Below are 144,179 nucleotides of genomic sequence, written 5' to 3'. Positions count from 1 at the left end.
CACTACACACCTATTAAAACACTGAAAATCCAAATCACTGACAACACCAAATGCTGCTGAGGATGTGCAGCAACAGGAACTCTCTTGCATTGTTGATGAGAATGTGAAATGGTACAGTCACTTTGGAAGTGCTCACAGGATAAATAAGTTTTTCTTTCACATGTACAATTTTTCCTATTAATTACATGACAAATTAAATTTGCTTTGTAAAAATGAATATGCGTTAGCATAAAATACCTACTTTGTATTGTCTTCAGTGTGTTTTGAAATTTCAATTTCAAATATGATTCATCAGTTATAATATTTGAGACACAACAATAATAATGTTTCAGTGAATTCCATTTCCCATATAAAAGCTGGTGTAGCTCTTTTGTCTCACTGAAATCAAGGCAAGCTTTTTCCCTCCACTTGTGTAGGGTCGAATTTACCCTAAGTAATGGCAGTGTGAAAATTGGTTGGGATGGATTTTTTTTTTTTTTTAAATCAGATTAGATTAGAGAAGAAGGTGCATCATACCTTTTTAATTGCAACTCTTTGTCTGAAAACGTATAATAACCTGCATGAAGTTGCCATGTAGCTGGGATTGTGGGAGTTATTAAAGGGCATGGCCAGGAAAATGTCTGGCACATAATAATTCATAATTGAGATTTTATACAACAAAAAAACTGAGCTTACAGAGATAATAGTCACATCTCAGACTCTGCCTGTACTGTGTGGACTACCATGACATTTAAAAACTTGACATCTATTTATTTTTATATTTATTTTTGGCTATGTTGGGTCTTCGTTTCTGTTTGAGGGCTTCCTCTAGTTGCGGCAAGCGGGGGCCACTCTTCATCGTGGTGCGCAGGCCTCTTCACTATCGCGGCCTCTCTTGTTGCGGAGCACAAGCTCCAGACGCACAGGCTCAGTAGTTGTGGCTCACGGGCCCAGCTGCTCTGCAGCATGTGGGATCTTCCCAGACCAGGGCTCGAACCCGTGTCCCCTGCATTGGCAGGCAGACTCTCAACCACTGCGCCACCAGGGAAGCCCCAAAAATTGACATCTACATAACAGCCTCATGTATTCACTCTCAATTGTCCACTAAAATCCATAATCATCAAAAGATGAAAACTGATAAGACTTCTAAAAATTAGTGCTAAGGGCAATATTACTGCCAGAAACTCAGAGGAATTTGCAGTAAGTATAAGGCCAGGAAGCAAGTTGGGACTTACTTACTACTCCTTTTGTTCAAATAATTTTATGAAACAAGCACAAAAGTTATATCACAGATTAAATAAGATGGTCAACATGTCTAAAATATATGTATTTTTAAAAAGCTAATATGCTACATAAATATAGTGAATATAGATGCAACTACATGAATATCAAACTGAAGACACTGAAGAATCAGTAAAATGAAGTTGAAAGAGTGGGATATATAAGGATCTCTTCCAATAAAACAGCATAGGAAAAAGACATTTGGGGGAAAATATTATCAGAGAGAAAGCATTGGTAGATGACCTACACAATAGAAACAATTCCTATTTCCCCAGTTTTTATGATTTACATTGATTTGTATGATAATTAATAACTTCTCACTTTCAAAGGTGGAGATCACTGGAAATGATTAGACTGTAAGTGTAGGCAGGATTCGCATCTGAGAGTAAGGTTAAGAGACGTCCATAGCAAGGAGCTGAAAGAGGTAGATGCCAACATATGACATTAGGTAAGCATTTGTGTACAATAAAGGACCAAACCAGAAAAGAGAAACCTGAGAGGAAATCTATAGCATTGATAGGGGAGAAGCGTTAAGGAGCTGATGTGGAAGTGAGGTGACTCTTCGAGGCTGGAAAGAGAGTTGAAAATTCAAAACAGAGAATGGCGGGAGTCCAGATGTGAGATCGGATGAAGAGGATGTGGGAGATTGAGGATTGGAGTGTTAGCAATGTGGGGATGTATTAGACATCCATCAGGAGAAAACTCTCAGAAAAGGTGGTCTTGGTGTAGTTGCCAAAACTCTGATCTTGTTAAAATGGCACCCGTTATACATTTACCCTTAAATGGGCCATATGCAACTTCATGACAGAATAGTAGAACAATAGCTATAAATACATATAAACATATCTGTCAAGTTGGTAGGAAGAAGCTTTCTATAAAACATGGTTCTTGTAACTTGACTCCAGCAACTTCCCAGCTATGGTCAGAGAGCAGTTCTGCCCACCAAGAGACCTAAGGGGTGGGGGGGTGCAGGGTGGAGACAAGACTATTAATGCCACTAGATCCAGGTCTGCAGACCTTGATCCTGGACTTGGACTCTGAAGCACTCCTGGGACTCATTTCTAGCCCCTCTCAGTCACAGTATGGAGCCAGTCCTGCCCACCCAGGGATGTACTTAGTGACCTGGCCAGAGTCTTCTGGGGATTTGGCACAAGCCACACCTGTTCTCGCACTTGATAACAGGTCCACTGTCTGCAGACCCAACTGTGGACCTTGAAGTAGACCTTTGTTGCAGTATCACCCTACTGAAGAAAGTCCTAGAAGCAGTCCTGTCATCCCAGAGACCACACAGATTCTACACCCACTCAGGTCCCTGGTAACAGGCCCACAAATCACAAATCCCACCACAGACTCAGCCACAGTCTTGTGAACTGGCTCTAATTCAGCATGACTGTGATTCTGGAAGTAGCCCCATTAGCCCAGGGAACCAACAGGGGAAGTTCCTTACCTGCCAAAAACAGTCTGCAAAGACTGGAAGAGCTATTTGTTCCTTAAAATGCACAAATACCAACACAAGGCTACATGGATCCTGAAGAATAAGGTAAATATGACACAACCAAAGGAAACTAATAAAGCTCCAGTAACCAACCCCAAAGGAAAAGAGATCTACAAATAGCCTTACAAAAAATTCAAAATAATTATCTTCAATAAACTAAATGAAATTCAAGAGAACACACATAGACAATGAAATGAAATCAAGAAGACAATATGTGAATAAAATAAGAAGTTTAATAAAGAAATATAAACCACAAAAAAAGAACAAAACAGAAATCCTGGAGATGAAGAATACAATCACAGAAGTAAAAAAAAATCAATAGAGAGTTTCAATATTGGACTTGATTATGCAAAACAAAAAATCAGTGAAATAAAAGATAAGTCATTTGAAATTAGTCAGGTGGAGAAACAAAAAGAAAAAAGAATGGAAAAGAGGGAATTATTGGGCACCATCACATGTATGAATATTCACATCATGGGCGTTCCAGAAGGAGAAAGAAAGCAGAAAGAAGAGAGAAAGGGGAAGAAAGTTTATTTAAATAAATAATAGTTGAAAACTTCCAAATCTTAGGAGATACATTGAAATCCCAGTACAAGAAGTTCAAAAAACACCAATTAAAATCAATCTAAAGAAGATTACCCCAAGATACATTATAATCAAAATATTAAAGATCAAAGACAAAGAAAGCTATGTGAAAGCAGCAATAGAAAAACAACTCATCACATACAAGGAAACCCGCCTCCCCCACCCCCACCCCCACCCCCCAAAAAAAGGCTATAGGATTTCTCAGCAGAAACCTCGCAGGAGAGGATGGACTGGGATGAAATACTCAAAGTGGTCAAAGAAAACAAAAGTCAACAATGTATATTATACCGTGCAAAACTGGAGCTTAGAAATGAAGGAAAGATAAAGACATTCCCAGAGAAACAAAAGTTAAGGGAGGTCATCCACCATTAGACCTGACTTAAAAGGATGAAGGGAGCTAAATGACACTAAGTAACAACATGAAACCATAAAAGTATAAAACTCACTGGTAAAAGTAAATATATAGTCAAATACAGGATACTCTAATACTGTAATGGTGGTGCATAAATCATTTTTAGCTCTAATATAAAATTTTAAAAAATAGTATTAAAAATAACTAGCTACAGTAATTTGTTAATGGGTGAACACCATAAAAAGTTGTAAAGTTTTATATCAATAACTAAAAATGTGGAAGAGAAGAAATGTAGAGTTTTTGTATGCAGTGGAAGTAAGTTCTTATCAGCTTAAAATAGACTGTTATATCTATAAGATGTATTATGTAAGCCTCATAGCAACCACAAAGAAAAAAAAAATCTACAATTGATACACAGAAGATACAGATAAAAGAATTAACGGATATCACAACAAAGTATAAATGACAAAGGAAGGCAGCAGAGAGGTAGAAAGGAAAAAAATAACACCAAACATTCAGAAAACAATCAACAAAATGGTAATAGTAAAACCTTGCATAACAATAATTACTTTAAATGTAAGTCAATTAAATTCTCCAGTTGAAAGACACAGAGTGGCTGAACAGATCGAAAACATGATTCAACAATATGTTGCCAAAAAGAGAGGCTCACTTTAGCATTGAGGACCCACATAGACTGAAAGTGAAAGAATGGGAGAAATATTCCATGCAAATGTAATCAAAAAAGAACAGGAATGGCTGTATTAAAACAGATTAAAAAAATTTTCATTCAAAATCACTCCAGGAGACAAAGAAAGTCAATATATAATGGTGAAGGGGTCAATTCATCAAGAGTATATAACAATTGTAAATATATATGTCCCTGAGATTGAAGCACCTAAAAATTTAAGTTAAATATTCAAAGAAGTGAAGAAAGAAATAGACAGCAATTCAATAATAGTAGAGGGCTTCAATACCCCACCTTCAATATTGATAGATGGTCCAGACAGAAAATCAATAAGGAAACAGCACACATGAATAACACTCTAGATCAAATGTACCTTATAGACATGTAGAGAGCATTCCATCCAATAACAGTGGAATATGACTTCTTTTTAAACACCTACAGAACATTCTCCAGGATAGATCACGTGTTGAGCTACAAAGCATCTCAACAAAGTTAAGAGGATTGAAATCATATGGAATATGTTTTTCTGGCCACAATGGCATGAAACTGGAAAACAAGAGGGGGAAAATTGGAAAATTCACAAATATGTGAAAATTAAACAACACATTACTAAACAACCAAGGGGTCAAAGAAGAAATTAAAAGGGAAATCAAAGAATATCTACAAACAGAAAAAGAAACAATATTCTTAAACTTACGTGGTTCAGCCAAAGTGTTTCTAAGAAAGAAGCATTTAGCATTAGATGCCTACATTAAGAAAAAAGAAAGATCTCAAATATAAAATCATACTTTACTGCTCAAAGAACTAGAAAAAGAAGAACTAAGCTAAAACTTAGCAGAAGGAAGGATATAAAAAAATTGTAGCAGAAGATAGAGTACAAAGAAAACACATTTAAAAAAAAATCTGAGGGTTATTTTTAAAGATAAACAAAATGGACAAATATATATCTAGACTGAGAAAAAAGAAAGATAACTCTAATAAAAAAAATATAAATGAAAATGGAGACATCATAGTTTATACCACAGAAATACAAAGGATAATAAGAGATTATAATGAACAATTATAAATCAATAAATTGGATAACTTAGAAGGAAAAATGGATACACTCTTAAAAACATACACTCTACAAAGACTGTATCATGAAGAACTTGAAAATCTGAACAGAACAGTAATGAGTAAGGAGATTGAAGAAGTAAACAAAACCTCCCAAAAAAACGAAAGTCCAGGATCAGATGGCTTAAAGGGTGAATTCTACCAAACATATTAAGAATTAATGCCAGTCCTTTTCAAACTAAAAAATTGAAGACAATGCCCAAACTCATTTTATTACCAGTGTTACCCTCATACCAAAGCCACATAAAGACACTACAGGAAAAGAAAACTACAGTCCAGTATCTCTGATGAACATAGATGCAAGAATTCTCAACAAAGTAATAACAAATCAAATTTAATAGCACATTAAAAGAACCACACAACAAGATCAAGTGGGATTTATTCCTGGTATGCAAGGGATTGTTCAAAATATCATATCAATAAAAGTGATACAACACATTAATCAAATAAAGAATAAAATCATATGATTATCTCAATAGATTAAGAAAAACAAAAATTTGACAAAATTTAATATCCTTTCATTAGCGAAACTCTCAAGACATTAATTATGAAAGGAATGTACCTCAACATAATACGGCCATATATGAAATCTTGAGAAAGAAGAACAAAGTTGGAGGCATCACACTTTCTAATTACCAATTTCATACTATACTTTAAAACTATGGTAATCAAAACAGTATGATATTGGCATTAAAAAAAGAAACATTGGCCAATGGAATAGAATAGAGAAACTAGAAATAAACCCTCATGCATCTAGTCAACTAATCTATGACAGGGATGCCAAGAATATGCAATAGTGAAAGGATAGTGTCTTCAATAAATGGTGATGGAAAAACTGGATATCCTCATGCAAAAGAATGAAATTGGACTCATCTTATACCATATACAAAAATCAACTTAAAATGGATTAAAAACTTAAACATAAGACCTGAAACTGTTAAGCTTTTAGAAGAAAATATAGGGGAAAATGCTGCTGACATTGGTCTTAGTGATGATTTTTTGGATATGACACCAAAGTACATGCAACAAAAGCAAAAATCAATTAGAAATACATCCAACTAAAAAAGCATCTGTTCAACAAAGGACAGCATCACCATCAAAAAACTGCAAAGGCAACCTATAGAATGGGAGAAAATATTTGCAAACCACATATCTAATATGGGATTAATATCCCAAATATACAAGGAAATCATATAACTCAGTAGTAAAAGTCCCAAATAATCTAACTTAAAAATGGACAAAAACTCTGGATAGACGTTTTTCCAAAGAAGACATACAAATGGCCAGAGGGTGCATTAAAAGGTGCTCAATATCATGAATTATCAGGGAAATGCAAATCAAAACCATAATGATATATCACTTTATACCTGTTAGAATGGTTATTATCAAAAAGACAAGAGGTAACAAGTGTTGGTGAGGATGTGGAGAAAAGCCAATCTTTGTGCACTGTTGGTGAGAATGTAAATTGGTTCAGTCATTATGGAAAACAGTATGGAGGTTCCACAGAAATTAAAGATGGAACTACCACACTATCTAGCAATACCACTACTGGAGTTTTATATGTATGTGTGTATATATATATATACACACACACACACACACATACATATATATACACATACATACACACATATACATGTATATAAACATATACATATATATTTTACTTTTTAAAAAAGTTGTTATTTATCAAGTACCTAAAACACCATATATATGTGTGTGTGTGTATGTATATCTATATATATATAGATATATCTATCTCTCTCTCTCTCTCTATATATATATATCTCCAAAGGAAATGAAATCAGTATCTCAAGCAGATGTCTACACTCTTATGTTCATTGTACCATTGTTCACAATAGCCAAGTCATGGAAGTTCACAATAGCCAAGTCATCTCTGTTGAGAGATGAATGGATAAAGAAAATGTGGACCATATATATACTTATATATAGTATATAATATATATAGTATATAATATAGTACATATGTTTATATTTTATATATATATAATATAATATTATTTAGCCATAAAAAAGAAGGAAATCCTGACATTTGTGACAGTATGGATGAAATTGGGGGACATTAAGTGAAATAAGCCAGGCAAAGAAAGACAAATACTGTATCATCTCACCTGTATGTAGAATCTAAAAAAAGTTGGAATTATAGAACCAAAGAGTAGAATAATAGTTACCAGCAACTGGGAGATATGGAAAATGAGGGCTGCTGGTCAAAGATCACAAGCTTTCAGTCTGAAGGTGAATAAGTCCTGGTTGTGTAATGGTCTAATGTACAGCACGATGACAATAGCTAATACTACTATATTATATACTGGAAATTTTCAGAGAGTATATCTGTTCCCATCACAGGAGCTGTGCGAGGTGATGGATGTAGCCATTACCTTGACTTTGGTCATTAGTTCACAATGTTTGCATATATCAAGTCAGCATATTGTACACCTGAAATACATACAATCCTTATTTGGCCATTACACCTCAGTGAAGATTTAGGGAAAGAAAGAAAAACTAAAGAAGGTTTCTATACTGTAAAATCTTACTTTTGAGAATGTCCTAAAAGAAAGTTTTAAAATCCCCACAAATTGATATGTGTCCTTCAGTGTGGATGTGGCCAGTATAATATGAAAGAAAATAAACCTGAATACATCGCAATGGCAGAGAGGAGGTAATACATTTCTGGGATGAAAAAACAATAAGGGCATCTGAAAGTGTCATCCATATTCCAGTAAAAGGAGATTTGATAGTTAACACTACTGTTAATAACATTTTTATTTCTTAAGTTATGGGCCAACATGCTTATACTGAAAGTTTCAGTTCTATTAAAAGCACTTATTGTGCATATTACTCTTGTCAATTAATCCTCTTTTTCTTTAAAATGGAAGTGGGATTAACATATACACACTATTATATATAAAATGGATAAGCAACAAAGATCTACTGTATAGCACAGGGAACTCTACTCAATATTTTATAATAACCTATAAGGGGGAATAATCTAAAAAGAAAAATAACTAAAGAGAGAGACACTCAACTGACACTTGCACTTGCTGACCAGGTGTTCAGATGGGATGGATACAGAAGGACTCTGGTTTGCAAACTGGAGCCCAAGTGCAGACACTGTATGGGAGGGTCAGACATTTTTTGGTCTCGTCTTTTACACAGGTATCTTTTTCAGCCATATTCATCCCCAGTGGTAATCATTTCCTCTAACCCATCTATGCCTATTTTTGTTTTTAACAAAGCTCATGTTTTCCTGATCTAAACATGAATTTCTTGATTCACATTTCTTTACCTATATAAAATAACCTCTTCCTTCTCACGTGTGAAATTCTACACACTCCCCAGGTTGCTGTTAAAATCACACTTGTTCATTATGCTCTCCTAAGTGTTTCCACTTCTCACTTTAATGAGGACTTTTCTTTCATTTCAGTTTTATTTTTTGTTACCTTACCTTACTTTGTGGATTAGACCCAGGAAACCCAGGTTAGAATTATACACACAGTAGACTGTCTATTTTTTAAAAAACAAAACAGCTTGATTTGTGCCTTTAAAAATGCATTTGATCAAGCTAAACCTGATGGTGGAGAAACAAATTTAGTAACATTCTCCATAATTTTGTAAGGGGAATTTCATGGCATAGAGAGCCCTGGCATACTCTGCTTAGATATGGAAAATTATAATTAATTGGCACTGAGAAGGCAACATTAAAATATGAAATAGTTTTAATTTACAAATTTAAAATATTAAAAATAATTGTATCAAATTAATCTATTAAATATTCTAACATTTCATGACTGCGTAATGTAATTACTGCTGTTCATATATAACACAAGTTAGAAAATTCTCTAAATGAATTTTCAGAATATTTAAGAAACAAAGATAATTCACTCCATGCATAAAATTATCTCTATTTTTATTGAACAACAATTTCTGGTCTATACCCTTTTTTCCTTCCTCTTATATTAAGCCTTTGTAAGAGGGATAAGAGAAAATGGAGAAAAGTAGGGTGTGAGAGTTTAGAAATATTGCTATTGATATTTATTCATTTGACTTTAGATCATTTGGTTTGCCCATCTTTTCTCTTTTTTTTCTTTTATTCATGACTTTTCTCTCAACACTAATGAGGTCTCTGCTTCACTGTTGGATTATTTGTGATGATAGCCATCTGGTAAGATGCCATTTATTTAAAATGAAATCGTGAGTGTCATCTTTTCCATAGGCAGTTGATCACAAGAGATAAGCCGTTCATAGGTTAAATGAAAAAAATCATAGAATTGTTCTATTTACAGCATCCACATTTTCTCTTCCTTGCAGCTGCCATCTAGGATTTAGCACTTAATAATTCCTCATGGAGAACAAGTTCATTTCTCAAAACTGCAGAGGCCCAGCCTTCTGATTAATAACAAGCTTCCTTGTTTTAATGACGTGGCCATTTAACATACTTAGGTACTAGATGGATTTACATCTCTAGAAAGTTAAAGAAATTATATTTTACTCTCTTTTGCTCTTGGAAATGACATGACCCGGCGGGGAAAGACTACTGAAGTCAGCTTAACTCTTATTTAAATTTCAAATAATATCTTTATAAAGGATTATATAGTTTTAATTATAAGTTAAATCTTTTTTATTTTGTTCTTAATTTATTTTAAAATAAAAATGTTAATCACATATTAAATTTCATATAATAGATATACACCTCTAAAAAGTCAAATTACACTACTGTCTTCTAACAAAAAACATTCTTGTGCTGTCCCCTTCCTTTCCAACTCTAATTCCTGCTTCCTAGAATCAATATTTTTCAGATATTTTAACTATATTTTTGCTATGTATGCATGCCCAATATTTCCATATAACTCCTGTAGAGGTATTATTTTCTTTTTAGTTTTAGGTAGGTCCTGCAGTCTTCCTACTTTGGAAGCTAAAGTTCTAGTTCTTTTATACATATACCCCCTCCAAGATAAACACACACACACTTCTTTCCTCTATTCCCATAGAATTATATGATACTTCTGTTGTTAAGTCAGTAGTTATATGATGACCATCTGAATATTTTTTCTAGCTATGCCAAATAATATAACGTAATTACAGTTCCTTTTGCCTATTTTTAACTTGGCACTAAGAACTGCCTTATTTTTTCTTTTACTTAAATGATTATCTTTTGATATTATCTGAAAAAATGAATGCATTTAAATATTTTCAAATAAGCAACTGATTGATTGGATTTTTTTTTCCCTTGGAAGCAGGCATCTTTTATACCAGAATTCACTGGACACTCTATTATCTTGCTGTCTTGGGAATCTTCCCATTCCCATCATCCCACTCCTGTATGACTCATCTCCTTTCCTGGATTCTATTTCTTTCTCTTCTTGTCTTAGAACTTAAGGCAGTGGAGGTATGGAGGACAAAGATGGACATCCTCTACTACTGTTTGAAAAACTGTTAGTGGGATGTATAGAAAGTTTAGATGATAATATATTTCTTGATTGGAAATTATTTCCCCTTGTTATTTTAAGAGTTTTGCCCCACTGTCTTTTGGCTTTCACTATTGCCATTGCCAAACCTAATATCAATCAGGTGAGCCATCATCTCCATAGAATTTTTTGTTCTCCTCTCTGGAAGATATTAGGATTAAAAAAAAAAAAAATCTGGTGTTCTAGAATTTCATATTATTCCATAATATGAGAGATGTTTGTTTGTTTTGTTTTTCATTAAAATTGTTAAAAGTTATGTTAATCATAGCAACCTTTCTCAGGCTGTCCTGTCAGGCACTTTTATTTGAGAAATCCTCACCACTTACTCCTTCAACCTCATGGGGTTTCAGCACCTCCCAGTGTGCGGACAGATCCCTGAAATCAAGTTCTCCAGTGTGCAGCTTGAATTTCATGATGAATTTTCTCATCTTCCTTGCTTCTCTTTACATCTCATGCCCTTACCTGATAAAATCTCATCCCTTTGTGCTGTATCTGTTTGTGAGCAGCTGAATTTTGCTAGATTCACAAATCTCTAATGGCTACTCCACACAGCCCAGCAAACCTGTTTTGTTTTTTGAAAATGATTTCTTGTCTCCTCTCCTGAAATCCCTTGATAATGTCCTTTTCTTATTATTTGCACCCAACTTAGTGCATCCTGTCAATCTTTACACTTTCATCTTTCAGTTCTGATGAATTTTTCTCTATTATTCCTTTGACAACTTCCCTCATGTTCTTTTTTTTCCCCTCTTCTTCCAGCATTCTTGATATTTAGATATTTAATCTCCTGAATCGAGTTCATATCTTTCTTCTTCAATTTGCTCTCTTTTATTTTCTAATCCTAGGGAATTTCCTTAACTTTAATCTTTTTTCTACTGAATTTTGAATTCCTGCCATCATACTTTTAATTCCAAAACTCTGCTTTTATGTTTTATGGGTTTTACTTTATATTTTATTTTAATAGCATCTTGTTTCATGGATGAAATATATTATCTCGATGGTTTGAGCACTGTATTTTTCTTTTTACTTTTGTAGGCTTCTTTGCCTTTTGTGTTTCCTCCGGGAGCTTTTTGTTTTCATTGTTTGTTTTGGTCCCTGTCTTTATAGTAGAAGTGCTTTCCTACTATCTGGTGATCACTGCCTGCTCTCTGACATTGTGGGAAAAAATTGCTAAGACACACACTGGCTGTGTGTATGTGTGTGATTGGCTTGGTCAAACATTGGTCCTCATGTTAGAGCGTTGGCAAAGCTAAAGTTGTTTTTTGGAGAAGACTCAAAATTATATGTAGTTTTAAGTATTTTCTTTTGTAACAAGTTATTAATGCAGAATGGAATCTTACATGATGTATCCTAAGACTGTAGTTCTAGCTTCTATCATCCCAGAGGACAAATGGGAAGAGGACTGGAGCCATCACCATTTAATACTCAGAAATTCACCTCTGTTAACTATCTTATTTGTGCTTGGTGTGCCCAAGCCCAGCCCTCTCTATTTCACATTCCCAAGAAAGCCATGTACCCTTTTTCCATCAGTGTAGAGGAATGAATGATATCTGACTGCTTATGACTTGGGAATTAACCTAATATCCTCTCCTACAGATAGTCTTCCTTTTTCAAGGGAGAGTCAACAAACCTCACCTTCTCAGGTATCTGGTGTCTCCAGTTCTGAAGTTTTGCTGATGTCCTGCAAACGTGCTTCCCACAACCTTTGCCCACCACAGGCAGTTAGGGTTCCCTTTCTTCTAGTTTCCTGAGACAATTGCTATCATCTATCTACTTCCCAATGCCCACACTGTATTGATATCTTGGTGGTTGTAATCTTCTTCACAAGAACGTATTATCCTTGAATACTAAACACTTATTTCTTTCTGTGAAGTTTTGAGAGAAAGCAGATACAAACGTATAAGTTCAATACTGTTCAACCACAGGCATAAATATCCACATACCTCACCATTTTATTTATAAAGTAAAAATGGCCCTGGGCCCACAACCAGCATCAGATTAGCCCAGGAATTTTCAGTGGCCCCAATTGTGAAAATTAGAACAAGAAACTCTGATACAGAGAACCAAGTAGGCTTTCACACTGTAATAGGGAAGAGCAAATCTGACTCCCTATTGCACCTGTTCCTTTTCCTGTGCTTAGTTATGCTGACTCTGCACCTTTCGTAAAAGAATGTTGCCTATAGCCTGAAATATGCAGGGTAGCCTATTCTCAAGGCTCTGTCCTTTAAGAGTGTAACACTTTTCCATTCATATAGAAATAAAAACTAGCAGAACAGAGAATAACATTTGTCTTGTTGCAGTTTTACAGGAACATCATGACCTGACCTAGCAGACAGCTGCAAGAACAAAGGATTCCAAAAGAAAGAAATTTGCAACAAATAATCACGCCCCTCCCTCACATTGTCTTTAAAAATGCTTTGCTGAAACCCTTCCAGGAGTTCGGGTTTTTTTTGGGCACAAGCCAGCCATCTCCATGCATGGCCCTGCAATAAAACTTTCTCTGTTCCAAACTCTGACTTTTCAGTTTGTTTGGCCTCACGGTGCATTGGGCACAGGAACTTGTGTTCTGTAGCAACACTGTACAGTGGTATTTCTGAATGTGTGTTTCCCAAGCCCAGCGAACCAGAAAATTTGGGGATGGGGTGCAGCAATCTGTGTCCACCAAGCCTCCACCTGGCTTGGGTGACACCCTGCAGCTGCACTGCCTTCTTATACTCACTAGGTCATGCTTTCCTGTATGTGTGCATGGACTTTGCTGACACACACATAATTTTCTGACTCATGCTTATTTGTTTGTTTGTTATCAGATTGGTGTTTCTGACAGGGCTTTATGTCTCTGCATCTTAATATTGTTTAAGTCCTCACACAAAGTCTTGCAAAGAATGTGATATATTTCACTCCTTTAAAAAAGTATTGTATTTACTTTCACTAATTGATGGAAGTTGCTAAGCTACACACATCTCCTAACCTCTTCTGAGTTCTCTTCTGTGGGAATCCCTGATAATCTTTTCGCCAGTCTCCTATTGGCTTTCAATTTGACAAATTTTACCTGAATTTCTCCAATTTCAGCTTATAACGTCTCTTGTCAAGCAATTTAAATAATCATACTTACTTAAAATCTTGCTCTCCACATTGTAGAGTATAGAAAATATCTAAACACCCTTTTAATTTTTTTTTTAATTCTCATAACAAAAAAACATCGTATACCAAATATTTTTCTCATTTATTTACTCACTAGTTTAAAAAGTTAGTACTGTGTTTCAAACGTTGAAATGAATGCTGAGTTTTGAATAGAGATAAGATAGATAGATAGATAGATAGATATGGACCTTTCTTTAAAAATATAATATGATTGTTGCAGGTATTTAGTAAGGTTACCCTATTGTCTTGAATATATATTTTTTTTCAGGGGAGAAAACATTATTTAGACCTATATTATTATCACAAACCTGAGTATCTCACCAATCAAATATTCTGTCCAAACTAGCCAATGCTCAAGTGTAGATTGAGTCAGGAGGTCAGAGAGATAATATTTCTTATTTCTAGATATCATTTCAAACTTAGCTAGAGAGAAAATAAGGTAAAATTAAAAATAAAATTACATTTATTAATGCTTTTAAAAGTCACTCCATAATCATTAATTTTTCCTCAGGAGTCAGAGGATTATGATATGGTTATCTCAATAGAATATTGCTATCCCAGTGAAATAATAGAAATTAAAAAGATGTCCTTTAATAGGATGAAAAATTACACCCAAAGCAGTTACAGAATAAAGAAAGCCACCATGCAAACATTTGATGGAAGTGATGCCATAGTATAAGATAAGAACACTAGTGAGATGTTCTTATGCTGGTGATAATACAATTTACTGAGCAAACTTTTTGAAACCACTGTGGCAAAAAATGTATGTAGATAAATTTATTGATTTAATACTTAGGGGACACATTCCAAAGTTGAATTAGTAGAAACAACTAGATCTGTACATTTAAAAAACATCAGCTTCTCTCCTGTTCGGCCGTCATTTTTCTTTCTTGCACGTGGGTGCTAGTGAAAGATAATAATGCTATAAAACCTATTTTATAGCACAAAGAGATGACTGTATGTCATCAACCATGTTTTACAGCATGTGTCAGCCAAAGCTATTGCTGGATTGACTTACTTTATGTTTCATGTGGAACATATTTTAAAATTAAATAAAAACTGCTGTTAGCATGAATCAATCTCAGAGAGCCAAGCAAATATGTCTCCTAGATCTGAAAAGCAAAATCCATTATTCGTGAGGCTGTAGCATGGTTATCTCTGGTGAAAACTGTCTAGCCTTGGTTTTCTCTTCACAAGTAACCCTAGATTAGAGATGGTTTAGAAAAGGATACTTTGTCAAGTATCCTCAAGAGTTGGGAAATATTATTAAATCTGAAATGGATTATAAGGTCCATTGTCTTTATACTACTTACCTGATAGCTAAAGTGACAAGCATAGTTCTATCCCCCTATTGCTTTTGTATTTGGAATATTGTAATCATCTGAGTAACTGAGTAGCATAAATATACTTGAAAATCGAACTTAAAGACATGCCCATGCTCCTAGGAAAATAAGAAGCATCTGGATATGAATGCTCCATTGTGTATATTGTGAACATTCTCAAGTGACTTAGGTGATTTACCTGAAAAAAATTTTAAAGAAAAGAAAAAAGAATTATATATATATATATATAAACATACATATATATGGTTCAAAAAGCTGTGAGTCAAATCAGTAAATTTGACTTCTGGCCCTGATGGTGCCATTCATTAATTAGCCATGTAACATACAAGAGTTGTTTTGTTTTGTCTTGTCTGTTGGTTTAAAAAGGAGTATTAGCATGATACTGGAGCTAGACCATGAAGTCTGTCAGGACTAGCTCCTCCCCGTCCCTGTTATGATTTTACTTCATGGTTTTCACCAACTTTAACCGTCTATATACTTTATCTTTTCATTTTTACCTCATGAATAAGTCAGGGTCCTGGCAGAACACAGAGGGCACACTCAAAACAGGTGACTAGGGATGAGTCAGGTAACATGATAGTTTACAACGGTGTGGACAGGATGTAAGAAAATAAGAAGATAATTGTATTCTGGACTATCAGCATCTCTGGATCATTACCACCCCTAGGTCTGGAGGAAAAAACTGAGGGAGTAGTTATTGGAACACAGCAAGAGAAGGGTAAAGAGAGGGAGTGAGGGGGAGAAAGAGAGAGAGAAAAGATGTTAGAATGACTGCACTTAACTCCCTTTCCTTGGACAAACCTAAAGAGAAGGAAGATTCCATATATATGTGTTAGCATACAGTAAAAAAAGAAAAGAAAAATGGTCATGAAGGTCATGAAGAACCTAGGGGCAAGATGGGAATAAAGACGCAGACCTACTAGAGAATGGACTTGAGGATACGGGGAGGGGGAAGGGTAAGCTGGCACAAAGTGAAAGAGTGGCATCAACATATATACACTACCAAATGTAAAATAGATTAGCTAGTGGGAAGCAGCCGCATAGCACAGGGAGATCAGCTTGGTGCTTTGTGACCACCTAGAGGGGTGGGATAGGGAGGGTGGGAGGGAGGGAGATGCAAGAGGGAAGAGATATGGGGATATATGTATATGTATAACTGATTCACTTTGTTAAAGCAGAAACTAACACACCATTGTAAAACAATTATACTCCAATAAAGATGTTAAAAAAAAAAAAAAGAGAGAGAAAGAAGAAATCAAGGGAGCGACCTTATAGGTCTGCTTCCCAAAGCATAGGAAGGAAAGACAACTAACTTAACTGTATCTTGTGTGTGGACTTGACTTGCCATATCTCAATTTTTCATAATAGTTCAACTTTTCATCTTTGCTTCAACTACTAATTGGCAAAATCTTTCCATAATTCAGATACTTGGAAATGGTAACATAATTATCTTTTTATGATAGGGCATAGCTTCTAAAGATTGTCTGGTATTGGATAACAAGCCACCTTTTTTGTTCATTGAGCATCTGTACAAAACTTGGCTGCCTGGCTAGAAGTTTATGGTCTTCACTTCCTGTAAAAATAACTGTGGATAAGGACAGCAACTTGAAATCTGTTGTTCAGAAACTAACATATCCTTTCCTCTATTTATGTAAGAAACAAAAGTTTGTCAACTGTGAAAGGAGATATAAAGAGAAACTGACATGAAAGTGACAGAATTCCGGGAGAGAATGAAAAGTAACCTGGGAGAAAAAGTGTGACCTATTTCTTGCACTTTAGGAATACAGCTTTCAAAAAGTTTCAGAAAACAGAACCATCTTACCATTTTCAGTTGTGATATGTGTCAAAAAATTAGGAGAATTTCAAAAGTGATATTCTGAATTTCCAGCTTAAAAGATCCCTGTAACTTAGGAAATAAGTGATAGAGGAAAGCAACATTTTTAGCATGCTTAAAAAAAAAAGCTCTAGTGAAAAAAGAGAAATACAGAAAAATCAAGAATGAGCAGAAATTATTTGTATTCATACAAATGCAATGTACAAGAATAAAGTGAAAAACTAGAGTTGAGGATTGCAACAAGTGCTAAAGACATTGTAACATAGTTTTCTGTCTACATTCAGTGCAAGGCACAGAGATGAAGACGGAGGACAAACACGGTTAGCAGGAACATAAATCTGTCCCTTAACCGGCCTGTAAATCCGAGGGGTATGAGGTCTTCCAAAAGGAAGCCCAACCTTTGAGTCACATAAACTATATTCCAAGAGAGAAGAATGAATTTCTATTGGTAATAACAGAATTATCGAAGAGCTATAGAAAATTTGCAAAGGAAAAAAAGAATATATTGATTTTTAAAATTTGAAATAAAAGACAGTATACAATGGTGTGTCTTTGCAAACATTTGCTTATAGAACCTACTAGGAAGGAATTGGTTTGATTTCCATTTTTGACTTGGTGAGTAATGTTGTTATGAACTTCATTAACATGCCTCTCGCTATGCAAGCATTTCTGTTGGGTATATACCTAAGAGTCAGATTTCTGACACTTCAGGTATATTTATATTTAACTTAAAATATAAACTAGTTTTCCAATTAATGCTTCCACCAGCAGTGCATGAAGTTGCTCTGTATTATCACCAGCATTCAGTGTTGTTGCGCTTTAATTTCAGATATTCTGAAGGGTTAGTAGTGGCATTTCAATGCATTTTTTATTTTAGTTTGCATCCCCTGTTTATTAATGAGATTGAGTGTCTTTTGGTACATTAATCAGCCTTTTGAATACTTTCTCTGGTGAATCATCTGTTCAAATCTCTTGCCAATTTTTTTTCTCTTGGACCTCCTGACATTTTCTTCTAGAATATTAGGAGCTAATTTTACATTCTGGTTATGAAGCTTCTGTTGGTTATATATGATGCAAACACTTTTACCACTTTGAGTTTTAACTTTTAACTCTTTCACTTTTTTAGTAAATTTTTAAATGGATAATTAATTTTAATAGAACAATTTATCCATCTTTTATTTTTCATGGTTAGTACTTTTGGGGACTCAAGAAAACTTTCCCTACTCCAAGGTTATAAACAATGTTGCATTTTCCAAAAACTTTATTATTTTGCTTTTTATTTTAAAATCTTGAATGTACCTACAATTTAATTTTTAAATATGAAATGAAGGAAGGGTTAAAATTAATTTTATTCCTGTGGCTATCCAGTTGATCCCAAATCATTTATTGAGAAGACTGTCTATTTCTCTCTGCTCTGCAGTGCTATATTTTCACTTATCAAGTATCTACATAGGTGTGAATCTATTTCTGGGTTCTGTATCTCTTAAATTTTTCAGTTTATCCACATTTACTCAATAGTAAATACTGAGCTTTCTAAGTCTTGATACTCAATATGAAGAAGCCAATCATTGAGTATGTATACATAAACTATAGGAAAAAATGTTACATAACTGTGTCAGTTAATTCAAAATGTTATTATTTTTCTGTATTTTGTGATATTTGTGTTGTCAACTTTTAAAACGATAATTTATTTTGAGCTATTATTCAAAATATACATTTATTTTTCTACATAATAAATTTTCTATCCTGCATGTGTATTTTGTCCTCAAAATGTATTAGGTTGATTATTGAAGTATAGTTGTAATTTTCTCTCAGAATTTAAAAACTGTTGCCTTTGTCTGACACCTCTTTTATCTGAATTTCTGAGAAAGTAAACTACGTAACCATGTTCCATCCCCTCCACATCCAGCTTCTTTTAGGATTTTATCTTTTTCATCACCATAATAGATTTTTAATTTCAGAAAGATTTTTCTGAATGTGGGCCGTTTCTATTAATCAAGCTAGACAAACCATAGGCTTTTTCAAACTTAAACTCAGGAAAACATTCTTCTGTCATTTACTTGGTTATCTCTCACTTTCTCCTCTCTTCTCTGCTTGTACAATCATTAATGGCCCTGAGATACCACTGATCTTGTCTCCATGGATTTAAACTTTCTTCTTTTATTTTTGATAAACTTATTTTTCAAATCTCAGTTATTGGAGATTTCCTTGACTTTTATTGTTACTGAACCAAACTTGGGTTGGTTCGCCTGTGCACAGAAAAGCCAATCTATTGACACTGGGTTGTGGTGAAGGAAAGCACAGTGTTTACTGCAGGCACCAAGCAGAACAGGCAGTTCAGGCTCAAAAGACCCAAACTCCCCGACAGCTTTCAGGGGAGGGCTTTTAAAGGCAGTGTGAGCGAGGGGGCTGTAGGCTGAGGGATCAACTTGTGCAAAATTCTTGGATTGGTTGGCATCAAGGTGACGTTTCAAGCATCATCAACCTTCTGGTTTCAACCAGCCTAGAGTCTATGTTCTTGCAGTCAGCAGTTTTCATCTGCTGAGGGTGTGCTTCCTGTAAAAACAACTTAGGACTGTGTGTCAGGCCTTTACATCTTTCAGAGAACTGGAAGTTCGGTGATTCTGCTATGTGGCAGACTTATAGTCTAAATTGTTACCCGTTTCCTGGCCCAACGGCTATTTTTCATTTCTACATCTTCACATTTTCTAATCGTTAACTCTTGAGCCAGCCTGTAGAGACTCAGGAGAGGCCTGGGAAAGTAAAGCAAAAGCCCTTTACTTCAAAGGAAAGGGGCACAGGGGCTTGTATACAGTTTCATTATTATCAAAATACCTATCACTGGCTTGGCTTTCAGTCTCATGTAATCAGTAAGTTTAACCTTTGCTTCTTCCTTTATTTTATATACTTACTTAACCATCATGAACAATGTAGGGAAGCAGGATCCCTGGCTTCTACCCGCTGGAGACCAATAGGAAAAATGTACCTTGATGTTGCCAAACGTTTCCTGGGGGATTGGTGGGGGGAGGTAAAACCACATGGTTGGGAGCCATGTTCATAGATAGCTTAGAAACTGAGGATTTTTTGGATACTAATCAAAATAAGTTTAAACTCCCTTAGAAACTTTAATTATCTTTGCTTCCTCTAGAGTCTATTGGCCCATTTCTTGAGGGTCTTGGCTTCTTCATACACCTCATGCTCCTTGACTGTTGATTCATGTTTATCAATGAAGTACTGAGTGGCTTACCTGAGGGAGCCATGCAGGTCACTTTCACAATGGGATGCCTTGTTTCCCAACAACACTGCTTCCCTTAGAGCAAAGGGGGACAACTCTTGATTCATCCCTCCTGAGTGGCGTGGCCCTTCTTTGATGGCTTTTACCCTTTTGTGTCTCATGGAAGGACAGAACCACCTGGAGTTGGGTCTGGTTCTTATCACTCGCCTGGTTCTCAGCAACATCACTCTTCTCTCCCCTGGACTGGCCACTCCCCTTCGATGTACACAGATTCAGCTGGAGGGAATCCAGACACTGGGAAGAGCCAGTGGAGGAGGAGGAGGAGGAGACAGTGTGATTGGCTCAACCGATTGATGGGTGAAGAGACTGGCCCTTCTCATTGCCCTCTCCTGTCTGTGCAACTGTTCCTTGTGAGATTTGAGCTCCCACTTTGGGATTTTAGGTCTCTGTTTTTTTCTCTGCCTCTTTTTCTTCTTCAGTCCAATTCTTTGTCTTATATTTGTGAAGATTTCCTCAAGGGTTCTGATGGTCTGCAAGCACCTTTGCTCATATGCTATTCTATTCACAGTTCTTAAGCTTATGTATGCCTTTATAACCAAGAGGTAAGGTCAATAGATTGTTTACAGCATGTTTATTTTAAAAAGAGATAAACACAACGAAAAGTTGTGACCAAACACGGAGAGCTCGGTGTGGTATGGGGCCCAGCATTACTGCTCCACACACATACCGTTTCCCCTTCTCTGTGATGACACAGATGGGAAAGCTGAGACCCCAGAAAGGTCAAGGGAGTTTGCAGGGCTAACATGACCAATAACTGGCAGAAGGGGATTTGAAGGCTTATGAATACCATTCCAAAGCTATGCCCAACGGCACAGTGCCATGTAGAGTGGGCTACTGCTGTACTAGAAAAATCTGTATTGCTTAGTATTCAAGATAACCAGGGAGGCACTGCAATCTTGTTAGCCAGAATAACTACTTATTTCACCCAGATCCAATTATTTCCAAAAAAAATGCAAGAAGTAAGATACATCTCTCATCACTCAGCTTTTGTTTGCATCCTTTCCCACTAAACAGCTTTAGACTGACAAGTCACAGCTCGGGAGCTCCATCCCATCCCTTGCATACTTTATTTAGAAGGTGATTTGCATACATGATTTACATAAATCTGCATAATTGCATTCCTTTGAGGGTCCAGAAATGGATTTCTTTAATCAGGAAGCAACTCTCAGGATCTCTTTGTTCATGGTACCACGTATACTTTTACCCTCTGTGAAATCACTTTTTAAAAGAAAAACACAAAATTATTTTGGTAATTTTAAGTAATGAGCTGAAATATAACCGTCTTCATGCTGGGGCCAAGGGTGTTCAAGGGAGACCAGGCTCATGTACTACTTAGAAAAATCTGCCTGTCTGCCTTCCCCCTTTCTCTTTCCATTGTAAATATCCATTATCCACTAGTGGATTTAGGTCTACTTGGTCCAGACTACAGAGTTCCATCTTAACTCTGGGGAAATTATGTCTTCTATGTGAAATAACTTGAGTGACTCAGCATTGAGTCAATCCAGGCATTCTGACTCAGCAAGAGGGGCCCTGCCCTGAGCTCTGTGCCTTAGATGTTCCTGCTTATCATAAAGATTCCCAAAATAAGTTCACTAAAGCTCACCCGCGTGTCCTTCACTGAGCCCAGCCCCAGGCGCTGACTCAGGAGAACTACCCATCTGGGTGTTCTGTCTTCCAGCAGTGTCACAGCTGCAGGGAAAGGCTTCTCCAAGGCTCCAGCCGTGCTTCTTTGAAATACAAGGAGACATTGTTTGTGTGTGTATATAGATATATATACCACATCTTCTTTATTCATCTGTTGATGGACATTTAGGTTGCTTCCATGTCTTGGCTATTGTAAATAGTGCTTCAATGAACATTGGGGTGTACGTATCTTTTCCAGTTATAGTTTTTCTCTAGATATACTCAGCCATAAAAAAGAATGAAATAATGCCATTTGCAGCAACATGGATGGACCTAGAGATTATCCTACTAAGTGAAGTAAGCCAGACAGCGTAAGACACATATCATATGATATCGTTTCTATGTGGAATCTTAAAAATGATACACATGAACTTATATACAAAACACAAATAAACCCACAGACATAGAAAACAAGCTTATGGTTACCAAAGGAGGAAGGGGTACATATACATACTACTATATATAAAATAATCAACAAGGACCTACTGTGTAGCCCAAAGAACTATACTCAATATTCTGTAATAACCTAAAAGAATCTGAAAGAGTATAAATATATATATATATATATATATATGAATCCCTGTGCTATACACCTGAAACTAACAGGACACTGTAAATCAACTATACTTCAATGAAAAAAATAAATAAATACAAGGTGACACATCCGAAGGCCCTGAGGCTGCTGATGTGGAAGGAGGACACCCACTCCAAAGGAGGGGAGCTTATGAGCCAGGGAAGAACCCAGAGAAAAGGCTCATTAGTGACCTTGCCCAGGTTCTGCCCACAAAGCCGCCGACCACTGACCACTGACCACTGATCACATATCCCTGCAAAACTCAGCTTCCTTTCCCAGACCATGTAGGGTCTGTTTTCCGCTGCATCTCGTGTTCCAGTTTGGAGTTCTGGAGGTGGGTGGCAACACAGTGTGGGGTCACACTATTGCTCAGGGCTGCGGAGGGATGTCTCTGAGGTGAAATCATTACATCATCACATTTTCCCCCATTTATGTGTGAGGTTAGAGGTCACGTGCATGAACCGCGAAACTGATTCTCCTCATTGACACCTAGACGGACGCAAAAGTTTTATTCTTATAAAAACATTTCTGATATTCAATTTTTTAAAATAGCCATTTCTTTGTGTTTTGTTTTGTTCGTTTGTGTGTTTTGGCTGTTCTGTGCAGCGTGTGGGGATCTTAGTTCACCAACCAGGTATTGAACCCGGGCCCTCGGCAGTGAAAACACAGAGTCCTAACCACTGGACCACCAGGGAGTTCCCTAATGTTTGATTGTTTTTAAAACCTAAATAAATTGCAGCTTTATTTAAATATGTCGAATTACAATTCATACCTTGATAATTTGTATGTGTCTTTTAATTTTTAAGGCAAAATGTGAGGTATAATTGACATACAATAGCTGCACATATTCAAGGTGTACAATTTGAAAGGTTTTCATATATATATGTTCATGAACCCTTCACCATCATCAAGAACATTATATCGATCCCCTTGAAAAAGTTTCCTTGTGTAAAATATATTCCCCTCACCCAGTGCCTTAGGAACCATGAGGTTTTTCCAATCTGGTTGCTGGAAAACCGCACCCTTCTTGAATTTTTTGTGAGCACCTTTCATCCTCTTGGATGAGTCTTGCCTGGACCTCAGGTAGTTTCCTCGCATTGCAGCTGAATAGGAGAGAGCAATCCTCTGTGAACTGTTGGCTGTCTCTCTGTGAAACTCCCCTCTCCCCATCTGGGTAGCATGAGAATTCAGCCCGGTTCTCAGACCCCTTCTCGCCCACCCAGACCCACACCCTCTCACTGTGCAACCAAGTCTCTCCTGGGGGTGTGCTGGGTGGTGCCAGGCTAGTGAGGTCAGTGCTTCTCTCCCAGAGATCACAGTCTGGTCCTGTCTGATGGCCAATGTCTTTAAAACCTGTTTTAAATGTATTTTTTCTTTTTGCTTCAGGTACTCCATCTTAGCCAGAAACAATCTGCATTTTAATTTTAGTAGATAATTTTGAATATTTTTGAAGATCTATAACTTGGGAAATGTGAAAAGATTTTTAAACGGTTTATTTTTCCATTTGATTTTACTCTTATGGAGTTATAGTCTGTCTTTTCACTTTAAGTACAATTACACGTAGATTTAAAATTCTTTAAATCATTACTGACAGTATCACAGAAATTATGTGAACATTTTGATTCTAATTAAAACTGTGGTGAATTTGTTGATATGAAGACAAGAAAAATAAATCTTGTGGAGGAAAGATAAAATAATATGATTTATGAGTGATTTTAATTTAATTATCACTCATTCAATCACTGTCAGTTCAAGATCCAGGACTTGGCTACAATCCAGTCATTCTTTTATATTTTACCCATTTTCAATCATAAAGGACTGTAGAGTTAATAGCCATTATTTAGTTTTGTCACTAAGAACGTATTTCTGATGAGCAGGATGATAGAGCAAATTTTTTTATCAGTGTGCTAGCAGGATTTATATCGACGTGAAATAGTTAGACATACATGATATGGACTTCCATCTGCGTCCCACTGTGCCCAGGCACAAAAGTGAGGGGCAATATTGCCCCTGACCTTGTTCACCTGCTCCCCAGCTCAGCTCACTTTACTGCTTCTGGCATGGATCTTGAACCATGCATGGCTCTCCCTCTGAATCTGGGGTTACCTTGTTTATACAGTTCTCAAAGGACTTCATTCTTACCTGAGGCCAAGTCTCATGGTTTCTGTTCTTACTGAAGGTGATAAAAAGAAACGTTCACATGTTGAGGTATGGGGAAGCCATTCTGGCTTATCCATGAACTCGTGGATAAGCATGAATTTTATGCTAACTACAACAGCCTGTTGGTGGCCTAGCAAACACACGTTGTACATCTGCTTTAATTATTAAAGAAAAAGGCACATAGATCAGAAGTAAAGCGTGTCTATGTTAAAAATAAAGATTAAATGCCTCCCTTCCTGGGACGCCATGGCTTGTCCTCCTGTGACGATAAGACTCCCTTTCCAGGTGCCAAGGCCATGCTGACACTCTGTGTATGTGCTGGTCTGGTGTTTGTTTGTTTTAAACCTTGAAGAAATGTATCCCTGGCTTGATGAATGTTCTTTGTTCTGACAAGATATAAAACTGTGCTGAAAACCATGCTTCTCCTAAGCATTTTCTCAGAATAATCTGGGAAGCTGTCTTCAAGGATATAGTCCTCAGTTTGGCTCAAAAAAAAACCTATTTTCTATTCCTATTATAGATCGTATATTATTTTTGTTGACAAGGGATAGAAGGACTCCCTGATTCTGGTTTCCAGCTACTTGGATCTCTGTATACCACTGAAGTCGTTGCTTGTCTCTGGTCCCCTTTATTTCGCAGCCTGGCACCCCCAAGACCAGCAGCTTGAAGGTGCTACTGTGTAACAACCATTAACCATCCTCTCTGTGTGCAGCCCTCAATTTCCCTTTCTCTCTGCAATAGGGGCCACCCTCCAGCATTCTGTTGTCTTGGATATAAATCCCACTGTGGACTAAGCATTATTATTTTATTGAAAATCCCATTAATATAAGGTCAGTATCTAAATACAATAGATTAAAACATCAATGTTCAATTGTGCATTCTGTAAATAAATAGACACTGAGAAAGTTAAAAATATCAAAATTATGTAGAACAACATTTACATAGTACAGTGCATTTCCTATTTATCAAAACTAAAACTTGGAATTCTCTTTATTTCCATTTTTTTTTTTGTCTCAGTTGAGTAACCTCTGCATGGATTATCAATAAGTCCTTTCAGCTCTGCTTATAAAGTATTTCTAGACTCTCTCCTCTTCTCTTCCTATCCACCGCTGTTACTAAGCCAACATCACTTTCACTTCCGTTTCTCATATGGGATTATCACTCTGGTCTTGGAGCAGTTCTTGATTTTACTCTTGTTCCCCTGTGTGTATTTCACACAGCATCAGTATATAGTTACCAGATAAAATTGAAGACAACCAGTTAAATTTGAAACAGATGAACAAAGAATGTATTTTAAGTATAAATATGTCCCAAATATTGCATGAGATATATTGTGTTCTGTATTTTTATTTGCTAAATCTGGCAACACTAAACCAGAGTGATATATCTTTGTCTTAATGTAAAACAGATTATGCCATGCATTTGTTTAAACTCGTTTAGTCTTTTCATTAAACTTAGAATAAATGTATCATTATCCTCAAGGTTCCATGTGATATAATCTTCAAATCCATTTCCTGCCATTTTTCTCTCAATCACTGCTCTCCAAGTGCACTAGCCTTCCTCTTCTTTGAACTTGCCAAGTTTGTTCTTTATAGAGTACATTTGGATTTGCAGTTCCCTCTGGCTAGTAAGTCCCTCTTTCCTGGAGAATATCATAGGGCTGCCTTCTTTTCATAATGCAAGCCTCAGTTCAAAGATCTCTTCACAGGAAAAGATACTCCATGTCTCGGGCATGAGCTTTTTCTTATGACTCTACACTGTTTCTTTATAGCATCTGTCATAATCCAAATTTACAGTATTATTTTTGTGGCATAATTTACTCCTTTATTTATTTACTTTTATTACCCAACTCCACTGCCATCTTGAGCATCCCTCTTACAGAAATATGGAGTGAGTATGGTATTTGAAGAACTGGGTTTAGTTTAAAGAAAGAGTAAGATTACTACATTAGATAAACACAAAACTGGTAAATGTCTTACAAAGCAAGACACTCATAACATTTGTTTGGTGTTACCATTTCTACAAAACAAAAATAAACAAGCTAATATGTCACTTCACAGTGTCTGGAATGTATCCAAACAAAATAACAAAGTCAAACACAGAAATAAAATAATGCTTGGTTGGCCTTATTAAACACTGCACCAGTTTGTCAGTGAAAGACCACATTGTACTGTCTTTTCCCTTATCTCCAAATTTTGGATACTTCTCTTCACCTCAATGACTTTTTTACTTGGATGGCAAGTCATTTTCTGTCATTATCATCTTGTAAGAGAATGGAAGGGTGGGAAAAGACAGAGAGCGGTCATGAGAGACCTTCTATCTGATTTGGAGAGATTATTATTAGACAAAATGATCAGTATCCCCTAGGATTTGGTGGGAAATTACAATTATGTAGTAATTAATGCAAAGGTCTTTGCCAGAGTGGAAGGAGGAATGTTTGTTAGAATTGATTTATATCAGCATTATATATATATAATATATATACACTTATATATTTCAATTGTTAAACACTTGCTAAACAAGTAGAAAGTGTAGAAGTTTGAACTGAAAAATAATAACCAGTTCTAAGCCAATTTGTTAGAAAACATTAAGCATTTCAAGTTTTTTTTCAAGGCAGGTAAAATGATGAGGCCAACCTTTGAGCCAACAGCAAATTTTCCTTCAAAGCCAAACTTCTAAAAACTTGGTAAAGGCAATTTTAAGGTATAAAAGGTGGTTAAACAGTCTGTTTACTTTAGCTATTGATTTTTTTTATTGAAGTATACTTGATTTACAAAGTTGTGTTAGTTTCAGGTGTACAGCAAAGTGATTCAGTTATAGATATATATATATATATATATTCTTGTTCAGATTCTTTTCCATTATAGGTTTTTACAAAATATTGAATATAGTTCCCTGTGCTATACAGTAGGTCCTTGTTGTTTACCTATTTTATATACAGTAGTGTATATCCGCTAATCCCAAACTCCTTAATTTATCCCTCCCTCCTTCCCCTTTGGTAACCATAAGTTTGTCTTCTATGTCTGTGAATTTGTTTCTTTTTGCAAATAAGTTCATTTGAATTTTAACGGAAAGCTCTTTATGCCTGTCCAGCTGCTCTTACCACACCCACGAGGGGGTCTGCTGCTGAGGGCAGCCGTACAGGGGTGCAACAATGAGGAGAAAAAATAAGCTCTCACTTTATTGTCAAATAACAGAAAAGTAGAAGTTCTGGGTTTCTGGAGCATGTGGAAGGTGACAAGAAAGGAGAAAATTCGACGTAATGCTTCCTGTATGATGAGAGTCGGTTAAGCTGAAGATGTTAGTGGCAGTGCATGCTAACGGGTGTCTCTAAAGCAACAGTCTGAAGTTACAATTTAGAATCATTCATGTTTAGGAGAAACGGTATTAGTCACAAAAGTTCCGACTTTGTTCATGGCCAAATAATTGAGCATTTTCCCTAAAATTACTAGAGTTGAACAAGCTATTAGGAAATTTAAAGAACTGAGAATAGGAATAATTCACAAGGGTTTTCTTTCCTTGTTATTAGCACAGGCAAATTTTGCAAAACTGCACACTAAAAAAAAAAAAAAAAAAGAGAGTCTATAGAACTTTGTAAATGGAGCTCTAATAAAAACCCTAAACTTTACCAGCAGGCCCATGCATTTCAGCCTTTACTTCCAAGACTCCAGCCTGGGCCAATAGGGCTCAGTGGGCATTTGCTTCAAAGAGAAAACAGTTTTATCAAAATTAAAAATCTAAAGTAATGTTTAGCCTTCTTCCTCAGCCCACTGTTATGGAAAAGCATAGTGGTTCTTACAACCATAAACCAGTCACATTATTACATAATTTTAGTTATATGATCATTAATTACCTATATACCTTTTTTATAAGATTATTTCCATCAAAGAAATACAAATTTAAGCAGCTCAGACTGAAATACATTTTCCTCTTAGAGTTTATTTCCAGTCCCAGATGGGTTCAGTGATGATTGGGGTGTTTTTTAATGGTGATCAGAAGGCAGAAAGATGAAGAATGCACAACAGTGAAAATAGATTAAAAGGATGAGGAATATCCAGCCTGGAGAAGTGCAGGTTAGAGGAACCACAAAAGCACCCATAGTGCCTGGAGTTCAGTCAGCAGGGAGAGGAGAAAACTCCAACCTTCTAACTGCCCGGGGTTCAGAAACTAGACCCCCACCACAGGAATGGAAATGGCTAGAATCTAGAAGTTTCTTCATGTGATACCTAAGCGTGGACAGTGTGCTTCCAGGTCTACCGATGGACATACACTCTGATTTCTGGAGGATGCCACGGGCAGAGGAAAATAGTGGACTTACCACGCGAGTGAGAGAGGCTGAGCGAGATCGCCAAGGTCCACGTCCTCAGGTCCCGGGAGTTTTCTAGTTTGTACCTCTCTTCCTTGGTTCTACGAGCTCTACCAAGATTTTTACCAACTCCAAACATTTTAAAGATAATTATAGGATAAGGGTTATTCATGTTTAATCATTTTTTAAAAGCTATTCGTATGAAGTATGTTAGAGCAAAACATATGCACCAAGGTCTGCAGTTAATCTAAATTTAAGTAGCACGTATTGGGAAGACTGCAGGTTCCAAAGGCTGACAAAAATGAGTATGAACGGCAGCTTATTGAGTTACCTGATTCTCAAGTTTGCATTTATAATGTGAGGTTAATGATGAAAATTTGAATATGAGACTGTGGAATTTTAGTATATGTAAAGCAAACAGAGTGACTGTTAATCAATAGACTCAACAAATGGAATCTATTATTATGAAACATCATGTTATTTGATATTTTACAATAATAATGGTCATTTGTATGAGACCCTTTGTGTACTGAGCTCCAGAATGCCACCCATGAAACACCAACTACCTGTCGAGTGGATGTTACCTTAATTTTAGACTATATAACTCAGAAAGAAAATAACCTGGTTGGATAATTTAAAAAATTAAGTAAAAACTCCAGAATGCACCTCTATTAAAAATGAGCAAATTGTCCTCACTAACTCAGTTTCTTTGTCTCAAACGTCATTATTTTTCCTTCTAACTTCAGAAAATAACAAATACATTATAATGTGACTGCTCTTCTAGCGGTCTGCACAAATTGCTACACAAATTCAGATAAGGAAGCCTCTGAATCTTTCTGGTTAGAAATGTTTATTGATGAGGTGGCATTCTAATTGCACCTTGCAGGATGGGGAATGGCTTCCCCAGAAAAACAAAAGAAAGAAAATACAAGAGGAAGAGGGATTATCTCATGGAAAGCACAATGGTATGAAAGCACATGGAATGCTGTACACTTAGTAATGGAAACTCAGGGCACATGATCTGGGATGCTTAGAAGTGACTCTAGGAAAAGTGGGGGGAAAAGATCTTAAACACTGGTAGGAGTTTGAAACTGAAGCTCTAGTCAGTGGATGGCATTAGAGGTTGATAAAGCAGAGGAAAGAGACAAACAGATTGTTTTTTAGAAAATCACGTTGGTGGCAGCAGTCACAGTAAAATGGGATCCATGAGAATTGAAAAAGAGAAACAAATCTAAGAAGTCATAGTTTTGGAAATTTTAAAAGTTTAGAAGTAAAATTCTCTCTCTTCACAGATGATATAATCTTATATGTAGAGAGACCCCACCCCTAAAGATTCCACAAAAAATTGATGTTTAAACAAATTCAGCAAAGTAGCAGGAAACAAAGGCAACACAAAAATCAGTTGCATTTCTGTAAACTAACAATGAACAATACAAAAGGGAAATTAAGAAAACAATTTTATTACAATAGCATCAAAAGAATAAAATACTTAAGAATTATCTTAACCAAGAAGGTGAAAGACATACAATGACAAGTACAATACATTGCTAAAAAATTAAAGAAGATATAATGAAGATGTTTATAGATTAGAAGCCTTAATATGGTTAAGATGTCAATACTACAGATTAAAAAATAATCTCAATGATGTTTTTTGCAGCAGTGGAAAAACCCACCCTACAATTCATGTGGAATCTCAAGGGACCCCAGATAGCCAAAACAATCTTGAAAAGGTAAAACAAACCTGGAGGATTCACACTTCCTGATTTTATAACTTGCTGCAAAATTACAGTAATCAAAACTGTGTGGGACTGGTATAAAGACAGACGTATATATCAGCTGAATAGAATACAGAGCCCAGAATTAAAGCCTCACACGTATGGTCAAATGATTTTCAATAGTGTTGAAAAGTAGAATGAAACCCACAGAATGAGAGAAAATATTTGAAATTTACATATCTGATACAGTAGTGATATACAGAGTATATAAAAAGAATTCCTAACACTCAGCAGGAAGACCCAAACACCTGGATTCAAAAAGGGGCAAAGGACTTGGAAAGACATTTTTCCAAAGAAGATACACAACTGTCTAACAGTTACATGAAAATATGCTTGTCATCACTAATCACTAGGGGAATGAAAATCAAAACTGCAATGAGATACTATCTCATACCTATTAGAATTACTACTATAAAAACAAAACAAAACAAGCCAGAAAATAAGTGTTGGCACAAATGTGGAGAAGTTTGTACCCTTGATTACTGCTGGTCAGAATTTAAAATGGTACAATTGATGCAGAAAATAGTATGACAGTTCTTCAAAAAATTAAAAATAGACTTGCCATATGAACCATCAATTCCACTTCAGGGTATATACCCAATAGAACTGAAAACAAGGGCTCAAAGAGATATTTGTACCTCCATGTTTATAGCACATTTTTCACAGTAGCCAAAATATGGAAACAACCCAAGTGTCCATCCATAGATGAATGGATAAGCAAAATGTGGTGTATACATACAATGGAATAATATTGTGTAAAAAAGGAAGGAAATTCTGACATATTTTACAACATAGGGGGACCCTGAAGACATTATTCTAAATGAATCAGCCAATTGCAAAAATACAAATACTGTTTGATTCCACTTAAAAAATGTTCCCAGAGTAGTCAAAAATCATAGAGACAGTCAAAAGAATGGTGTTGCCAGGGACTGGGGGAGGGGGAAATAGGAAGTTTTGTTCAATGGATACAGAGTTTCAGTTTTGCATGATGAAGAGTTCTGAAGATTAATTGGACTTTTTTATTGTACTTTTCAAATCCAGAATTTCAAGTTGATTTCTTTTTTATAATTTCTATCTCTTTATTGACATTCTTTACTATATGATACAACATTGTCTTCATACCTTTCTTTAATTCTTTAGTCATGTTTGCTCTCCTTTAGTTCTGTGAACTTACTTATAATTGTTCTTTTGAGGTATTTTTTTCCTGTTGAATCTGATATATGTTCTCATAGGCAGTTGTGTTTTGTTCTTTTTTTCCCAGTGTATGTGTCATACTTATACTTTCATATTTCTTTGCATAGATAGATAGATAAAGATAGATATAGATAATTTTTTTTTTTTTAAAAACTGGGCATTTTAGATAATATGTCAAATCTGGTTACTGGTTCCTTCCCCATCCCAGGATCTTGTTATTGTTTGTTTTTTATTGTTGTTGTTTTTCGTTTCTTTTGGGCTTTTTTGGCCATGCTGTGTGGCTTGTGGGGATCTTAGTTCCCCAACCAGGAATCAAACCCAGGCCCCGGTGGTGAAAGAACCAAGTCCTAACCACTGAACCACCAGAGAATTCCCAGGGTCTTGTTGTTGTTATTAGCTGGTTTACATTTTACTAGCTGGTTGGATTATTTTAGTGAAGTCTTCTTCCCCATCCCCCTCCATCCCTTACCCCCATCCTGTCCCAGCCCCAGTGTTAAACCTCTGCTGTTGCCTCTCCAGGAAGTGCAGTTTGGTGTATGCTTATCACTCCCCAGCATGGCAGTGATACTGGTGGGCCTCTCTTTCCTGTCTTCCCTGACCACACTCATTTGATGTATTTCTGGCTGATCCTGCTGTTGTATTCACCAATGTCCCGGAACATTCATGGTTTACAACCTAATCTAATAAAACTGTGGCATCTGGGAAGGCATTGTTTCTCAAGTCCAATTCAGTACTTGTTCTGACACCAGGAGGGCTCTTCCCAGCTGTCTTATTCCCCAGTTCTCTTCCTCAGACTATGCAGTCTATATAGTCTAGGCTGTATCTTCATTTAAACAAGGAATCTCCCCTAATTGCCTTTCACCATGACCTCCCCCACTGTTCTTGAGATTACTCTTAGGTTTGAACTTCTTCATTCTCTCTGGTAAATGAAGTCTTTTCCTTTGGGAAGAGAAATAGAGCTGTTTTACACCCTGCTTCTCCACCCCCCCACCAAGGAAAATCTTTGAGCTAGGGTTCTGCAACTAGCGATGCCATCACATCAAGCTTCTGCCTGAGTGACACCCTCACAAAAAAGATGACACCAGTGGAAGGTCTGCAAGCATTCAAGCAGCCGGATGCCCTCTCAGGTTCCCTCTCCCGGGGGGTGGGGGGCACCACCACTGCACGACATGGGCAAAGGCAATGAGTGCTCCAGTATTCTCAGCTGCTGTGCCCAAGGCAAAGCCTCTCTTGCATGAGTGGAGGAAGAAGTCCCCACCTCTTGACCACACTCACCCAGGACTTGACCTCAGGAACGGGTTGCAGGGGGAGGGATGAGAAACTCTGAAGTCCAGCTTCCTCCATGTAGAAAGGAGCTGAGGGGAGCGGGCACCCTACGCTCTTGCTGCTGCACTCTGGAGCAGAGTCTGCCTTGTAGAGCTGGGATGGGGAAAGAGAGAGTACGCTTGAGTCAAATGCCATACTCTCACTTCTTTTGCTGGAATTTCATAGATTTTCTTGAGTTGATGTTTCTTCATCGGCTGTTTGTCCTTAGGATCATTTCAAGAGGCTTTAGATGGTTGATTTTCATCCTTTCCACCAGTTAAACTGGGAGCAGGTCAGCAGACATCCGCAAGCTGCCTCCACAGATGTTGCTCTTTTGTTGCTATGGTTCTGACTTTTGCAGAATGCCATGGAAATGTAATCATACAGTATGTAGTCTTTTCAGAAATGCTTCTTTCACTCAGAAATATGCACTTAAGATTTACTCAAGTCTTGATAGCTCATGTCTTTATACCAGTGGACAATATTCCATTGTATGGATAAACTAAAATCTTTTTACCCATTCGTCTATTAAAGATGAATTCTGGTACTTATGAATGAAGCTATAATACACATTTAGCTACAAGTTTCTATGTGGACATAAGTTTTTAAATCAGTTTGGTAAATACCGAGGAGTATAATTTCTGGATCATATGGTAAGGCTAGTTTTGGCTATTTAAAAAACTACCATATTGTCTTCCAAAATTGTTGAACAATTTTGCATTTCCACCAAAAATAAATGAGAGTTCCTGTTACTCCATAACCTTGCCATCAATTGGACTGGCATGGAGAAAGAAAACCAGTAAGATGTATATGTATGTATGTATATTAATAAGATATATGTGGGCTTCCCTGGTGGCGCAGTGGTTGAGAATCTGCCTGCCAATGCAGGGGACACGGGTTCGAGCCCTGGTCTGGGAAGATCCCACATGCCGCGGAGCGACTGGGCCCGTGAACCACAGTTACTGAGCCTGCGCGTCTGGAGCCTGTGCTCCACAACAAGAGAGGCCGCGATAGTGAGAGGCCCGCGCACTGCGATGAAGAATGGCCCCCACTTGCTGCAACTGGAGAAAGCCCTCACACAGAAACGAAGACCCAACACAGCCATAAATAAATAAATAAAATATTTAAAAAAAAAAAAAAAAAAAAAAAATAAGATATATGTATTTATATATATAATATCTTATATATAAAAGTAAGCTATATATCTTTTATACATATCTTATATTGATATATATCGTATAGATAAAATAAGATATGCCTTATTTTTATATATAAGTTACAATTTATCAATGACACAATAACAACTGTAATCTTATTACAATAAGATATATATCTTACATATGTGATATATATATACATATACACATATACATATGTATATATATATATTATATATAGAGAGAGAGAAAGAGAGAGAGAGAAGTTATTTTAAGGAATTAGCTCATAGGGTTGTGAGGGCTCTAAGTCTGAACTCCATAGGGCAAGCAGACAGGCCGGGAATTCAGGTAAGAGTTGATGTTGTGGTCTCATTTCTGAAATGTGCAGGGTTGGCTAGAAACTTAGGCAGGGTTTCTATGTAGCTCTCTTGAGGCCAAATTTCTTCTTCTTTAGGAAACTGCAGTCTTTGATTCTAAGGCCTCAAACTGATTGGATGAGGTGAATCCAGTTCATGGAGGGTAACCTGCCCTATTCAACGTCTACTGATTTAAATGTTCCTCATATGTAAAAAATATCCTCTCAGCATCCTTTAGCCTAGGGTTTGACCCAACAACTGGGCAAGTAGCCTAGCCAAGTTGACATGAAATTAACCATTACATTGGGGTTTGGTTTTAGCTATTCTAACAAGTGTATAGTGGCACCTCTTTGTTATTTTAACTTGCATTTCTCTAATGACTTCTTTCAGATTCTCTCATAGGCAGTTGTGTGTTGCCCTTTTCTTTCCAGCGTATGTGTCATAATTATACTCTCATGTTTCTGTGCAGACTACATATTTTTTTAAGAAACTGGGCATTTTAGATAATATATTGTATCAAATGTGGTTACTGGCTATCACCTTAAAGAGAATATTTTGTGCTGGCTTCTATGATGTGTGCTTTCCATGCAATCACTGTTTTCATTCTCAGAACAATCCTTTGAAACAGGTACACTAATTAAGGTCATATTCCAGAAGACAAAGTGAGGATGAACATGAAGGAACTTGCTTTGGGCTTCATACCTGATGATCACCCCATGCTCCACAAAGAATCCCACACAAGCCACGGCACCACACGGAAGGGGGAGGATGGGGCAGGGAGAGAAGGTGAAGAACTTGGTTGTGAACACGCTAAATTTCAGAAAAAAATGTTCCCATAAATGGTTATTAAGAATCTCCCTAAAATAGTGTTTTACTGGACTGCTCAGGTGAAGCTAGGTTTTGCTGTAAGAACCACCCCTCAAATCTCCATGACTAATCCTGCTAGGGTGAATATTCGCTGCTGGTCTGAGCAGTAATCTAGGGCACTGCTGTTGGGGACGGTGCTGAGCAATAGAGCGTCTTTGATGCTGAGGATCCAGAAGGTGGGTCCATGGGCTTCCTTGTCACTGTGGGAGGGAAGAGATGCCTGAGTGTCCTGTTCAGCTCTCTTGTTCTCCTGGACATGACACATCACCTTCATCCATAGCCCACTGTCTAGAATTTGTCACTGGGTTCTGCCCAACCACAGTAGGTAGGAGTGGGAGGGGCATGAGGACACGTAAAATGCTGGCTCAGCCACCATTCCTGCTACAATGGCAAGGAATACTACTTTCATTTATTTCTTTAAAGAGTAACACATAAAAAGAGTTTATGCCCATTTTATACAATAGCTACTTTTTCATCCCTTACTAAGAGTACTTTTCACTTTGTGTTTCATATTATATCTACACGTATGGCCTTTTATGATAAAAGGATCTATGGTGGAAAATTCTAGTGATATCACTCATTGAGATAGGTAAAAAAAAATGTAATAAAATTACAACGCATACAAAAGCGCTAAACTGACATCTTTCATTTCAAATAATATAGAAAACAAGATACTAATGTATTCAGAAGGAACTTGATCCTGGAAAACAACTAAACACTGCATATAATACACTTTTAATTGTACTTATGGGCTTGCACAAAGTAAGGGGAATCTCCAAGAGGCAAAAAATAATCTGAATGAAAACAAGAGCTGATAAAAGCAAATGTCAACATGAATTCTATAAACAAGAGTCTAAGTATTGGGCCAACAACAAACTGACAGCGGAGAACTTGAAATGTTTTTATTTATTTATTTTTTCCCAGCATCCATGCTTTCTTTTACTAAAAGGCAAGTGACTTGTAGAAATGTCAGTAACTTCAGCTCACCCAAGGAGCCCCGTACAGTTTTACATAAGAAATATACATCACAAGTGGTGTTTGGACCAAGTCTTTGCTCTCCGCTCTACTCATACCTCATGCCCACTGCTGGCTCAGGAAATCTCTCATGGTTTTTAACAGTGTGGAGCTTTTACAAAGGAAGTTGTGTTGGAAGCCAGGAGGGATGGTCACCATCTTCACCCTCTCTTTGTTCCTATACGCATTGTGTGAAATTTCATAGAGCTTTTTTCCAAATTCCAAAGGCACCGTTCTGTCATCCTCACCATGTATGATAAGAAGGGGAGAAGACAGGGATTTAACATTTTCATCATTGAGGGAGACTAGTTCATCTTTCCTCAGGGCATCCATAAGCATGCTTAAAAATCCTGGAAGTTTCCGGTAAATCTTTAACAAGGGGTAATTGATACTTGCAACCCATATGTTGGTAAATAGAGCTTCCAGGATAACAGTATCAACTGGGAATCCTTCCTCTTCTAGAACTTTTGCAGCATTTGTTGTAACTCCTGTTCCCAGAGAGTGGCCCCAGAGACACACGGGGGTGGTACCACTTCTTGCCTTGGTCCACTCGTAGACACAAATAGCATCTGAAGTCAGCCCATCCTCCGTGGGCTTACCGTCGAGTCCCCAAACCCTCTAGAGTCAACAGACGAGACATGAAAACCACCATCACTCAGCGCCTTTACTAGCTCAAGTCTATGAGGAGTAGTCCTGTGCTCTGCACTGCCATGAAGATAAACAATAATTGGGTTGCCATCATGGAGAGCTGCTTCATACCAGCTACGGCCCTTCCCCTTAGCACCCTCCCCTCGGCAGCTAGGAACTGTGTACCAGATACCCAGAATCATCCTAGGTTCAACTTTAATGTAGAAGTTCACTGCGTGAGGAATCTTTAACTCTGGTTTCTTTAAATCCACAAGAAATGGTGCTTTCAAAAGGTTGAAAAAAATCAGCATGTTCACCAGAGGAGGGAAAATATGTTCTTTTCATGATTTACTTGTAAAACTGGTACACAGAGTGGAAGTTTTTCTTCTGAGTGTTGAACAGGAGTATGGGAAAGATCTCAGGTTCCGCGTGACCATGTGCCACCACGCAGTCACGCGGCCCTGCTCGTCTGTCTCCACCCGCATCACATCCCGATCCACTGCGGCCGCAGCCACGGGAGCTGCTGCCGGTAGCCCGGAGCTGCGCCCGGCCGCCCGCCTCGCCGGCGGGGGCAGCCTGAAATATTTTTAGAATAAACTAGAGATTCTGATAGTTGGCCAGAGTGGTCCCGCTTGGGTAATACTCTGATTGCAGACAGAAGAAAATGCTCCTAGAAGAAAACAGCCACAATTTTTGTCCCTGGATTTCCACAGATTAATTTCAACCAATGGGAGATCAGAATAAAAGATCCTAAACACACAGGGAAAGAAACCACTATAAGAAAGAGTCACCAACAAATAACAGAGTTGGTTATCAGATACAGAATATAAAATAACTCTAACTGAAAATATTTGAAAAGACGTAGCATAAAATACAAATTTGTAAAACTCCAAACTCAAATACTGCATTAAACATCCAACTCAGAGCTCATGAGAAACCTAGTGGATTGGCAGGTATATGTAGGAAATAATCCAGAATGTAATAAAAAGTAATGAGATGATGGAAGAAAAGAGATGAAACCCAAAGAGAAAGTCACACTGATATTTGAACAGGAGTTCAAGAGAGAGGAGAGCTGTGGCAATAATTGATTAGATGAATGGCTGAGAATTTCCTAGAAATGATTAAAAAGTACAAACTCACAAGTACAGAAAGTACTATGTATGCCATAAGACAAAGAAAGAAAAGGAAAGGAAAGGAAGAAAAAACAAGAAACCAGAAATTCTTTCTTAGACATATTTTAGTGAAACTATAGACAAAATAGCAAAGAAAAGGCAAAGTTAATTGAAGCAGACCATGAGAAATGATAGCTCACTTACAAAGATATGCCAGTGTGATGAGCAACAGATTTACAACTGCAAAAATAGAAGCCAAAAAATGGTAGAGTAACATCTCCAAGAGACAGTTAAGGAATATCTGTGAAACTAGAATTGTATATCCAGCAAAATAAATTCTCAAGAGATAAAGTGACCTGAGGATATTCTCAGAGGAATACAAATAAACATTTTCTTTTAATTTATTTGTTGAACTTTAAGTTGAACTTTGTTGAACTTAACAAAGAAGAAAAGTGATCCCTAAAAAAAAAGGCAACACACATTAGAAAATCTAAACAAACATTGTATATAAAGGAACATTAATGATAACAATTAGGGTAGAATTAAGAGGACTGAATTGAAATGTTGTCAGTAGTAACATGTAAGATGTGAGGAGTTAAAATATTATAAGTACCCATTAAAATTTCAAAATTAACCACTAAGACAATAGAAAGGAGAAATTGAGTAAATTAGTTCCAAGCCAGCTGATGGAAAATATGTAATAAAGAAACAAAAATTAAATTGGTTTTTAAAAAGGCAAAAAAGAGGTAATAAAATCATATCAAGGCAAAAAGAAATTTTTATATACATGTCTCTATATTATTACATATATAGACATATATATGTGTGTGAATGTGTCTTTAAAAATATTATATAAGTGGTCTAACTTGAGGTTTAAAGCAATTTTTCAGATAGGGTGCAGGAAAAATTTATTTATATAATACTTTTAAGTGACATAATTGAAGCATAAGCACATGGAACACCCAACGCTACGTACAAGAATATCAGAGCAACACTGGTTAAATCGTCCAACTAGAAGCTATGTGTACTCCCATTTCCTGAGAATGGATACATAAACTCAGTAAAATGAGCAAATGCAAGAGTGTTGAGGAATCTCACAAACACGATGTTCAAGTTCAGTAAACCAGGCACAAAAGAGTACCCTTTTTGTGACCCCCTTTACATAAAATTCAATTGCTGGCCAAACTAGAGTGTGAAGTCGTGATGGTAGTTAACCCTGGAGTATGATGGGTGGTAATTGAAACGGGGCATGGAGTGAATGCCTGGGATGCTGGAAGTGTTCTGTCTGTCTGCTTTTAATCTGTGTGCTGGTTGCTTGGGTGTATTCAGTTTGTAAGAACTTCTCAAGCTTAAGATTTGACTGTATATGTGTTATACTTCAATACTATGTTTTAAAAAGTCATGAGAGGGCTTCCCTGGTGGCGCCGTGGTTGAGAATCTGCCTGCCAATGCAGGGGACATGGGTTTGAGCCCTGGTCTGGGAAGATCCCACATGCCACGGAGCAACTGGGCCCGTGAGCCACAATTACTGAGCCTGCGCGTCTGGAGCCTGTGCTCCGCAACAAGAGAGGCCGCGATGGTGAGAGGCCCGCGCACCGCGATGAAGAGTGGTCCCCACTTGCCGCAGCTAGAGAAAGCCCTCGCACAGAAACGAAGACTCAACACAGTCATAAATAAATAAATAAATAAATAAAAGAACGTGAATTTCAAAAAAAAAAAAAAAAGTCATGAGAGTTTGAAAAACTGTGTGTGTGTGTATGATCACATCAAAAAGCAAAGCCCAGAAAATCTCAGATGTATATTAATATTAGATCTGTATTATATTGATATTGGACAAAAAGACGTAGAACAAAGGCATCATTATGGGATAAATGCATTGAGAGTCTAAAAAAATGAAATAATGTAAATATAAAGCAAGTTGTAAGTGAAGCTGACAAACCCACTATCAAATCAGGAGTGCTCAACTGGTTTTTAAAGTATTGAAAGTTCAAAGTGATTAAAGTTTAGTTAGAAAGATACTTTGCATAAAAAAATTAATGTCGGGGCTTCCCTGGTGGCGCAGTGGTTGAGAATCTGCCTGCCAATGCAGGGGACACGGGTTCGAGCCCTGGTCTGGGAAGATCCCACATGCTGCGGAACAGCTGGGCCCGTGAGCCACAATTACTGAGCCTGCGCGTCTGGAGCCTGTGCTCCGCAACAAGAGAGGCCGTGATAGTGAGAGGCCCGCGCACTGCGATGAAGAGTGGCCCCCACTTGCCACAACTAGAGAAAGCCCTTGCACAGAAATGAAGACCCAACACAGCCATTAATTAATTAATTAATTAAAAATAAAAAAAATTAATGTCTTGATTTATTGGAATAATAGAGATAGAACCCTGCACCCATGTGACATTTACAAAATTTAACTTCTTATTAGGTATAGGCAATATGTCAAGTGACAAAAAATGGAAATATTTTATATTAATTAGTCCGTATTATAATTAAATTAGAATTTTATAAAAGAGAGGATAAATGTAAAACCTCCATACAGTAAAAGGAAAACAATGTTTTTAAATACTGCATAGATATAAGAAGAAATTACAGTAGAAATGTAAAAACATACTTGTAACTGAAAAATAATGAAAGTAGAATACACTGGTACTTGTGGAACTCAGCTAAAATAATGCTTAAAGGAAAACAAAGGCATTAAATACTACATAAGGAAGTAGGAATGAGGGAATGTTTGTGAGCTAAGCATAAATTTAAGTTTTAAAAAATAACAGAATAGATATCAAAATAACTGATGATAGGGAAAAAAAATGGAGGAAGTTAACTAACGAAACAGGAAACTAATCACAAAAGCGAAATCAAGAAAACGAAAGACAAACCTCTACCAAAATGGATGGAGATGAAGGATGATGAGGAGAAGGAGATTTAGGAGCAAAAATCACTGCTATGAAGAATGAAAAGTGGGAAATGGCATAGGAGCATCAGATACTGATATTTAAATGAGATAATAAAAGCCAACAAATTTGTCAATTTTGTCAGAATAGAAAGATTTCTAGAAAAATATAACATCCTGGAAGTCTTATAATCATTAAAAAGCGGAATCAGTAACTACAAGTCATCCCATGAAGAAAACATTAGTATCAAATGTTTTACACCTGAATTCCACTACCTTTCAAGGAACGGATTATTGTAATGTTGGTCAACCTCTCCCAATAAATCAAAAAACAGCAATTCACTCCATGAGAGCACTAAAAACTCAGTGTCAAAGCAGACAAGGTGAGTTAGAGAACAGAAAATTGCAGAATGAATACTATTTATGTTACTATATTTTTCAAAGTACATAGAAGAACCCAAATACTATTAATGTTGATATTTATAGATAATTTTTATTGATCACATATTGTGTGCTAGCGCCATTCTAAGTGCTTTATATGATATGTCATTCAGTGTCACAGCAGTGAATGGGATAGGTGTGGCTCTCAGTTTAGAGACCAGAGGTATGAGGGTCAGGGCAAGTACATGTCCTCCTTCAGGCTACAGGGGACACAAGTGGAACATGAGTTAGAATGTGGTCTAACACACAGTCCACACTCAGCAAGACACTCCCAGGTGATTGCTCAACTTTTGTCCTTCTAAAGCAACTTATAGTAATAGATTTTAGAATAGAGCCAGACATTCCCACCATTTATACTGATGGAAAGGAAACATAGCCATGTTTTACCCAAAATAATGGATACATTTTTTAATTCCTTTTTTTTAAACATGCTAGTTTATACTCGCTTGCTGGTTTCTTTATTTTTCAACAGTTTTGCGGTCTTCATCGAGATGGAATGTTATATTAACATATTTTTCCACATAAGACCTGAACAGAGATTGATATAAAAATTTAGCTTAGGCTTCCCTGGTGGTGCAATGGTTGAGAATCTGCCTGCCAATGCAGGGGACATGGGTTCGAGCCCTGGTCTGCGAAGATTCCACATGCCGCGGAGCAACTAGGCCCGTGAGCCACAACTACTGAGCCTGCGCGTCTGGAGCCTGTGCTCCGCAACAAGAGAGGCCGTGACAGTGAGAGGCCAACGCACCGCAATGAAGAGTGGCCCCCACTCGCCGCAACTAGAGAAAGCCCTCGCACAGAAACGAAGACCCAACACAGCCAAAAATAAATAAAAAAATAAAAAATTTAAAAAAAAATTATTATAAAAAATATTTAGCTTGTTCTAGAAAGCAGATGCAATGATTACATTAAGAGAATGATTTGCTCATGAATGTGACATTCTTATAGTAGTCTATACACAACCACCCAAATAGTATTTGGGTTCTTCTATGTACTTTGAAAAATATAGGAACATAAATAGCAAGCAAATGTTTGTGCAAATGACTTGAACAGTAAAATCTGATATATCAAACAGTACTCTTTAGATCTTGTAATGTATCTGTCAAATCACTTCATCTATTGTTAGAATATCTTTGATTCCATAAAACTCCAGGAATGGTAATTGAGAGAGAGAGAGAGAGAGATCACAGGTAAGGACAATTGGTATTATAACCATGCAGACATATTGGTCCTGTAAAAAGTAGATTTGTATTGATTTCCTATTAGACCTGTAAAAGTATATGGTTCAATTTTTAAAGATATTTGAATTATGTATTGCTCTCATGTCGTTTTCAGGTGATCACACTGAAACAAAATAGAAGGCATTAAGCCTACCATCTCTTTTCCGTAAAATGGAATTACTTTTCTGAAATCTTTGCAATGGTAAAGTCCTTTTTTTTCTATTTTTGGACTTTTCATTTTATAGTGAATTTTTCTCTGTGCATGTTGTGGAATTACTACATTAAAATCCAGTGAACATAGCAAGCAGTGATGAGGAGTCAAATCAGTGTGGAGTCTGATTTTATACATTTTAAAGGAAGTACATTTTTCTACCTTCAAGCAGCATATGGAGCTAAAGAAGAGGTATGTCCTCATTTGTATCAGTGAAGATGAAGAGCAATTAAACAGTTGTGTCAAATAATATAAGCAGATTTCCATCAGTTATGTTCACATAGAAACTTATGGAGTTTTTCATAGGTGAAGTTAAATTTTCACTTCCTACTATTTTTGAACAAAATTATCTCCAAGTTTTTATTGTAGTATTTAGTTTTGTACTTGAATGTCAGTGATGAGTAGCTGGTATGTTTTTTACTCCTACCCAAGCTAGGAAAGTAACAAGTCTTGTAAAAGAGAAATGGGAAGAGTTACGGTAGTAGACGATGCTCCTATGATATTCTACTGAAAGTAGCCTGTAGAAAGAACTCTGTCCATTTCCAGATGTACAGGCTCAAGCCAGGCTCTTGAAGGTCTGAAGGTCATCCATAGGACTTGTACTGAATTCTACACTCCGAAAGTATCTCTCATAAATAACCACAAAATGGATTTATGTTACCTTAAACTCTCTCATCACTGACCACCAAGATATATAAAAGCACACATTAATGATTTATGTGCCCCAAATCTCCTTGGCAGGAAAAAAAAATAAGAGAACAAAAATCAGACAGAAAACTCAGACTATTTTCCTTTAGCATGTATGCTCAATAGATCAGCAAGTGGAAGAGCTACACTTGAAAAGTACTTGTATTAATGTAAGTCAAAACACCTCAGACCTGAGAACTTAAATTTCTGTTTTCTGAACCCCAAACCGAATGTTTTATTTCCGCATTCTAAATCCCATATACTAAATATTTGAGAAAAAGGTGACAGCCACTTGATTACAATAGCTTTTTTGCTACACACAATTGGAGAACAATAGAAAATTCTGTTATTCATTCAATAAACAAAACTTTATTTAGTACCATCTCAATGCCAGACACTATAGACTGTGAAGTTTAATAGTGAGTGAAGGACATTGATAGTTAAAAAGGTGATTGCAATATAGTTGGTCCACCATCTTATCTTAGTTTCAGGCGTACAACATAGTGATTCAAGATTTTTATAGATTATACTCCATTTAAAATTATTATAAAATAATGGCTATATCTCCCTGTGCTGTACAATAGACACTTGTATCTTATTTATTTTATACATAGTAGTTTGTGTCTCTTAATCCCCTACCCTATCTTGCTCCTGCCCCCCGCTGCCCACTGGTAACCACCAGTTTGTTCTCTATATATGTGAGTCCGTTTCTGTTCTGTTATATATATTTGTTTTATTTTTTTAGATTCCACATATAAGTCTGTCTGACTTATTTCATTAAAAAAAGAAGGTGATTTGAATAAAGTGTGATGATCACTTTCCCAGAGTATGTGAACAGAGCACAAAGAAAGGTTGGGCTTAGGCATTGTAGAAAAATCTTCCAGAAAGTTCTGAGGAAATGGGGGTGAGCAGACGGTAGAACTACCGTGCCCCTCCCCACGCCAGTGATGGATAATTTTATGTGTCAGCTTGACTGGGCTAAGAGTTGCCCAGACAGCTGGTGAAGCATTTTTTCTGGGTGTGTTTGTGAGAGTGATTCCAGAGGTATTAGCATTTGAATCATTAGGTTGAAGAAAGACATCACTCACCGATGCAGGTAGCCAACATCCCATTCATTAAGGGCCTGAAGAGAAGAAAAAGCAGAGGAAAGCCAGATTTGTTCTCTGCATGAGCTGGGCATCCGTCTTCTCCTGTGCTCGGGACAGGAGTGCTCCTGGGTCTTGGGCCTTTGGACTGGCAATGGTTCTCAGGCCTTCATGTTTGGGCCGGAACCACACCACAGCCCTTCTGGGCTTCCTGCTTGCAGATGGCAGATTGTGGGACTTAGCCTCCGTAGTCATTCACAGCCTTACAATAAGTCCCTTTCTATGTATCTATATATGTCCTATTGGTTTGTTTTCTCCAGAGAACCTTGATCAATACATCCCCAAAGGAGAGCTACCAACTGAGGGCTGTGGGAAAGAGAACATACCGGGAACAGGTAGCTCAAAGGAAACAAATGTGGTCACAGGAAGTGTGAGAGAGGGAGCAGACCCCATCACGTGGAGTCTCTTAGCCAAGCTTGGAACTGAGTCTGAGGAAAATCATTTGCCAGTTAAGTGTTTAAACAAGGACATTTACGATCTAGAAGTGTCCCTGTGGCTAAGATTTGGAAAATTAATTAGAAGAGACAAGGAGAGTGGCTACGAGTCACGGATATGGGAAGGGCTGGATGGTGAATGCCTAAGGAAGAAGATATGCTTCCAGTTGTGAATGTGTGATTTGGATAAGAGAGAATAAATTGCTGGTGGTCTGTGCTGCATGTGAGGCCCATAGGGGAGTGGGTGGGAGGAGGGTTTGATAACAAGGACGGATGCTTCCTGAGGGTATGAATGGCTGCATTAGTCAGAGTACTCCAGAGAAACAAACCAATAGGATATGCATATACGTAGAGAGGTTACTTGTAAGAAATTGGCTCAGGTAATTGTGGGGGCTGAAATGTTCAAATCTGCAGTGTAGGCTGGCAGGCTGGAGACCCAGGAGGCACTCTGATGCAGATGACTTCTGAATGCAGTCTTCAGAGGAATTCCTTGTGCTTGAGGCAGCCAGTGTTTTTGTTCTATTCTGGCCTTCAACTGGCTGGATGATCCCCACACACATTATAGAGAGCAATCAGCTCAAAGTTAACAAATTTAAATACATAAATCTCATCCCAAAACACCCTTTCAGTTGACACATAAAATTAACCCTCATGAGGCCACACTTTGTCAACTTGGCACTCATATGCATCTCCTTAAACCATACTTAATCTCCAAATAAAGACAATAACAAAGTCATAATTTCAGCTAACATGATACAACTGTCCTGCATACACCCGAAAATGTACTAACACTTTCCCAGAGGAGGACGAAAAGTCCTTGCATGATGTCTATTCTTCTCCTTGATATTTCAAAACTACAGTACTATGATGGAAACCTTACAATACTTAAATACTATGATATAAAATCAATATATTTTATGTTCCTCGGTAAAGGGATAAAGAAGGAAGAAAGCCAAGATGCTTAACACACACACACACACTCATAACAAAATAAGGAGGAAATACTCATGACAGTTATGGTACTCATTTCTGAAGCAGATCATGTGCTGGAGCTGGTATTTATAACTACTTTCCTCTACTACTCATTCACTTTGCTTCAATAAGCACCTCAGCTGGTCATGGTTCTCTGCCTGGTGGGGTGACCCAGGCTTTCATTCCTGAGGGGTCTGAGCCATTAGTAGTCCTGCCTGGATTGGGTTTTTGTAGTTTTCCATTGACCTTAACCACAGGGCATGGTAATACTAAGAAACACCCTAGGGATCTCCTGTATTCCAGACATACACTTCATTACCTCCATCGTGGAGTAGACCTCCAATTTCCCCTTGGAAGGCAGGATCAGTCATCCCAGCCAGCAGAGTAACTACTGCCTTTTTTACCTGTTGATTCACAGGCATGAGGAATCCAAGGTGGCTGGGGAGAAGTCTTCACTTGTGGTTCAACTGAGCCTTTATCATGCCTCCTTCCCTTTTGTAACAAAGACATCTAGGCCATCAGAGTATAAGGTCATGGGAAGAGGAAGCAATGATTGTTCTAGTAGGTGACCAGGGGTATAGTGAGTGGTGCCACTCCCATTTCCACCCCTTGACCCCTGGACCCATCAATCCTGGCTGTTGGAGAAGTAACACTGTATTTTGGATGCTGATTCAGAGCATACACAGTCTCCTGTAGAAACTTTCCCCATTTCTGCAAAGTATTTCCACCAGCTGAGATTGTAAATGAGCCTTCGAAAGGCCAATTTACTTTCTCTCAAGACAGCTCCTTCAGGATAGGGGGAAACATGGTAAGACCAGTGAATTCCAGGAGCAGAGGCTCATTGCTGCTCCTCATTTCCTATGAAGTTAGTTCCTTGATCAGAAACAGTGCAGGGTGGAATATAATGATGGTGGATAAGCATTCTGTAAGTTCACAGACAGTAGTGTTAGCAGAAGCATTGTGTGCAAGGAAGGCAAATTCATATCCAGAGGGTCTATTCCACGAAGAACAAAATGTTGCCTGTTTTTGGATGGAAGTTGTCCAGTGTAACCAACTTGCTACCAGGTAGCTGGCTGATCACCCCGGGAAATGGCACCATAGGGGGGACTCAGTGTTGGTCTCTGTGCTGGCAGATTGGGCACCCAGCAGTGGCCATGGCCAGTGCAGCCTTGGTGAGTGGCAGCCCACATTGCTGAGTTTGTGCTTAATCTCCATGTCTGCCACCAGGGCCACTTTGTTCACGAGCCCACTGGGTGATGACAGGGGTGGTTGGGAAAAGAGAAGGCTCATATCCACAGAATGGTCATACTGTTCACTTGATTATTAAAATCCTCCTCTGTTGAGGTCACCCTTTGGTGAACATTGGCAGGAAACAAACATCTTTCCATTTTTGTCCACTCAGATCTATCCACATACCTCTTCCCTAGTCTTCCTTGTCACCAATTTTCCAATCATGTTCTTTCCACGGATGTTTCCTTGACTATCCAGGCAAGCCATTGGTCACAGCCCATGAATCAGTACATAACTGTGCATCTGTTCATCTTTCCTTCCAAACAAAATGAACAATCAGTTTCAGGGCTTGATGTCCTGTCCACTGGGAGGATTTCCCTTCACCACTGTCCTTCAAGATTGTCCCAGGAAGTGGTCATAACGCTACAGCTGTCCACTTTTCAGTAGTCCTGGCATGGTATACAGAACCATCTGTAAACCAGGCCTGAGTCTTCTTTTCCTCTGTCAATGGTCACAGGGAGCTCCCCATGAAACCCTAGGTATAGGTTGGGAGAGAGAAAGCAGTATAACAGAAGTGGGGTCCATGGGCATTTGGGCCACTTCTTCAGGTAACTTGCTTGTGCCTTCAGGCTCTGTTCAAGCCTGATTTCATACACACCACTTCCATTTGGTGATGGAAGGCTGCTATCACCCCCAACTTCATGGCTTGTTGGGTCAGATAACACCCAGCTCGTGGTGGGCAGCTCAGGTCATGTGGTGACCTGGTGGCCCATGGTTAAGCATTCAGCCTCTACTGAGGCCGAGTAACAGACCCCAAACTGTGTCTTAAAAAGAGGGTAGTTATCTGTGGAGAATGGCAGGGCTTAGCTCCAAACTCAGAACAACCTGTGTTGTGATTCAGCTACTGGGGACAAAGGCTCCAAACGGCATCCCTACCTGCCACTGACACTCCAGGCACCTTTGGCTCTGCTGATCCTGTGGCCCAAGAAGCAGAGAAGCTTGCATGGCAGCCTGGGCCTGCTGCAGAGCCTACTCTTGTTTTGAACCTCACTCAAAACTAGTAGCTTTTACCTAGTGAGATGAAAGAGCTGGGGCAACACACCTGAATGAGAAATATGTGGCCTCCAAAATCCAAATAGACCCACTAGGTATTATATCACCTTTTGGCTTTGGAAGGGCCTTTTGAAACAACTTCCCCTTCACTTTAAAAGGGATATTGTGACATGCTCCACCTCAGTTTTGGTACCAAAATCTGATCTGTATTAGTGCAGGTTCTCCAGAGAAACAGAATCAGTGGGATATCTATCTATATCTCTATCTCTATATCTGTCTCTAGATAGATAAGTAGTGAGAATAAGAAATTGGCTTGCACAATTATGGGGTCTGGAGAATCCAAAAAATGTAGTATGTTCCATCAGGCTGGAAACCCAGGAAAGCTCATAGTACAATTCTAGTCTGAAGGCCAACAGGCTGGTGACCTAGGAGAGCAGGTGGTGTAGGTGAAGTGTGAAGGTACACTACTAGAGATCTCCCTCTGCTTAAGAAACCCAGACTTTTTGTGCTCTTCAGGCCGTCAACTGACTGGATGAAGCCCACCCACATTAAAAAGGCAATCTGCATTACTCAACATTCATTGATTTAAATCTCAATCTCATTCAAAAATACCCTATAAGTTGACACATAAGTATAACCATCTTAATAGTCAACCTTCAGGATGAATTTTAGGGATTTGGAAAAATCCATTTATTAAAATAGAATTATATATTTTATGTGCAAATCTCAAACTTGTAACACTGGAAATATTCCTTCTGGTGAATTCCTATAACAATATTAAACATTATTTGAGTGAAAATTTTTTCATTATTTAAATTTTATGTCTAGTTCTTCAGTTGTTTCTAACAAATGTCAGGCTTTTATAAGCCATAACAATGCATTAATTATATGTTTCTTTTCTTTCATTTTCCTCTTCCTTCCTTCCTTTCTTTCTTTTCCTTCCTTTCTTTCTTTCTTTTTTTCTTTCTTTCTTTTTTTTTTTTTTTCTTTTTTTTTTTCTTTTTTTTTTTTTCTTTCTCTTTCTTTCTTTTCCTGAAAGTATTCTTAAAAAGAATTTAGATCCTTACTAATTAAAGTGACACTCTTGGCCCTGAAGCACTAGCATTTTCTGAGAACTTGTTAGAAATGCAAAATCTCAAGACACTCCCCAGACTGAATGTATAGAGTCTGCATTTTAATAAGATTCCCCAAGAGATTTATGTACACCTTAAAATTTGAAAAAAAAAAAAAAATCACTGGATTAGTTTAGCAGTTCTAAAGAATGCCTGTCTCTGGGTTCTGGGCAAGACCCAAATGAAGCAGAGTGGAAGGGGAATGATTGATAGACATTGTTTTGTTTTGTTTTAATAAATTTAAAGTTTCCCAGGTGATGCCACTAGGATAGAGAACCAGTGATGCAGTAAATTCTTCATCATAGAGACGAAGAAACAGAATTGGTGACTTTTCAAAGAATTCACTGGTATTTATGTCGGAACCAGAACTAGGCATAATTCAACCTGTTGTAGGTAAATTCTGATTGATTGAGAGAGAAAAGGAGAGATGGAGAAAGAGAGGGAGAGAGAGAGAGATTTAAGTGAAATAAGACCAGTATGAGAAGTTCTATGAAAACAGAGAACTAAAAATAGAAAATTATTTTACAAGTACCCAGAATGGCATCATGGTATCCAAACAAAATTCAGTTCCTACTGTACTAGAGATAAAGATGAGTGATTAGGTCAAGAATCCCCTCACAAAAAGGGTTTTATATATTTTGAATTCTTATAACTACATGCAAGATTAAAGTATAGAATTGCCTTGTCCATTCATAAGATTATATGTAAAATGGAACTTCAGCATTGCATAAGTATCTTACAGGTAAAACATATATCTAATATCAACTAAATAGATAGTTTTGCTCCTTTAGTTTTGAAGCCTAGGGTTCTGAAGAAGGAATCATCCCTTCTACACTTGTACTTTGACTTAAATTTCATTCTAAACCCATTTATTATCTCAGTTGATATAATTCGTGTCAACATAAATGTTTCTGGTTTCATTTTATGTAGCTCAACATCACAATATAATTTCTTGATCTTCATTTCATTTTAGAAGAGACTGAGGGGGGGATTTATATGTACATATTTTTAGAAAGAGTGCTTCAGAGGCTGAACACCCCTCTTTCTCCATGTGAGGCTCCTGTATGAATAGAAGAGTGGTCACACAGCAACACGTACAGAGCTTAATTTTTCTGTTTCTCATAAGTGATGTATTGTCCCCAGGCGCATTTCCAAGCATTATTCTTTCATCAGCGGAATGACTTATTTTTATAACAAGCCCTTTTCTCTTGCAAAAGTTGAATAATAACACGTTATTCCTTTTAGCCTTCTTCCCCACTGCCTGCAGAATGTAAATTATTACTAATGCAACTTTCCCACCAGATAAGTATTGCCTTGGGTGTATGAAAGATCATCATTTGAAAATTAAAATCCACACAAATATGCTAGAGCTAAATAACCTAGAGTCTAGATTTAAGTCAAGAAAGGATTGTGTTTAAATAATGTTTTTAAAAATGTCAACTATTTCTTTAGTAGGTATTTTGCCAGGATTATAACAAACCACTCCAAGGAGCTTATATGAGACTAGAGCTTAAGCAAGTGAATACTGGAAGATTCAGTTATCCACATTAAACTAATCCTGTTGCACTGCACAAACCCTTGTAACATAATTTTAAATCTAGATTACATTATTGGATATATAAACTAACACTTTCAAATGTATATCATTCATAAACTAGATAAACAAGTCATAACTTTTTCATTCTGCAATTTGAACACATCTCACATTAATTTACAGTTTTTGAGAAAGTAAGAAAGGAAGTAAAGAAAGAGGGTAAAAGACAGACCTTGAAATCAGACAGAACTGCATGTAAACCTTGCTTTTGCCTCTTATTTGCTGAGTGATCCTACACGTTAGTTTATTTCTTTGAGCCTCTATTTCCACAATTGCCAAATATTGTAATAACAGCTGTGACCTAATGGTATAGCAGGTCTAGAGAACCTGGATTGCCATAGGTGCATAATAAGTGATAACTTGTTGATTCTTAATAAAGTGCTCGGAAATGCTGAAAGCTATAGGAAACAATCATATGTGAGAGAAGGAACAAAATAGGGAAGAATATGATGATTCTGTATGCCTGATAAGAAGGCAGAGTAAAGAGAAGGGGGTATAGAGTTCATAGAAAATATTGAGGGGTTCAAACGATTTTTGGTCTATTTTACCATTTGTGGTAAAAAATGGTAAAATGACTGAATATTTCTCAACCTTGCTTCTCTTCAGATTTACCTAGAGATTTTAAAAAAGTGAAGGTGCCTATACCTCCACATTAACCTGCTAAATCCTGTTTTGATGTTGACAAGAACTAGCAACATTCAAGTAAATAGATACATATTGACACTGTCTAGAAACATTTCAGAACACTGGACTTAGAAAGATATTAAAAGTTCTGGAGAGAAAGAAAGATCAAATAAAAGGCTCAGGGAACAGAATGCATCAGACTTCTAACAGCAACCTTGGAAACCAGACGTCAGTGGAGCAGTGCCTTCAAATATAGACAGAAAATGATTTACAACTTAGATTCCTAGTCAAACTCAGCCACGTGTGAACACAGAATAAGGGCGTTGTCCGATATGTAAGATCTCTAAACATTTCCTTCCCTTCCTTCCTTCCTTTTCTAGAAAGCTACTGGAGATGTTTTCCCTCAAAGGAAGGAACGTACCAGGAAAGAGGAAGACTTGCTGCACCAAAAAAATGGGTACTCAACACAGGAGGTAAGCAAAGGGAATGTTGGGAAAACAATGAGAAAGGAGCATGAGAGGTAACTTTGCACCAGGCATAGGGGACCTTCAGTCCAGCCTAGAGCAGTTAGTTCAGGAGAAAGGGTGAGGCCTGTCATCACCACAGCCTCTGTCCTTGGATGATCGTTCTGACTTGATGAAACTACTGGAGGATACGCTCCACCCATACTAAAACAAGAAAGGAGAAAACTTCACACACAGGAGAGAAGGTATGCGACGTAGGATGACAGTAGTCAAGGGAACTCAAACATAGACAGCTGGGAGCAAACCTAGAGAACGCGGGAGAAGAAAGGTCTCCAGGAGGAAGACCTCCAAGGAAAGTTGGTAATTCATGGTTTCTTGAATTTTATTATTTTGGGAAAACTGTACTGAGAGGATAATAGAAGATGTTGGAAGATGTAATATGTACAAAGAAGCCTAAGCAAATAAAACAAATAAACAAGGAAATACTTAACTTCAGGACAAATTGAAAACAAGGTAAATGTGATCCTTTTATGCCACAATGGCAAGTTTTAATAATATAAATACTGAATACTGCTTTAACCCCCAAATTTAATGGAATTATAATAGGAGAAGGAGGGAGGCAGATAAAGGTGTTGGCAATGGAAGAGAGCTAATCCTTCATTTACCCTAACAGGGCATCAATAGATAACATCTAAAATTAATAAATCCAATGACACAGTAATTTATTTATAACATATATAATTATGAGGACTAAACAACCAGAGTTGAGCTGAGAGGTGGCTTTTGGAGAGGAAGACATAGGGGCAGGAAGTGATGTAGTAGAGAACCCTTTAGCTATAGCCCATTATGTTTACTAATTTAACTTTGTAAGTTATTGCTTACAGGTACTGCTTTGATGAAATAAAATTCAGTGAAAATATCCATAATGCAGCTTTTAAGCCTCTTAGATGTTATCGGGCTGGCTTCTCTGAGTAATGACAATCTGTTTCAGTGATGCCCAATTGTGTTTGTACTTTGACCCTTGTGCAGCAATGTGACCCTCACAAATAGGGCGGGTGTTTACCACGCATGAAACCCTGTTGCTTGGCAGCCCTTACCCACCACATAAATTCAGATGGAAACACAGAGGATGAAGCATTGTTGAATTCATCTGTAGATAAAGATATTCTTTCTTTTTTCTGCAAACAGGTTGCCTAGCAACCATTATCCTGCCCGCTGGGGAGAGGCTAGACCCCATATTTCCCTTTTTGAACCTAGTATGAAATCCAGCATAACAAAAATTAGAATCTATATCCCTGTTTAGTTTGGAATTATTTTACTCCTATCAAATCCGACTTTCTTACAAATCAAAGCTACAGGAAAAAAAAAGAAAAATACATGTAAGGAGAAACAAATGCATTAAATTACCTGCAGTGTGTAAACATTATTTTTCTTTCTAACTGGTTTAATCATTTCAAAATAATATGTGCAAATCCAATGCTGAACAATAAGCCAATGATGGAAAGCATGCACGGTTTTGGAAGTTGAAGTTGAGTGAATTCCATTAGGTTTCATTGCATTATCCTTTCCACTTGAGTCAACGTACTGTACTCCGTTTGGACTTAGTCATGCTGCAGTTTGCCTGTCAGAAAATTTGCATTTCTGTGATCAAAATGAAAGACGTGTTTGAGATTTATTGGAAAAGTGGGTGTAGAAAAGGCTTTATGTGCTTCTGAGATCATTTCTCTTTTATGATGATTTGTAAAGAGCTTTGGAAACAAGGTACAAAGCTTCTAGGTGTGTCAGGAGCAAACCGCCAGTCCTGGTGGGTGCAAAATTCACTCTCAATTACCCACACTCCATTAACTCTTTACCCAGAATGAGTCATGACTGCTTCTCTTTAGTCTGAAAATTAAGGTTAACAAAAGCAAGAATCTTTTCTTTTTTTCTCTTTCTGAACTTTGGGCATCTGACAACTAATAAAAATTCATTAAAGTATTAAACCTCGTCAACTCTTTTTCTTAATTTATGAAAGTCCATAGTCATTTATGTATCAAATGGAGACCCCCTGGCAGCTGTAATAAAGCAGATTGGAATAAGTTCAAGGAAAAAATATGAAATGCTTTGTGACTTGCCTACCCTAAGTCTGTGGGTAGATATTTTCCTGAAGCAACCTGGCTTCTTTCACAGGAACTCAGCAGTCTTGTTTTGTGTTCTTGATTGTTCTACAAACCAGGCTCCCTCCAGTGAATCCAAAGCACTCCAATGTGTCACTCTGCCTCTAGAAAATGTCCTGGTTTGGGCAGGAGTTAACTGTTATTTTGCATTAAAAAAAAATCTTCTATCTCCTATCATCACCATCAAAGTTCGCTTTGTAACGAACTGTGAAAATGATATAAGACCTAATATAATAGCACACACTGTCGGGTACTGTAAACATTCATTGTTAATGACAGCATGAGCTCTGAAAGCCACTTCTTTCTTCTGGACCTAAGGGCAATCGTGAATCCAGTACTTTTGATCTTTTGGCTAAGAATCTTTACAGCAAATCAGCACCGCGCCTGGGAGAATGTGGAGATGTGATCTTTTGTCAGAAAAAGAATAGAAACTAGTAATGCAAGTCCTGTTCCACTTAACTGGTTGACTGTTCAGACCACGGGTGAAAGTCATCCCCCCGGAGGGAGGAAAACATATACCAGCTGGAATATTTAAGACTTGCCCTAGCTTTTCATTTCCAATAAAGGGATACAATTACTTTTCAGGTGGCAGAAATGACATTCTCAAGCTGGTTATTGCTAGAGGTTTTTTTCCCCCCGAGATTCCTTCATGCTTTTGTGCGGTAAGCAACAGCCTCCGTATTAAACTGGGAGCCCAAGTCTGAGAGCAGTAAGAAAGCTTCCCTAGAAGCCCTACACTTACCCCCAAATTCCGCTCACCTCAGTGGGCATTCACCGTAATAAATCAGTGTGTGCTCAGGATTGCCTGGGTGAACAATGAATCATAATAATTCTCCTACCATTCAGAGAGCTCTCAATTCTTAGGAGATCTGCAATCACATTTAAAAGACAAAAGTGTTAATGAGGTTTATAAATTAAGTGAAAGCAGGATAGTTATGTCCTACCTGGTGATAAAGGCTGGGATGGCTAATATCATTAAGGGAAATTAAATGCTTTCTTAGATTGTAAAGACAAATTGAATAAAAATATTACTGTAAACAAGGGCTCTTTTGTTATAGTGCCCTTTAATTATGGGGAGGACCCTCGAATGCTGGCTGGGCTTACCCTGAGCCTACCCTTGGCTCTGAGTTTTGAACGGCGTGAGGATCTGTGGGCAGCTGTGGGCTGTAGGCCATGGAGAAGGGGGCAGTGTTTACCCTAGTGTTTCCTGAGCAGCCTCTGCTATAGCACCTGGATCCTAGTCTATGAAATTATACTGTTCTCCTCTTGCCCAGTCACTGCACCTGCATCTTTTTGAGACAAGGCTGTTTACCTGTTAGATTTCTTATTGGACCCTTTATCCACGAGCATATGACACACACATCCTGGCATGCCAATAAATGAGGTAAATTTAGGAAAATATCAAAAGAAATAAAAAGAGGTTTATAGGTGCTTGTTCCCCAGTGATGATTCATTCACTGTAACTATGTTATAAATGGTTGAGACAACATAATTCTCCACAGTATCTCATAATGTGGATATATTTATAAAGTGCTATGAGTATTCTTCGGGCTTTATATTGATTACTTCCTTGTATCCAAACAAAAGTCCCACAAATCAGTTACTGTTTTTCCCAATATGCAGAAATTGAGGCATAGGTTATTTGTCTACCTTGTCAAACTTATAACCTCTAATACAGGATGCATTTAGATTCGATCGATCATAAAACTTGCAAATTCCAAAGCCCATGATCAGAATCATGACAGGGCATCGGTATTAATTACCTCCAGTTACCCGAGTTTCCCATCCTGTACTGGAGCTGGGTAAGTAACAGGACAAAAAAAGAGAGAACTGACACTCTGGCTTGTGAAACAGAATAGACGCTATTCTGTGATAGACGCTAACAGTCCGAAGTTGTAAGAAAGCTAGTAAAACAAACAAGAGTTGGGCAAGATTTATATGTGCAAAGACCAAATATATTAGGTTTATTGAATATTTTTAGAATGCTTTTCAATAAAGTGTAGAGAGAGGATGTTTAATAGAATGATTAAAAGTACAGACTCAATCAAATTTGCCTAGAATTCAAATCTGATCTCCCTTATAACTAAAATCTTGGGCAAATTATTTCATCTCAGTCTCCATTTCTTCATAGGTAAATTAGGTATTATTTTGGAACTTCATAAGATTGTGTGGAAATTAAATAGATTGACAGATGTAAGACACTGAGAAGGGTGTAGACAGGCAACTTTTATATAAGATGAGATGTTTTAATTTTAGAGAATGCTACAAGAACATTTGCTTCTGGTATACGTCTGAAGAATAGTAAGACTTTTCCTTAAATAATAATTTTCTTCTTAGTATTTTATTTTCTTTCTCTCTTTTTATTGGCTACTAAATATTAGGGCCAAATTTGTGGTGCATTCGGATGAGGTGCTTAGGCCCATCCGTGAGGGCACCTGACAACAATATTTACCACATGACTGATGAACAAGACAGCTATGACTCACTGGGCTGTGACTGGAGGCACCCGTAACTTGTTTATTTATTCATTGTGTCCCTTTGGAATCTACACACCAAACTGAAGTTAATAAATATTGAGAAGTATGCATCAGTTAATCACTACCATCGTGAGTGATCTTACAAAGGGTCTAGCAAGAACAGGTGTACATGCAGCTCTGCAAACACTGTAAGGAAAGGTTTTATAAGGTTTCTGGAGCGTATGCTCTACAGCAATGACTGGCTAGATAGATGCTCAACAGGTCCACCTCTTCTTCCCAGGCACACAGCTGAACTACATTACCCAGATTCCCCTGCACTTAGATTGAGTCATGTGACTAGAACTCACCAATGGAGTGAGAGTGGATGCCAGATGTGGGTTAAGAGGCTCAGGCTGTGGGGGCGGGTGTGCCTTCTCACTGTTCTCCTTTACACCCATGGGGGGCCGGAGGGGCTCTTGGCTAGATAAAGGGGATAGAATCTCCAATAGATTCAGTCCCCGAATAACTGTGTGGACCTGAGCCTGCTGACCAATCTAAATAAGTATATATCTTTAATGAAAAACAAAATTGTATTCCCTTATTGAGAACTGGAGATTTGTCACAAGACTTAGCTTATCTTTATTAACATACCCTCTAGGCTATTATATTTAATTTAACAAAATAAAATTTCATTTATATTTGTTTACTGACACAACAAAATACAATCTGCCGAGCACTGTGCTAGGTCCATGCAAGTTCATCACCCACTAATCCTATCTAGGATAAGGGTAATGATTCACTGTATACTGGGGGCTGTGAGAAACATCACACAGAATCCAAATGTCAATTAACACAAATACCAATTTGTAGCTTCTGGTGTTTATGATTCAAACTAAATTCTAGAATGTGTATATCTTTTCCTCCCTCTTGGCTACTTTTGGAAAATCAGCTCCCAATCTCTAGATTCCCCACTCAGGCCCAGGGCTCTGGTTAGTAGAAGTTAGGATGTAGAGAATCTAGACGAAAACAATTAAACGGAGTCATCATCATTCAAATTCCCTGTTCCTCCAGCTGGTACAAAAGTGCTCTCAACATTTTATTGTTCTTTGCTCTGCTTTTTCTTGCCCTCGTCCTTATATACTAAACAATCTGAAATCAAAGAGAAAGAGGAAAGAAGACATCGTCAGTGAATTTTAGTTTATGAAACAGGAGGTGGTGGTGGGGATGCATTTCTCCACTTAAGTATAATTGAGCTGGGAGTTCTTCCAAAGCTTGAAGCAAATATCTTAACTCATATTAAAAAGCGTGTCCTTCCCTGGCTGTGCCTTCAGTTCTTTAACTTCCCTCAGGTAACTGGTGTAGGGAATGGATGGTCTAAGACTGAATGTTGGCTTCTGAGAAGCTATGTTCTTGTCAGATTTTATGGTCTCTATTTCCTGATGTTTACTGTCATTCTTCTTAAGTGCTGATTTGATATTATCCTCATTATTCCCTGTTTCCATGTGAGTACTTCTATTTCTTCTGATAATTTTTTAATCTCATGACAAATCCAAAAGACTTAATACACTTAAGACACATCTCCAGATATAAATGAAATCTCTTTTAAAGAGCATTATCAGGTTATAGGTTTACATTAGCAATGTGTTTGACCAAGTTAGTTCACTTTCTCTTGCCTAAAATGAGAATCTCTGAGGTAGAAGGTAGTCTCTGAAGAGTGCTACAGGGCTCTGTTTTTTGCTCTGTTGAAGTCAGTACTTTAATTAAATTCCAGGGCCATAATGATCAGATTAAAGGCCATCACTAAAGTTTAAGATGACAATTTCAGAAACAAATAATCTTGACATACAGATACAATGAGACAGATCTGACAAGATGAACATTATGTGTTATAAACTATGTTAAGGGGTTGATGGCAGCCACATTCATAATTCCATTTCAGTGGTTAAAATAAATTAACTTTTCCTCTTTATACAGGCTCACAAGGAAGTGTGAAGAGGAATTGTGAGCCCATGATACTGTCCCAGGTTATTGGGATAAGACTCCCTCACACAAAGATGGGGGACTTAATTCTGTAATCCTCATAGACTAATATAATTGGAAGGTAGTATTCAAAATAAGAAAAGGGATGATCATCTTCTACTTGACACTGGCCATAGCATTTCTAGAGCATGTAGATGTTCTCTAGACAAAGACTACCAGAAATACATCTGTAGTTGAACAACTGGGTTTGATATTTGTTGCAGTGAGAGATATCGTACATCACAGGTCACCATTAGGCTTTGGTTGGGGAAGAGCCTAAGAAAGTGGGAATTTGCTCTAGAATCATCCTGTCAGAAAAACAGGGCAATTTGATGATTGAATGTCTCAATAAACCTTAGCTATTGGAAGGGTAAACTGTAGGAGGATAAATTTGTAATTGGTAAAGAAATGGTAGTCACTTATTTAATGAGAGAGTAACCTCCGAATAACTGCAAAATCATATGGATTTGAGTTCAAAGCCTTTCTCTGTAACTTTCTAGCTGTACGATCTTGGAAAAGTTACTTAACTGCTCTGATTCCAATTTATTTATTAAAAAAAAAAACTGTTTCTCTTAGACTGTACGTATTTAAAAAGAAAAATGGAATCATAATCATCATCATTACTACCACTATCACCATCATTATCACCATGATCATCATTACCATTATCAATCCCCTTTAATAGAATCTAGGCTAGACCTGGAAATTAAATACTACTTTAAAGAAAATAGTAACAGAAATTCATGGTATCCTGAAACATTTGGAGACAACTAAGTAGATATGGCAAGTATGTAGTTGGATTTATGAGCCCAGAGTTCAAAATAAAGGTCTGATATATATATATGATGATAGACGCGCTCATACATTTAATATGAATATCCAATGCTCAACCATGATCAGTAATTGTAAATATCCTTAATAAACACTTAATACAAACAGTCTTATCAATGTGAGTCCCTAGCTGTTTCCATTAGTAGAATCATAAATATCAGAGCTGGGAGGAAATTTAGATGGCATCCAGTCATAAAACTATGATCCAAAATAGACTCCTTTCTCTGACTGCCCCCTCCCTGAAACAGTTAATTCCCCCATTCTACTCTCTCTTAATTCACCCTGTAGAAATATCTAGCATCACACATTTCACTGTAGTGTCTGGCATTTCATATAATTCCATCCCTTTCACTAATTGTGAAACCCTTCAGGGCACAAACACAATGTATGTATTCCTAGCACCTTATATAGTTTCTGACACATTGGAGAAGAAATTTTTTTTCTGAGATTAAGGAGTGAATGATGTTTTCTTCATTACTGTGATATTTTCCCCTGAAGCCAAAGGTGATTATTTGTGTTTATTGTTGTTAAATATAATTTGTACGATATTGCCCTTTCCTTCAAATTATTTATCTAATTTAAAATCCTACACAATCCATCATAACAGGATCAGTCTCCAATTGTTATCAACTCCAATTGTTTTTGGCCATTTCACCCTTATGCAAATAAAAATAAATATATCCTAGCAGTATAAACCAAGGATAGAATCCCAAAGCACACAAACTTTTTCTCACTAGTTGCTATTAGTCATATAATTAGTAATATTGATTTTAAGCTTACATCTCTCTACCTGAGTTATCTATCTCTAACAAAACTGAAAGATTATTTGCCAAAAGTAAAAATAATCTATGTATTTGGCAGCATCTGTATATTCCACTAATACTATTCTGTTTTTTTAAAATATGAGATTTTCCTTGCAGAATCTGTTACTTTTTAATAAATACTGGCTCCTAGGATAAACTGCTATCCTTAGTACTCGAACTCCCATTTCACAGTCCATTCTGGTTACCATGACAGCATGAGCCGAGGCCCATTGTCTTTTGCTTCCCCCATCCAGCTCAGATTCCAGATACAACCTTAAACTTCAAACTAGAGAATAGTGTAGTCATGGGCAAGAAATAGGGAAGATTTCTGAGAGAGGCATCTGAGAAAAGCTGATGAGATGAAAATGAAAATAATGGTCAGCAATTACTGCTCACTTAGGTGTGATGAGGAATGTATTTAGAAATTTCAGAAGAATACTTTGGTCTTACTTGCAGAAACTCCTTGTCCACTGGCTAAGAAGACATAGTTTGGTGGAATGCAGACATCGCAGACTTTGTAACTTGAGGGGCTGAGGAGTTGAGTAAGATACTCAGAAAAAAATGCAAATTCCTTTAGCTTTTGCAGTCTCTACCAGTTTAGAGCAGTGGCTCTGGGAAGTTGTTGATGTTACCCAGAAAACCATGAAGAGATTACAGCCCAGATATGGCAGAGCTAGTCCTGGATGTAACAGACTTTTTCTATAGTATGCAGGGATGTATCGATGGAGACCAGACATAATCATGCTATCCTCTTTCCATGGATGATGAGCAAAGCCAATGCTGAATTAAAGAAAAAAACAAAACAAAACTGTTTAACCTCTAAAGCAGCCATTTCAACCACAGACAGGAAGGCTGGGGAAGATGAAATTGTCCTGTCATGACTACCCACATTATTTTCTCTATCCAGGTTGCCTGGATGAGGAAGGAACCAAGAAAATTACAGCCACCGGCCTTCGAAGTGAGAGCATCCGACAGCAATCAGGCAGAGGTCCTCAGTCTATTCATGGGAAACGACCTTCTGTCTGTCAAAGGTGATTAAACAGAAATGAATGAATAAACAAATCCAACGGGGGCTTAAGAAAAGATCCTAAAACATAAAAGGGGAAACAAAATATGAATGTGTTAAGCAGAAGTAATATTTGAGCACATTTACTTTATTCTGCCCCTAATCAAATTACAGAAAACACACACCATTGAGATTTCCACCAGCCCTCCAGCCTCTTGAATCAGCCCCTATCTGACATCAAAATAATGTTGATGTCAATATTCCCTGCCCTTTCCCACCCCTTCATCATCCCAGAAGTTTGCAGGTAGACTAAATTCTTCTTGGTGATTCATGTAGTAACTTAAACAATTTCTCTTACTTGTGGAGTTACACTATAAAAACACAAAAGTTTAATACTTATAGTGTCTAAACTCTCAAGATAAACAATTAAAATTTGAGCTAAGAGAGACTGGCCAGTGGAAAACTATATGAATGTTGTCTTTTTTGTTGCTGTTTATTTGCTTTACTACAGGATAATAGAGTCTAGAGATGTTCTTTAATTCTTTGTTAACAATTAGACAATAAACTTGTGCCCGATATTACATACACGCGTATGAAAATACACACACACACACACACACACACACTATGCCTACAGGGTTCACAAAGTGAAAATATGAAACCGAACAACAGAGAAAAGCACAAAAATAAAATATACATGATGGTGATAGGAAAAAGAGACGGCATTAACAAATTTTAAAATACCACTATATACTAGCTGCAAAAGCCACATGTAATTTTTTTTTAAAAAGAGCCATATGTAAAATAAAGTAAATAAACGAGGCAGGCACAGCAAATCAGGGAAATGCAGAAGAAATGAGAAGGTGAAGAAAGATTAATATTACAGTGAAACCCAAGGCAAAAAGCAACATACAGAAAAAGTAAAGTGTGTTGAGATCCGTAACACTTTAGACACTTGATGATACAGTGGACATAAATCTTTATGCTGCGTAAGCATCTGCATCAATACTTATTAACCAAAACTCTAAAAGATTGTCAGAAATGGCCATCGGCTTTTGAGCTGGGACAGAAAGTCTTTAGGCTACAGGGGGTTCTGCTGCTGTCGGTCTGGCAGCCCATCCATTTCATTTCCCTTTTGTTCTCCCCAAGGTCAGCTCTGTGATGGTAGGAACTTTTTTCTTTTTTCTTTACCTTCTTATGCCCAGAATCTGGAAGCATGGCTGGCAAAGTAAAGAATGGTCCATGATTATTGCTTGAGAACGATAGAAGAGCAAACCCCTCCACAACTCTCTTCTCTTCCTGTTCATCGGATTCACCCCAAATCACTCCCATCCCTTTCCGCTGTCCTGCACTTGAAGAGAGCAATCCTACACTTGAAAAGGCTCAGCCCGTCCTATCCCCTGCAAAATAAACCCCTGGTGTTGTGACTCTCTGTCCTAGAGTCTGGATTCCAATCGTGTTAAAATCTCTTCTCTACCTTTTCCTGTGCTTCCCTTGGCATTGACCCAGACATGAGGACAGATGTGACAAGATCAACACACAATAGAGAAATTGGGGAATGTAGGTACCAAATATATAGAAATATCAAATATAAATTTCACTCTGACCATTATGTAAATTTTACTTAACAATGTATTTAAATATAGATAAATATATATTTTTTAGCTATTCATGATTACCAACTTTAAAAACTGACTGATCTGGGGAATTCCCTAGTGGCGCAGTGGTTAAGAATCTACCTGTCAATGCAGGGGACACAGGTCTGAGCTCTGGTCTGGGAAGATCCCACATGCTGTGGAGCAACTAAGCCCACGAGCCACAAAGACTGAGCCTGCGTACCACTAGAGCACGCATGGCTGAAACCCATGTGCCCTAGAGCCCACACGCCGCAACTACTGAGCTCATGTGTTGCAAGTACTGAAGCTCATGAACCTAGAGCCTGTGCTCTGCAACAAGGGAAGCCACCACAATGAGAAGCCCACGCACCGCAACGAAGATAGCCCCCCTTCGCCACAACTAGAGAAAGCCCATGCGCAACAGCGAAGACCCAACACAGCCAAAACATAAATAAATAAATAAATAAAAATAAAAACTGACTGATCCAGATTACAAAAGGAGTGTTTTTCTTTATCATAAACCCCCTCTTACAAGCTCGTGGAGTCTCCAATTTCAGGCCCTCTCACACTCTATTTTTCATGGTTTGTATAACAAGCATTGTATCTTCTTTTCTCTTTTAATATTTCAAACATAAGACCACATGGGTCTTATTGTACACATTTTGTGAATAGTGACATAACCAGTATCTACAGTCATTTTAATTCCTTACAATGCCTGGTGTTACTATTCCAATCCTCCTACAAGCTGATGGGCTTCTCATTCTAGAGGCAAGTCAAGAGACCCTTACAACAAGTACATTTCACTTTAAAAATATGTGAGAGCAGATGACGTTTAACCAAATAGTGGGATATGAGACAGATCACCCATCTCAACTTGCAGCGGATGCAAAATGAACATTCACCACCCTGATCTCTTATTGCCTCTTTCCGAAGTTTTATTTGTTGGTAGCCTAAGGCGATGCGCTTGCTGGTGTTTTTATTACTCACTTCCATCAACAACCTGTTTCATTACACATTATGTGTGTCTCAAATTGCATCTCGGGATCTGGAGCCGTGAACATGACTGCTCATGCTGCAAAGGGGGTCGGGCCCCTTGAGTGACTCCTGGAAGGTCTGGACCTTGGACATGGGTGGCCTCTCAGGGACCAGCAGCATGGCAGTCGCCTTGGGAAGTTGCACATTTTCATACAAGCTGCAGAGGTTTTGTGGAAGCATCTCGAACAGTGAGATATAGCACTGGACTGCATGTTTTCTCCCTCACTTCTGGAAATAAGAACCCTAATCTAGGGGGAGCCTCTGCACATGGTCACGCCCACCCTCCTGTGGCCTTCACTCCCAGACCTGCAGGGCAGGTGGCAAGGGGGCACTTCCCTCTCCATACAAGGTTCAGAGGGACTCTACATAATGCCAACACATGTCATTTTTATTGAATCAAACTCTGATGATTACATCTGCAACTTAATTAAGGCCGCTTTATTTTTAGAGTTTTCATTGAAAGCCTGGGAGGAAAAGAGGCAAATGCTTCCTCTCACCACCCCAGAAAAAAACAACAAATCAAAGCCTGAAATTTACTAAAAGAAGGGCAGATAGGTAAATGATCCTAGAATTAAATATAGCAACAAATTTCACTCTGATTTGTGCTGTTTGGAGAAAGGGTGACATAACATTTTTCATGTTTACTTTTCTGGAGCTCCTGGAAGGCAGGATGTAGCCTCTGCTCAACCCTGGGAAACCTGGTAAGAGCATAAACCTGCCACCACCTTGAAGAGGGCAAAGCTTTCTACTTTTTGCAAAAGCTCTTCCTTTCCCTGTTTAGAAGCCGGGCTTTTGCCTCACTGTCCCCTCTTCCCCTGACTTGGTAAAAACTCAAGACTCCAGCAGGTTTTACATACAAAATTTTTTTTTTTTTTTAATTTTGCTTGTGGCCTTTTTTCAAGTTTATTTGTTTATTTTTGCTGTATTGGGTCTTCGTTTCTGTGCGAGGGCTTTCTCTAGTTGCGGCAAGCGGGGGCCACTCTTCATCGCGGTGCGCAGGCCTTTCACTGTCGCGGCCTCTCTTGTTGCAGAGCACAGGCTCCAGACGCGCAGGCTCAGTAGTTGTGGCTCACGGGCCTAGTTGCTCCGCGACACGTGGGGTCTTCCCAGAGCAGGGCTCGAACTCGTGTCCCCTGCATTGGCAGGCGGATTCTCAACCACTGCGCCACCAGGGAAGCCCAAGACTTGTCCTTTTTTAAAAGGCAACTCATCAAACCAGAGAAAAGATTTGGGCAGAGATCATATCTGGCAGTCTTGCAATGAAAACGATTAGGCATAGCCTGTTCTGATTAATTGTCTAAACGGTGATTGGGCTGGCCTGAGAGAAAACCAAAAGGTGAGAGTGAAAAATGTGGCTATCTAAGTTACCTACAGGAGGTCATTTGTTTGGAAAATGTAAACGAATGTATGTTTCCACACCATTTCAATACACCTACCTTTAGTTTGCATGACTGGGGTGGCCAAATGGAAGAAAAAGCATCAACCCACACTTGCATGCCTTTGGTCTCCCACCCCCGCTCCATTCTGTTGATGGAGATGACTTTTGAGGTGAACAATCTCTAAATTAGCTTTTTGTAGTGATGAGATTAGACCAAAGGTAAATACTTATTTCACTTTAGGTTTCTAGAAACTGTTAGTCTACTAAACATCTATGGTGATAAAAGAACCTTTCCCGTTGGGCACGATTTAGATGAATAAAATACCTATTCTTCATACCGTCGCAATGAAACATGGATTCAAGGGAAAGTTTTTGAAAAGTTTGAGTTTAAATGATGTCTAAGTTGGGATGTGTGGCAGGAGGCAGGTAGAAAATAATTTATTTAACATGACCTTGTGGGGCGTCTACACTGTGCTGGGCACCTCCACAGCAGTGGACAATACCAACTTGTGCTCTGAAGGACGTTCCAGAGGGGCTGCCGAGAAGACAGAAACTTGTCCCTAATGGAAAAAAAAAGTTGTTACTAATCCAGTGCCAAGGTGACAGTTAGAGCCAGACTTTTAACTGGAACATAGGCTTCCTTAGTTCAATTATATTAGTATGCCGCCAATTGAAGCCAGCCTTCTCCATGGCTTCTCCCACCATACAAAGTACAACAAAAGCACTACCCCCCACCCATCCTCAGCTCCCTCTCTGTGTGGATGGCGCCGTAATGCATGTAGGTGGACACGCCAAGGAAGAGGCATTTTCTTTGATGTTCCCTGGACTCTTCTTACCCCACATCAAATCTCTCCCTTTTTATCTTTTCATACTGTCTCCATTGTTTTGTTATGTATCTATGCTACTCCTCTCCATTTAAACCCCACCTCCCTAAGTTAACATGCCATCCTTTTTTCCCCCTGGATTCCTTTTATAACCTCCGCAGTAGATCCATGCTCCATTTTTGGCTACACAGTTGTTCTCTATTGAAAATCATCCCTGTGTTTGTAGAGTTTCCTGATGATATGAGTCCTGACTTCCCTCTAGGAGAATTCAAGAACTAAGTTCTCAGACTCTTTGTTGCTGGGATACATGCAGGGTTCTGCCAATCAGATACAAAGGAATGTGAGATTTCAATTCAAATCAAGGGATATAGAGATGAAAGCATATTCTGGGATCACCTCTATCACATGAGGACAGAGAGGCGTGCCACTGCCATGGACAGTAGTGGGTAAAGGGTTCCTGGCAGTAGAACCAGATGCCCAGCTGAGCTGTAGGTGGCCTTCAGTGATGGCTACAGTGGCTACAGTGATGTCCCCACTTGAACAGTGTCCCTTCGAGCGTTAACTGCTCCATATTGAGATATGTGCAGAAACTGAAGGGAAACATTGAGAAACCATTACAGCAACTTGACATCAGCACAACATCCAAGGGTTTGATTAACTGAACAGGATCATAACCAGGGTTTTGTCAAATTCACTGGGTGAGTTGCTTGGGGTGAGATCTGTAGGCTTGTCATACTTTGCAGAACCATGTTGAATGTTGGTGACATTTTAAGGTAAATTTGTAAACTGTGACTGAGAAATGGCTTACAAACTGAGAAAATATACATGTTATGAATGTCCCTCAACTGGGCTTTATCTGATATTTTTCCCATGATTAGACTGGGATTGTGAGTTTTGACAGGAAGACCACAGAGGTAAAGAACCATCACATTAGATCATATCAAGGTTACATACTATCAATATGTCTTATCACTGTTGACCTTGACCTTGATCATCTGGCTGAGATAGTGTCAGATGTCTCCACTGTAAGGTGACTGCTCTTTAGAAAGTCTTCACTATACCCAGTACACAGTTAAGGTTGGGGAGTAATGCTCTACTTCTTGAGGGGAGAGTAATCTGCATAAATTATGTGTCATTCTTCTGCATGAGAGATTTGTCACTTATCCCCCATTTATTAATTTACTACAACATTTATTTATATCAGTATGGGTCCATGGATTTTTATTTATACTTAGTATTGTAATCTAGTATTACATTATTTATTTGTTGCTCAAACTATTCAACCTTTCATCATTGCAAACTTTTTCATATGGCTCCTGGGTCCCTGTGTCATTCCCTAGCGCTGTGTTTTGCACTATTTGCTAGTTTTGCAAACTTCCTTGTTTTTGGCACTGTGCAATGCTCCAGGCTCATCATGTGTATACCATGCTCCATCCTGAGAATCAGCCATTTCTCCAAGGAGCCCTGGTTCTTTTCACTGAAGAATGGTATTTGGACACCAATCTCTGGGTGCTGGGGTGCTTGCTGTCACTGGGGTGTTATTGTTTGTAGGCTCTTCCAGCTGACAATACAAGAACATATTTGTAGTCATACTAACCCATGTATATACACATATCTGTAAGTATTTCTGCATGGATCTGTCTTTATCCATATTAAGCTAAACATAAGTTCATCCTGATGTCTCCAACTCTTATCTATTAGCTCATTGATTATTTTACACTTCTCTCTGTAATCTTTCACTCCAACAGTGAGAAACTTGGTTCCCAAGAACTGTCATCATTTACTTAGTGGTTTGATTCCAGTACACTCCTGTTAGAAGCATTAATCCACACCCCCTTGGGAAACAATTTTATCTACCAGAATAGAGACTATGTACAGTTCCTTTTGTTATAAGGCTTACATTCTCTACCAATTTCCAGAATTCCTTAGGTCAGAAATGTTTCCTCCTATTCCCTCCAATGAGGTTATTCCAGGTATTTATAATGCAGCTATAGTCTTTGTCACAGTCTGCATTCATCCTAGGCTTGCCCAATCTCCTAAATAATTTTTTAGAAAATTCATACCTTCAGATTTATTCATTCTGATGGAAGGTTCTATGGGGCTTGATAAATGTATAGTGTCATATATCCACCATTAGAGTGTCACACAGAATAGTTTCACCACCCTAAAAAATTCCCTGTGCTTCACCTATTCACCTTGGCAAACGCTGGCACTATTGATCTTTTTACTGTTTTCCCTTTTCCAGAATGTCATATAAATGGAATCATATAGTATATGACTTTTCTAGCATGGCTTCTTTTATTTGGCAATATGCATTTAAGATTCACTCACAATTTTGCACGGCTTGACAGCTCATTCTTTTTAATCGTTGAATAGTATTCCCTTTTACTCATGCACCACAATTTGTTTATCTATTCACCTATTGAAAAGTATCCAGTATCCAGGTTGCTTCCAGTTTTTGACAACTATCAGTAAAGCTACCATAAACATCTGTGTGCAGGTCTTTGAGCAGCAGAAACTATCAAATCAGTTAGTGAAATATGAAGGAGCTCCTGTGTTGGATCTTATGGAAAATGTGTATTCAGTTTTGAAAACAACTGTCAAACCTAAATGACTAAATCACTTTGCATGAACACCAATATTAAATGAGAATTCCTATGGTTCTGCAAACTCGTCAGTGTTTGGTAGTGTCAGTTTGAATTTTAGCCATTTTAATAGTTATGTAATGAAAACTCACTTTTATTTTAATTGCATGTCCCTCATAAAAATGGTGTAGATCATCTTCCCATATGGTTATTTGCTTCCTGTATATTTTATTTGGTGAAATGTCTATATAAATTTTGTCTATTTTAAATTATTCATTTTCTTATTTTTGAATTCTTGAGTCTTTAATGTTCTTCATTGTGCATATTTTGGGTACAGATCTTTTATCATACATGTACTTTACAAACATGTAGATGAAATGGTAGATGGTCTTTTCATTCTCCTAAGAGTGACTTTCACACAGCAGGTTTTTGTTTTTTGTTTTTTGCTTTGTTTTGTTTTGTTTTCAATGTTAGCAAAGTCCAACTTACCTATTTTTCCTTTCATGAGTCACACTTTGGGCTTGTACAAGTCTCCTCAGCAAATTTAAGGCAGCAGAGGTGTTCTCCTAGAAACTGTATAGGTTTGCATCTTACATTTAAATCTATAGTCCATTTTGAGTTATTTGTTGTGTAAGGTGTAAAGTCTGTGTCTAGATTCAGTTTTTGCATATAGATGCCTAGTTGTTCTGGAATTATTTGTTAAAAATACAATATCTCTATTGAATTGGCTTGCTCCTTTGTTAAAAATTAGTGTCGATATTTGTATAGGTTGAATTCTTGGCTCTCTATACAGTTCTATTGCTCTATGTATGTGTTCTTTTCCCAATACTACACTGTCTTGATTATAGCATCTTTGTACAAAATCTTGAAATTGGGCAGTTTGAGTCCTCCAACTTGGTTTTTTGGTATTGTTTTGTCTATTCTGTCCTTTGACTTTCAGTATAAATTTTAGAACTGGTTTCACACACACAAAATAGATACAGATATATTAAAAAACTTGGTTTTTTTATTGGCATTATATTAAATCTATAGATCAAGTTCAGAAAAATTAACAGTGTGTTTTCAAATCCCTGAATGTGAAATAGCTCTCCATTTACAGTAGATCCTTTTGATTTCTTTAATCAGAGTTTTTAGTTTTCAATATATAGATCATATACATTCATAAATCAATCTATGTATTTTGTCATATTAACAGATTTAAAAAAAACAATAAGATCATATCAATAAATGGAGAAAAAGCAGTTGACAAAATTCAACACTGATTATGGTAAAAGAAATCTCAAAAATGGAAGCAGAAGGAAAGTTCCTTAGCACGCTAAAGAATATATATGAAAAAGCTACAATTAATATCATGCTTAATTAGTGGTGAGAGATCAACTCTTCCTTTATACGATAGGGAACAAGGCAAGAATGCCCTCTTTTTCCATTCTCATTCGATATCAAACTGAAAGTTCTATCTAGTGCAATTAAGACAAAATAACAAAACAAATTAATATATAGATTGAAAGAAATTAATAAAACTGTCCTTAATTGCAGATGGCATGATTGTTTAGGCAGGAAAGCACAAAGAATCAAATAAAATCTCCTAGAAATAATAATCAATCATACCAAGTAAAAAGATATGAGATTAATATGCTTTTCCATATATCAACAAGGGACAATTGGAATATAAAAATTTTATAAAATAACATTTTAAGTAGTAACAAAAAACTGAAGTATTTATGCATAAATCCCTTAACCTCTTATTTCTAATTATAGCTTCCATGAATATCTCTTTCATGTATTTTTTACATGGATCTTTGAATACATTTAGGATACATTCATTTAAGTAGATTTACAAGTGTCACCATAGAATGCATATGTTTAAAACTCTGTTACATATTATTAAATCAAACTGCAGAAAATTTTGTAATTTGCACTCTCTCACCAATGTAGAAATACCTCTGATTACTAGACTTACTTATTTTATTAGGTAATTTCACAATAGATTAATATTCTTCATAGATACAATGCTGTACACAAAGAGAAATATACCAATAAGAATATTGGCAAAAGGCATGGACTGTCAATTCATTAAAGAACCAGAATATTCTCTTAACTTACAAAAAATGGTTACAACTAGTAATTCAAGAAAATAACATACAAATAAAATAATACTTTGCATCTATAAAATAATGGGTAAAGAATAAAATGATATAAAATGATCTGTTTGGCAAAGTCATGTGGAGACAAGCTCTCTTAAGCACTACTAATGAGAGCAAAAATTGGCTCAGCATTTAAAAGAAAATAGTAATTTCTATCAAAATATGAAGTGTATGTTACTTTGCTCAAGACATTTCAGTTCTTTGAATTTATCCTAAATGCATAATCAGAGAAGTTCACAAAGATGCATGCATGAAGATGTTCAACAAAGCATAGTTTGAACATACAAAATCTTTAAACAATTTTAATGTAATTTTATTTATGACTATTTGAGAAAATTAGTATATATTCAAACCATAGAATTATTTGCACTGAAAAGGATCTTATAGGTTTATGTGTTTCTATGTGAAAATATGTTCAAATTTGTATATGTATATATACATATGTGTATATATATGTATATACATATATATATGTATATAAGCTGCATGTATGATCCCATTTATTTAAAATTGTATGGCCATGTATATGTGTATGTCTGTGTGTGTGTGTGTGTGTGTGTGTGTGTGTTTGTGTGTGTGTAAAAATAGAAAGAAGAAAAGACAGAATGAAATTCACTAAAATGTGTGGTTTTATGCTTTCAGGTGTCTATATATTCTGTAGTATTTTAAAAATTTATGGACATGCATTATTTTATTAGCAAAAAATTATAAAGCTATTTTTTTTAAATATTTATTTATTTATTTATTTGGTTGCACCGGGTATTAGTTGTGGAAGCCGGGCTCCTTGGTTGCAGCAGGCAGGCTCCTTAGTTGTGGCATGCGAACTCTTAGTTGCAGCATGTGTATGGGATCTAGTTCCCTGACCAGGGATTTAACCCAGGACCTCTGCATTAGGAGTGCGGAGTCTTATCCACTGCACCACCAGGGAAGTCCCATATAAAACTATTTTTTAGTTAAGAAAAAAGCATGCTTGTTAACTCCTCTAAAGGCAAAACTAGTAAAAAAAAAAAAAGATCATTATTGTACTTTTTTCTGTCCATCTCTTATTTGCAGTTATTTAATGTTGAAATTTAAATTTATTTATCTAACTTATTTTTACTCAAGAGTCATTATTTTTCAGAATGATGTGTAAAACAAAATAGTAGGCCTAATTCTCTTTTTGATTGTTTCTAATATTCACTATCTATCTTTTTCAAGACCTATTTCTCCATTCTTAACATGTTTGAAATGTTGAAAGGACTCAGGGAGAATGCAGCTGCCTTGTGTTTATGCAAAACCTGTTCTGAAACGAATTTCTCTTTATCCAAAGCAATAAAGAACAATAATGTGGGCTTGTGAAAATATTCTATAATATATGAAAGAATGAAACACTGCACTCACAGTGTGGAGGGAGGGTATATTTGTGGGGGAATCCTTTTTTAAGGGAAAAAAGTAATTTTAATCACTACTTGCCTGATGAATTCAAATCAATTTTAGTAAACAGAGACTCTTGAAAAAAGTTTTTAATGTGATGAATAGTTGACATATTGAAATGAAAGGAAGTTGGGTAAGAAAGAGTAGCAGAATGGGCTTCACTGCACTGGAAAACAGAAACCAGATCAATATATTGAGAATGTTATGAGCAACTTGGAAGACATAACTCCTAACATTCAGAAGAAAAGAACAGTATGGAAAAGATGAGAAACATAGAGGAAAAACACTGATAACCAGAGTCCCCAAAGACAGGAGAAGAATAGAACAGCATGAATTATGGCAGAATAGCCCACCTTCTTCCTGCGGTAAACCCAAGCCATGTCTGAAAATAGAAATAACCTCCAGAGCCCCAAGAAACTTCTCTTGTGTGGGTTGTGTATGTATCCATGTAAAAACACTTTCACTGCCCCTCAAGATCTTGCTAAGTGATGTCCTCTTACATTAAACTGAAATTTTATCCTTGTTAATTTTAACAGGAAGAATGAGAATGAATTTTGTCACTACTGTGATAAAATTTTATCAATTAAAGAATGGAGAAAACTTTACAAAAGTGATAACCATTCAAAGGAACATGCACCCAATTTGTTACGTAGGGACCATTTCTTGAACTTGTCAAACTAGAAAGAAGAATGTTGGTGGTATGTGGTCTTTGGTGGAGGGGGTGCAAAGAAGTTGAAGAAGAGTGGGTGATCCACTTTTAGCTTCAGCTCAAAGCTGTGTTTGATGATCATTTTTTTGGCGGGGAATGGGAAGCTGGCAATTTACACTAGAAGAAGTTCCTTATATCTTTAAAAGAATTGGAAACTTAGGATCAAAAAAAAAAAAAAAAGCAACATCAAAGTTTTCTTGCCCTAATCTGTGTTCACATTCCATTTAAGAAGGCCACAGCAGATGTGAAAGCATTTTGAACCCATTATTCAACGTTTTTAAGGTCTGTGGTCATCTTGTATTCAAACTGCACTTAAAGGAAACAAAATTGTGTATAATACAGAAAAATGTCTTTTTCTGTAGGCAAAGTAAAGGCTAAACATGAAAAAGCCTATATACATGTGGAAATAATACGTCCCTACAACACACTGAAGATCCCAGAAACACAGCTTCTCCATCCCCCTCTCTCTGTTGTCAACATGCAAAACAAAATATTTAGGTTCATCTAGATACAGCACATATTTCAATTTTTTTCCACACGATAGTCTCTCACTCACAGGAAACTGAGTTATGTTGTGTCTTTGTCTGAAATCATAATGTCCAAATATCACTCTCTATATGTATTTATTTAATGTGTCTTGGAATGAAAAAGTCACTATATGTCAAAAACCAGCAATTAGAAAGTGGTATAACTTTTCAACAGTTGTTGTCAAAAATATGTTAATTAAACTGTTGTTTCCTTCAAGAAAAATATGATAGGCTTTATATTTAATTTTCATATTTAACTTGTGTAATAGTAAATGTCCCTTATGATAAATTCTATGGTACTAATTTGTCCTTTAGATTTTAAATATTGAAGTGTCAGTTCTGAGAGTTTGGACACAAACAACACATTGTCTGGTCTAGAAGCCCTGGTCACATCCTTTCCTTGTACTGTCTTTAGATGAAGCAGTGACACTGTGAGGCTTTGTTATTCCCTCCTTGTACTTTCTGCCTATTTCCTAGACCCTGCACTGCTTTTGGCAAACTGTAAGCAAAATGTATACTACATAATGGCATCTTCAGCCAATTTTCAGCTCAAATGAAAGTTTTTGCCCTCACACTATAACTTCAGTGATTCAAATAAGGAGCTTAGACACGTTTAAACACCCAGATTGAAGCTGCCATTTTCCTAGTTTTCTTTTTTTTTTTTTTTAATAATCTGGGGGTGTCAAGAATATTTGCTTTGGTGATCACTTCTTCATTTCAATATTTAGAAAGGGTCATGAAGAGAATATTAAAGAAGAATCTGCATTGATGAGTAATCAAAACCAAAAGACATGGAGTTTGGCAGGAAAGCAGGAAATGGATACAGGTGGATGTCAGAATATTTTAGTAGATTATGGCAATCAGCAGTTTTGAAAAAGTAGGTTTCATGTAGCAAGAAAGACATGGGCAGCAAAAAATGACTTTAGAAATTGCCAGCTGTGATAAGTGTAATTAGCATTGACACAGTCTTGTTATAACATCTGTGACATGTATATTTACCAAAAAAAAAAAGATCTTTGGAACACAGAGTTCTAAACATCTATACGTGACTGTATTTCAGGCTGACAGGCAATAAGCAATTTAAAGAGATTTGTTTAATAATAAACAAGAATAAACAAAATTTATTTAAAATTATGGATAATTCAATTTTTAAAAATCAATTGATGCATAATATAGAAAATTAAATACAGAATAATGGAAAGTGTCACCAACTTAATAGGGCATTCTTTTTTAATGTTATAATAATCACTTCATATATTTTTAAAATTAGTGTTAATTGTTTTGATTAAACATTTACTATGCATCATTTACTTGAAACATTGGAGACCTATGAACAGTCTCTGTTATGTTGAAGGTGCCACTTTTGGTTTGTGAAATGGAGCAATTTTAACATTTTCAAAACGAGAAAATAAAAAGAGTAGTGTGTTTACTAAAGGGAATTGCTTTCCTATCATAAATAAAAACGTTCACACAATTTCTTTCAAGAAAACAATAAAAGCATAGCATCCAAAAGCAAAACCAGACATCTCAGTAGCAAAATTCTCTTAATATAGAATAAGTAGAATAATTGTGCTTAAGTGGATGATATATATGATTCTGGCAGGACATTTTCCAATAAAATATAAGGTCGATTCTTGGTTCTAGGTGGGGAGTGGGCTTAAAAGAGATCAGTAAGTTAATAATAAAGACTCTGGCTGTTAGACTTGGACCAAATTCCACATAAAGAAAAACTGAGAATGACAGGTGGGTCCTCCCCCAGATGGGGAAAACTGTGTGCTGTATCCATGGAATATGTGGGGGAACATAGGTAAGGTGGTCGATGAAGAAACTCACAGAGACTGTTGATTAAAGCTGAAACAAACAGGAGGCTCAAGTCCATGTTGTGTCTGGGAGGTAGAAGAGTGGAGATCAGAGAGATAAACAGATCACTTAGCGTCAGCACTGGATTAAAGGTTGGTTCAGCTGAAAGTGCAACCGTTACTTCCATAAAGGGTAAGCAGTCTTCCTCTTTTGTGCTGTCTTCTGGAGCCCAGAAACCAGCGACAGGCAGGATTTAACAAATGGCTGAGTTAAAGTGGACTGAAGAAAGCTTTCCAGCGACAGCTTGGATTTCACATCGGTGGCCATTGTGATTGTTGAAGATAACAGTGATTCTCTGTCCTTTATCCCAGTGCTGTCCGTGTTTCTTCAACAAATTCCTCATTGTTGGCTCCCAGTGTAGATTTGCTGGAGAATATATTGCAGTCATTGAAAGCAATTGTCCAAATTGCTTGTTAATTACATATCGCTTCGTATATAATATGTTGACACTGTAGTTGATATTTCAATCTCTGGCTTGTGGGATTGATCTAGAGGAGACATATTACATCTGGTTGCATGGCAATCAAGAGTTTATGCAAGGCTGAGCCCACATCTTTTGATGTTATGAAACCAACTTGTATCTGAGAAAGCCCACAACTAAAGATCAAGCATTATTAACTCAAGATAGTTGTGATTTTGTATCTGGTTTCTCACAAAGATTCTACCATGTGTAATACCATAGATTCCGCCACTAATGATATGAAAGCTATTATGGCAAGACACTAAGCCACTCATATTAAGAAATAAGTTGATCAAAATGGTGATTTATTTACAGGATGGCAGTATTAAGATCCACAGGATAATTTCCCTTTATTTTAATTCAGTGTTTACTCATTGTGTGCCTACTCTGTGAAAAACACTGTGTTAGTCACTGAGATAACATAACATGCCATGAAAAGAAGTCACAATAAAATGGGAGAAGTGGACAGACTTAAAAACTAATGATAAATTACAAATGATATTTTGTTATAGCAACAAAAACTACCATCCTAGACACCATGCATTTGCTCAGTATCAGGGAAACAGTAGGCCTTTTAGTATTTGCAAGAAATGGGGGTGATATTTAAAATATCTAACAACTCATAGGGCAGAGGCACCACCAATCAGAAGCTTACAGTGTGGACACCCCTAAAGCCCATGCCAGCTGTTAACACTTTAGTTGCCATGTAGCTTGTATATAGGGGTCCTGGGTAACCAGAGTGGCAGGCGCCCTCAGGCAGAACTATTCAATGTGTTAACAGCTGATATGCCTGACTATCAGCCTGGCTGATACATGATTCACTATTGCCCCCATTTTTTATTTTTCATATGATGATGACTCGGGGCTTAAGGAAATTGTTATTTCTCCATGGTCACAGAGTGGGAAGTGTTGGAGCTGGAATTTAAATAGCATTCTTTGACTCCCAAATCTACCCTCTGAATCTCTCGTCCATATTTGATACAATAATTGAACAAATACTCTTAGGATTACAGGGAGGAGGAAATCGGCTTGTCTGACTGAAGGGATGTGAGGGAGCTGCAGAGAAGCAAGACTTTGTCTGAGCCTTAAAGGGGGCATCAGATTTCAGCACACATTTATATCCATGATGTAATTGATGGGAGATATGTAAGCTCACTCATTTTCCACGGGTTTAATCACTCAAATCTTTGGGTGAGTCATCTATTCTTTTATTTATGCCTCTGCCATGATTGAAAGAAGTTCTCTTTAGTACTTAATCCTGAATTAGATATTCCTAAACTCAGTTTCTCAATTTTCAAGGGGCAATTAATTTGATACTTTGATTTGAACTCCTTTAATCTGTTAACCTCAATTTTTACAATATTTGGAAGTAGCTTCTCAGATGCCCGAATGTCTGAAAAAGCATAAAACAGATCTTTTCTGTTAAATGCAAGTAAAATCCAGAATGCTGGGACTGGGGAGGGGATGGGCAAGGAGGTGTTGGCCTCAGGGATGAATCTGATTCATCTTTGACTCTGCTCTGCCTAAGACATGGCTCTTCCCACCCCCTGGCTCTTCCCACCTCCCTATCTGAGTTCTTTGAATTTTTCATGCCCCAAGCCAGCTTGCAGGTCTAACCCCACAATGCTCTTGGGTTGGTGAACTACTTTCTACAATTAGAATACTTTTTATTTGTTCATTTTGCTTCTTTCTGTTCCCAGCATTATCAGGGCCCATGGTGCTCTGTGGGCTGTAATGTGACGTCTTCAAAAGGTGCTAAACAAATCTGTAATGACATGGATTATAACATCATGTGCTATTGATGGTGATTCTCTATTTGTATTAAATTGAAAAGTGATTAAATCCGCTCTGTGTTCCAGAGACCTCATAAGCAGGGAGGAAGTTTAAGGGATTTGTGAGACCTTGAATGGAGGGGCTTATAAGATGACTCACTTCCAGTGGGATTCCTCATTAGATGAAGACATTGGGAGCTGCCCACACGTGGGTTGGCACTAGGATGTCCCTTAAGCCTAGCCATGACCATTTCAGCACCATCATTGGGCTTCCTGGTGACTTCTGCAGAGTAGCTCTAGTAGAAATTTGATTTCCAAGGTATCTGGGGAATTCCACCTCCAACACTTGAGTCTTCCATTCAACCTTAAGGCGTATTTCACTGATGCCCCTGTGTTCTCAACAACAAAGCCCAAATAAGGACTCTCCATCTAATGCAGACTGAGATGGAGTCAAATGTGGATTTGCTGTGGAAATCAGTAGCGAAAGGAAGAAAAAGTTAGTATAGGATTTATTTGGCAGGAAAAGTGAAGGAGTAGCTTAAAAAGATCAAAAGTATGCTCAGTAAATGTGTTGGTGTCAAAAATTCTATCTTATTTTATCTTTGTGTTCCCTGATTCGTTCACAACCATAAGGTCTGCATATAGATACCACTCAGCAACTGCATGCTAAATGAAAATGATAATATTTGCATGAATTTGTACATGCAAGAGAAATGCCAGCAGAGCAAGAAAAACTAAAGAGTCAGGGGAGAGATAAAATGAATTTGGCAGTAAAAGGGTATTAATTAAACGTTCATGGCCAGAAAGAATAAACAAGCCACTGATAAGAAAACCGTGGAGAAGTGAGTGAAACGAACTGGAATCAGAATTTCTATGTACCTAGACAAGCATGATTTTACTTACACCCCTCCCGGCACTGCACTCTGTATCTTAGGAGTGACAGGAGATGATGGCTGTGGGAACATGAAATCAGAATAAAAAACATTGAGGGATGGAATAATGTTTTGCAAGTGATTTACCCAAAATGTGTAAAGTATGTCTTCTGCGTAGTTCTCTGTGGATTTTGCATTCTACCTCACAGCCAACAGTCTCAATCCCTGAGTTACCTTCTCTGCCTGCTCTAAACTGACTTTCTTATCGACAGAACCACCATTTTTCCAGCCACTAGGGACTAAGCATAAGAGGAGCATAATTGCATTTGATCTTCTTGATGGTCACATAAGTAGGACATAATCATCCTTTCACAGATAAGGCATTTGAAGTTTATGGAGGTTTAAGATGTACAGTTTCACGCTTGGTTCCACTGGACCCCAAGGCCATGCCATTAACGGCTGCATTGCAATTGTTTCTCTGCTGTGACCCAAAGAAATTTGCTTGTACCTAATTCTTAGTATGCCTTTGATTTTGCTTGAGTCGTCAGTTACTTGCCCCTTCCTTGCTTTTATTATTGCAAGTTTCTTGAGGGGAGAAAAATGGCTGCATCCTAATTATCTTTGAAAATCCTTAGCAATGGGGATTAGAACAGGGTGATTGGTATATATTAGGCACCAATGATTACTGATAAATGAACAAGGTAGACATATTTTTGTAAGAATTATAGTAGACTTTCTTACTTGACAACAACAGAAAACCAGATTTGTCTAAATATGCCAGACACAATGCTCAATAAAATTGAATAGAATGGACAATTAAAATTTAGAGATTACCTAGTGACTAGTACTTAATCCCATTCATTTTTTTTTCAAATTAGAGACCAGAGAGGTTGTTGCCTGCCTAATAAATTCACTCTCAATTGGCAATGAAGTCTAATTGACACAATAAGTAGGATCTAAAGCCCCCATATTTTCCCACTGCCCCTCACAATCCAGGGCTCCAGAGGAGTTTGTATAGAAGGGGAATTTTATTTCTGGCCATGAACATTTAATTAATACCCTTTTACTGTCAAATTCATTTTATTTCTCCCCTGACTCTTTAGTTTTTCTTGAGGATACTCTTACCTTAACCAGTTACTTTGGATTATCAAGGGAGCAAAGATATACTTACATTTTCCTCTGTCCAAAGGCTAAAAGTAGTGTTCCTAGCTTGTTTTTCCAGCCCTACAAAATGATCATCAGTTTCTGACACTTGCAATCATAAAAGAGGTATTAAAAGTAGGTAAATAGATAGATAGATAGATACTAGATGAATGATAGATAGATGGTGGATAGATCAGATAGATACATATTATATATATATATATATATATATATATATATATATATATGTGTATATGTATACCAGTGTGTATTTTTTAAAAAGCAATAAAAACAAATTGGTCCAATACTGTCTAATTATTTTATCCCGACAAAGCACGCTCCCTAGGGCCCTGACTCAATTCTGTTCTCAGCAATCCCATAACCACAGAGTCATCCTTATACTTTGAGAAACTGGGAGAAGCTTAGACCACCATCAGCAGCTGGACATTGTAGGCAATGAGTAGCATTTGGGGAAAAATTAGAACTCTTCTTTTTATGTTTTTCAAGATTCACTGACTGTTTAGTAGACGGAAGTAGCTGTTTCTTCCAGTTGCACTGATCATATCTCACTATTGGCTTATCAATTGCATGGACTTTTCACATCTCAAATCTGTCAGTTCTTACGTAACACTCTTAGGTAGTATGGAAAATACCCTTCAGACCACTGATGGGTTGCTTTTTAACATCATGCCTCGTATACATGGGAGCCTGGCTTTTCTAGATCTCACGGGCACTTGCAGTCCTAATCAGATTGGATATATGAGGTTGTAGCACATGACGTAAACTATGCAAACCGCTTTGGTTTCCAAAAACAAGACATTTTAGTCCTACAAATACCCATAAATCAGGCCCCATGTCAGTATCCTAGCAATTACATTAATTGAATATTGACCTTTAAAGTAAATCCTTTTAGCGATTCTACTCATCTCATTTATAACAGTTCTTCCTGATGTAGTTTTATCTTTGCTTGAAAGAGATGCTACCTTCAGATATTATCATTATTTCTACAAATATTGCTTTCCACATTTACAAAGATAATTCCCTTTTTAAGCGAATTTTATTTTTAAAATATGGAAACTTCCCCTCCATTAACCCGTTTCTTATGGTTCATTTTTTTCTGCTGCGCTCTTTGCATAGTTTAGCTACATATTACTGTTGGAAGGACAGTGTTTTGTTTGTATCTTAATTTGTCTAATTCTTTCCCTGTGTGATTTCTCCTTTCTTTAGGGCAGGATTACATTTAAACAATGGTGGGCAAGTAACATCATAAAAAATGGTCTTTCTGATGTATGGGGACTGCCAGTGAAGGTCTCTTCTATATAAAATGAGTAGAAGAAGCAGTAAATAATGTCTTTTGAGAATAAATAGAATATAAGAAATTTGAGACCAGAAACCAGCCCCACAGATGTTATTCTTGCCTGAATTTTTGTAACCTTGAATATTTCTACCATTCAACAAAATATGTGCTATTATAAAGTGTATCTAAACCCTTTGAATATTACCTAGCTCCCATTTAAACCAAAATATGCTTGGAAATGTTGCTGATGCTGTTACAAGGCCAGCTCTGTGGGTATAATTCTTCCGCTAATCAGCTTCACCTTGACGAAACAAGGTCACCTCTCTGTGTTTCACTTTATTCATATGTGATCTACACTGATGGCTGGAGTTAACCTCCAATTTCCACTTCCACTTTAGAAATACACAATGTTGAGTAAAATACATGAAAACACTTTGGAAAAATATTTCAGTTTCTGAAGATCTCCTTAAGTAAGTCTCTTTGTTTAGTTGTTTCAATTCTTTTCACTACACTTGTCTCCCTTTCCACTCCAAGGACACATAATTATCATCTGTTATATTAATCTTCTCTATAGGTTCTTGCAATTGTAGCTTTGTAATTTCCCTTTAAGCATAATATCATCACCTATTTATTAGTCATATTTTCTACCTCATTCTGGATCCAGTTTTTGTTTTGGTTTTGCTTTTGTTCCTTTCTTCTTTATATAGGTCAACTCCAATATTTTTGGTTCCAGTCAAAATTAGTTACTTCTGTGAGTTACTTGACTGAAACTCTCTCTTTTTACATTATAAAAAGTAATAGCAATAGGAAGAAAGAAAAGCCATTTTGGATAGTGCACAGGATTGTAAAACAAAGAACAAGAGGAAGACTCTCAAGATCTAAGGTCTTGGCTTTGCCACAGCATTGGGCATGGTTTAGATTAATCATTGAACTTTGACTGAATGTTAAAACCCTGGTTTCTATATAACTACTAAAATTTATCTCTGATTAAATGTATACAACTTTAATTATTTGAAATAAAATACTCAAGTCTTTGTCAAAGAAACTGGCACTAAGTGAGGTGAGAGACAACAATGGTGAGAAGGAGAATCCAGCAGCCCTTCTGCTGGGTGCACTTCAATCATTAGAGAAATAGGGAGCAATTATTAATCTCAGTTTTAGTGAACTGCTCCTTAAATATAGGTTTGTGGATTAAGTAAGAGAAAAAACATAAAAGAGACTCTTTGTTTTCATTCTCTTATTCTATGAGCTCAACTGACTCAGAGGTGTTGAACTGTTATCACGGTAGTCTCTCTTAATTCATTTAGTTTGCCACACATATTTGGAGGTGATTTATTGTACGTATGAAAGTTTAAGGTAAAATATAAGAATTTAAATCAAGACTTCTTGGAAAATATGTAACTGTAAGAAAGATCCCAACCTTAAGGAACTTTCATACACAAACACAAAATGTTACTATGAAGAGTGACCAAAAAGTGACATAAGCAAAATGGCAGAGTAGGGAACCCCTGTCTCCCCACAGAAACATCATAAAACAAACAAAAATCATCAAAACCAACTTTGTCAAAGCCCTAGAAAATAACGAAATGCCTACAGAAATCAAACGAATGATGAATTCAGGAAAAAGACAGCTGAAATGCCAGGAACACCTTGTGCATATTCCCTTGCCTTTGCCATACACCCCTCCCTGTCTGGTCAGCTGTCTTGAAGTTAGCAGCCTATGTTCCCACTTTGGGACGGTGGGACATTAGTCCCTGATTCCAGAGGGAGCAGAGCAAATCTTATTCACAAATTATGGTGTAGGTTTGTTTAACCTGTTTGGGGTCAGTTCAAGTTCAAAGGCAGGAAAAAGTCAATGTCCCAGCTCCAAGGCAGGCTATCAGAAGGAACACTTTCTTACTTGTAGGAGGGTTACCTTTTTTTGTTCTATTCAGGTCTCCAACTCCACATTAGGGAGGACAATCTGCTTTACTCAGTCTATGATTTGAATGTTAATTTTATCCAAAATGACCCTCACAGAAACACCCAGAATAATGCATGACACTCTTCCCTACCAGTAATTAATATAATGGATTTAACTCCTCAATCAAAAGACATAGTTTGGCAGAATAGATATAAAAACAGGATTCAACTATATACTGTCCACAAGAGTCACTTTAGATGTAAGCACACACATAAGTTGAATGTAAAACATGGAAAAGATATTCCGTGCAGCCACCAAAAGACAGCAGCAGTTGCTATACTAATATTAGACAAAAATTTTAAGTCAAAATAGTTATAAGAAGCAAAGGAGTAAATTATATCATGTTAAAAGGGTCAACATCAGAGCTCCTAAATATGTGAAGCCAACATTGGCAGAATTGAAGACAGAAATAGCTCTACAATAATGGTAGAAGACTTCAATAACCCACTTTCACTAGTGAATAGACTAGGCAGACAGCAAATCAATAAGGAGATAGAGTACGTGAGCAACACAATAGGCCAGTGAGACCTAACAGACACATACAGAGCACTTCACTCAAAACCAGCACTCAAATACACATTTTTCTCAAGTGGAGAAATTTCCCATGGTATCCGCTATGTTAGGTCACAAAACAAGTTAATAAATTTAAAAAGATATAAATCATACAAAGTACTGTTTCAGTCACAATGGAAGGAAACCAAAAATCAATAGCAGAAGAAAAACTGGGAAGTCTACAAATTAGTAGAAGTTAAACAACACACACTTAAAAAAACAATGAGTCAAAAAGAAATCCCAAGGGAAGTTGGAAAATATCTTGAGACAAATGAAAATGGAAGCAAAAGCATCAAAATTTATGGGACACAGTGAAAGCAATGCTAATAGGGAAATTTATAGCTGTAAAGGCTTACTTTAAAAAAGAAGAAAGATCTCAAATTGACAATCTAAATTTACATCTTCATGAACTAGAAATAAAAGAACAAACTAAACTAAAACCCAGCAGAAGTAAAAAACATGATAAAGATTAGAACAGAGATAAATAAAATTAAAAATTAAAAAAATAGGAAAAATCAACAAAACCAAGAGTTGGTTCTTGAAAAAGATCAACAAAATTGACAAACCATTAATCAATCTAAGAAAAAAGGACTGAAGACTCAAATAGTTAATATCAAAAATGAAACAGGGAACATTACCATCAAATTTATAGAAATAAAAAGGATTATAAGAGATTATATGAACAATTTTACAATAAAAACTTGGATCACCTAAAATAATCCTAAAAACACACAACTTACCGATTGAATTATCAATAAATAGAAATTTTTAACAAAACTGTAACTGGTAAGGAAATTGAATCAGTAATCAAAAACCTCCCAACAAAGAAAAGCCCAGGACTTGATAGCTTTGCTGGTAAATTTTACCAAACATTTAAAAAAGAATCAACACCAATCCTTCCCAAATTCTTCAAAAAATTAAAGAGGATGAAGTAACTCTGAACTCATTCTAAGAGGCCAGAACTTTCTTAATACCAAAACCAGATAAGGCGCTGCAAGAAAACTACAAGCTGGTATCCCTGAGGAATATTTATGCAAAAATTCACAGTAAAATAGTAGCAAACATAATTCAACAGCATAGTAAAAGGATTATGTACCATGCCCAATTTAGATTTATTCTTAGAACGCAAAGATTGTTCAACATGTGAAAATACATCACATTAATAGAATGAAGAGAAAAAAATACATGATCATTTCAGTTGATGCAGAAAAATTGTTTGACATAATTCAATATATATTCATGATGAAAACACTCAACAAACTATGAATAGTGGCAAAAGACTTTAACATAATAAGGTCCAAATGTGAATAAAACACCACTAACATGACATTCAGTAGTGAAAGACTGAAAGCTTTTTCTTTTAGGTCAGGACCAAGACAAAGATGTTTGTTCTTACCACTTTTATTTAACATAGTACTGAAAGTCCTAGCCAGAACAATTAGGGAAGAAAAATAAATAAAAATATCCAAATATTAGGAAAGAGGTAAAATTACCTCTGTTCACAGATGACATGATCTTATATGCATAAAATCTTAATGTTTCCACAAATACAAAGTGTTAGAACTACTGAAAACTATAATGGTATCAAAAAGAATGAACACTATGGAATGAGCTTAACCAAGGAGGCAAAAACAAACAAACAAACAAACAAACATAAAGCAAAACTATAAAACATTGCTTTCTGAATGAAATTAAAGAATATACAAATTGATGGAAAAATATTTCTTCCTCATGGACTGGAAGATTAATATTGTTAAAATGTCAGTAATACCCATAGAAACCTACAGATTCAATACAGTCTCTATCAAAATCCTGATGGCATTTTTTGCAGAAATAGAAAATCTAATCTAAAATTCATATGGAATGGCCAAAACAATCTTAAAAAAAAGAAAACCCCAAAAAAAAACAAAACTGGAGGCCTCACACATCATGATCCCAAACATATTGCAAAGCTATTGTAAACAAATCAGTGTGGTACTGTAATAAAACTAGACATATAGATCGATGGAATGTAATAGAGAACCCAGAATTAAAACCTCGCATGTTTGGTCAAATGATTCTCAACAAGACCATTTTTTCAAGAATGGTGTTTTGAAACCATAAAGAATGGAGTTGAATCCTTACTTTTCACAATTTTTTAAAAATTAATTCAAGGGAGGAACTCTTCCAAACTCATTCTATGAGGCCACCATCACCCTCATACCAAAACCATACAAAGATGTCACAAAAAAAGAAAACTACAGACCGACATCACTGAAGAACACAGATGCAAAAATCCTCAACAAAATACTAGCAAACAGAATCCAACAGCACATTAAAAGGATCATACACCATGATCAAATAGGGTTTATCCCAGGAATGCAAGGATTCTTCAATATATGCAAATTAATCAATGTGATACACCATATTAACAAATTGAAGGGGAAAAACCATATGATCATCTCAATAGATGCAGAAAAAGCTTTTGACAAAATTCAACACCCATTTATGATAAAACCCCTCCAGAAAGTAGGCATAGAGGGAACTTACTTCAACATAATAAAGGCCATATATGACAAACCCACAGTCAACCTCGTCCTCAATGGTGAAAAAATGAAACCATTTCCACTAAGATCAGGAACAAGACAAGGTTGCCCACTCTCACCACTATTATTCAACATAGTTTTGGAAGTTTTAGCTACAGCAATCAGAGAAGAAAAAGAAATAAAAGGAATCCAAATCGGAAAAGAAGAAGTAAAGCTGTCACTGTTCGCAGATGACATGATACTATACATAGGGAATCTTAAAGATGCTACCAGAAAACTACTAGATCTAATCAATGAACTTGGTAAAGTAGCAAGATACAAAATTAATGCACAGAAATCTCTTGCATTCCTATACACTAATGATGAAAAATCTGAAAGTGAAATTAAGAAAACACTCCCATTTACCACTGCAACAAAAAGAATAAAATACCTAGGAATAAACCTACCTAAGGAAACAAAAGAACTGTATGCAGGAAATTATAAGACACTGATGAAAGAAATTAAAGATGATACAAATAGATGGAGAGATATACCATGTCCTTGGATTGGAAGAATCAACATTGTGAAAATGACTCTACTACCCAAAGCAATCTACAGATTCAATGCAATCCCTATCAAACTACCAATGGCATTTTTCACAGAACTAGCACAAAATATATCACAATTTGTATGGAAACACAAAAGACCCCAAATAGCCAAAGCAATCTTGAGAAAGAAAAATGGAGCTGGAGGAATCAGGCTCCCGGACTTCAGATTATACTACAAAGCTGCAGTAATCAAGACAAGATGGTACTGGCACAAAAACAGAAATATAGACCAATGGAACAGGATAAAAAGCCCAGAGATAAACCCACCACATATGGTCAACTTATCTTTGATAAAGGAGGCAAGCATATACAGTGGAGAAAAGACAGCCTCTTCAATAAGTGGTGCTGGGAAAACTGGACAGGTACATGTAAAAGAATGAAATTAGAACACTCCCTAACACCATACACAAAAATAAGCTCAAAATGGATTAAAGACCTAAATGTAAGGCCAGACATTATAAAACTGTTAAAGGAAAACATAGTCAGAACACTCTATGACATAAACCACAACAAGATGCTTTTTGACCCACCTCCTAGAGAAATGGAAATAAAAACAAAAATAAACAAATGGGACCTAATGAAACTTAAAAGCTTTTGCACAGCAAAGGAAACCATAAACAAGACCAAAAGACAACCCTCAGAATGGGAGAAGATATTTGCAAATGAAGCAACTGACAAAGGATTAATCTCCAAGATTTACAAGCAGCTCATGCAGCTCAGTAGCAAAAAGCAAACAACCCAATCCAAAAATGGGCAGAAGACCTAAATAGACATTTCTCCAAAGAAGATGTACAGATTGCCAACAAACACATGAAAGAATGCTCAACATCATTAATCATTAGAGAAATGCAAATCAAAACTACAGTGTGATATCATCTCACACTGGTTAGAATGGCCATCATCAAAAAATCTACAAACAATAAATGCTGGAGAGTGTGTGGAGAAAGGGGAACCCTCTTGCACTGTTGGTGGGAATGTAAATTGATACAGCCACTATGGAGAACAATATGGAGGTTCCTTAAAAAACTAAAAATAGAACCACCATAGGACCCAGCAGTCCCACTACTGGACATATACCCTGAGAAAACCATAATTCAAAAAGAGTCATGTACCACAATGTTCATTGCAGCTCTATTTACAATAGCCAGGACATGGAAGCAACCTAAGTGTCCATCATCGGATGAATGGATAAAGAAGATGTGGCACATATATACAATGGAATATTACTCAGCCATAAAAAGAAATGAAATTGAGTTATTTGTAGTGAGGTGGATGGACCTAGAGTCTGTCATACAGAGTGAAGTAAGTCAGAAAGAGAAAAACAAATACTGTATGTTAACACATATATATGAAATCTAAAAAAAAAAAAAAAAAATGGTCATGAAGAACCTAGGAGCAAGATGGGAATAAAGACTCAGACCTACTAGAGACTACATGAGGACACGGGGAGCGGGAAGGGTAAGCTGGGACAAAGGAGAGAGTGGTAGTGTATATATGGACATATATACACTACCAAATGTAAAATAGATAGCTAGTGGGAAGCAGATCAGCTCGGTGCTTTTTGACCAGCTAGAAGGGTGGGATAGGGAGGGTGGGAGGGAGGGAGACACAAGAGGGAAGAGATATGGGGATATATGTATATGTATAACTGATTCACTTTGTTATACAGCAGAAACTAACACACCATTGTAAAGCAATTATACTCCAATAAAAACGCTAAACAAAAAAAAGTCTTTCTCCTTCTCTTGACTCCATACCTGAAATTCCAACATTTGTTATTTTTTTATGTTAAAATAATGTACAATTACTTGTGAAATGCTTGTCAAAATACTAGAACAAGCTATAAGAGTAAATTACAAATGAGAAAATACAAATTACCAAAAAATCTATGAAAAGATAAAAAAAAAAAAAAATTAACTCAGAATGGATCTATGACCTAATTGTAAGTCTTAAAGCTGTAGAATTCTTAGAAGAAAATGTGGGAAAGCTGCATGACTTTGGATTAGGCAATAATTTCTTGAATATGAGACTAAAAGCATAGACAACAACAACAACAAAATAGATAAACTGAACTACATCAAAATTTAAAACTTCTTTTCATCAAAGGATCCAATCAACAGAGGGAAAAGGCAACTCATGGAAATGAAGAAAACATTTGCAAATAATATATCTTACAAGAGATTAATATCCAGAATATTTAAATAACTCCTGCAACTCAACAGCAACATTAAAATAACCTGGTTAAAAATGGGCAAAGGACTTGAAAGAACATTTCTCCAAAGAAGATATGCAAATGATGAATAAACACATGAAAAGATGCTCAGCATCATTAATTATTAGGAAAGAAATATAAATCAAACCCACAGTGAGATACTGTCTCACACCCATTATGATTGTTACTACCAAAAAAAAGAAAGAAAAGAAAAGAAAAACAGAAAATAAGTTTTGGTAGGGATGTGGAGAAATTGTAACCCTTGTTTTCTGTTAGTGGGAAAGTAAATAGTACAGCAATTATGGAAAACAGTATGATAGTTCCTCAAAATATTAAAAATAGAATTACTTCTGGGTATACACCAAAAAGAATTGAAAGTAGGGACTTGAAGAGATATATGTTTATTACCGCATTATTGACAGTAAGCAAAAGGTGGAAGCAATTTACCTATGTACATTGATGGATAATTGGATAAACAAAATGTGATAAATACGTACAACGAAATATTATTTAGTCTCAAAAGTAAGGAAATTCTGAAACATGCTATAACATGGGTGAAACCTGAGGACATTAACATACTAAGTTAAATAAGCCTGTCACAAAAGTACAAATATCATTTGATTCCATGTAAATGAGGTACATAGGCTGGTCAAATTAATAGAGAAAGTGGAAGGGTGGTTTCTAGGGGCTAGGGGAGGAGAGAATGAGGTGTTATTATGTAATGGGTACATTATACTTCTTTGCAGTTTATAAGTGTTTTTGCAAACCTTTTCTTTCTGCAAGTGTGAAACATATTGCAACCCAACCACATTTTTTAATGATCCTTGTATCTTTTGTAATATTTAGCTGTAAGCAATATAAACTTTTTCAAGATATTTTAAGCACAATATAAATGTATTAAGTGACTGTTAGATAATCACAGCTAATATTTACATAGGATGTAATGTGTGTCAGCAAAGACCTACAAGATAGGAGTTACTATCTCTACTGGTGAGAAACTGAGAGATTAGCGATTAAACTAAGTGCAAAATATCACACATACATGTATAAAAATTAGGTGGTAGGAATTTGAATCCTGCAGATCTAGTCTCAAACCTGTGCTCTTGGACCAGAGGTTCTCAAACTTGAAGCTTCATTAGAATAGTTTGGAGGACAGGCTAAACTATAGCTTGTTTCCCTCCTTATTCCCCACCTCCAAAGTTGCTGATTTGGAAGAAACGCTAGAATAAGCATATACTGAGATCAATCTTCTGTCCTTTCCACAGTGGAACACTGTGTAATGCCAGCATTACTCCTAGGGTTACACTGTGTAATGCCAGCATTACTCCTAGGGTTCTTCTGAGACATCACTTTTCCTGCAATAACACTGCCTGAAATGCTGTTTTGCTGTGGTCTCTGCCTCTTTGCATCCCACAGCCCTGATTCAGGGTTAGAAGATGGGTACGTATGATTGAGCAGGGCTTGGATCACATTCCCTTATCCTGTTATAAGAAGTTGCTCAAGGCTTATCTCTGGAACTTTCAGCTTCTATAGTGCTTTGGGGACTGACGGGTTGTTTCGCTGAACAAGATTTATAAGCCAGGAAGTTCAGAAACTAGGCAAACAAGAGACTGACAAATGTCCACCATGATTCTCTTACTTAAATGGCAGGTAGATTAAAATATTATTCATTTTACAAATCTTTATTGAGCAAAAATTCTGTGCAGGAACCATAAGGCATTTTGCATACAAACTTTCACAGTGAATGGCCCTGCCTTTGTTATCCCTACTCAAGGGAAAAATGAGCAATGTGCTTATATGACTTTCTGGAGGTCTACTGTGTAGCAAGGATCTGAGTAGAGATCAAACTTCTGGTTGTATCCCTGCAAATTCTAGCCCCCTGGGAGTTGCTTTTGTCACAGTGTGCCTACCTATTTTTCATAGAATACTGTTACTCTATTTCAATTATTTCTGGAAACCTGAATCTACTCTCAGCCATTTCAGAAGGAATGAATGCGTACCTCGAGTATCACTTATGATTTTCATTCAGTGCAACAGAATCCAATTCTAGTTAATTTAAGAGAACAGTGTGTGGGAGGAAATGGGTACTTGATGAATCCAATCCAGGTCCAGAAGGAACAGAAGCCAGAGAGCCCTAAAGTGCAGTCTTTTAAGGGTACCATTGTTAGAGTCAAATGTTCCAACTATTTTCAGTACGATATTTCACTTTTCTTAAGTTTTAAATGTAAACAGAAGAGATTCCCACTGTCCTGGATGCCACCAGACAGGAGAGAGCCAGCCCTGGATTAAGAATCAAAACAGGATTGTGTAAAAGAGCAAAGAAGTGGCTTTTCACAGGAAGGTCTGGATGCTGTTACCAGAAGGGGATGCACACTGCCTCCCTAACCCTCCGTCTTTTATTTCTGAGTGTAATACACATCATCAATCAAACAAAAGATCACAAAAGATCAGTGTGTTAAACTTAAAAGTATTTCTTTGGAATAGTTATGTTCTCAGAAATTTTCCTCTTGGGCTTGCTTTAACTGGAAAGACATGATTGGTTAGGAAGGCCCTATAAGTTTTTATGAACAAAATATTTCAAAAACTAATATGTCCCTAATGATACTTGCTACTAGTATAAATTTCTTCAGAAGGAAAAATGATTAACATAAAATTCTCATTTCTATAGTTCACAAAGTATTTATCAGTATTTTATGGTTAGTTCAGCCTTTGTATTTAGATTCTTTTTTTCACCTTCCTTTTCACTAATGGAATTAGTATTTGTTTTACATTAACATTTTATGACAATAATTAGACACATTTATTCTTTTTTTAAAAAATTAATTTATTAATTAATTTATTTATTTTTGGCTGTGTTGGGTCTTCGTTTCTGCACGAGGGCTTTCTGTAGTTGTGGCAAGCGGGGGCCACTCTTCATCGCGGTGCGTGGGCCTCTAACTATCATGGCCTCTCTTGTTGCGGAGCACAGGCTCCAGGCGCGCAGGCTCAGTAGTTGTGGCTCACGGGCCTAGTTGCTCCGCGGCATGTGGGATCCTCCCAGACCAGGGCTCGAACCCATGTCCCCTGCATTAGCAGGCAGATTCTCAATTGCTGTGCCATCAGGGCAGCCCCACATTTATTCTTATTAGACAATATAATTGTGCACATAAAAATTGTGAGGCAAAATATTTGACCAGATCACAAAAATGTATAATAAAAGTTATAGCCATTATACCTGTATTCTAAAACCTATATTGAAAATACCTATCACTGATAATGCAGTTATTATTTTTGGACCCTAAAGGAAAATTTTTTCCAGAGGGTAAATCATTATTCATTAATATTCCTATTTGATATATCTCTGAATCCAAAAGAGTGGAAAAAAGTGATTAAAATTTTAATTGTTTTAAAGCAATCATTGAAATGAGAGAATACCACTCCTAGCGATGTCCTACCTTTCAGTGCCTTCTCCAACTTTGTCAGGGAGGCAGAGGAATCAGAATGCAAATGCAAGTGCTGTGCAGCGTACCAACAAACATGGTACATTTACTAGGATTTGTGTTGAAATATTTAACCTAATATATTTATTTTGCAGGTGATTTGTACTAGACTATCAATTGGTAGTTGTTTATTCATGATAATTTAAGCTCAAATAAGAATAAATTAAACAAGATACTCTCTACACGTTGTAAAAGAACATGAGAAAAGCAAACATTTAACCATTTATTATTCATATAATGTTTGGAATTATCTTTATGGTAATTTCTTTTCATATACAGTCTATTAACTTGACATATTCTTTACTAAATTAAAGTTTTCTTGTGACTCAGAAAACAGAAAAATAGGAATACACCAATAGGTTAAAACTTAGAACCCTCACAGTTTAGAAACAAAGATTCCTTTAAAGCGAATATATAAGTAAATTTCCATAAAATTTGTCAATATAAACTTGGCCTTGACTAATTTGGACTTAGAATATTAGAGGACCTTCAACTATAGGTAATGATTGAACCACAAAGATGTCCCCCAGGAAAGCTCCAAAGCAGTTAAAATAATTATGTCAAACTGGGAAAAGGAAACCTGTGTTCATATGTGTTGATGTCCTTAGCCAAGAGGAGAAGATTCATAGGAGGAGAATGGAGTGGTGGTTGTTCTGAGGTCAGCAATATCTTGGTGAAAGAACGTGTGTGTGTGTCTGTGTGTCTGTGTGCCTGTGTGTGTCTGTGTCTGCCCGTCTGTGTGTGTATGTGGGGGTTGATGGGGATGGCCATCTAGGTTGAAACAGAAGTCCAGCCTGTAGCCAAATGGAGAAGGACAAGTGTCAACTCCTCAAAAGAAAGAGGGCAGGTCACCCTGCTAACCCTGGTCCTCAGCCATGGGGAAATCCTTTCTCAGGTCAAGCTGAATTGAGACTTCAATCAGGACAGAGATGAAGCTCCTCCTGTCCCAACAACATGGAGACAGAACCTAGTTTATGAAAAGAGATTTAGGAGCTGACCTTGCATATTTCTGGCCTTGGGCAATAGAATAATACCAAAATTTCATCTTCTAGGCAAGATCTTACTATATAGCACCATTTATTTTCTCAGTGACTCAGACTATAGTTTGTCAAGAACCCATATAAATGAAGGTTCCTGCAGTTAGAAAGACTGAGGTCAGAAAGGGCTGATAAAAGGCAAGAAGTAAATTGATGTACTCTCTTATCTATGCATTAGATTTGGAGATTTATAGGAAAAAGTGAAGGCAACATTTGTATGTGCTTTCTCGCCAAATCCATCATCTTCCCACAATTATCCTCCTCCCATTGTGTTTGATTAATGGTAACACCAGGCACTAATTCATCTATGCTGGAGACCTGGGTGATCTAGTGGACTTCCATTTCTTCTAATTCCTCAAATCCAGCTACTCCTTAAATCTTGTTAACTCCATTTCCTTTGGACCTCAAACACTTGTCTGCTCTTTTTTCTCCATTTCCATTGTCAAAAACTCAACCCAAGCTGTCATTGGAGGGTTACTGGTGTACTCTGAGACATGAAGTCTCACTGAAATCTGATTTAGGTATTATTTAGATGAGACATTGGGCTTTAGCGTTGGTGCTGGGATGAGTTAAGGTCTTCGGGACTGTTGGGATGGGATGTATCTTGCATGTGAGAAGGACATGAATTCTGGGAGACCATGGGCGAATGCTGTGGATTGAATGGTATCCTCCAAAATTCATGTGCTGAAGCCTTAACACCCAATGTAACTGTATTTAGAGATAAGACCTATAAGGAGGTAATAAAGATTAAATGAGGTCATAAGGGTGGAGCCTCGATTCAATAGGATTAGTGTCCTTATAAGAAGAGGGATCAAAGTGCCCTGTACACAAAGGGTCACGTGAGCACGATGAGATAACGGCCCCCTAAAAGCCTCAGAAGAAGAGGTCTCAAAAGGAACCCTGACCTTGGACTCCTAGCTTCCAGAACTGTGAGAAAATTAAATTATTTTGTTTAAACAGTCCAACCTGTGGTATCTTGTTATGACAGCCTGACCTGATTAATACAGATTTTGGAGGACATCCATCTCCTAAGTCCCCACCCTTACCTACTACCATATCCTTCTATTTATACTATTCTTCCACATACTAGATTGCTCACAGATTTTCAGATTAAGGTTTTCTTCCCCCATAACTTTGTATTTCAACTACTCTTTTTCTTCTGGAACTAGTCTTTTTCACTTTGCTCTCTTAATAAATAATTGCTAAGCCAGGGATAAATTAGGGGGATAAATTAGGAGTTTGGGATTAACATATACACACTACTACATATAAAATAGATAACCAACAAGGACCTACTGTATAGCACAGGGAACTATACTCAATATTTTGTAATAACCTATAAGGGAAAATAATCTGAGAACAATAGATATATGTATGTACAATCTAATATCTTTGCTGTACACCTGAAACTAACATAACATTGTAAATCAACTATACTTCAATAAAAAACAACTTTTTAAAAAAAAATTGCTAAGCTTAAATTTCTCCTGCCAGTATAAAGCAAGTTGACCACCCTCTCCTTGTATTTTATAACTAAATCTACTGAGCATTTAAAGATGGAATTATTTATTTACAGGCTTCTTTTCTTTCCATTAGACTATGAGCTAACTGTCACAGAGTGCTTTGGAATTGAACAGATCTATGTTTGAATCCTAATTCTATAACTGATTATCCTTCTAAGTTAAACTATCCAAGTAAATTGAATATGATAACTAACTTATTATGCTAATATACATTTTGAGATCACATGTTCATGTCGACATATTTGATGTTAATAATGTTATCATTTTTCATTTATTAGTAAAACACAACTTTTGACACAGATTGAGCTGGCAATACTTGTTTATTGCAAAAATCACATTGCAAGGATGAACAAATGAGCAAATAAATTAATGGAGAATTGGAAACTGTGATAAAAGCAACTAAAAAAAAAGGAAGAAAGAAAATCAATACAAACAAGAAAGTATAAGTGACCCTAAAGAGTAATATGGTACATAATCTCAGAGGTTGTGATGGTTAGTAGATGATCTTTGAAGTAACTTTTCACACTTCGCCTTGAAACATTTGGCCCATTTTTTCCCAAAAGTTGAATATGAGTAGTAGCTTTTGCAACAAATGTAACTTGTTATTATTGTATTTTATGCCCTCCCCTGGGTGTATCATATATTCCTGAACCTTGTTTTCCTTCACTAATTAGAAAGACAGTCAAGATTTGAGGGAGTGAAGGAGATGGATTAGATTTTGCAATTAAAAACAGTTGAGCAACATTTCAAGAAAATGCAGTGGAGGCAAATTTTGGCTGAGAGAACAGATATATTAGAAACTATACTCTTTACCTTTCTTTTTAAAAAAAATATGGTGAAAGACCTTGAACCAACAGAGTTCTTCGCTTACCACTTAAACTTTCAGTGATAGGAGATTAGTTTACAAATCTAGGCATGATGGAACATTTTCCAGTCCTTCCTTTCATGTTTTTGAAAAATGTTTAACAATTGTTCCTTCTTCCTGAAACGATTAACTAACATCTTAACTAGCTTACTTTCCCTGCACACTTATTTGTCACATGGCATTTATCACGCTGCATCTCAATGCATGACTAGGTGCTGATCTTGGCTCTGCTGAACTGCATTTCCCACTGTTACCTTCTCTGTGTGTTGTTGGTTAGCATGGGCCACACAGACTTTGAAGCCAGATTTGAAGAATGCAAGCACAACAGCAGCTACTCTGTCATTCACACACACAGTTACTGACCCTCAGGTGCCCCTCATTGCAGGGATCATTGCCCAGGCCTGCAAGAGCGCCTTCCCTTGGGGGTCCTCACTCAGCTTCTCCAGCTCTTGGACAATTGTGTGCAATTTAACTCCATGAGAAGGGCCTCCGGTTCTGCAGAAGAGCCATCCCACCAAAGTCAGGGGAGGCAAGAACTTGCACACATTTCAGCTCATCCTCTTGGGCTCCACTTCACTTTCCTGAGTCCCAGCCAGCTCCTTCTCTCCTACTTTACACCTTCAGAGCCATCTTCTCATCCTAACTGCCCGCCCTAAGGGATTCAAGCTCCAGCATCAGATGTGAAGACAGTGGCCTCAGGCAAGATGCTTAACCAACTCCCACAACTGCACAAGGCCAAATCTCTGTACCAGATCCCTTCACAGATCTCTATGGATCTCCATGTAAATAATGTATATATGTACACATGCATATATATATATATATATATACACACACACACACATATATTATCAAATGAGAGTTCATGTAACTCATGCACAGTGAGGTCAAACAAACCAAAAAGTTGGAGTTTGGAGAGAGAAAAGTTTATTGCAGTGTCAAGGAAGGAGAACGAGTGGCTCATGCCCTCAAAACCCCAAACTCCCCAAAGGGTTTCAGAAAGGCATTTTTTTTTAAAATTTTTATTTATTTATATTTATTTTTGGCTGTGTTGGGTCTTCGTTTCTGTGCGAGGGCTTTCTCTAGTTGCGGCAAGCGGGGGCCACTCTTCATCGCGGTGCACGGGCCTCTCACTGTCGTGGCCTCTCTTGTTGCGGAGCACAAGCTCCAGACGCGCAGGCTCAGTAGTTGTGGCTCACAGGCCTAGTTGCTCCGCGGCATGTGGGATCTTCCCAGACCAGGGCTCGAGCCCATGTCCCCTGCATTGGAAGGCAGATTCTCAACCGCTGCGCCACCAGGGAAGCCCAGAAAGGCATTTTTAAAGGCAAGGTGAGGGAGAGACGTGGTTAGTTGTTGCAGACTTCTTGGTTTCGGAATCCTTTGTTCTTTCATCTGTTCAGGTAGGTCAGGTCATGAAGTTCCTGTAAACCTCCAACAAGACCAATGTTATTCTCTGTTCTGCAAATTTTTATCTTTATATGAATGGACTCTTAAAAGCCAGAGCCCTGAGAATGGGCTCTTCTGTATATTTCAGGCTATAGGCAACATTCTTTTACAAAAGGTGCAGAGCCAGCATGACTAAGCACAGGCAATGGAGCACAAAGGTTAAAGTAAAAGGAACAGATCTAATATGGAGTGAGATTTGTTCTTCCCAATTACATAGATACATATGTACACATACATATATACATGCAAACATATGTAATGTGCATTTATCAAAAAAGCAGAACCACTGTATAAGTGTATAGTTATATGTCTGCATAGGTCAGCACTATAGATATCTCCATCTGCCTGTATCTGTAGTAGTTCTGCTTCTCTGAGAGAACTCAGCATTATCCATGGTGACAAGAGTTGCTGTGTAGGGACTGTTACAAATCACTGTATCATCAGGGATAGACACATCTTCTAACACATAGTAGATGCTACCTATAATAAAACGTAACAGAATATTTCGTTTCAAAACAGAATACAGTTCAAAATATATTTTGAAACAAAAAACCAAATAAACAAATAGGAAAATTCCCCAGACAAGTTTCTCACAAAATAATGCAAAGTTATATAAGCAAGATATAAAAATACAGCTTAATATTGAAGTATTTGTAGGGCAGTTGCTTGTTTAGGTAGTGTTTGGATACCTGGAGCTTGCCTTTAGGAGAGAATCAGAACCAATGTGCAGACGTATAAATCATTAGAACACAGATGGTCATGGAAGCTACGGACACAAATAAAAATTTATACCGTGAGAATAACTGAGCATTAGGGTCTGAAACTTGGGGATAATCAATTTTTAGGGAAAGACAGAGGAAAACGATCCCAAAGGAAGACTGAGAATGAGAATCAGAGAGGCTGTAGGAGAATTAAGTTAAAGACAATCGTGCAATGGGGAGAGCATGCTAAGAATGCAGGCGTGGTTAATAGCATAAATAAGGCAGAAAAAATGAGTGAAATAAACCCGGAGGGGTTTCCGTTCCACACACTTTCAGGCAGTGCAAGGAGCATGTCAGCGGGATGGAGGCAGCCGAAGCCAGATTACATGAGTTTATGGAGTGAATTAGTGATGAATCATTGAAGACTCCATGCAGACTAGTTCTTCAAGAAATACGTTTTTTTAAAGGAAGGAAAGAGATGAATGAGGTGGCATGCCACAGTCAGTGAAATTTATTGTTGGTATTTTCAAGCATGAAAACAGTTCAGAAAATCTATTTGTGCGCTAAGTGAAGGTTAAGAAATAAGAGGAAGGTGTTAAAGACAATGAAAAGCAGAGATAGCTACATGTCTCAGAAGAGGCAGGGGTTTCAGGAAGTGAAATAAGAAAATCTATCTCTTACTTTGGTATCGCCACCTGAAGCAAATGATTAGGCTTAGCTGCTTAAAAACTTCTTAAATGTAAAAACTGACATTATGTACATTTTGATGTGATTCAATAACAAATATTCAACACTGCTATATGGTATTCTTGCTAAAATGGCTTAATGTAAAGTAAACTTCAAAAAATATAGAATGTGAGGCATTTTACAAGGCAACTGGCCTGTACTTTTCATAAGTTAGTGTCATGAAAAAGAATATGACTTTCTAAAACTAACAAAATAAATAAACGTGAAAAGATTGTTCTCCACTAAAAGAACCTGAGAAACATAACCATATCCAGTGTGTAAACACTGATTGGGCTCTAGAATAAACATGTTATTTAAAAGACTGTTGGGGCCCAGGGTGTCCCCAAATTTGCCTCAATGACATATTGATTATTTTGAATTAAAGTTAATTGAGAAACAGCTGGTGGAAAAAAGTGATGTAATAATAATAAAAATACTATGATACCCCTCTTTCACCCTAAAAGCTGGAAATAAATCTCCCATGTGAAAGTATCCTTCTATTTCAGGAAGATAGAAAGCATTCTTATGACCAGACTTAGGGAATTCAAAGCAAAGAAATCAGTATAAACAAACTTTGTCATTTCTTCATTAGTATGCTGTCCCAAGCATGAACCCTTTTGATTTATTAAATCTTTAAAAATAAGCGATTCTTTTTCTAAAATTCATACATAAATAGCCTGCTTTGAGGGTTCCCATTTCTATAAGACCTCTGTGCCTATAAAGTAATATATTTTTTTTCTCCTGTTAATCTTCCTTGTGTCAATTTAATTATTAGATCAGCCAAAAGAACTCAAGAGGGTTAGGGATGAAATCTCCCCCTCCCTTGTGAGACTGTGATATATATTTTGAAACAACTGCATACATTTGAATATGAATTGTATATCGATTAGATGACATAATAAAATGTTATTTTTAACCCAATCATGGCATTGCAGTTTGTGGGAGAATATACCTCCCTTTAGAAAAAGCATGCTGAGTACTTGGGGGATAAAATGTCCTGATAAAGAGGTAGGCAGAGGGACCTCAGCAATGTGACAAAATGTTAACACATGGTAAATGTTAGTGAAAAGTGTTCACTGTAGTATTTGTTTAACTTTTCTGTAAATGCTTAAGTTTTCAAAATAAATCAATGCAGAAAAATAAAATCCCTCTCTTCTTTTCCCTTTCTGTTTCTGATACGAAGGGAGGAAGATGTGTGGGCAATAGATTTATTGGCATACAGTTTATACTCACCATTTACATTGTGTATGTACAAATTCACATACTTGCCAAAAGTTCTTTGTAACCTCAGAATCAATACCTGTGACATTTTCCTGGTCATTTACTCACAGGCACAGAGCAGTAAAAATTTGAGTCACCAAGTGGGCATGTTCCCACCTGCGGCTGAACAAGAGAGCTTTCTGCCTTCTTGTTTCAGCTGTCACACGTTTTTCACATTTTGTGCTTTTTGTTGGTGATTTTGCTGTGTAAACACCCCCAAGCATAGTGCTAAGTGCTGTTTAGGATTCCTAAGCACAAGGATGTTGTGATGTGCTTTAGGGAGAAAATATATGCGTTAGAGAAGCTTTGTTCAGGCATGAGTTATGTTGCTGCCCATCAGGTCAAGGTCAATGAATCAACCATACCTATCAAATTAGTTGTCCTTACGCAGAAACCACATAAAACAGGGTTATGAGGTTATCAGTTGACCAGCTGTGACCCGAGGCTTGCAGGAACCCAACCCTGTATTTCCACCAGGAGCAATGGCCAGAATCTACTAATTCAGTGTTTGCAGTGACTTTAGAGAACATACTTATCATGAATAACAAGAATCATCTGTATATGCAAATAAGCATGGTTGTAGACCTGGGCTTACCCTTCACCAGAATTAGATGTTTTATCCATGCATTTACTTTACCTCCACTTCCACCCCATCTCCAATAAATAAAGAGGAAAATATGACCACAAACTGACCACAGACCACAGAGCAAACCAGGACAGGCTTCCCCAGTGAGTCTGCGAGGTAGGGGGTGAGGGGGGTGTTTCTCCAGCTGACGCCCTTCCTAAGGGTAAGGCAGGTCAAGAGTAGGCAGTGGTTTCCCCTTAACCCAATGCCCGGGAAGAGGGGCATTTCTTCAGTGAGAGGGAGACTGTGATGGGCTATACCATGGCTATAAACCCATAATTAGCCTGGTGCCTTTAATGCCAGTTGAGGAGGATAAGTGGGCACAGCTGCAGGTGGCAGGCCATAGGCACTGCTGACTGGTAGAAACAGCCACCACCTGCCTGGACCCCTTCTGAACCTCAGTGACGTGCTGGAAAGACAGAAGCAGACAAAGGGAACGACCCACCCTGCGCTGGCTGCAGCTCAGAGGCCCCAAGAGATCCTGCAGCATCCACGTGGATGCATTTGAGGTCAGGAGACCTGGGAGCTTCTGCCTGAATCCTGGGCTTCCTCTGTGAGACCAGAGACATGGTTCTCTAGGACTTGGAGGGTGGGCCAGGCAGAGGGGATGCATCTGCTTTTAAGAGTGGAGAGAAGCACTGAATCCACGAAGGATGCTCGCTGGACAGGAGGTAGGTGACCAGCTTCTGTGTCTGTGTTGGGTACTAATTAGTCTTCAGGGTCAGTCAGATAGTAACAGGTGGCAACTCTAGGCATAGGATGTTCCTTGATATGGGAATTTTTGAGAATTTCTTCAGAACGTGCTTTCCCTGGCTCTTCCCTCCCCATTTCAATTTGTATCTCTAGGTCTTGTGGTATATATCCTTTCATCAAATGAGCAAGCCATAATTCTGCATTCCAGAGTGGAAAGAAACAGAAGACTGGGACTCAAAAATATTAGCATAAATCATCTTTTGTAAAAGAACTTTAAAGTGTATTTGATGTCACAGACAGAACTAGCTGCCTAAACAATGCCATCCTCCCCTGATCTCACTCCATCACCTTTACCTTGTAATAAAGGCACGTGGAGATGACCAGGATTGACATAAACATTCCCCTTGCAGGTCTTCAGTCCCGCAGGTAACCCTCCCTGGTTCACAGCCTTGAGAGGTCTGCTGAGAAGGTTCTAGGAACAATTTTCTTTTTCTTTTTTTGTTTTTTTGATGCGGACCATTTTTAAAGTTTTTATTGAATCTGTTACAATATTGCTTCTGTTTTATGTTTTGGCTTTTTTTTTTTTTTGGCCGCGAGGCATGTGAGATCTTAGCTCCCCAACCACGGATCGAACCCGCACCCCCTGCATTGGAAGGTGAAGTCCCAACGACTGGACTGACAGCAAAGTCCCTGGGAACGATTTTCTTCCTTAATAAAAGAGATGCCTGTCCTTTCCAGGTACCCTTTTTGTGCCAGGATCTGCCATACCTCTCTGTGGCCATGAGGAAGACACCCCCAAATTAGGATGTGGAAGATGGGGAGCAGCTGGCTTCCAAATCTGTCAGCTCTGGGGCTCCCCACTTCTGGATCTGGGGAACTCTTGCTACTACCCTGCTCGCGATTGGCGGGGGGCAGTGGGGATATTCTGGCACTTGCAGTTGCATTGTACAATGCAGGCTTATCTTTTGTGAGGAGCAATAAAAGGAAAGCAGGTGTGAACAGACAACTGATTTTATTTGCACATTTGTCTAATTTCACTGATAATGCTTAGGTTAATGAGACACTAGCTCAGTTAACAGCAAGAATGCATTCCATGTATAAACTTCTCGGTTAGAAGTTTTCCACTAGAGTCACCCTCACGTATCTTGTAAAGGTGATCCCATGCAATGCTTCGATCATAAATGTTAAAAATCTATTCTAGTGATAGGTTGACTAAAGAAGAACTAATCATTCCATCACAAAGTGTGTGTGTGTGTGTGTGTGTGTGTGTGTTTGTGTGTGTGTAAACCAAAGATGGCAGAAATATCTACTATTTGCATAAGGTAGATGACAGTCACATCTAAAGAGGGAAAAGCGTGCAGAAAAATAATGCTGATCATACAGGAGAAAATATCTTTCAACCATATAGTTGAATAAAAGCCATTCACAGAAGCATTTATGTAACTTAGTTTCACAGAAAAATTTAAGATTTTTAAAAGTAGCTTTTTTTTAAATAAAAGAATGTTGAATGCCTGCGATATTACTACAGTTTCCAGAGACTCATCATTATTTTTTGTGTTAACTCTTTCAACTTGCATTATTTGTTTTATTTTCTTTTAATTCTTCCAATTTCCTGGATGTTTTAAAATATTTTACCATTCTTTCATTTCCTCAAATGTAATGATTCCCTTCATGTTTAGGATCTGTTCTTTCAGGAACTTTTTCTTCTTTTTCTTGTTTTCCTTTCTCTCTGAGCTCTGTATCAGAGACACAGTACTACCCACCCGCAGAGCTCCAGTGTGAGATTTTTATGCACGGGCATGAGAGAGTTCTTCAATATGCTTCCTTTCAGCTGCTGCTTTATTTCTCTGTGAGGAAGAGAGGGTCACATTCAACTCTACTTCCTGGTCTTCTTCAGAAATTATTTAAAATAGAAAAGATAGGACTTTTAGGTTCTGATTAAATGCAGTCTAGTAGCAAAAGAAAGAAATTACTTTTTTTTTTCTGTCTGGTGATTTATGTATAATTTATTGGTTTTCAAAAAATTATAAAGTATTTTTTAATCAAATCCATCTTTGATTTTTGAGTATCACCTAAGATCATTTTACCTCTCCTGTGACTAAGTATGGCTGTTACTCAGGCATTTACTTCCTTGGCTTTGGAGAACTCTATTATATTAAATCTGTAATATCCACTGATAAAATAATTTTGCCTGTTATTTATAAGATTCATTAGCTCTCATTGGCTTCAAAATATTCCGTAAATGATTTTATTCATTGTCACAACATTTCATGAATTAAATATTATTAAATCTTACTATGAGACTGGCCATTGATTCTCAAACCCACACTTCAGCAAATCATTTTATGTTGTTCTGTATTATTTTCCATTATTAATAGAATAATCGCTTTGTAAATCCTTATGAATAGAAACCAAGCCCATGATGTCTGGACTCAAATGCTCAGGTAGAAATTCAATCAAGCCAAACTTAAGAAGCTCCCTCTCACTGCTTTCCAGAGGTGTGGACCCTTGGCAGGACCTATGAGGCATGTATATACATGTTTGTTTCTTAGGACTCATTTCATACTAAGAGATCATAAATACATGTGTGCGCCTTTGTATATGTGTGTGTGTGTGCACATCCCCTAGTTATACAACTGTGAAGGGGCTGAGAAGGACATCAGCCAAGACCCAGTTTTTGTCTCTTGATAAGTGAGTGGAATGGTAGAGGAGAGGGTCATAACTAAATGGAAAGCAAGTCAGATATGAGAAGTCCTTCTAGAAACCAAGGGAAGAGAAAAGCAACATAACAGTAAGTGAGCCAAGATGGTAACTAGAATCTTCATGTCCACCAAATAATGCAAGGTGCCACCTCAGAGGGGAGTGGGAGATAGGAGGGGTGCAGAGGGGACTCCGCTTCATAAGCAGGTCAGCAAGGTCGGGGAGGGTGGTAACATGAGGTGCTGGGAGGCCTGGATGGACTGTGTCTTCCCACTGTGGTGAGGAGTGTTCCCTGCGCGTGTTTAATCAGAAAGCAGTGTTGGAGTGAAGTAAGTCAGAAAGAGAAAAACAAATACCGTATGCTAACACACATATATGGAATCTGAAAAAAAAAAAGGTACTGATGAACCTAGCAACAGGGCAGGAATAAAGACTTAGACATAGAGAATGGAGTTGAGGACACAGGGAGGGGGAAGGGTAAGCTGGGACAAAGTGAGAGAGTGGCACAGGCATGTATACACTACCAAATGTAAAACAGATGGCTAGTGGGAAGCAGCTGCATAGCACAGGGAGATCAGCTTGGTGCTTTGTGACCATCTAGAGGGGTGGGATAGGGATGGTGGGAGGGAGGCTCAAGGGGGAGGGGATATGGGGATATATGTATGCATATGGTTGATTCACTTTGTTATACATCAGAAACTAACACAATTTTGTAAAGCAATTATACTCCGATAAAGATCTATTAAAACAATTAATGAAAGGAGGTGCACGTCAAAGGAGGGCACAGCTGTTTATTTACAAGTAAGTGTATCCTAAGATTACTTATAATAGAAATAAATAAGCAACAAACTATTCACCAGGGTGGATCAGGAAAATAGAGAGAGTACACACCAGGGAATATTATACAGCTGTGATGACACAGACCTTTAGATATTGTCTGGGGTACATTGCCAAGATGTGATGTTGAACAGCAATAGCAACAAAAAAAGGTACTGCAACTCTCCACATTTCTCCTCTTGTCACCTCTCTCTTACACTCTGTGTACACAAACACACTCACACACACACACACCACACACACACATACACCTACACACCACACACACATACACACAGCTACACACCACACACTCTCACACATACATAACACACACACACATACATATAAAATGAGCCCCAAGAAATAAGATGAAGCGTGTGTATAAATTCTCCATAGCACCAGCCGAAGCATCCCCCGCATTTCGAATGGAGCTAGAGAGGGCTCCCCAAGTTCTGCTTTTTATACCAACATAACACATTATTTAATTCTTTAGATGAGCCTGTATTTATTTATCACATAACCTAAGAACAACAGCAAAAGCTTACCAGGAGGTCGAAGGGAGGGGGTTTAAGTCCAGGTTAGCCAGAAGAAGAGGCAGAATCAGATGTGAGGCAGTGGGGCTAGGACCAGAGCTCAGAATGGGGGCTCCAGGCAGGAGGGGGAAGCTTGTTCACACGGTGGACCATGACCTCTGGGTTCTTCTTTATCTCCTGCAAAATTGTGCTGCACTTTAAAAATTGATAAAACACAGCTGCTTTAAAGTTTAAAAGATATATACAAATGAAGGCTTTAAATTTTCTAAACTAAATGAATTCCCTCTCACTGGTTGGTTGAAAACTTGATATAAAGCAAATCCAAAAGCCCTTGGCATTCATACATGTAACATTTGAAATTCTTGACTAAATAAGGGACATATCCTGAAAGTCTGTGATATAGTAATTTGTGGTTTTTGCTAAGGGGTCACTTTGAACAATGGACACTTAGATCCTGGAGTTCAGAGCTAGTCTTTTACTAATTCCTGAACCTGAGCTCATTCTCTGATTATTGTCGACTGAAAAAAAATGCACAACCTAAATGTTGAGAATTATGTTTACTCAGGGGACAAAACTGAGGACTTATGCCCGGGACACAGCGTCTCAGATAATTCTGAGGGACTCCTCCGAAGTGGTAAGTGGGGAGCCGGATATAGAGGAGTTTTTGCAACAAAGGCCAGGTATTTGGAACATCAAAAGATTACTGTTAATTAAAGAAAACCAGACATCTCAAGTGAAGGAATTTAAGTGCTTTTATATGTATGGGAATATGCAAGAATCTGGGCTCACTGAAATCACCCTATTGATGTGCACCTCAGCCATCTGGGGCCAGTGTCCTGTGCTTTCTTATCCTGAGTCCCCTCACCTTACAAGTCAGGGGGTGGCTGCAGTGGCTGACGGTTGATGGGGGGCACCCTGTTTCCATCCTGAGTTCCCTCAGGGCTCACCGTCCAGGAGGCTGTAAAGTGACGGCCTGATGGCTGCAACATCCTTTGTGTACTGATATGGCAGCGACATTTTTCATTCACAGCATGATCTCTGTTATGGACTGGATGTTTGCCCCCGCCCCATTCATATGTTGAAGCCCTGAATCCAAGTGTGTCTGTATTTGGTATAAGAAAGTGTGCCTTGGTATAAGGAAGGTGGACCCCTGATCCAATGGAATTAGTGTCCTATTAGGAAGAGACACCAGATAGTACCTCCCTCCCCCGCTGTTAGCACACACACCGAGGAAAGGCCTGTGAGGACAGAATGAACAAGGAGATAGCCACTGTCACCCACCAAATCAGCCAGAAAGTTGATTTTTGGTTCCAGCCTCAAGAACTGTGAAAAATGAATGAATTTCTGTTGTTTGAGGTCCCCAGTCTGTGATATTTTGTTACGGCAGCCTGAGACAGCTAATACAATCTCATACACGTTTTGTATGAGAAATGAAATGTAGCAGTGGTTTGAGGGGTCCACACACAACTAAGAGAATGTGAATGTCAAGGACTTACTTTACTCACCTGTTACGGTAAAGAGTTTTAAGTGATCCTCAACTTGTCTTCAAAGATCATTCACTCTCATATTCCCCATGTAAGGGAAATATAAGTATGCCAAAACTTTATAATTAAAACATCTTCATTTTAATAACCATTGTTGCTTTCCAAAACAATAATATATAAGACACACTTCAATTCAAATTAAGGGTTCAAGGTATTATAAGAAATCTAAATCATTACAATGATTGAATAAGTTATGTACATTCAAAAGAAATATAAGCCTACATTTATTAAAGGTTTAAAAAATATATATGAAGCATAGTTTTGAAGAAATGTTTATGCTCTGAAGCATCCTGCCCAGACAGTTCTGTCGATGGTATGACCCACTTGTGCTTTGTTATAGAACCTCTCTTTGAGAAACGAGGGGTATGTAGGATGTATTTCAATGGCACACAACAAAAGCATCACTGTACTTACTTTCCTTTTTTTTTAGAACTGTGTTTACAGTCTTTTTTTTTCTGCTTGAAAATAGAATTCAAGAAACACAGATCTGTAGACTAGACCCTTCTCTGTTTTGATGCTAGTGTGTCTTCCTTAGAGTTCACACTGTACGCTTATTCTTAGACCAAGACATCGCTCAGCTTTCTTTATTCTTTTTTTTTTTTTTTTTTGGAGAAAAACCAGTTTTCTGGGTTTTTTTCTGATTTTCACTACAGGAGGTAAGGAGACATCGGTGAGAGCCTTCAGGCTAAGCCGAGGTGACTGGTGAGTGTTGGGTGGTGTGCTTGCAGGAGTTATGTTGGCTTTGAATCTTGCATCTCTTTTCATGGGTACATCTTAGTGCTAGTTTAGATCAAGGCCTGGTATTTGGGCTCCTATCTGATTTGAGGGTGAGCTTGAACACAGGTGACTCAAGTAGGCATTTTAGAAGGCGAATAGAGGCCATCAGAATCACTTCCCAGACTCCTTGGCTACTTGATTCACAGACGCTCATTTCAGACTCATTTGCTTTCTCCTCTTTTAGGACACTTGCTCATTTTACTTTGCCTTAAAAGCGTAGGATGAACCTTCACTGTCAAATTGAAATTGTGAACATTACTTGTACTGACACTTCCATCCAATTTTTTTGGAAATAATGTTTGTTTGTTTTTTAAAGTTTCACTTTTGCTCTCTTAATGCCTTGAAGTAGACTTCAATTTCCTTGTTCTGTTAGCTTTCCTCTCCTCTTTTCCTTCCTTGTGCATCTCTATGCTAATTTTAGTTTGTTCAGACTTAGACTCTAAATTGACCTGTTTTAGCAATGCTTCCTGGAAGCATTAGCTTTGGTCCTTGTTCCACTGACAAATATTTCGTCCTACATTTTCAGGCATGTATATTTACTAGCAGATCTGAAAATATAATTTGTTTTCCAATTCAAAAATTTCTCCAGCCAAAAGATTGGTTTTGAAGACACCCAATGAAGCACACTTACAGAGGCTGATAAAACCTTTCTTTAAAGTGAGGTGGACCAATCCAGTTCTAGGGAGGACATTATTAGTAGACTTACCTTCACCTTAACTAGAAGATGCAAAATCAAATTCAAATCTTTCTTGATAAATAACAGATACTTGCTTTTCTATTTGGAATAATTCTTCTTGTTCTGGAAGGCCAGCTTCCTGAAGAGGAACTAGCAAATCCTTCACAATACATCCCTGGAGATGTTATCCATGCTGGAGTCCTTTCCAGAGGGATTCACTATGTCCCAGGTCTGAGCAGTTTACTCTGTCTGCTGTGAAGTAAGTTTTACTTTTAACGCACATAGATAACATGTGAGGTGGTGACATTATTTTCTCATCTGTAACTGGATATCTTGTGCTTCTCTCACTTTGTATTTTTCATTTTCCAAGACTAAAACCAACATTCTGTTGCTGTCCTGGTTATTCTTCAGCAGTTTACAAGTGTTAGTGATACTTCGGCATGGCACAGGTAGGAAAGACTTACATTTGCCAATGTCATTTCTCTCTCCTTTGTTTCCTTCTTTCTTCTACACTGTACTGCAAAAACTATTTAAGGCAGCTTTTCTTGGCCATCTTCTGCCTTGGCCACCTCCTCTGCCTCTGTCCTCTTCCTCCTCACACTCCAGGATCTGGGAAGCTGGCTGGCAGCCCTGGGACCCCCACTTCTGTGGCTCCGTCTCCCCACCAGAGACTTCTGTGACCATATTCAAAATTGTCCTCTGCAGTAGCATAAAGCTTGTCTGAGAGGCTACGATCACTGGATTTTTAATACAGTGAACATGATTCCTGCTCAAAGATGAAAAGAGAAGTATGGATAACCAACAAGGACCTACTGTATAGCACAGGGAACTCTGCTCAATATTATATAACAACCTAAATGGGAAAAGAATTTGAAAAAGAATAGGTACATGTATATGTATAACTGAATCACTTTGCTATACACCTGAAACTCACACAACATTGTTAATCAACTATACTCCAATATGAAATAAAAAGTTAAAAAAATAAGGCTAACGTGTATCTAAATAACATTTTGCCTTGAAAAACAGAAGTACTAATGGTGCTTTCATTCAACAGATAGTACCAACATTGTAAATTAGATGGAGGGAGATTTCCTAGTAAAATATCCATGAGATAGCTGTTAAAGGGAGAGAGAGAGAGAAGGGAAGAAGGGCTGATCTTTCAAGAAGAAATTAAGAGATATTGTGAAAGACACTGGGAGTAAAAAGTCCTTACATGATTTTAAATCAAGCCACCACCATGGGAGGGAGAAGGGACCTTAAGTATTTGCACATCAACCCTGCATCTCGTGCCTATGCACACCCTCCTCTGTTCCTGCCATGTGTTCAGGATGGGCAAGTTTACACCTGTCTGCCCCACAGGTATGCTTTTTTTGCAATTCTTCTGAGATTGAGATTCTGAGACTCTTAATCATTAACTTCCACCTTTGATCATAGGGCACACATCAAAGTAAAGTAACCCATCTCTGCCTTCAGATTATATAAAGGGGAAGCAAATAGGACTCTCTCTCCCTGAGCATCTGGGTAAGAAAATAAATCATAGCAATTTTCTTACAGCAGCAGGATCCATATTCTTTTATTCAGTATCCAGTCCCCTACCCTCAAAATTTTCCAATTTCTCTTTTGGTAGCCAATGTGATTCTTAAAAACAGGAGGGTTGTTTGTGATGTAAGGTTCACTTAATGCCAGAAACTCAGCGTGAACTCAACTGTAATTTCCAAATAAGATTTTGGTGAGGCGTAGGTAGCACAGAGGAAGAAGCAGTTCCCTGAAGGAGAATCATGATTATTGCCTCAACTGCCTTCAGAACTTGCCTGTGCTCTCTGGAAGTTTTGAGGAAGCTTTGTGTGCTAAAATTATTGGAAATTAGCAGGATTTTCACATATGCATCCTTGGAAGGAAGACAAAAGGATGCAATTCATTTGTTGTCATGCACCTGGCTTTTTATTTTAAAGGAAATCAAGCCTCTTTTATTTTCCCCTTTCTTTCTGGGCAGCAGAGCTTCTCCAGTGGGGCTACCTTGACTATGCCAGCTTTTTGACATTCATATTAACAGAAACTCCTGAAGCCAGTACAATGCAAAAATGTTATGTGCAATAATTCACAGGAGATCAGATAAGTAATTGTCATTGTATTCTGAAATCAAAGAAGCAAAATAACTTGTTTCTTGACACTACAAACATCAGGGAACTTTTAACACATCACATCTCTTGCTGGGGCCAACAGAGATTTGCAGGCCAAATGCTGGTCCATCAAGAGAAATTTCTGTTTTCATGAACAAAGGATCTCCAGTTGAATTAATACTATTTCTAAAATCTATTAATGCAAAAATACCATAATTGTTATCGTTCATAATAATTCATCAGCATTGACATTTTCTGAGAATTCTGCCAGCAAGCAAACTGACTACAAAACATTTGCATCCATTTGAAATTGTTGCTTGAGTTGGAAAAACACACAATACAATGTTGTCTTAAACAAAAAAGTCATTTTCAGTCTTACAGGATATAATTCTACATGTTGAGATTGACTATGTCCTTAAAACCCAATTTTCCAAAGAGTTTAATAAATGGTTATTTATAGAAAGAATTTGAATCAGATACTATAAATTATAATTTCATAGTAATATGAAAAGAATTGATAGAGATGGACAAGAGTTGGGTTCTAGTGTATTCTGTCCAATCTGTCATCGTCAGGAGAGTTCATATAAATGTAACTCAGTAAGACTAATATTGAAGGAATCTCAGGTATCAATGCACTGGTAACATTTTGAGGCTGTTTTATGGTTCTTTCACCCAGTTTCTGACCACACTTCACTCTGCATTTCCTTCCCATGTTCACTTCCCTTCAACTGAGACAGGAAGGGGGCAGGGCACAACCTTTAAAAGAGTGACAAAGCTGTTGACGACACAACATAAACTGGCTAGAACCAACTAAGTTCAAGATGGTGGATGATTCGACTTCCAGTAGACCTTGAGCCTCATTATACGTTCATTGTAATACATCAGCATCTAAGTGATACACCCACAGTCACCATGACAGTGCTGAGGCTGACCATAAAAGGCCAAAAAGTGGGCGGTGACCCAATTCTTGGAAATCTCTGCTCCTTTCCCAAAATAGTTGGAATAATCCTCCCACTCATTAGCCTATACAATTATCCAGCCTATAAAAACTAACCATCTCATATTTTGGGGGCTCTCGCCTTCTGAGATGGCCCACACTCTGTCTATGGAGTGTATATCTCCCTGAATAAGACTTTTATTTACTATGGCGCACTCTTGAATTCTTTTCTGTGTGAAGCCAAGAACCAACACTCGGTGGCCATCCCAGTGACTCGCCTGAGTCCTGGGATGTGACCATCCTCTCGTGCCCCACCTTTCTTCCCTGCAACACAACCACCACCATAGAAACTAGTCCTAAAGTAAAGACATGTGCATTATACTGTATAAAATGGAGTCTGCAAGAAATTTATTGTTTAATTCTAATTTTAAATTAATAAATGCTCATCTTAGAATCTTAGAAAATATGCTAAAATATAGAGGAGTGTAAACCAACAAGCACAAGCATAAATTTTTTTCAATAAACATTTATTAGACACCAGTTATGTGCATGGTGTGCTGGGGAAATTTTAAGAGGCAACCTAACCTCAAGAAACAGTTTACCAAGAAGACATGGATTTTGCTATATTGAGTGATAAAAATATAAAGCATAAGAAAAGAAAATAATTATACTGTATTGAACTAGAAACATTGGAAATGTTTTTTATGCAGAGGGACATTTTGGAAGTATAATTTGTGGGATTAGAAGGAGTAGAGATCCAGAGAGAAAGATTATCATAATTGTAATCTCAAGGTGAGAAAACATAGATCTAGCAGGACATTGTAACTGGGTCAGATTGAGCATTGCACCAGTGGAAAAAAAAGTCAGGTGGAGACCATAAAGGACCTCAAATCATTTAGACATTAAGGTTTCCCCAAAGGGGAGAAGAAAAATATATGTCAAAATTTAGTGAAATTAATCTGCTGTGATTAATGATTAAAGCAGGGGGCAAGAGAACATTGCTATAACCAGAACAAAAAGAAATTACTTTCTTAGTTATGGAAATGACCATTAACATAGAGGATGAAATGCATGTAAAACAGCAATTGTGGTTGTAGAATTGATAGGAATTTCAGGCAATGGGATAGAGTGACAAGGGTGAAATAAGTTTTGCAGTTTACCCCAGAGTTTTCTGTTTAATGGGTGGAGATTTAACTATTAACAGATAGAGAGGAACAGAGTAGAGGGACCCAAAATGGAGACACATTTTGGTAAACATTTTTTAATAAACTTTTTATTATCAAATGAGTTTAGATTTACATAAAAGTTGCAAAGATAGTGCAGAGAGTCCTTGTATGACCCCACATTCAGCTTCTCCTCTTGTTAAAAACTTACATTAATGTGGTTCATGTGTCACAAGTAATGAACCGAAATTGATCCTTTATTATCAGATAAAGTCCATGCTTTATTCAGATTTCCTTAGTTTTTACCAAATGTTCTTTTTCTGTTCCAGAATTCCATCCAGGATGCCACCTTACATTTAGTCCCCATGTCTCCTGAGGCTCCTCTATAATCAAGGCTCAATGGCCTTGACTTTCAAGGAATAAGCACCAAGGGTTTTGTAGACTGTCCTCCCACTGGGGTTTGTCTTACTCTTTTTCTCATGAATCCACTGGGGTTAGGGTTTTCAGGAGGGACACCACACAGGTCGAATACCATTCTTATCACATCTCAAGGGTATAAACTATCAGCATGACTTACCACAGCTGACACTGACTTACATCCTGTGTCTGAGGGAGTGTCTGTCAGGTTTATCCATTGCAAAGTTACTCTTTCCTTTGCCTTTTTCCTTATTAACCTCTTTGGGAGACAGTCACAAGGCACAGCCCACACTTAAGTGGTAGATACTTGTGTTCTACTTCCTCGAGAGCGTAAATGGAGTTTTTGATATTTGCATTTCACAATGAGGATATGTCTTATGGGAACTTCTTCGCTAACCAGATCAGTGGCCCATCTAAATTAGATAACCACCCACAGAAGCATGAAATCACTGCAGGAGGAACCAAGGGTCTGTTTGGGATCCTGGTTTCCCCACACTGCTTTCATAACATACTGTATAGCACCCCATTTATTTTCTTGAAATGAACTTACAGATAACACAAACTATGCAGAAGCAAATTTCCAAAAATATGTAAATTACTTAATTGTAATATGAAGCCCAAATAATGTCAAAGTAAATTATAATAAAATGCATTATTTTACATGCAAATTCCAAAGCCTTGCTACCCTGGAAGACATACTGAATTACTCTGATATGTACACCTTACAATAATCAGGGTTAATAACCCCAGTTGCTGAAATAATCATTCTAAAACTCACAGGAGAGTAACAGGATGCAGGTGTCTCTCGGGTCGGTTCCACCCGTTACACCCGCAGGTCTCCTGCACCTCGTGGCTTCGCATCCCCCGGACCCAGTGTTCTCCACTGCGGCCTCTGCCACTGGCCAGGAGAGAACAGGGTGAAGACACTGAGAAGGCACATGTGTTTTATAACTCCTCGGCCCAGAGGGGCACACATTGGTGAGAAATGCTCACACCACGCCCCCACCAACTTATGGGAGGCTGGGGTACCAGGTTGGATAACAGGGATGAGGAAGAGGAGACAGGATTCATTTAACACAGGGCAGTGTGGTCTCCACTCACCCAGAGCCAGGCCAGTGGCGTGGCTGCCACCACAGGTCAGTACACACACGCATGGACCACAACTCAATGTTTTTTAAGGTGTTTCTGCCCATGGTGTGATTTTATTCTGAAATGATAACCAACACTTGTTACAATTTTGCAATAAAACAAAGTACAAACTTCCTCACATTTCATGGTATTTATATTTATGGAATAATCAGTTGATGAAATTGGTACAAGATGCTTTGTGCTTATATGGAAACAGAGCTTGCTTCTCTATGAGGATAATTATAAAGACCCTGTCACCTGTATTATTCTCTGGCTAGACAACAATTTCTACATGGGCTGCAAGCAATACCTCACTCTGTGGAAAGTCTCCACATTGTGGACATACGATGCCAGTAGCCCTCCTCCATGGCAACCACTGAGACAAACTAAAAGACACCCACTCTAGTTTTCAAATCCCCCAAGGAGGGGGGGTACCCCGATGGAGAACCACAGAATTAGCAGAAGAGAGAGAAGACAGATGTGGACAAAGAGACAAACTGGGTGGGCAAAATGAAAAAAATGTGGCAGAAGGCAAATAAGAGATAGATTACAGAAAGGAAAAAAGTAAGGCAGTCCGGGTGCTTGGAGATAATTGAGGGTAGCTTTAAATTTATTTTTACCTAAACTCGGAACTATATCATTTATGCCAAATAGCACGTGCTGGATGTCAGTCAATGCCCAGCTGATGTTTTCCACGATGAAGAAAAACTCTGATGCCACATGTCACTGTAGGGTTTAATTTTAATGGCGTCCTTCTAAATATTATTAATATTAAAGGAATATCGTTATGGATGACAAGTAGGTCACAGATGTAGTTGACAATACCACACATGCTGCCATTTTTGAGTCAGCACAGACATAACTGCCACAAAATACTGCCCTGATTTATCCTGTCCTTTTCATTATCCCTTGATCAGTTTTCTTCACCTCAAGTTTAGGCTCTGTTAGCTTCAAGGGAAGGTGAGGGTATACATTTTATCATCCATCACACCCTTCCCTGATCTTTTAATGAAGCAAGTCACTTGCAGAGGCAAAAAAAAAAAAAAATAGAAAGTAAACTTTTTTGATACAATTCATTTCAGAAAAAAAGGATTTGCTTTGTTTTGTTTGATTGTTTAATAAAAATTAATACTTTGCTAGCAGAGTATTAACAGAAGTGGGAAAGTTCTATTTGTCTTTTTTTTATTGAAGTATAATTGATTTACAATGTGGTGTTAGTTTCAAGTAGACAGCAAAGTGATTCAGATATATAGATATATATATCTTTTCAGATTATTTTCCCTTATAGGTTATTACAAAATATTGAGTATAGTTCCCTGGTTATACAGTAGGTCCTTGTTGGTTATCTATTTTATACATAGTAACGTGTATATGTTAATCCCAAACTCCTAACTTGTCCCTATTTGCCTTTTAAAATAAATTGCATGCCATATATGGGCCCCTTGCTATCCACCTCTTCACTCTCAGAATTCCGTGCACTTGACTTCTGCTCTTTGCTTCCCCATCAGGCCCTCCCCATGTCCATCCTCAGAACCTGACACCACCACCGGGGAATTAATGCACTACAAGCCAGGGGAGGGGGCCGGGGAGGAAGCAGCAGGAGGGTGGGGTGTGGGGAAAGTGAGGCGGCAGGAGGGCAGTGTGAGGGCTGTGCCTGATGACAGGAGAAGAGGAGCTGGGGTGGTCCAAGGACAGAGAGTGAAGCCTCTCTTATGATTCTGAGGCTGCTCTGTGGGCAGGACTCTCACCATCATCTCTGGGGCTCTCGTGTGATTCTGGGACTTAAAGTCCTAGCAGATGGTGGAGGGGGGAGCCTAGCCAATTAGCAGAGTTACCTGATCTAAAGATGAGAAGCCTGGTGCCTGAGTTAGAATTCAATGTTGATACTAGAGGATTAGAAAAAAATAAAATTCCAGCCTGCACAGGTGTTGCATTGAGCTGAGCAATATCTCATTATTTCAGACCCTGCACATTCAGAATGAGTGACCTCTGTTCAAGGACTGTAGCTATTATAGTTTCCTGTATCATTTGATATGAAATTCTTAACTGTATTTTTCCACAAACATAAAGATGTTCATTAGTCCTTTACTTACAAACACCATTCTAAATGCAACAGACATTGTTGTGCACAAGTCTTAAGGTGAGAGTAGTAAAATGATTGTTAAGAGAAGTTTTAAAATTGAATTGTTTCAATTAACACAGTAAAATTGACTTTCTATGTGTACAGTTGTATAAATTATACATGTACAGACTCACATAATGAACACTACAAGCAAGATACAAACCAACTCTATCACTGCAAGAACTGCCTCCGTGCCCCATGGATCTCTCTGCAGTCAAACTCTATCCCTAACCCCTGGCGCCCATGCATCTGTTCTCCAGGGAACTATATAAGTATGCATTAGCCTTTGCCTATGAGCTTCTGTCACTTAGAATAATACCTTTGAGATCCATTTCAGTTGCTTAGCATATCGACAGTTTATTCCTTTTCATTGCTGTATAGTATTCCATTGTATGGATTTACTACATCTGCTCACTTCTTCACCTGTTGAAAGACACTGGAGTTGTTTCAAGTTTGGGGTAATTATGAATAGAGTTGCATAAACATTCATGAACAGAGTTTTGTGTGAATGTATGTTTTTATTTATCCAGGATAAATACCTTGGAGTTAGCTGACTGCATTACATAAGTATGTGTTTAACACTACAAACTGTTTTTCAGAATGTTTGTACTATTTCTCACTCCCAACGGTATTGTGTGAGATGCTCCACATCTCCATCAGTGGCATTTTCGGTATATATTTTATATATATGCCATTCTACTGGCTGTATAGTGATTTGTGATACTGTGGTCTTGAATTTACATGGCTAGTGAGGCTGAACATTTTTTCATGTGGTTATTTATCATTTACATATCCTCGTTGGCAAAGAATCTATTCATAAATGCTTTAGCTCATTTAAAAAATATGTTATTCTTCACTTACTGTTGAATTTTGAGAGTTTTTAAAATGTATTTATTCTGGACATAAGAAGTGTGCCAAATATGTAATTTCAAAGTGTTTTCATCTATAGATTGTTTTTTCATTCTCTCAAGAAACATTTCACAGAACAAGCAGTTTTAGCTTTGAAAAAATCTATTTTTTGTTATTGTTTTTAATGAGTTCTGCTTTTGAGGTCCTGTCTCATACTCTTTACCCCAGGCAGGGAGATATTCTCGTCTCCTTCTAAAAGTCTGATAGTTTCTATTTTACGTTTAAATACATGGTCCATTTTGAGTTAGATTTTGTATAATTTGTGAGGTTTGGGTAAAATATATTTTTTTTATGTGTGGATTATCATCCAAGTGTTCCAACACAATTTGTTAAAGAGAATACTTTTCTTCGTTGAATTGTCTTTGCACTTTGGTCAAAAATCAGTTGGGCCTTATTTGTATGTGTCTGTTCATCAGCATTCCATTCTGCTGCCTTGATCATCATGTCCACTATTTACCATCCTTACTGTCCTGTTTACCGCAGCTGTGGAGTAAGTCTTAAAGCCCGGGGAAGTGAGTCTGCTAGCATCCTTCTTTATCAGATTTGTTTGGGGTGTACTTGTTCCTTTGACTTTCATATAAATTTTAAAATCAGTTTATCTGTGACTATAAAAATTCATCCTGGGATCTTGTTTAGAATTGTGATGAAATCTGTACTATAATTTGGGGTTATTTGACACCTGTATTATATTGAGTGTTCCAGTCCATAAAATCAATGTTTTTCAATTTATTCAGATCCTTTCTGTTGCTTTTATTAGCATTTTCTAGTTTTCAGCATGCAGATCATGTCTATATTTCGATCGAATTATACCTATTTCATTTTTTGAAACTATTGTAAATTGTAGTCATATTATTTTAATTTACTTTTCAACTTTTTTTGCTGATACCTAAAAATAGAAAACTAATTTTTTGTGTTGATCTTGCAACATGCAACCTTGATCAGCTCATTTGTTAGTTCTAGGAGGTATTTCTGTATATTCCTGTGGATTTTCTACATGATCATGTGATCTGTGAAGAGTTAACAGTTTTCCTTCTTTCTTTCTAAGCTGTAAGCCCTAGATTTTTCATGCTTTATGTAATGGCTACAGCCACCAGACCCTGGAAGAAGCAAGGAACAGAATCTCCCCTAGAGCTTTTTGGTAAAGCATGGCCCTGCTGACACTTTGATTTCAGGCTTCTGGCTTCCAGAACTGTGAGATAATAAATTTCTTTTGAGTTAAGCCACCCAATTTGTTTTAAGTCATCACAACAGCCACAGCAAATGCCAATGTTTGTTTCTGTTGATTTTAGTTCTAAATATTTCCACTTGGTTCTTTCATTCTATTTCTTTTCTGAGACCTTCTATCTGCTCCTGTGTGCTCTTCAGAGCCCTCAAATAGCTTTTCCATCCTTCTGTCCAGTTTAAATAGCAATATTCAATGAAAGGGACAGGGCAGAGTGTGAACTCTCCATCTTATCCTGAACCAAATCCTCCTAAAAGGATTTACATGTGATATTTTTTAAAAAATCACACTGTAATGATAATCTGAACAAGATTTACTCTGTAGTAGTGAATAGTGAATGCCTGGTCCGACAGATGATGAGTGCTGCGGTGGCCATTCTGTGCAGTAGGGGCAGATGTGACGGTGCCAATCGTAATGGGCTGAAGCTCTGCAGAAGCTTCTTCCATTTGTGAAAATCTCATCGATTTCACTGGTCAAACATCATTCACTCTTAGGCAGATGGCACTACAGTAGATCAGGCTGGAGGAAAATTTTGAGAGGTTAAGAAAAATCAAAAGATACAAACATACACATAGACTTTATAATATAATACAATATCATATCATATAAATATATTTACTATCTTCTACCTCTAACTTGAAATCCTGTTGATTAGTGACTTTGCCATATTCCAGTCTCTAGCACTATAACCAAAATTTTGTAAAAATATATGTACGTTTGCATAGACAAAGTATAAAAATATAAGATAAACGTATACACATGTATATGTGTACAGTATGCATGTGTATGTATATATATATATATATATATATATATATACACACATATGCATTTATATGTGTGTGTGTGCATGTGTGTCTATAGACAGGGAGAGACAGAAAGAGAGAGGCAGAGATGCTCTAGTTTTTACTATTTCAAATAAGTATATGCATTGTAAGTGATGACAAAATAAACTATTTGTTTCATGTCTGTAACTATGGCTTTTTAATTTTCTTTTATCTTCTGCTTTTAGTTTAATTTAAATGTGATGGATCCCATTTGTCAATATAATTTTTCTTGGCAACTTTATATGTCATACTCTATTTTGTGTGCTGTAATATCTTTTCAAACACGGTGGTCAAAGCTATCCAAAAAATCAGAAATTTATAATAGATAAGTTACTGTATATTTCTTGTGAAAGGCAGTTTATTATTTATATGATTCATATCTATTAATTGAGTCAGGTTTTCTAAATACCTCTACTAGGAGAAACTTCTTCAGATGTGCATTTACAAATGGGTGTGATCTTAGAGGTAGCCTCTATTTAAAAATCTAAGAATTCTAAAATTGAACTTCTTTCCACTCATGTAATTCAGATATTTAGCTAATTTAAACTGCCATTTCATTAGTCTCCATTTCTGAAGTTTGAGTGTGCTTGTCCTGAATCTCAGTTCTGATTATCGTGTGATTCCAACGAATAATTTTGTGCTCTAGTAAACACGGTTCTGCCCATTTCAACTCCCGAGCCTTTCTTTCCCTACTTTTATGATGTCATTTCCAGCAGCAAATGCTGTTTGACTTGAGCAAGAACTTTAAGATCTTTTTCAGCTGCAATGCCTAAAATTTAAACCATCACCTCTGGTCAGAAATGTAGACTTTAAAGCCAGGAGTTTCTACAAAACTATGAAAACAAGAAGCAAGAACGTACAAAGGTTTGGTAAGTTTATTTCTCCTATGTAAAGTGCTGTTTATGTCACTACCTTGTCTGGTACCCAGGTCCAGCAGCCAGCATGTTTGTGTAAGACTTGGCGAAACTGCCTGTGGGAGGCTAGAAGAAACCTCCTGTCTTAGTATTTTCATCTCTATCAAAAATTGCCTGATTTGAGGAAGTTAAGCTTTTTCAGTTAAAGAACGTAGTATTTCAATATTTCTTAGTTTTGTTTTGTTGTTGTTTTACATATATAAATACAAACCTAGGAATCCCCTGGTGGTCCAGTGGTTAGGGCTGCGTACTTCCCCTGCAGGGGACATGGGTTTGATCCCTGGTTAAGGAGATAAGATCTCACATGCACCCGGTGCAGCCAAAAATAAATAAACAATTACAAAACTAAATACGTCTAACACATAGGCATTGGGATAGCCAATGATATGATTTGATTTAAAAGTGAGCAAGGAAACACATGGACCCCTTAATGAAGCTCTGTCCCCAGACAACGTTTCCACTGATGACTGAAGCTGACTTCAAACTCCAACGTCAACTGTTAGCGCCTAGACTGGTCATGCAGTGAGGACCGACGGGCTCAGAAAGTGAAGGAAGTTGCCTTTGAGGAAGGAGCATTCCACGAGGATGAGAGGTCGGTTAGTAGAGGTGGTAAAGTGTAGAGAAAGGCACTGACCCAATAAAGCAAAAGGCAGTGGAAATGAGGGAGATTCCAGGAGAGGAAAGGGGAGGGTGTAAATAGAGGGTGCTCAGCTTTGGATGTGCCCTTTGATAATTTGAGATAATTTTGCTTAAAGCCAGAGGTGAATTTCCACATAGGCATCATTTCAAAGGAAATCACTCATCACTTGAGCCCCCCTCCACACCCCCCAACAGCTCTGCTCACTCACATGCTGAGTCAAAACCCAGCTGTAAGAAAACCCCAAAACATGAATTGTGACAATGTACTGCACTAATGTAAGGTCTCAATAATAGGGGAACCAGGGTTGGGGGAGAAAAGGTACATGGGAGCTCTCTACTCCACTCAGTGTTTCTGTACATATAAAACTGCTTCCCAAATAAAGGTTATTAATTAAAAAAAGGCAAAATCTAAGCTAACTGGAAACCATGGTAATGTCTCAGAACCAGTATTTTTCTGGACCAGCACTTTTAAACAAAGCCATATCCCATGATCCAATGCCTCTGTCATTGGTGTCTGAGCCTCCAGGGTCTCCCGGTCTGTGTGTTCAACTGTGAGCATTGTTATTTTTATTAGGTTTGCTTGTTTATTAGGGTTTCTTGAATCAGCAGTGTGTTTTCTAGCAGCTGTATTTTACCCTGAAATAATCAGCAGTGACTTCCTGGTTGATAGCCTTAAGTTATTTATTTATGAATTTTTAAAATGCAAAAGGTGATCTTTCTCTAGAAAGTATTGCTTTTGGGAATTTTATGGACTTAGGAGAGGAGGAGAACAAGGGAAACAAGCACTAAGAAGCAGGTGGCCTGGAGAAGCCCCACAGGGAGCAGAGAAAACACAGAGAATGGAGGGAGAAATGCTGTGTGATAAATAACGTGAATAGAGAAATACAGGGTAATAAGGAAAGACATAACAAGGTGTACCTAATGTGAGTTCCAAGAAACTTCCTAAAAGCTACCGAATGCCAAAATCAATCCCTTGTTGAAGTGTGGATGCAGATCATGCCATGGCTGTGAGGGGCTCCATGAAGGAAGTGAGGATTGCACAGTCTGCGGTTACTTCTGATGTTGACTAAACGCCCGGATGGAGTCTTCCTAAAGGGTTACTGACATCTACCCATGTCTTGACCCAGGTATCCATGGATGGGAAGCATCTGCCTCTGTTGGACACAGCGGAAATCCAGCACCAATCTCAGGATTTAAATGTACAGAGGGAACCAGGCAGCCCTATGCCCTTCATGGGAAGAGGACACACCAGTGGAGGATTCCCACAGACAGAGAAGAGATGGAGAGGAAGGTCACGGTGAACGCTATGTCTGGGGGTGCGGGAATGCTTTCGTCTCTGCCTGATGTCAAAGAACTCTTATTATAAGGGAAATAAGTTTCAGATTGTCAAGCACTGCAAGAATTTTTACACACTTTTAAACTGTTTTTGTTATAAGAATGTGTGTGATTGTTATATGTTCAGACATAACCATGCTTGCTTTTATGGCTTCATATGCTTTTATGAGTTTCAGGTCATTTTTGTATATTTATACTGAGCCCTTAAAATGATTAAATAACTGTTCCTCGGGTGGAGCTTACTGCCACCAGGATGATCTGAAGGCAGCTTTAATGGAGGAAAGCATGGATTTCATTTTGGGTGACAGAAACATTAAGAAAATGATTGATGGTTCAGGAGTGGTATTAATTCATCCATTTTATATTTAATGGAGGTGAGTGATGGTAAAAAGTTGAAAAATATGAGAGTGAAGTGAAGAGGAAATGAATTTTAATTATCTATGGAGATGGAAGGAAATTCAAGTGGGTTTTTTTGAGTTAGGTAATGAAAAGAGACTTGAGCAGGAACTGAACAGGTGACGAGGGACCTTGCTGAGGGGCACAGTGACATGGGTATGAGAAAATTATTTAAAGGAATTGGTATAAATAACTACCAGGTAAATATGTATGTACTGGTAACAAGGAAATCACTAGGATGAGAATCCCCATGAAGGTTCACATTTTACCTCTGGGGAGAAAGTGTTGGAGTGACAGGCTTCTACTCATAATGAGACGTGGGGACCGAGGAGAGGACCCAGATTAAATGAAGTGAGGGGCAGCAGCTTTTATGAAGATTCATTCTGCACCTGGGCACAGGGGGCATAGGACTAACAACAACCTTGACAGCTATGCAGTATTTGTGTCTGAAATCAAAAGAAGGAATTAAAGTTCAGAAACTTCAATTCTGGCAACAGGATACAGCATTAGGAAGTTCTCCTGCCATAGTTGATTTACGACATTTGTCTGACTCATTTTGGGTTAGTGCATGCTCAGTTCTGATTCCTTGTGTGTACCTGTGTGTGTCCTTTATAATTTGTGTGTCTTTGGGCAAGTTCATTTCATGTAATATCTTGGAAGGTTTTATTTTTCCTTTATGTATTATAATAACACCAGTATATAATATCTATGTTAAAAGAATGCTGTAAAGGTTAGAAATTATGGTGATCAATAATTGGTGTTGAGGAGTTGAAGGGAAAGTTCTTGGTTCTCAGTCTTACCTTGTCTAAATCATTTCTTTGTGAAGGCTGCGTATGTCAAATTTCCAATTTAGTGATTTCTTCCACACTTTTGGACTTTGATCCGTGCCTCCAGGAAAGCATTGGAGGTGAACCTCCTTCTCGGTAACTTGAAATAGATTAAATGGAATCATTTGCTAGTCAAGCTCCCCACGTACTGATTAGGAAATGGAATGAGTTTGTAGATCTTCCTCTGATTCTAGAAAGAGCTATTATTTGTGATTCTGTTACTTTTACTTTATTTTTCCTAAACGGCAAACTTTAATATTACTGAGAGTGACTTCCATTTAAATACCATTAGGTGACCTAGAGTATTTGATACATTGTTCCTAAGAGAGCTTCTTGAAAACGCCAAATGTCTTTTAAGGTTAAATAAATATGTCTTTTTTAAATCATCTTTTTTGTTGTAGTTTTGGTTTTGACAGGATCTGCCCTCACAGATTTTACCACAGTGAATAAAAATGTAAATTCTTCGGTGAAAACTCTTTAAAGAAGACAGTAACAATGCACATATTTTAAAATCTATTTTCAACGGATATTTTTTAAAATTGTGCATCAGAATTGTTCCATATGAAATACTAAAATTCTGTTATTCCATTCTCAAGACTTTTCCGATTTAAAAATATTCCTTATCGAAATTACAACTTAGTATGAAGAAAGGTACCAACCAAATGCTTGAAGTAAGTTTACATTTTGTTATTTTAAAAGACACCAACAGTTATTCCTGGGTGTGAATAGAGAAAACCATTTCGAAGTGTTGAAAATCTACCTGTAAGCTCTGGAGTAGACGCAATTCTCATCCCGGGACTGTGGGTGAGTGAAGGTCTAGGTGAACACACTACTTTTCTGCTCCTCTTTTTTTTTTTTTTTTTTTTAAAACCAATATATAGCATTTATAGATAAAGTGTTATTTAAATGTGTGCTATCCAGTTTCTTCTTGAGTGATGGATAAACTAAGTCGGTAAAGCAGAACATCTTTCTTCCCCTCTTGCGTGTGTTGGGGGTACGGCTCCCTCGAGGACGCTGCCAGGAGCGCCCTGGTCCTTCAGGGATGAGTGGCAGGGGACCTCTGTGCGCAGGCGGGGCTGCCCCGTGTGAGCCAGGCTGGGAGGTGGGAGGCGGGATGATACACGCCGGGGGCGGGGGACACGGCCTGGCTGCAGCCAGGGGTCCCAGGAGACCCGTCCCGGGGAAATGTCCCCACGAGCCTCGCTCAGTCCCTTCCTGCCCCATACACAGCTTCCTTTCTTTATTTTTATAAAATTAATTTGTGTATTGTGGTAAAATATATACAAGAGAAATTTTGCTCTGTTAACACTTCTTACGGGTACAAGTCAGTGCCACTAATTAGGGAATTCCCTGGCAGTCTAGTGGTTAGGACTCTGCCCTTCCACGGCAGGGGGGCATGGGTTCGACCCCTGGTCGGGGAACTAAGATCTGCACAAGCTGCGGGGGTGCCGGCCAAAATAAATAAATAAATAGATGGATAGGTAAATAATTAACAGTAAAGCTATAATTCAATGTTTTTTTAAAAAATGCCATTAATTACATTCCCATTGCTGTGCAACCACCCCCCCCCCCATCTATTTCAAAAACTTTTTCATCATCCCAGACAGAAACTCTGTACCCAGTAATTGATACAGTTATGGGGCAGGGGCCAGGTTGGTTCCAGGAACCCTTACAGATACCACATTTTGCTGATGGTTATATAAGTCTCTTGTATAAGTAGGACACTCAGCCCTCCCCTCTTTATCCCCCTGGCAGACGCAGACATGTGGCTACGGAGGACCAGCTGCATCTCCCCGCCCCCTCCCACTCAGCCCTCAGTCACTCTAATCTACTTTCTGTCTCTATGAATAGGCAAAACGTCTTAATAAACCTTTGAAGAAGACTAGGAAGCAAGCTATAGAGAAAGATAAGGGGGGAATATATATATATATGACTCTGCATTCGAAATAAATAGCTGGGAGTTTGAGGAATAAAAAGAACAGAAGCTCAGGAGAGGAGGAAGACAGGTAGCCTTCGATCTTTTTATTCTACTTAAAGCATTATTATTGGAGGAGTGATATTTTATGTATAAATTCGACTTTAACTTTTTGGCTTTCTGGGATGTGAGCCCACAAATGCTTTACGTTAGTGAATTTCTTCATTTAATATCTGTGACATATGTGTGGATCTGGGTGTGCGAGGTTCAAAAAGGGACTAAGTTCTATGTCTGGCTTGGCTTGGAGCCAGAAATGGTCAAAGCTGTTGAGAGAAAATCCAGAGATTCAAAAAAAAAACTCAGGAGACACAAAAGTGTATTAGAGTCAAACAGATCCAGTAGAGGGAGAAATAAAAATCCTGGGACTGATATGGGATAGCAATGTGTTCTGAAGGCTGGAATACAGATAAACATGTGACTAAACATGTTAATAACACAGTAATGAGGATGGTTTCTGTGAAACTTCAAAGCAAAGTGACTGGCAAAGCCTAACTAACCAGTCCATGTTCCCTTTCTTTTCATCCTTCGTTTCTTCTATTTCTGACCTTTGTTACTTTGAAAGTTAACCAGTGAACCATGCAAATACTTTCTGCTTGGTGCATCTAGAGATGGGTAGCGAACCACACACACAGAAGCCCATGGGATGGTGGGGAGCTGAGACCGTGCTTAGTGGACAGTGCTGGTTTGTCTGCCCAGCTCTGTTTGCTTCTCTTTCCTCTGAGGAATTGTTCTTTTTTTTAATTTCAATCATTTATTTCTAATGGAGGCAGAAAATGCTGGTCCTTGTCTCTCAGAGTGTGGGTCGCGAGTTCAGAGAGTGTGCATGGGACCCAGCACTACCATACGACGAATGATAGGGAAGGTTACCACGTTCCCCTCCCCTGGGTTACTCTGGATCTAGAGACAATGTGGTGTGTATGCAGAGTCTCAAAAATAGTTTCCTGCAGGTTACTTTGGCTTTCCTAGGCTACACGATGGGGGCTCTGTATACTTCCTTTTTATTTAAACTGGTTCTATTTGGGGTTCTATCTTTGCAACTAAAGTGTCTTGAGCTTTTATCTTATTGAGTAAAACTCTGCGCTTCAGTTCTGTGAATGTCTTCATTTGATTCTGGCCGGATGAATTAAGCACCTTATGTAGAGTTAGTCTCTTCAAATTGTCAGCCCTTCTAACAATTGTAACAGTCATGCCGTGGTCTTTTTCTCTCAAGCTCCTCCAATCATTCCTCATATGGTATAGACTGTAAATATTTACCATCGTGAAAAACGTTCTTTGCATTGGATGTGTCAGCATCTCAGATATCTCCTATTGCCTTAACATGATTGTTTTGTTCCATCCACCCCTCAACTTTGGACTGTAGGTCATTATTTCTTCTCCCTCTCCCTCTGAGATCTCATTCCTGACCCCTGATTTTGATAATCATACTCAGTGATAATCTCCAAATCTAGATCTGCAGTTCACACTTCTTATTGCTTTCCAAATCCATAGAGTTTGGCTATTGAATATTGCCTCATGAATTAGCAATTTCAACTTCAGAACAAAATTTACCATCTTTGTTTATCCAAGCTTGCTCTATTCCTACAGTCTCAGGCTTAATAAATCATCTATCATCCAACAAGTCACCCAATATCAGACCTTCAAATAAGTCTAGTTTTTCTCAACCAGGGTCCTCATCTGATTACAGAATATAGGAAAATATTTTCTCCTTTATCTCAAGAATAGAACATAACTATGCCATTCTAGATGCATAGGACATAAATCAATTAATTATATACCATGAGTGCTTCAACACATTAAGACTTAATCTTTCACGGAAACTCCACTATCAATATTTGTTTTACTTTAAATGTTTTCTTTTTTATTTCATTTCTCTTTATTTCCATTACCACAAGTTTAGTTTGGCAAGTACAATTACTTTCTTGAATTATTGAAATTGTTTTCAAAACAATCTCCCTGCTTTATGTCTTGTCCTTTTCATTTATCACACAGTGTTATTTCTAAAATCATAATTGGATGTCCCATCACAAATCCTTCCATTATTTTGTAATGGAATAAAATTATCTTGGGACACACACTGTGATAATGCTTTGTGACTTGTTTATTTTTGTCCTATGCTGCTGTATTATAAAAACTGTCTGAAGTGAAAATATAGGCCATGTGTATTAGAAAAAAATTAACCCCAAACTCTAAACTCACAAATTGAGATATTCTTTGGCAAGATTCCTGCTTAGTGTTTCTGCGCTTGACCAATCTGATGTCTGATTCTCAGGTAAATATTTTTAAGAGTGAGAATTTTCAATAAAACAAAGTGATTAACAATATTCAACGTGATGGATCAAAAAGTTAATATATATTAACAACTCTAGGACCATACCCCTCCATGACATGGAGATCAGAACTCTGGGAGCCTGTGATCTCCATGCCAACCCAACTTGGTGGAACCACATTGGCAAATGTCTTAGAATCATCCCAGAGACAACTTCTAAGACCTGCCTTGATTTTTGTCCTCCCAAGAGCAAATACTTTCATAGTCTCAGTATTTGAGCAGTGAAATTTGTCTGAAAACAGTAATCTTTGGCAACAAACAAAAACAGGAATTATTAGAAATTGTGGTTAAGCTAAAATTATTAATGGGATGGATCGAGAACCGGGCTTGAGAAATTGTCAGGAATGAAGGTGCTCCAGCTCCAGCGAAAGAAACAACGTGGGCAGCTGCTGTACACCTGGCTCCTCCATTGTAGCCTATATCACCTCCGATGGATGCTCACCATCTTCAACACCATGAGGAATTCCAAAAAAATCCCAGGTTCTATGCATTTATGTCTCTGACAGGAAGTTCTGCCTAGAGGTTTCATTTGGTCCACCTTCAGTTATGCGCCTCTGCTGCTCTCAGCGACAGGTTTCAAGGAAAGCAAATATTTGTGGGATTTTTTTTTTTTTTTTGGCTTCTGGAATGCAAAGAATCACCCTCCCATCTACTGAGTTGAATAGAATTTTGGATTGTTAAGGGGTTCTGATAAAAAAAAAAAAAGTATCTTCTATAGTTTACCCCTTTTTATGAAAGTCCACCTGTACAATTCTTTCCATATTAACTCCCTCCCATAACTTTCTTCAATTAACTTCATGGTAACTTCATTTTCTCCTTCATCCCCTCCCAAAGGCAGACCCAGGTTGTCTTAAGAAACTCTCCATAGCCAGGTACAGAGCCTCAGAGTGACATCTATTTCATAATTTGCATTATTACCTCATCTCAACCTCCAAAAATCACTGGGGCAAAAGGTTTGAGAGAATTGATCAGAATTGGTGACAGCCTTTTCCCCTTTAAGTCTGACATTCTGTTCTCTAACTCCCAGGATATTAGGACTTGACTTGTTTATCTATCCCTTCTCTCCACCTCCTGTTCCCAAGCACTATGCCACACCAGCAGCACTGACCAAGCTCAATATATTTTGAAAAAATTCAATTCTAGTTTCCCTATCAATGTGGAAATGGATTCAAACAAGTTTGTGGATATTCACCACAGTTAGGAGGAAACCCTCTTTTCCTTTGAGTCCTGTTGTCTTTTCTTTCAGTACCGATTGCAGAGGTCAACTATCTGTGTCTTTTTATTAAATCAGGCCATTGCCTGTATCACTCTTCTAGAATCATTAATTGACGTAACCAAAAGGTTGATACAACCAAATGCCACCAATAGAAAAAGGGATAAATAAAATGGGGTTTATTTACAATGGAACAACATGCAGAATTGAAAATAAACAGCTACAATTATCTACAACAAGAACAAATTTCACAAAATAATTTTGAGTGAAAGAAGCCAGACATCAAAGTATACATATTTTACATGAGTCCTTATTTTTGTAAGGTTTAAAAGATGAGCACACATAGTTTATGGCATAGCAGGTAGGAGAACAGTGTCTTTGAGTAGGAGGGAAGAGGTAACTATTGGGTGTGGTTACATTGCAAACAAAATAAGAAAAGTCTCTGTCCATGGAGCTTATCATTGAGTTGAGGTTGACAAGCAATACGCAAGCAAATAAATAAAATATATGCTGCCAGTTTGTGATAAGGACAATGAAGGAAAAAGTCACATAACTAAAAAGATAAAAAGTGTCAAGGTGGAAGGAGGGTGTGAGTGGTGTGCAAGTCGCTAACTTTAAATAACGTCTAGAAAGACCTTATGAGAAAGTGTAATTTATACAGAGACCTGACGGATGTGAGGAAGGCAGCTGTGAGTGAGACTGACGTAGCTGAACAATTTTAGGCAAAGGGATGCTGTGTTTCTCAAGCTTTACTTCAGTTACTCTGATGTAAGTAAGGTGGTGGAGGTGAGTTGGGAGCAGGAGGGCCAGAAGGAGGAGGGGACAGCCGTGAAGGCTGGCAGTGACTGTCGCCATGGACACAGTGGTGTTGAGGGAGGGGATGGGAAGAGTTAGCCAGATTCTGGGTAGATTTGGAAATTGTAACTGATAGGATTTGGTGATGGGTTGGGTATGGAGTACGAAGAGAGTCATCAAGAATAAACACAAGGTTTCTTTGGCTTGGGCAACCAGAGAGAGCTTCCATTTCTTGGTGGAAAGATCAGGACTTTGGTAAGCACTTGTAAAGTTTCAGATGCCTACAAGGCATTCTGATGGAGATGACAAGGATGCTGTTATTGACATGATTTCAAACTCAGATGAAGTCTGAGCTGGACTAAAATTCTAGCGGTCCTCAGCAAATATGTGTGTTGTTTCACACCGTGGAGGGAATCTCCAAGGGGGTGGCTGTAGATAAAGAATAGAAGTCTAGGAACTGGGTTTGAGACTTTTTGGTCTTAAAGTTCAATGAGGTGGTAAAAGACAAGCAAGATAGACCTGAGAGGAGTGGAGAGTAAAGTAAGGACACACAGGAAGGGCGGGATTGGGTGAAAAAAGTCTTTTACATCATGAGCCATGGGAAACATCATTGATAGGCCAGCAAGGTGAGAACTGGAAAGTGACCCTTGGATTTATCAGTGTGGAAACAACTGGTGAATCTGACCTACATGAACTTTGTGCAATGTTGGGATAGAGCTTAAGTGTAATGGATTAACTCTAAGTGGGGGTGAATCATTCGAGACCCTGAAGATAGACAATAATTTCATAGACATTTACTCTAAAATGAGCAAAGAGATAGAATAATAGTTGGAGGTAGGTGGAAAATCTAGATTTTTTTTCAAGATAGAAGAAATTGTAACATGTTTGCTGGTGGAAATTAACTCACATTGAAGGATAATATAGGAGAGAGAAGAGAGGATTTCTAGTGTAATGTCCTTGAATAAGAGAGAGAGGATGAGAAGGAACACTCAAGTAGAGGACTTGAAAGGGACATAAGGGATCCATTCCTGGTCACGAAAGTAAAACTATGTGGCCACAGGGGTAAGTGGGATAACATGGCAGCAGGAATACAGACTCTCTTCAGGATTCTCTCTCCCCCTTCTTCCCTGGCTTCATCCTCTGCTTCTCTCCTGGTCTCCTTTGCCAGATTTTCTCTAAACCCAGTGTCTTCTTGCTCACTGTTTCTTATTAGGTATTTACATGGCTTCATCTTTGAACCCCTTCAAACTTCTGCACACATGTTACTGCTCTTTGAGATACTCTCTGGCCACCATATCAAAAATGTCCTCCCCTTCTTATTTTCATTCCCTGCTTTATTGCTTCCTTATCATTTAGTAGCCATCTAACATATTACATACTTTACTTACCTATCTTATTCAGTATCTACTTCCTCCACAATAAAATTGAATGAATGAATGAATGAATAAACGATTTGATCTTAACTCCATTCTTCATTTCTGCCATAAGAGAGCAATTGCTAGGGGCTGGTCATTTTGTGGTATAGTTATGCCTGGTTTACAACAAACAGAAGTTACTTTAATAATATACATTATTGATATTGACAGTATTAGTTTAACTTTCCCCCAGGCACAACAGAAAATAGAATTATTCTTAAACTTCCAAATGAGCTATGCATTAACCTCATATCAAAATCAGACAAGGAGAAACAAGGAAATTTATAGAATAATCACGCCTAACAATCTAGATACATAAAACTAAAATAATATTTAATAGGTGCTTGGAAAAGAATGATGGTTTATGGTAAACCAGGACTTATTTAAAGCTTTCAAGTTGAATTACTTCATTAACAGACTAAAAAAGAAAAAAAAATGAAGTATTATCTTTATCATAGATATTGAAAAGCATTTGATGAAATTCAGTACCCATTCCAGATTTGAGTATACATATAATCAAACTAGAAAGAAATTTTAATATGTTAAAACAATCCTGCCAGAACTTAAAGCAAATATTATACTTAATGTTGAAACGGTACAGGAAACCAGCAAAACAGCATGTTAAATGTCAGCACAGCCATGGAGCATTGAAGGGGCCATTCTATTCAGTGTAATAAGGTAAATTCAAATGTCAGACTGTAAATCTGGGAGGGAGGGGAGAAAAAAGATATAATAAGTTTAGTTAATAAGATTATCTACCTATAGACCTGAAAGGAGTCACAGAAAACTACAGGATATCTAGGAATAAACATGGCCAAAATTCTATATGGAGTGCATTTAAAATTTTAGTGCATATCCTTTTTAAAAAGACTATGGAATGTTATATCATGTTCATAAACAGAAAGACAATGCTTCAGTGTTAACAGTTTTCTACAAGTTGATATCTGAATTCAATTCAATTTCATCCAAAATCCCAACAAGGCATTTCTATAGCACATGGGTCAGGAAACTACGGCTCTTGAGCCAAATCCAATCCACTGCCTTATTTTGTAAGTGTACTTGTACTGGAACACAACCATGGACATCTGTTTAGAGAGTGCCCACGGCTACTTTTGCACTACAGTGGAAAAGCTGAGTAGTTGTAATAGAGACTATATGGTTTGCAAAGTCTAAATATTTGCTATCTGGCCCTTTACAGATAATGTTTGCTGACCCTCAATAAAGAAGAACGATGTTCCCATACAGGCCAAAGTCATTCATAAAAAAGAATAACAAGAGTATAGTATAGTACCTGTACCAGGTATTATCTTAACATAATTTTGTAATAAATAATTGATTCTGCAAAATGGAATAGAAAAGAGAGTCCACAAATAGATCCATGCATGTGGAAACATGATACGTGCCAGAGGAGGCATTGCAGATCAATGCTGACTGATATTCTGCTCAATAAATGGTGATGGGAGAAATGATTTCTGAGTAGAAAAAAATTAAGTTGGATCTCCATTTCACAGGAAACTCAAAAATCAATTCCAAGTAGATTAAAGTGTTGATTCTGAAAGATAATTCTTTAAATTATTTGAAAGAAAATGTTCAGAAGAAAATACATGCCTATTATTAAGATCTTAGTGCACCTATATGGATTCACTCATGGAAAGCCCTCTAAAACATAGTGTTAATTTTTTTAAATGCATGAAAATACATACACTTTGGTCCCATTAAAAGGAAAAAGAGCAGAGCCTCAACCCTATACACAAACAAATACACATCTGCAGACAAAAACAAAAACACGAAAACGATGTGGAAGCAGTTACCTGTGGAATGCCTGTACCTGGGAAACAGGTGGATTGAAATTTTTGTCTTAATATGTCTTTATTGTTAGATTTTTTTCCTGAGCGTATAACTAGTTCAAAATTAAGATGATAAAAACAGAAAAGATCAGCCCTCGGAGCTGATTCTTTTCTCTCTCTTCCTTCTTGCAGCTGAGCCATCCGCATTTTCCCTTTCCTATTGTTCTAGCCATCACTCTCACTTTTTACTGGTTCTTCATTCCTTGCAACTAAAAAGACAAAGACCACTACCCACCCCATCTCCGAAGTTTGGGTCAGAAATCAGAGGATTAGGACACAGGCAAGACGTGCCTCCAAAGCCTGCCGTGGGGGAAGGTCTTCAGTCTCAACCATTTGGGGAATCTTCTGTGCTCTCTGAATTCCAATCTTCTCATTTTATAGGTTGGGGCCGATGCCTCAGTGAAACTTTAAGTGGCATTTGTTCTTTTTGCATTGTTTCTTGTGCAGAAATTCCCCTAGAAGACCTCAGGCAGTTGGGTGCCTTGTTCCTGGGGCCAAATACCCATTCAACAGCACTAACAACACCACTGGTGGAGATCTCTGGAAACATTTATTTTCTCAGTCAGTAGAAAAATTCTGGAACTCACAAAATTCTCAGAAAATTCCAGAGTAGTTTCTAGCTTATTTTTGAATACTGCTAGTACTAAGGAGTATCCTACTCTTATCCAAAAATCCATTCCAGTTTTTTAAGTGGTTCTAATTACATAAAATTATTTCCTACCGTGAGTGGCAGCTATCCATGAATGACATTTACCCACTGGTTATAACTTGAGCTTGGGCTCCAAAGCAAGGATAATCCCTCCTCTGCATGACAGATGTCCAAGTTCTGAGAAGGCTGTTGTATGGTCAGAGATTTCTCTTTCCCAGGTTCACCTTCGACGGGTTTTCAACACCTCTTTTCTATCTCCTTCATTCTTCTGCTCCTTTTTCCTTTATCCAAGATTCCTCTCATTATCTTGATTTAGTTGAGTCTGGGCAGGTTCTTGGCTGAACTCTGGGAAAAATGGATGCTCTCCCATTCTTTACAATCAGAGGACGAATACTAATCATCTTGGTCTGTAAATCTGAAGGCTCCTATAACAAAGCAAGCACCAGACATTCAGACAGCTGATGCATTCACTGGAGGTAGGTGAGATGAAATTCTCAGAAATGGTCCCCTGGCCTGTGACCAATCATTTGAGAGGTGAGTGTGCAGTGGGCAGTTCATAGCAGAAGGAGAAATGGTTACTTATCTTTAAGAGAAAGATGGTGACCTTCTGTCTTGAACTGGGCACGACTAAATGAATGACATTGCAGCTTCCATTCACCAGGGTTGGCTGTGCCCTGGGAGCAGCACAGAATGGAAAGTACTGTTTCTCTTTCTGGCTGGATGCTCTCCTGGGGACGCCCCCAGCTCATGCTGACACCCCAATGCCTGTGTGTCTGACTAGAACTGGCCTGCATTTGCCTGTTTTCGATGTGGTTCATTTGGTTTTATTCTCAATTCATTTTGTTCTTGACTTCCCTAAGAAGCAACCCTCTAGTCTATTATTATCTAATTACTTCATGATCAAGGTGATGTTTTCCTCAGTCAGCATCCTCTGTTCAAAGTCTCTGTCACCAGTGAATACCAAGGACTAAGCCAAAGGGATGACTGTTTCCTGTAAATACTCACTAGAGATGGTCGAAGCATAATAGTGTGTCTCAAAGTGACAGAGCAACTCTTTTCAGCAACAATTCTATATTTCTATTCTCTGCCAATATGTACTTCTTAGCATGTAAAGACTATAGCTGTGTTTCCTTGTCTTAAATAACGAAAGTCTCTTGTTTCACTCGATTTCAAAATATTGGATTTCTATTTTTTTCTAATCTTAAATACATTGGATGTTTTCTGTTGTTTCATTGGAAAATAGTTTTTCCCCATTAAGGAAACGCCATATGTTTAAGCGGTAAAACTTCCTTCTCAGATGTTTTACTTGGTCTTTAAAAATACAGTAACTAATTCATTCACATGTAAAGACCTTTGAAAAATCCATCTCGCCATCTTTAAATAGAAAATATAATTCTTTCTCCCACTTCAAAAAAAGGTTGTAAATCATACCAGTTAAACAGATGAAGGCAAATGATTGTATTGTGACCCTGGTGACAGGACTCAGAAGGGGCCTGATGAGAAATGTTACACCACGGATCTGGAATGCTGTCCCAGCCAAAGAGATAACTCCACATACATCCTTGGGCCTGACAACTGCCAATGAAATAGATTGATTTCTGCTCCCTTCCTGAAAAAAGTGTCCAGGGTTTGGGGACCCTGGTGCTGGCCACTCTGACAAAGAATGCCCAGAGGGAGGCAGAGAGATGGCTGATGGTTGGGCACGTGTCTGCCTAACCGCACTGTTGGGTGTGTGCTGTGAAGTGAAGTCGGCTGGTGGAGAGGAATTAGGTCCTTATGGGAGGTGCCCAGGTAAAACACTGGCAGTTACCACAGGTCCTTTATGCTCGGGCTCCTCAGGGTGTTTCTGCTGCCTCAGTTTCTTTTCCTCCTAGAAAAGCAATTCCAGTTTCCTTTAAACTCTGCCCCAGTGGAATGCTCTTATCTCTGTAGTGCCATCCTGTGTGTTAGCTTCTGTGCAGAGAGAACCAGTGTTAGGATGGGAAACAGAAGTCCAGGAGCATCATGCAATTCTGAATCACTCTGTCCTGGCAGAAGAGAACTGCAGGATCATTAAAAAACATGCAAATGAAATTAAGAAACCATAGTTATTCATCTTGTAAGACACAGAGTCTGCTCTCCAAGGAGTAAGACACAGTTGCTGGAAGAAACTAGTCAAGGGTGTTAGTCGTTTTCAAAAGAGCTGTAAAACTCCAATAGGGAAATAAATGATGAATCCATGTGCCTTTAGGTATAATAGTTGCATACTTGGTGTCAATAAGAAGGAAATCTTCAGCTCAATACTTGGGCATATTCACAAGTAGGTCAAAGGCAGTAGACTATTTCTAGTCCCTAAACTAGATGGGACAGAACTTGCAATGTCCTACCATGCTTACCTCGTTTAAAAATAAAATGTGCCATAATTTCTGTCTTCCAGTGTTTTATCTTATTAAAATCACAATGCCTATAGGAAGCAATGAAAACAGAAACTATTCAGGGATGACAATAGTAAAGGGTGATCACTTTTAAAACTAAGAATTATTACCTTTGCTATGTTCCATATATTCTTCCTAGTGCTTTGCATATATTATCCCCTTTAACCTTCACAAGAATCCCATGAAGCCGGATGCCATTATTAATCCTGGTTTAAAAAAACTTAAGCACAAAAGGGTTAACCTGACAAAGATTTCAGAATATTGAGAAAATCAAAATTCAGTTCTTTAGAATTACAGAGAGGCATTAGCTTGGAAAACCGGGGTCACAATATATCTCTCAAAGAAGAGGGGGTAGGAGCTTAGAGTAGGTGCTGACGTGGAGTCAGGAGACGTTGGAAGCTCTCCGTCAGGAGTGTGGAGAGTGGGGTGTGCCTGGAGTGTTTCTAGAGAGCCATGTTTCTCAATCATTTCTTTAACCAGGGTCTTCTCTTGGTAACACCTTCATATGATGTTACATTTCACTTGACAGTAAATTTGAAGGCATGACTAAATTGAATCAGTGGTATTTTTGGAGAAAAAATATTTTGGTCATACTTTAAACATATGCCGGGCTTCCCTGGTGGCGCAGTGGTTACGAATCCACCTACCAATGCAGGGGACACGGGTTCGAGCCCTGGTCCGGGAGGATCCCACATTCAGTGGAGCAACTAAGCCCATGGACCACAACTGCTGAGCCTGTGCTCTAGAGCCTGTGGGCCACAACTGCTTAAGTCCGCGTGCCTGGAGCCCGTGCTCTGCAACAGGAGAGGCCACTGCAGGGAAAACCCCGTGCACCACAACGAAGAGTAGCCCCCGCTCGCTGCAACTAGAGAAAGCCCGGGCGCAACAACAAAGACCCAGTGCAGCCAAACATAAATAAATAAATAAATTTATAAATTTATATAAAAACATATACTTTAGTGTGGACATTGAGTCAGTTTGATAGTCAAGCTTTTCTATAAGTGATAATGTAAAAGATAAAGAATATGTGAATAACATAATTTACAAGCTTAATATAATTGACATTATTCTTATACCCAATACTTACTATAGATTCTTCTCAAGCGACTATGAAACATTAAAAAAATTGATTATGTTTTTCCCATAAAGTAAATTTCAACATATGTCAAAAATTGGTATAAACAAACCACATTCACTAATCACAATGAAATTAGGATTGATGGCAACAATAAAAACAAATCTTTATGTATTAAAAAGAGAAATACACATTTCTAAGTACTTTTAAGATGAAAACATAAATCATAATAAAAATTAAAAAAAATCCCTAGAACTCAAAGATGAAAATAAAGCATTTCAAAACTACATTCAGCTAGTGTTAGATGGAGAATTATACCTTAAAACTTTACTGAAAAATAAAAATAGTAAAAATCAATGAACTAAGCCTCAGACATAAAAGTTAGAAAACTAACAAAAGAATAAGTTTACAGTAGGATATGATAAAGAACTAAAACTGTAAAGAAATAGAAAAAAATAATAGGAAAATTTTTAAAATTGGTAGTTTTAAAAGACTAAAAGTAAGTAAACCTCTGCTAATAATAACAGAAGAGAGAAAAAGCATCTATTGAAAGTATTATGAATGAAACATTAGTTATAGGTCTGTCTCTCCCATAAATATGGGTATAAATATTAACGAATTTTGATAAACCAAACGTTACAATATATAAGAAGTATATTTTTTATGATTAATGTTGGTATATCATTAGAAACTCTACTAATATAATTCACCTTATTAATAGGTTAAAAGTTTATATATTGTATAATACATTCATATATATAATTATATATAACATATATATATATATACACACACACACACATATAGTATCTTCATATCTATAGGTGGAGAAAATATTCATATAGTTCAGTACCAGTGCATGATACAGAAAGAAACTTCCTTTACAGATAAAGAGCGTCTACCCAAATCCAAAGCAAGCATTCTATATTAAACAAGAGCAAGGTAGTAAACCTACCAATTTTTCTCTTCTTCGATGTTGTCCTGGAAGACCTAGTAAAATCAGCTACAAATTTTCATTTCAAGCTGATTTTATTGTTTTCCACAAGGAAACTCAAAACAATCCACAAATAGAGTTTTATAAGTTTTCTGGAAATGAGATAAACAGTAAAAAAATTTAAAGCATTGCATTTCTATATACTAACAAGAAAGACAATGTAATTGTCTTTTTTTTTTAAGTACTGAGAAGAAAATAGCATTGATAATATCAAACTATAAGATACTTAAGGATAACTAAACACAAGCTGTGGAGAAAATTTTAAAACTTTGTTGCACATCTTAAAAAAAACACTCTAACAATAAAATGTTTTCATGAGTTCAATGATAAAATTTCAAGATCTTAGTGTTATTAGTTTTCTTCAAATCATTATAAACTCTAAAATGTAATTGCAATTAATATCCCAATTAAGAACTTATATGGAAAAACAAGACATGAAGAGTAGTTAAGTTACATTCCTAAAGAAAAATTCTAAAAAGATATTTTCTATAACAAATATTCAATTGATATATAGTTATAGTAAATAAATACGTTTTATAAGTATGTAGGAAATTAATGTAACAGAAAAGAGACTTCAGAAAAAGTCTCATATATATGAAATTTGATATTTTATAGATGAATCATTGAGATCAATGCTGAAAAATGTACTGCTGAATTAATGGTACTCAGACTTTTTATTAACCATTTGGAAAAATAAATAAATTTAGATCCTTTTTCACTTAAAACACAAAATTCAATTCCAGGGGGATTAAAGATTTAAACATGAAAGGCAAAACTTTACAATATTTAGAAGAAAATAAGAATATATTTCTTGATCTGAGGGTGGCTATAGATTTCTAAACAAGATGCAAATAGGTCAAACCAAGAAGAAGAAGACTGTCAAACATGAACCCCTTTATTTCTTTTAAATTTATTTTTATTGAAGTATAGTTGATTTACAATGTTGTGTTAGTTTCAGGTGTACAGCAAAGTGATTTAATTATATATATATGTATATATATATATTTTTTCAGATTCTTTTCCCTTATGGGTTATTACAAAATACTGAGTATAGTTCCCTGTGCTATACAGTAGGTCCTTGTTGGTTATCTATTTTTATGTATAGTAGTGTGTATATGTTAATCCCAAACTCCTAATTTTTCCCTCCCCCAACTTTTGTCTTTGGTAACCATAAGTTTGTTTTCTAAGTGTGTGGGTCTGTTTCTGTTTTGTATATAAGTTCATTTGTATCATTTTTTTTTTTTTTTTGTTTCCACGTATAAGCAATATCATATGATGTTAGTCTTTCTCTCTCTGGTTTACTTTACTCAGTATGATAATCTCCATCTACACATTCAATGCAATCCTTATGAAATACCAATGGCATTTTTCACAGAACTAGAACGAAATTTTGAAAGGAATGGGAAAGACTGTTTAACATGGAGAGAGAATATTTCTCACATGTAAGCTAAAAAAGTCTAGCATCCAGAATATGTGAACAGGAATTAAAAACAAAACAAAACAAAACAAGACTGTGTGAGTTAGTGTTGGCTAACTGCTATTAAAAAAAAAACAAAAAAAACCCTAATTTTGTAAATTAACATTGCATTCTGTGACCTTGCTGTAATTGCTTTCTTAGTTTCAGGTTTGCTGTTTGTTGTTGTGAGGAGGAAAGGAATGAATAGGTAAAGCACAGGAAAGTTTTAGGACAGTGAAACTGTTTCATATTATACTGTCATGGTGAATACATAATATTATGCATTTGCCAAAGCCCATAGAACTGTACAACACAATGCAAACTATAGACTTTAATTAATAATAATGAATTCGTGTTGGCTCATCAATTGTAACAAATGTGCAACACCAGTGGAAGATGTTAATATTAGGAAAAACTGCGGGAGGACGTGGAGATGGAAAATGGAGAAAGTCCCTATACTTTCTATAAAATTTTTTGGTAAGATTGCCTTAAAGATAAAGTTTTTTAGAAGCCATTGCTAGGATAAATGGAAAAATGAATTAGAGAAACTTAGCAGGATTTTTCAGAAATTCTGAAGTCCATTTTTGTTTGGTAAGAATTAGTTTGTCATATTTTCAGCCAGTCCCTTGTGTATTTTTTAATACACAAGGTTTGTTCTGATGTTCAGCACAATGAAAGCAGGTAGAAATCATTCAGGCCTGTGGATTTAACAGATGAATGCCCCAGAAAGGAAGTACAAGAAGAAGAATTTTGAGATGTTTGTAATAACATAGTGAAATAATGAACCACAGTATCTAAGCCAGAAAAGGGAGAGTGGACGGAAAAGTAAAAAATTCAGTGCATTAGAAAGGGCCTTCATATTAAAGAATGGTAATAGTTGGAATAGTTGAAATAATGAGCTAACAATATTATAACCCTAAGTATAAAAAAATCACGAGTCCATAATGAAATAAATATATAAATGAATGCATACATACATACGTGGTAGAGAATAGAAAACTCTTCCTTACTGAAAAACTTAGATAATATGCAGAGACACTTCACCCTACCAGAGATGGAGCTTAATCCTTAGCCCCTTAAGGGAGCTGAATTACTTGCTTCCATAGAATACAATATGGAAAAGGAATAAAAATAACTTACAGTACAGAAACCTGGCAACTGCTACCGTATCCAAGATGACAGTTAACTTCACCACTGTTGGCATGTGGGTGTTATATACCACCTGGTATGATGTGATGAGAACACTTCATGTGTATAATAGTCTTTCTGTAATTCCATAAAGAATGTCTAATTATGAGAAAAATGTTAACCAAATCCAAATTCTGGGACATTCTACAAAATACCTGGCCAGTACTCTTCAAAACTGCTAAAGTCATGAATAACAGGGAAAGACTGAGAAACTGTCACAGACCCAGGGAAACTAAATAGACATGATGACTAAATGCAGTGTGGTAACTGGATTGGATCCTACAACATTAATGAAAAAGTGGGTGAGATATGCATAAACTCTGCAGTCTTATTAAAAATAATATGCCATGATGGTTCTCTCAGTTTTGACAAGTTACCACAAGAACCTAAGATGATGACATTAGGTAAAACTGAAATGGAGTGAAGTATATATGGGAACTTCCTGTAATATCTTACCATATTTTCATAAATCTAAAATTATCCCAAAAATGAAAAAAAATTAATTTTTTAAAGTGAGTATATAGGGTAGAAGACAATTGTCTGGGTGATAGGACCTGATTTTGGAGTTCTATGTTGAGGCCATCTGAATGTATTGCTTCAGGGAAATGATCTAGTTTATTTGGTGACAAGAGGGTTAAAAAACTGAGAAGCCAAAAGATTCATCTGGTGGAGTGAAACATTGCATTGCTGATGACAGAAATCTTAGGAAAGGTGGGGAGTGACTGACATGTTGGTTTATGATGTGTTAATTGATGACAAGAACTAGAATAGCTTTATTCTTTTCACTAGGGCATGGAGGAGGAATTGTTTGAAAGCAGAAATGGAGAACACAAAGGACTTCAACCCATTAATCAGCTTTGTAATTGGTAGAAGTTTTGGAGTAGGAATTAAAAATGGGGGCGGATGACCTGCCATCACTTGAGAAGGTCCCAATGGAAATGATGACAGTGGAGAAATGAGATAAGATAGAGAGGTAAAAGAAACCCTTGGAAAAGAGGATTAGAATTGCAGTTACCAGATTCAAAATAGCCCCCATGATTCTTGCTTGTGGATATTCATGCCTTTGGGTCATCCCTACCCAGAATGAACAGGGCTGACCAGTGTCGCCAATAAAATATTAGGAAAACTAGTATGTGTGGGATCTGAGGCATAGCCTAAAAATTGTGGCTTCTGCCTTGCTCCCTCAGAGGATCACTTACTCTCAAAGAAGGCAGCTGCTATATCATGAGCCCTGGGAGAGGTCCATGTAGGGAAGACTGATGCCTCCTTCCAAAGACAACACCGACCCCATGAACAAGCCACCCTTGTCAAGCCCGGTGACTGCAGCCCCAGCCAACATCCCAACTGCAATCTGGTGAGTACACCCAGGTAAGCTGTGCTCACAGAACCTCTATGAGATAACAAATGAGTCTTGTTTTCTTAAGTCACTAAGGTGTGATGATGTGCTGTGTAGCACTAGAGACAAATACAACGGGCAGGGGAGCGTGTTTATTATGGACCCACGGGGCAGGGCTGAAGGATTCAAGAGGCAGGTAGTTTGTGAGTCCAGTTTCTTATACACAAAGTAAGGTGATTGTTTCAGGAACTTGAAATATTCCTTTCAGTTCTAACACTGTGTGATTCAATCCCCTTTAATTGAGTGTGAAATGCACTCAGCTCTGGTATTTACTGTGACTGAAAGCTGCCCTTTGATGCTGCTGGGTTGATGTTATGATTGATGATGAAGTCGTCTTTGATTTAAGCTTCTGGAGTCAACAAAACTCATAAAATGAAATGTTTTCGTTTTCTTCCTTTTATTTGTGCCTTATTGTAATTTAAATCAGCTCTCATCCTGCACTGCAGGAACATTGTTTTATTGTATTTTTTATGGGGACTAAAGCTTCATTTCATTGTACTGATCAGTGATAAGACCTACAAGTGTTCTGAATATGTAATTTCCAGGCAGAGCATGGATGAGGTTCAGTGAGTGTAGAGAGATTAGGCCAGAAAGACTTTCACATCTAAATGATCAGAGAAAATGTAAAAGGAAGTGTTTATTTGTGTTCTGCCTTATTTTAATGCTAATAGCAAATACAATCACAAGATTGTTAGGGTCTTGACAAATCCTTTGCTCCATTTATCTTTCCTTCCTCCAACAAACTGGTGAAGATCTGACCTGTATAAAAAGTACTTTAAGTGGAAACTTGATTCAAGTTTAAGAATGAACACTGCAACAACAGGATAACACAAGTTAGAGTATAATTGTCAATTTCTATTTAATATGTGACCAGGAAATGTTACAAAATAGTCATAAAATGTTCTTCATAAGAAGCTTTACAAATTAATTGTTCATGAAATGCTTTCACTGGCATTATTATTTTCAACATCATAACACAACAGCCTTAGAAGCAAATTCAATATTTTCAAGTATCTGAGGTATGGAGAATGGAAGAAGTGTTACTGAACTCAGGTTTGGCTGCTTACTGCTCAAAAGCCAATACTTGAGAGGCAAATGTTAGTAGAAAGGAACGTTGCTTTAATCAGGAAACAGGCAATGTAGGGAGATGGTGGGCTCATGTCCCCGAAAACCAACTCCAAAGATTCTGCTCAGCCATGGGAATTTTTAAAGGGAAAAGGGGAAAGAACCTCAGTGAATCATCAAGGCAGGAGGTTAAGCTCTGCGTCATTTTCCATTCCATGCAGGCTGGCTGACTCCTCAATCTCTCTTCAGATGTTATCTCACCTGACAAGTCTTCCTGCAGGGTTGCTAAGGGGACTGCTGGGGATGGAGAGCTAGTCATTCTTTAACTACTTAATTCTTCATTCTTACTTCTTTTTATCTAGGAAAAGAATCAACAGGTTAGGCAAGGCACGGTGTGCATTCAGTAGAGCATAAATCAGGAGTTATGTTAAAAGTTGCCTAGCGATCTCATTCCTATAATTACTTTCTTTTAAGGTTAG

At 37.5% G+C, this 144,179-nt stretch overlaps 1 protein-coding gene and 1 pseudogene across 1 annotated transcript; both read right to left on the bottom strand.

Annotated features, from left to right (window-relative positions):
- Nucleotides 1-37,037: 37,037 nt before the first annotated feature.
- Nucleotides 37,038-45,336, bottom strand: LOC118900571 (protein ABHD12B-like). Its single transcript, XM_036862966.1, is given in 4 exon segments — nucleotides 37,038-37,579; nucleotides 37,582-37,791; nucleotides 38,023-38,180; nucleotides 45,245-45,336. Coding segments are annotated over 4 exon segments (1,002 nt in total).
- A 19,361-nt stretch (nucleotides 45,337-64,697) lies between these two features.
- LOC118900570 lies at nucleotides 64,698-109,486 on the bottom strand (annotated as a pseudogene).
- Nucleotides 109,487-144,179: the final 34,693 nt, after the last annotated feature.

Source organism: Balaenoptera musculus, chromosome 9 (assembly GCF_009873245.2).
Source record: "Balaenoptera musculus isolate JJ_BM4_2016_0621 chromosome 9, mBalMus1.pri.v3, whole genome shotgun sequence".
Classification (NCBI taxonomy): Eukaryota; Metazoa; Chordata; class Mammalia; order Artiodactyla; family Balaenopteridae; genus Balaenoptera; species Balaenoptera musculus.
This window is presented reverse-complemented; position numbering and strand designations above follow the sequence as displayed.